This window comes from Hibiscus syriacus, unplaced genomic scaffold (assembly GCF_006381635.1).
Source record: "Hibiscus syriacus cultivar Baekdansim isolate YM2019G1 unplaced genomic scaffold, ASM638163v2 tig00001825_pilon, whole genome shotgun sequence".
Classification (NCBI taxonomy): domain Eukaryota; kingdom Viridiplantae; phylum Streptophyta; class Magnoliopsida; order Malvales; family Malvaceae; genus Hibiscus; species Hibiscus syriacus.
In genome coordinates this window covers 87,117-210,712 of record NW_024061893.1, presented here as the reverse complement: position 1 = coordinate 210,712, position 123,596 = coordinate 87,117, and the positions used below count along the sequence as shown (strand labels likewise).

Genomic DNA, 123,596 nt, shown 5'->3' with positions numbered 1-123,596 from the left:
CAAAGTACATAATGTAAAAGGATTTGGAAGTTTACAATTAAAACCAATTAACTTGGAAGAATCAAAGGAGCAAGAAGTTGGCCCTTATTGTCATCCCATTAGCTGAGATTCGTAAGTGAAACGCTAGCAATTACCAGGTCCAATTTCCACCCTCTGGTATGGGATGTTGTAGAGTTTGTTTCGCTTCTGTTGTTGATGATTACCAATGATTGCAAAGAAATCCTTGGTTTCAGCAAATGCCAAGCAAACTTGAGACATGCCATTGGTGTTACGGAAGACGGCTATCGGATAGAGCAAAATCGCAACTAATAATTTGAAAAAATAAAATGAAAATAAAAGAGACGCAAATTTACGTGGAAAACCCCTAAATAATATAGGGTAAAAACCACGGGCAACGGTAGAAGAATTTCACTATGAGAAAATAGGAATTACAATTTCTCTCGATCTACCAAGGAGAAAACAATGATAATTCTCTCTTGATAAAAAAGAGAAAACAACTCTCAAGAAACTCTCTAAATTCTCTCTAGTATTGGAAGAAAGCTAGAATGCTTTGGGATAATTTTGAAGCTAAATGAGCTAGGGTATCTATAGTTGAAGCTTAAGGACTAATTTATAAATATTCTAAATTACAATGACTAGAATTGACATTTACCCATTACATATTTTCAATAAAATCTGCACCGAATTTGACTTAACAAATGTGGTGCCCCTTTTTCCGACTTTTCAACAATCTCCCACTTGAATATTTGATTGGAACAATCATATCTTCACACCACTCTTTCTATCTTGTACCATCATGTTGCTTTCGTCTCTGACAGGCCACAAGAGGATCGACACCAGGTAAATTTATCAGCATTGATTGCCTTCGTCATGAAATCTGCTATGTTGTCTTTGGTATGGATCTTCTGCATATCTATCGTCCATTCTTCCACCTTTTCACGAATGAAATGGTACTGAACTCTTATGTGCTTTTTCCTTGAATGAAATGTTGGATTCCTTGCTAGATGCAAGGCGTTTTGACTGTCACAAAATAGAGAGACATACTCTTGATTGTGCCCAAGCTCCTCCAATAACATCTTTAACCAAATTGTTTCTTTACTGGCTTGTGTAGCTGCTACATATTCTGCCTCTGTTGTGGATGTAGCCACAACTGACTGCAATTTTAAAACCCATCTTACAGCTTCACCAGCAACTTTGAACACATATCCTGTAGTAGATTTGCTTTTATCCAAATCCCCTGCATAGTCAGAATCTACATACCCATTTATTAGTAAGTTTGATCCTCTGTAACATAATGCAACATTTGAGGTCCCTTTGATGTATCTCAGATCCACTTTACTGTATCCCAATGCTCTTTGCCTGGATTCTCCATGTATCGACTAACCACTCCCACTGCTTGTGCAATGTCTGGTCTTGTGCATATCATAGCAAACATTAAACTTCCCACTGCCGATGCATACGGCACTCGAGACATCTCCATCCTCTCTTCTTCACTGCTAGGACTCATACTGGAGGATAATTTGAAGTTAATAGGAAGAGGGGTAGAAATTGGCTTACAATCTTGCATTCTGAATCTTGACAAGATCTTCTTCAAGTAATTCTTTTGTGAAATCCAAATCTTCCTATTACTTTTGTCTCGATGAATTTGCATCCCTAGAATCTTGTTTGTTGATCCCAAGTCCTTCATTTCAAATTCCCTAGCCAGTTGTGCCTTTAATTCGTCAATATGATCTTTGTTGGGTCCTGCAACGAACATGTCATCTACATACAACAACAATATAACAAAATCGTTATCACCAGACCTCTTGAAATAAGCACAAGGGTATGCATTAAGTCTGTTATATCCAAGGCACATAATGAAGGAATCAAATCTCTTATACCAACACCTCGGCGCCTGCTTTAGACCGTACAGAGATTTGTTCAACCTGCAAACCAAGTTATTCTTTTCTTTTTCTTCAAAACCTTCAGGCTGGAGCATATAAATTTCTTCTTCAAGATTTCCATTAAGAAAAGCTGTTTTAAATCTAGCTGCTCTAGATGTAAGTCCAATGTAGCACACATTTCCAAAACTACTCGAACTATTGTTAGTCGAACCACAGGAGAAAATATTTCATTGCAATCAATACCTTCTTTTGAGCATATCCTTTGACCACCAGTCTTGCACGATACCTCTCAACTTGATCGTCATCATTTCGCTTGATTTTGAAGACCCATTTGTTACCAATTAACTTTCTTCCTTGTGGTAGTGGCACAAGATCCCATGTATTATTTTTATGAAGGGTTTCAATTTCCTCTTGCATCGCCATAATCCATAGTGAAGCATCTGAGCTGTTTATTGCCTCCTGGTATGTTGATGGCTCACCGTCCTCTGTTAAAAGGCAGTATGCAATATTACCTTCTATAACATAATCTGAGTGCCAATTGGGACGTCTTCTCACACGATCTGATTGACGAGGTGTTGGAGCTTCAGAACTCTCTGGTTCTTGTTCATCATGTGCTGGTTCTACTTCAGAAGAATCTCCTTGTTCAAACTCTTTTTCCACATGTACTTGTGTAGTCTCTGACTTTTCAACGCTACCATATTCTTCTTTTCTTTGTAGTTTATCTTCTACAAAGATAACATCCCTGCTAATGATCACTTTACGGGCAGTGGGATCCCACAAGTGATACCCCTTTACACCATCAGCATACCCCAAGAATTTGCATTTCCTGGATTTTGGATCCAGCTTTGAGATTTCTTCGGAGTTGTACATTACGTACACAATACTTCCAAATACATGGAGGTTTGAATAATCAGCTGGTTTACCAGTCCACATCTCCATTGGTGTCTTCAGCTCTATTGCAGTTTATGGAGCTCGATTCACCAAATAACAGGCGGTATTGACTGTTTCTGCCCAGAATGATTTTTCTAGGCCTGCATCCCTCAACATTGCTCTTTTTCTTTCTAACAATGTTCTTTTCATCCGCTCTGCCACTCTATTTTCTAGAGGAGTGTTTGCCACTATGAACTGTCTTTTGATGTCTTCTTTCATGCAAAAGTCATCAAATTCTTCGCTTGTGTATTCTCCTCCATTATCTGTTCTGAAACACTTGATCTTATTTCCAGAATCAAGTTCTACCCGAGCTTTGAAGATTTTGAAAGTTAAAAATACATCTGACTTCTTCTTAATAGGATACACCCAACATCTCCTAGAGTAGTCATCAATAAATGAGACAAAGTATTTTGCTCCACCTAGGGATGTAACTGGTGCTTGCCATACGTCAGAATGAACTAATTCTAGAACATTTTTGCCTCTAGAATTTGATGTGTTGAATTTCAACCGGTGCTGTTTACTTGTTATGCAATGTTCACACAAAGTAAGTGATACCTTTGTTAAGCCTGGAAGTAGCTTTTGCTCCACAAGAACTTTCATTCCTTGTTCTGACATGTGTCCAAGTTTCTGATGCCATAGCATTGTAGAATCTGAACTACATGAGGAAACAGAGGCGTCTGCTTCTAGCAAAGTCTCTCCCTTCAGCATGTACAAGTTTGCTGTTATCTTTTCGCCTTTCAGCACCACAAGCGCTCCATGGAACACCTTCATGATTCCTTTCCGTGTTTCAATCTTGCTTGCATTATTATCCAACAATCCGTAGGACAATAAATTTTTCTTCAGGCCTTTCACGTGCCGCACATCTCGAACAACTTTGATTGTTCCATCATACATCTTCAATTTGATGGTTCCCACTCCAACGATCTCTAAGGCATGATCATTGCAACTATACACAGATCCTCTTGAGACAGGTTCATAATGATGGAACCATTCTCTTCTTGAGATCATGTGATATGTTGCTCCCGAATCAATGAGCCATATATCTGCATATCTTTTTCTACCTTCCACGGTGGTTGACGCTTCACAGCATAGAGCATCTCCATCATCTGAAGTGTTTGTAGTATTGCCTTGTGGATTGGAGTTTTTATTTAGACTCCAACAATCTTTCTTCAAGTGACCATTCTTTCCACAGTTGTAGCACTTTAAATTCTTCTTGCTTTTCGACTTCGATCTACCATGTTTGTGACTGCTGCTTTGGCCACGTTCTGTTGATCTCCCTCTCATTGTTGTCAACGCTTCTACTTGTTGCAGATTTACTTGTCCGTCTTCCTTGCTCTTGCACCGATTTTCTTCTTGTAGAATAGCAGCTGCAACGTCATCGAAGACTAGACTGGTGACATTATTGTTTGTCAAGTTGATGATGAGTTGATCATACGAATTCGGTAGACTTTGAAGTAGAAGTTCAGCACGTTCTTGTTCTCCTATTTTACAGCTTAAGGATGTAAGCTGAGAAAATAAAGTGTTAACTGTATTTAAGTGCTCCGTCACTGAAGTAGATTTTGGCATCCGGAGAGTGTACAATTTCCTCTTAAGGAAAATTTTATTGTGCAACGATGTGACCTCGTACAATTTGGTGAGATGATCTCATATCTCCTTAGTTGTCTTCTTCTCCTCGATACTTGACAATATTTCATCTGCTAATGCCAGATGAAAGTTTGCCATAGCATTCTCGTCCATTTCGATCCATTTGTTGTCACCTGTGAAATCTACCGGCCTTTCACTGATAGTTGCTAGACAACTGTCTTTCCTCAGGATTACATTTATCTTCAATTTCCACAATGAGAAATTTCTGCCATTGAATTTTTCAATATCAAATTTCGTTGTCATAGCTTCTATTACGGATAGCTCCCACTATTTCACTATCGTGAATAGTTCTCTGGAACTTTCAAAGAATGGGTAATAACTTCTTACTTTCTTATGTTGAGGATCCACCTTTTGGTGGCAACCACAAAGACAATAAGCATATTACACACTCAAATCTGGCTCTGATACCAATTGTTGAAGAAGATAGCTATCGGATAGAGCAAAATCGCAACAAATAATTTGAGAAAATAAAAATGAAGATAAAATAGACACAAAATTTACGTGGAAAACTCCTAAATAATATAGGGTAAAAACCACGGGCAACGGTAGAAGAATTTCACTATGAGAAAACATAAATTACAACTTCTCTCGATCTATCAAGGAGAAAACAATGATAATTCTCTCTTGATAAAAAAAAGAAAACAACTCTCAAGAAACTCTCTAAATTCTCTCTAGTATTGGAAGAAAGCTAGAATGCTTTGGGATGATTTTAAAGTTAAATGAGCCAGAGTATTTATAGTTGAAGCTTAAGGACTAATTTGTAAATACCATAAATTACAATGACTAGAATTGACAGTTACCCATTACATATTTTCAGTAAATCTGCATCGAATTTGACTTAACAAATGCGGTGCCCCTTTTTTTGACTTTTCAACAATTGGCTTTCCAGGTAACTGATGTTTCGTCCAAATTTAAATCCAAATTTTCAAAATGCAGTACCATTGTAGGTATTACCGACTTATCATACCCCTCCAAGTTATAGCATGTATCCAGTACATTATCAGGATAAGGAGGAGGGACAGGAGGGTATTTAGACATCAATCCTTTGAACTCCAAGTGCAGTGCTGGATAGACCGAAGAAGGAAAGCGAGTAATAACAGTTCCTGAATCTAAAATGGTTCTGAGAGATGATACACAATAACCAGTGCCAATATCGACTCTTTTCTGGCCTATTGTTATGGCAGTAAGATTTACATAATAAAAGTAGGGATCTAATTTGCCCCTTAGAAGCGGTGTGTAAGAATAAAAATATGGGCCGTTTCCACGGGCTTTGTCCCCAAAATAAACATATCCCTTTTTTCTTTTTCTTTTTTGTAGCAAATGGGGCTACTAAAGTCAGTGGGAGGATCTTCTTCTCGACTCTAGCATGTCAGAATTGAGAAAGCTTAAAACTTCTGTGGGAGGGTGTGTAAACACCGTTCGTCCAAGAGACCTTTTCCGATCGATTCTGGCAAGACTGTTGGCCAGCTTATTCGCTTCGCGTGGAATATGCCTCGCCGTGACCCTCCACACGGGCGATGAAAATAGCTCCGAATTCTCCTCAAGAGTGAGGGAGACAATAACAAAATACCTTGTGAAACATTATCGCAGTTTGAGATGTAAGAGCATAGCTACCACCATATCCTGTGCTGCCCAAACCTAAGCCTAGTATCCCATTTGCGTCGTCAAAGTCCCTTTTTACATGATCGGCACAAAGGGAAAAAAAATTAGGAATCTCATACTCGTCCTCTATATGAAGCGTATCCACCATATTAAGTTCCATCGACTTTGGTTTTGTCATTGTATTTCTCTCCATCATTTCCTTTACAAGGTGGCGCCGAACATGTGGAATTGGAGTAAGTTAAGGAACAAGAAGGATAATACAACGACTGGTTTTGTTGTTGCGGGTAGGGTAACGTCGTAGAAGGTTGGCACTGTACCCAGGTTTTGCAACTGCCCGTGTCCATAGTCAAATTAAAAGTTTGTACGGGTGTGCCAAAACCAGCTTGCACCAGATAATTGCTAGAACCTAGTTAGTCTTTTAGAACATCATGCTCTCCCACCCTTCCACTATTCCAGACACCTGCACGCCTATTGTATACCCTGGAATACATGACTCGAACCCCGACGATCCTCTTGGGCAGGAATCTGGCTTGAAACCGTGGTCGATCTCTTTAGGCCAAATGGTGAGCAGGTCCATATTTATGGACCACCCGCAAACCTTTTTCAGGACCTGAAAAATGTGATGTTATTCATATACGTTATGTAATAATGATAATGCTAGAGGATGAGGTAAATTACTAAGCAGTGAAATGGAATGGAGTGTGAGTTGTTTTTCTCCAACACGGTAGCACCATGACCAAATGGGTTATTAAAAGAGATGAAAAGGATATAGCACAAGAAAGTATAAGCAATGGCCATAAAAGGTGAGGAACCACTCGTATTTCTTATGATTGCAGTTCCACTTGATGTTGTTATCCTAGTTTGGACAAGCATATATAGAGTGAGAAATGAAGTGAAATCGTTGTTTCCAGGAAACTATGAAATTGAATTGTTTGCAATTGCAATGGCCAAAATATTCGAAACTTGAAAATTCTATTTGGGGTCAAGGAACACGCTGAAGACTTGGAGGCCCAATAAACCAAGTCTTGGTGTTGATATAAAGCATGCGTCTTTATAAGTCTCATCTTGTCTTAGTTCCGTAAACATTACGGGCATTTCTTTTTGTCCCGAATCCGATACTGACCCCTCCTTCAAACAAAACCTTCTCAAATCTTTTTTTTTGTGGAAAAACAACTCTATAAAATTAAATAAAATCAAAATTCGATAGTTTATGATTTTCTACTCATCCCCACACCCACTTGAATACTTTGTTAGTATTACTGCAACCTTTGACTCATTTTGGTGAATGAGAATACAGAGCAAATTTACACGAAGGGGATTCACATAATAATTTAGATTATATGATCTAAACATTGCGTATGTTGGACTTCTAAGAACCAGTCTCATCCTTTTGTTTTATGACGATTTATTATGCGCGGGGAAGACCCAACTGTTCATATGTTGAAGGCAAATAAAATTAAACAACGAAAAAAAAACGCATATTTTGTTAATTTCAAAATTGAAGTTATGCTTGATTGGTAACATGCACATTTTGAAACAATCTCAATTTCATGTCATTTCGAATCGTTCTAGTAAATTTGTAATACTTTAATTTTCTGAATTGGATAAATCCAAATTTAGATTCTTTTTAAAAAAATTCTTATGAGGCCATCCTCATTCTGAGCAGATGCCCATCAAACTTGAGACATGCATGCCATTAGCTTTCCAGGTAACTGCTGTTTGGTCCAAAATTTCAACATGTAGTACCATCTTAGGTATTTCCGGATTAGCATGCCGCTTTAAGTTATAGCAGGAATCTAATAGTTCATGGGGAGGAGCACAAAACTGTGGGGTATTCCGTCATCCATCCTCGAAACTCTGAGCGCAGCACCGAATAGACCGAGGAAGGTAGACGAGTAATGATAGTTCCTGAATCTAAAATGCTTCATGGGAGGGAATACCGACTCTTTTCTGCTTTGTTGTTATGGCAATAAGAGTTGAAACGATAAAAGCTGGTGGGTTCATCACTTGGTTTACTTAGAAGCGGATCAAAATCTAGCTTGAAGTGGCAGCTGTTTAATTAATTAATTATTAGTGTACTTATTTTTTTAGGTACAAACTATTTTTACATCACTGTCTAGTCAAACTTTTTAATTTCAAACTACACATCAACAAAGTTAACAGATTCCAGTACAGTTAAATTTTTAATACTCCATTAAAAAACACAATCTTTTGAAATATGCTCGAAACTAATACATACAGTGCAGAAATCCAGTATCCTCTTGTACATGAACAAGATTCTGATATGATATTTGGATTGCCGCTGAAAACGCCATAAAAGCACCACAAAAGAAAGATACACCAACTCAGAAAATAACCAGTGAACCAAACCCAAAAGAAATAGTAATAAAAACAAGACACCCAGTCAGAAAATAACCATCGACTTATAGGCAACTACCGGGTCCAATTTCCACCCTCTGATCTGGGATGTTATAGAGTATGTTCAGATTCTGTTGTTGATGATTACCAATGATCGTGAGATCATCCTCATTCTCTTTTTCAGCAAACGCCAAGCAAACTTGAGACCTTCCATTGCCTTTCGAGGTAACTGCTGCTTGATCCAAACTTACATCCAAATTTTCAAAATGCAGTACCATAGGTATTTCTGGATCATTATATCCCTCCAGGTTGTAGCACGTATCCAATGAATGATCCGGAAGTGCACTCGGGTATCCCGACATCAATCTTTGGAATTCGGTGCGCAATGCCGAATAGACCGAAGAAGGTAGACGGGTAATGACGGTTCCCGAATCTATAATGGCTCTCGGGGATGATCCATCCGAAGAAATCTCCACTCTTGTCTGGCCTATTGTTATGGCAATAAGATTTACAAAATAAAGGCTGGGGTCAGAGCCTGTTAGAAGCGGTGTGTAAGAACCGGAAAACGGGCACTTCTCATGAGCTTTGTCACCAAAATAAACATATCCCATTGATTTATCAGAAGTGGGAAGACAATGACAAAATACATTGTCAAACATGGATGTAAGAGAATAGCTACCAAAGTCAACGCTAGCGCTGCCCAGGCCTAAGCCTAGTATCCCATCTGCTTTTCCGAAATCCCCGGCTTGCTCATCGGAACAAAGGAAAACAAATCCAGGAATCTCATCCTCGTGCTCTATGGAAACCGTATCGGCCACAAAAAATCCAATTGCGTAGGAATGGTCCAAATAGGGTTGAGTATAAGTACACAACGGATAACACGGAGCATTTGAGGAAGTTGAGGAAGAAGAAGGATAATACAGCGACTCGTTGTGTTGTTGTGGACAAGAAGACCCTGTACAACGTTGGCACCGTACCCAGGTTATGTAACTGCCAGTGTCCAAAGCCAAATTAAAGTATTTTGCGGGTGTGCCAAAACCAACTTCCACCAAATAATTGGCAGCACCTATTGAATCATTTAGAAGATCAAGTTCCGTCACCGCTTCCTCTTTGCCTTTCTTTTTTCCACCGCCTGTACGCCTTCTCCCTCTCCCTTTCTTTTTCCCGCCACCTGTACGCCTTTTGTGTGACCTAGAATTCAAAACATGAACCCTGTGTTCATCTTGGACCAGGATCTGACTTGAAGTGGCTGCTGTTCTGTTCAGGCCGAATGGTGAGCAGGGTCCATATTTATGGACTACCCGCAAACCAGTCTCAGGACCTAAAGAAAAGGGGACGTTATTCTATATATGCTAATATAATAATCTTAATGCTCAAAGATGAATAGTAAAGATGAACATCGATAATATTTATATTTTATATTTGAGATGAAGTTATAAAATTTTGAGATCGAAAATAAATTATGAGAATAAAATACAAAAAATGTATAAAATGTATGAGCATTTTAAGTTTTTATGGGGCGATTGTCCCATCCACCGAGAGTAGGGTAAATTACCTGAGCAGATGGATGGAATAGTGTGTGACTTGCTTTTTTCCGCCACAATAGCACCATAACCAAATGGCTTATTAAAAGAGGAAAAAAGGATATAGCAGAAGAAAATATGAGCGATGGCCATCAACGCAGAGGAACCATTCATATTTCTTATGACTGCACCTCTATTTGCGTGAGTACAATAATATCTTATTTTACTAACAGGTATTTATAGAATGAGAGATCAAATGAAATCTCCACCAGACCAAAAGATTCAAAAAAAATGGGACAACTACTTAAAAGCACGCGGAAGACTTTGAGGCCCAAAAGATCCAAGTTTTGGTGTAGAAGAAAAAACAATCAATCTCTTTACAAGTCTCCTCTCGTCTTTGTTAATATTACACGGCCAAATCATGTCACAATTCAATTCAAAAAAATTTGTTGTACGTTATATTTCAGCCACTCGAACATTGTTAATATACTGTGACCGTCTTGTCCTTTGATTCTGCCCCTTGAACCACGTCTAGCTGAAATGGACCTGACGTTCCATTATCAATTTGTTGCTTGATTTTTCCGAACCCAAACACTAAGGTAGACCACCACTGAGAATTGACTAAAGGAATTTTACAACATGAGTAAGCTGCACGTCAAGAACTGCTCTCGTACTTAATATTATAATTAATTATTCCAGGTTAGTTTTATACTTTCCTTCCCTCTGTTAATGGGGAATTCAACGTATATTTTTTTGATTGCAAAATTATCATGGAGGATTAAAATGGAAATTTTTAAAGGTTAATGGTTTAAATATTTTTTTAAATTCAATAATATTGGTATAGTTTACCAAGGAAAATGAACTCTATATTTGATTGGCAATAGGGTGTGTTTTTTTACACAATGAATACAGAGAAGGAAGCAAAGGAGCTAAGTGAAGAGATATTTATTTGTAAGATATCAAAATATTTATCTTTTTTTATCTCGAAGATGACAAATTAAAAATTATATAAATAAATTTTATTTTCTTATTTTAAAATCATATCAGTTATGATATTTAATATCATAAATTTATTGACATTTTATGTTCGATGTTATGAGAACAATGGTGGTTGACAAAAATCTTATCCGGAGAGGTCTTTGAATACTTGGATTACCCAAAAAATATAAATATTGCGCTATTTTCAAAATCGTATATGTTTAGAGTTTGCACGATTACTTAAGTCACAAAGTCATACCGTTAAAGCATCATGATCGAACTCTCATTCATATAAAATTACCGAAAGATAAGTTTATTCGTATTCTTTGTCCAACGACCTTATTATGAATATTACTCTCGCAAGATATTTATGATCTTTTAAGTTTTATCTACCTGATTTAACCACTTTTATCTCAATATTATATTATAAATCATATGAAGAAAATGATTATTACACAAAATAGTAATTAAATCATTCATCCTATATGAATGATTACTAAACCTGCTTCATTTTCATAAGTTATTCTTTTAATCAATCTCTAGTTTCATATCTATAAATATAGTTATTATTTATGAGTTACATTCTTAACAAATTAACCATCCGCATATATTTTTAAGATGTATCAGTTCTTAATATATTAAAGCACATAAATAATATCTGCATAGTTTTTAATATATATGTTTTGAACATTATAAAAAAATTAATTTATTTTTTATTCAGTCCAACATGTAGATAACCAAAATATATATCTTTATTTATCAAGAGATTGTTATATCATTGGGAATTCCATTTAAGATGCAAAATTAGCAATGCGGGCAAGATTTGCACACTGTTAATGTGAGGAGAGCCGTCAGTATCTTCTCAATGCATGAGAGAAACAATGCCCCGGAATTCAATAACAATATGTAATCAGTGTTCAGTGAAGATTCAAATATTAATAACAGGAAAGAATTGTGTTAAAACATTTAAATCCAATCCATCCATGCTCCGTTTAAGAAACTGTAATTTTTTTTTTCCATCTACGAAAATCAGAGCCCATCTTATCATCTACAACCCATCAATCCCCTCCAAAGAGGGACCCGAATTCTCGTAACGTGAAAGGAAAGAAAGAACGAAGAAAATTTTATAATTAACCTCTGTCGCATCATTTGTCATTATCATCACCACCCCCGGATTTACGTACTCCGATTTCATTGCCTGTCGTTGTTTGAATCGACGGCGTTACTGCATTAACCTTCGTTGCATTTGCATAATTTGTCATCATCGTCGCCGTCATAGGATGCATGGTGATTAACCTTAGCGGATCCTATTGCACGGCCGGCCGCCGCTGTCTCAATCGGGGACGTACCTGAGTCAATCGCAGTCGCAGATGACATCTCCATCCTACAAACCCTAACCGCACCAATTAATTTTTCCGGCAACTCATCCTCGGCCTGTCCTTCCACCACAAATCCCATATCGATTATTACACTCGTCGCGTATCCCAATGCAAGGTGTAAAATCGTGCTGGCAATCGCCGAGCTGGCAATGTCAACATCGATTTCCAAGTAATTAGCTCCTCTATGATAATTACACGTCAAAGCTTTACCTATCAAGCACGCCGCATAGTTGCCCACCGTTCTTTTGACGACCCACGGTCCCTCAACAATCCGGTTAACCATCTTGAACCGTTGATTCTTGAAGGCATCGTCGGCATGAAGGAACCGATAAAATAACGTATTGGGAGGGATAGGATCCTCCGTGGCAAAATAAAAAACAGCGCTATAATTATCTTTACTTGGGACCTGGATATTGACTGCAAAAACGAAGGATTTCATAGATTCGCCTTCGGATTGAGCATTTTTAAGGGCTTGAGAAACACGGTTATCGGGACGGGAGAGTATGTTTTCGAGCTTGGAAGTGGACTTGAGCCAGTCCATACCGATGGGAGACAGTAAGTAATCGCCGGCGGGACATTTTTGACGTTTGGTCAAGTAGGTTTTAGAACGGAGAAAGAAGAGATCACCTGGAGGAGAGGCCCAACCGTTGGTTCCGTTTTCAAGGTCAACTTGTGGCAAGCCACCACCGCCGATAGACTCGGTCATCCAATCAGGAATCGACGTAGTATCATCCGTTGATCGGGATCTAGGGTATTCGATGTCGGATTCCTCGGCGGAGCCCTGGTGATTTTCGGTGGTCGGGCACATTATAATTTTCTTTTTTAATTTAAAGAAAGACGAAGAAAAAGAACTCTTCTTCTCGCCGTTCTTTCACCCGCCTTTTTAATAGGAAGACAAAGTTGAGGCAGAGATCAAAAAGGTTGTTTTTTTTATTTGTTATATTTTGGAGTAGAGTCGGTTGTAATATAAGGAGGGATGATGGGAGAGGCGTGATCAAAAGTTGAAGAGAAAGGGCCCCTGGATTTCTCCAAAAACTACGATAGTGCCACTTTATTTATTACGGGGGCAGGGCACCTCAGAGGCGGAAAATATTTTTTATTAATTAAAATAATCGGCGGTTCTCATTTTTATTATATGTTAAATTTAATTAGGTTAATATTTATGATGGTTATTAACGATATATAATTTTTTATAAAATAAATATGTTTATATTTTTAAAAGGTAAACATTCTTGGGATTTAATTTTAATTTTAATTACAAATTTATTTATTTTGGTATAATTGAGTATTTAAATTTTATTTGATACAATTAAATATTTTATATTTTTAAATATTCAATTGATATTAATTTATACTTATAATTTTAATATTATTTATTTAAATAAATAATATAAATTAAACACGAAAATTTTAAATTTAAACATATGTAATTTTAAAAAATATTGAACAGTTAATTACACAAAAATAAAATTTAAATATTTAATAATATCAGCTTGTCGCTAACCTTAATAACAAGTTAAAATATGTGTGAATAAAATATAATAATTTGCATGATTATAATATAGTTTTTAATAATTACTAATAAAATGAAATTTTAATTTAATAATTATTTATATAATTTTCCATAAAATAAAGTGTACTATTACTTTTCCTAAAAAATTAACTGTAACTCTATCATGTGGGCCTCGGGTGATAATCCAGCCGAATCTAAATCCATTATAATGAGAGTGGGCCGACCTCTCTTCGAGTCTAATCCATTTTTTATGTTGAAACCGGAGAATCTAGTGTCGGAAGCCAAAATTTCCCGCAGTCGGCAGCCATATTTGTTTCGCAAGCCAGCCCCGGATCACACGGTTCCTTCAATGATTCATTTTCACGAACGAATAGTGTTCACTGGTTAAAGCTTACTATGGGTGCCTGACCTATTTTCCACTTATTTATTTTGATTGACTCAATGAGGCATGCCTTCGCCACTCTCAACCTTCATCGCCGTCTCTTCACCGGTTAGCGGTGTTATTCTTTCTGTTATTCTTATTTTATCCACTATTCATTCCGTCTGCATCAGTATATACAATAATTTGATTTGAAGTCTCTTCCGAGCTTAATTTCAATTGATGTTAGTACTTAGTATTACAATGTACTTTGTTTCTAGGAAAAACATAATTATGAAGCTCCTATTATAGCATCAAGTTGGGCATTTTCGGAACTTCCCACTGTTCTGATATTTGGTTGGATCGTTATTGTTTCTAACTGGAGTAAAGAGGACATTTTACTCTGTTTATTTAGTTATATATTATTGCAATTTGTCTTTGCGACCTTACTGGGGTGTAATTTTTACGTTTACGTTAGTTCAACATTACCTGTTGCAGCAGTACACCATGATAGACCTGTTGGATCTATCTTGCGTCGTTCCATTTCTCTGCAAGTTCACATGGAAATTGGAACTTCAAGGACACCGGACACTAGGCACCCGTCATACTTGTTGCAACGAAATGTGTAAGTGCATGGATATTTACCACTTACTTTGATGCCTGGAATTGCATTCAGCAAGTGCTAATGATTAAATAAATTGGTGTTGTGAATGTGGAGCTTCTTTAGCGCTTTGGTGTAAGTCTTTTGTGCAGGTTTTTTGAGGGTTTTGTCAGTGTGCATGGGGAGAGGCCTTCTTCCGAGTATGCAAAGTTGAGGAAAGAATCACTGGAAAGTGAATTTGGGCATATAGTTGGAACACGGCTCAAAAAGTGTCTCTGCTGTCTATCGATTTGGTCCATTTTTGGCGTTGTATAGAGCAGTGATTGTTTCTTTTCATGTATTAAAGTTGACCCTTTGGCAATTCCTTTTTAGGGACATTAATAAGCGTGCTTCCAAGGTATAGTAAGAATTAGATTCTTAAACTTGTTTTGTTGAATAAATTGAATTGTTTCTGTTATTCATTGATGCATACATATGCACTATATATGGAGCATCTAAAATACTAGACCTAGGCATAGCCGCATAGTCTGGCAAACTTTATGCTACATGTTTTAAAAGTTGCAATTTCATGTTATTTTAAGAATAAGCCTGTTATCTTTTGGACAGTACAACCTTATTGCAACTCGTACAATTTCAGTTTCGGGAGACACTAATTCGCTTGGGTCCTTTTTATGTTAAGGCAAGCTACTTTATCTTTGCTTTATCATTTTCTGAATAACTTTTATTAGGTTGTTTATTGGGCTTTGTTTGTTCTAGACTTCTAGCTTCACTTTACCAGAGTTTGCAAAATGTAGCAAACCTGACTGTTCAATACTGCCCTTTTGTGAAGTTGAAACCAATTGCATGAAATTTTCAATATGAATCTGACCTCTGAATATTGATGTCAACTTCTTTTTGCATTTTACTACTGGAAGAAGAAATAAGTAGCAAAGAAACAAAGTCTTACCCATTTTATATCTTAATCCTCCCGGGTAGAACTTAAAATATTGGCCTACTTTTATTTGGGTATACAGCTTGGGCAGGCTCTGAGCACTAGACCAGATATATTGCACCTGTTTATTGCCAAGAACTTGCTAAGTTACAGGTACACAACCATCTCTGCTCCTATAATTAGGACTCATATCGAGATCTGTTACTTATTGACATTGGCATTGATCTTCGTTCTTTTGTTAATGCCAGGATCAGATTCCCCCATTTCCCACCCATGTCGCAATAAAATCTATTGAAAATGAACTGGGTACCCCAATTTCAGAAATATTTGCTGATATAAGCCCTGAACCTATTGCAGCTGCATCTATAGGACAGGTGTATAAAGGTCAGACAACCATTTCCGAAAACGGAAAACAATATATTTTGCTTAGCTTTCCATCATATCATTTTCTCATGTCAAAAGCATTACAGCTTTCTAATAGCGCTTTTTTCAGTACAACACTTTTGAGAATTGTAAAGTTGAATGTTTGCTTCATTGCTTTAAGTCTTGCAGCTCACCTTCTTTCTGGAGAACTTGTAGCTGTTAAAGTACAGAGGCCTGGTATGTCACTCTTGTTGACCCTTGATGCATTGTTATTCCATATGATCGGTGGTCAATTAAAGCGATTTGCAAAAGCCCGGAAAGATTTGTTAGTTGCTGTAAATGAAGTGGTGAGTTCTCCATGTTGAGTGCGTAGATGTTCCAATAATGTGTACGTTTATTTTATAATCAGTTATTATATGCCTTTGTAAATAATATGCACAGGTTTTGATCTTCGCAATAGAGGTGCCTAGCATCTGGATTTTATGACTTGCTATTTTGTGTACAATGCAGCTCATTATTCATTTTCATATTGTTTCTGTATAGTACCTGCATTTGCACTATCATCTTTTCATTAATGAAATTGTACATGCTTATGGACATCTTCAGGTCTCTCTTAAATGAACAGGTAAGACACATGTTTGATGAAATCGATTACATCTTGGAGGCAAGAAATGCTGAACGCTTTGCCTCTCTTTATGGTGACTGTCCTAGTAAGTATTATATAGTTGTGTGTGGACCCTAGGGTTCATGTTAAGTAATTTTAAAGTGATCAAATGATATGGAATATATTGAATTGTTTAGGCTTCTTCAAGAGTAGAACTATTAAAGGGGTTAACTTGTGACTCTTGTCCTGGCATCATCTTTTGTGTGTCATTGGTTGTTTTAATCTGATTTAGTATTCCGAGGAGTCAACTTCACAGCTTCACTTTAAAGGAAGGAAAAGTTTTTAAGGGTAGATGTTGGGATTATAGTGAAAAAATGTTATATGATATTGCGTGAAACTGTTCCCACAGCATGCTTTTGTATTTGATCCCGTTAGTATAACCTTTTGTTGCACTTTGTCCTAATGATTTATAAGTGGTTATTTATATCTATACAAATTCCTTATGAGTACAGGCCATGGTCAAATTTTTGATCAAAAATGATAAAGATGGGACTGCCAACAAAACCAAAATTGCGAAGGGAATAAAAATGTCTAAAATATATTGGGACCTGACACGAAAAGCTGTGCTTACAATGGAATGGGTAGATGGAATTAAGCTTACGGATGAAACTTCCCTGAAGGAGGCTTGGCTGAACAAAAGGGAACTGATTGACGAGGTTTAATTCGTTGTTTTGTTTGAGCTTTTGGCCATTCAGTAATTAGTTTTGCTCCTAATGTATGGTCTAACTGTGTATAACCTGACTTTACCCACCTGTTTATGGGATGTTGGGGAAGTATACTGCCCTTTGAGACAATTGCTTGAGGTTGGGTTTTTCCATGCTGATCCACATCCAGGAAACCTTTTTGCTACAAGTAGTGGCTCCCTTGCATATTTAGACTTTGAGATGATGGGGGATATCCCTCACCATTACCGTGTAGGACTTATTCAAGTGGTAAGAGACTAAGAGCCATTCTATTGATAATTATACCAGGTTGCTGCTTTAAATATCATCATGGTAGTCATGACAGGTCCTCTATGCATGCAGTTAGTTTTTCATGATATGATGGTCTGGATAAATTAAGATTACATTCAACATTGAAAAGCAACTAGGGCATAAGCTTGCATGAAGCTAAATAATATCTCTGAACTGGAGTTTCATCTTTTTCCTCAACTAGTGCTTGCATCGCATGTGCAAGTTTATAGTGGTATTTTATTCATGTTGATGTGATAAAAATAATGGAGCAAATAAAGCAATAGTTATTAACCTAGGTTCTAGCCTCTAAGTAGTCTTTACCTGGTTAGTGGTTACTATTTCATGCACATACCATAAGCCTCCTTTTGCATAATTAATTCTGGGAGCTTGTTTTATTATTTTGTAATCTTCGTTTTGCATCTTTTCTAGTTTTAGCATGTGTGTTATTTTAGAGATAAAGAATGTTGATGTTGAGTTTTGCTGGTTATTTCCATGAGGTTGTGTTCCTCTTGATAAGTTCTTGCTTCTCTCAGCTTGTGCACTTTGTTAACCGTGACTCTCTGGGATTGGCAAATGACTTTCTTTCTTTGGGATTTATTCCTGAAGGAGTTGATATACAATCTGTGGCAGATACTTTACAGATGTCGTTCGACAAGGGTACTCGACAATCTCAAGACTTCCAGGTTTTTGTTTGTAGTCCCCTTACCTCATTATTGAGATTCATCTATTGGCAACTATATATAATAAGCACTACAAAACTGAACAGATTTGACAAAAATGATTCTGATATTTCTCTAACAGCAGATTACATCTTTTAAAGTAAGAATTAGTGCAAAAAATAGGAAAGAATCCCTAAAAATTAGGAACTACAATTAGAGACATATTTACACTAAGTTAACTCCTAAAAATAAAGAAGAAGATTCAGTCCCTTAATTCTAGGATTTCCAACACTCCCCCTCAAGCTGGTGTGTATATATTTATCAATCCCAGCTTGCCAATAAAATCTTCAGACACATTCTTACTCAGACTTTTAGTTAGCAAGTCTGCAACTTGTTGCTTAGTAGGAAGATAGGTGATACAAACTTCTCCTGAATTTACCTTCTCTCTGATGAAATGACGATCAGCCGTTCTTTATTGAGATGTGACATGAACTTGGTGTGCTCCAAGCCTTCACCCCAGTCCACTTCATAGTACATATCGAGTTCCTGCCATAAGACTTTTAAGTAGTTGTTGTACTTTTAATTTTAACTTGATTTCAAAAACTTGAGAAGCATTTCCTAGATCAGAATAGTTCTCCTTGACTGCATCCCACATTTCTTTTGCAGTCTTGAACAAGGGGTAGGTTCGGTTTATGTGACTCTCCATGGAGTTGATCAGCCAGACCATGACAATAGAATTATTGAGTTCCCACGTAGCATATGTAGGATCAGTAAGGTGAGGACGTGGAATTTCTCCACTGATATATCCTAGTTTCCCACGACCTTGAATCACCATGAGTACCGATTGGGACCACTGTAAAAAATTCTTCCCATCTAATCGATGATTAGTGATTGTGAGGGACGAATTAACATTACTATGAGATAGTGCTTGGTTGACATTCTGAGTTACTTGTGAAGTCTCGGAATCAGAAATATTTCCAGTGTTTGCCGTGATAGAAAAACAAGACACGAGAGAAAAATAAAGAAGTAGAATGGATCAGAAATATCCCTACAACTCTGATACCATGAACAAATTTGAGAAAAATGATTCTGATATTTCTCTAACAGCATATTACATCTTTTAAAGTAAGAATTAGTGTAAAAAATAGGAAAGAATTCCTAAAAATTAAGAAAGAATCCCTAAAAATTAGGAACTACAATTAGAGACATATTTACACTAAGTTAATTCCTAAAACTAAGGAAGAAGATTCAGTCCCTTAATTCTAGGATTTCCAACAAAAACACCACTCTCTTGTAGATTGAGTAGCTCTAAAGTTTGTGCATTATGATTGTTATTATTTGGATAATTAAGATGGTTCTTGATTTCTTTTCACAAGTAAAATGATGATATTTGAAAGTTATAGGGAAATATTTACATGAAAGATGATAAGATGCCTTCTTAAACATAATTACCTTGTCGTGTTGCATGATAATAGGAAGTGCCCATCTGCAGTGTTTTAAGATGAAGCCAAAATAGCATTTTCTACATTTAAGCTATTGGGTTGCAAAGTGAGATTTATTTACGGCCTCTTTAATATCCATGTGTATTATCGTTTGTTTGAATCTCAAAAGTTTGCATGAAGCTCCCACAAGACCCTTTTTTTCCACTCTGCCAGTCACTTGTCTGGTCCATGTTGTAGTTTCTGTCTTTACTATTTTAAAAGTAAAAGCATGACACCTGTAATTTCTTCTTGTTTCTTTGGATTACAGATTATAATGAACCAGTTGTATGATGTCATGTATGATTTTAACTTCTCTCTCCCCCCGGGCTATGCTTTAGTGGTAAGAGCTCTTGGTTCACTAGAAGGAACAGCAAAAGTTCTTGATCCTGATCTCAAAGTAGTTGAAAGTGCATACCCTTTTGTGATTGGGAGGCTTTTGGCCGATCCAAATCCTGATATGAGAAAATTTTTAAGGGAACTTCTCATCTGTAATAATGGATCCATTAGATGGAACCGCCTGGAGCGCTTGGTAGGCCTTCTCTCTTTGTTTTACAAATGCAGACTAGTCCATATTTACTATGAAATTGTATCTTCTAGTAATATATAAAGACGATTGTCCATTTTAGTTCACAATCTGTCTTCATACCATTAATGACCGGGGCTCATCTCATGTCAGGTAGCAGCCATATCAGAACAGGCATCTGAATCGTCTGAGGAGCCTCCAAAGTCAGAGGACAAAGGTTTGCATCCCTTGGGATGGAAGTCATTTGATATGCGTGCCGTTGTTGCAGCCACAGAAGATCTCATGCATTTCATTCTATCTGAAAAGGGTCAACTAGTTCGTGTCTTCCTCCTGCGGGATATAATTAGAGCAGCAGATATATTCCTACAGGATGAAGTTGAGTTGTAGAGTAGATGCTGAAAATAAAGAAAGGAAAACAACAAAACAAGAGGTTTGTGATGTCTTCGTGATTAAAATCCCGTACACTGAATTAACTTGAAACGATTTGCCTTGAGGTTTGTTTTAATACGTGTTTGGTTTGCCGTAATATTGCAGGACCATGCAATTCTGACAAGAGTCGTAAATGGGTTTGGGTCACTGCGTGCAGCGGTGAAGCTAGCCCCAGAGGTTTGGACCCCAATGTTCATCCGCATAGCATTGAACCCTCAAACCCATAGCTTTTTGCAGACATGATATCAGCCTTGATGATGCGGTTCAACAACAAAGTTTCGGAGATTTTCTGGGTCTGTATATCTTCACAAATACACAAATGGGCAAAAGCCCAAAGATCTCATAATCCATAGTGATAACACACATGGTTTTTAGAATCGGACCGGTTAGTAATCCGGCCATGCTACCGGTTCACTGATTTAACCGGTCGAACCGGTCCGACTGGTCGGAAGAATCAGATGACGTCATAATTATTTAAAAAATTAAATAAAAATACCAAAAATATTTAATAAAAAATAATTTTTTATATCACAAGTCATATTCAAATCAAGTCATAACATATATAAGTTAAAAATCATAAAATCAAGTGAAATAAAATGATTTAAATTAGTTACAACATAATATTTAAGGTAAAACATATTAAATAATAAATATAATTATATAATTATAATTAAAAAATAAATTTGGGGTTAAAAAAAGAGAAAATAACCTCAGTGACCAAAAATCCCAGATAATATACGATTTTGACCAACAAAATCGCAATGCGATCTCTAATTCGCATTGCGATCTCCACTATCGCAAATTCGCGTTGCATTTTGTGTTGCGATAGTTGAAAATCGCGTTGCGATTTTCCATTTCGTGTTGCGATAGTTGAAAATTTCGTTGCGATTTTTCATTTCGCGTTGCGATAGTTGAAAATCGCGTTGCGATTTTCCATTTCGCGTTGCGATAGTCTACAGTCGCGTTGCGATTTTCCATTTCGCGTTGCGATAGTTGAAATTCGCGTTGTGATTTTCCATTTCGCGTTGCGATAGTCTACAGTTGTCGTTGCGATAGTATACAGTTGTCGTTGCGATTTTCCAAATTCGTTGTGATAGTTAAAAAAAGATTTTGTTTCTTAAGAATTTTCTCTAAAAAGATAGTAGCCGCGCGAACGTGTCGAAGACACGTATTACCATTACCATTACCACGACCACGACCACGACCACGACCCGACCCGACCCGACCCGAGACGGACGGCGGCGGCGGCGCGCGAGAGTCCCCCTTGTTCTCTATCACTCAACAAGGAAGTGGGAAAGCCAAGCCTTAAATACCATTCCCAATAGTGTTTCCAATACTATATGGGATTTGAGCATTACCAACACTTGTTCCCAATACTATGTGGGATTGAGCCTTAAATAGTGATATTATTTTTGAATGTTTTGCTTAAAATTGCAATAATCGCGATTGATTGTAGATTGACTTTTAATTATGACATATTTAATCGTATAATACTAATGTAATTGGTTGTTGATTCAGTTGTTTTAAGGTGCATGATTGTTAATTGTTTCCTGAATAATCACAATGTATTGGAAACAAGTGTTGGTAATGCTCAATCCCACATTGTATTGGAAACACTATTGAGAATGATATTTAAGGCTTGGCTTTCCCACTTCCTTGTTGAGTGATAGAGAACAAGGGGGACTCTCGCGCACCGCCGCCGTCCGTCTCGTCTCGGGTCGGGTCGGGTCGGGTCGTGGTCGTGGTCGTGGTCGTGGTCGTGGTAATACGTGTCTTCGACACGTCCGCGCGTATACTATCTTTTTAGAGAAAATTCTTAAGAAACAAAATCTTTTTTTTTCAACGAATTTGGAAAATCGCAACGACAACTGTAGACTATCGCAACGCGAAATGGAAAATCGCAACGCGATTTTCAACTATCGCAACGCGAAATGCAACGCGAATTTCACCTATCGCAACGCGAAATGCAACGCGAATTTGCGATGATGGAGATCGCGTTGCAATTTCAACTATCGCAACGCGAAATGGAAAATCGCAATGCGATCTCCAACTATTGCAACGCGAAATGGAAAAACGCAACGCGATTTTCAACTATCGCAATGCGAAATGCAACGTGAATTTGCGATAGTGGAGATCGCAATACGAATTAGAGATCGCATTGCGATTTTGTTGGTCATTTTCGCAAATCCAAAAAAAGTTGGTCAAAATCGTATATTATCTAAGATTTTTGGTCACTGAGGTTATTTTCTCTTAAAAAAATTATAACAAAATGATATTGTTTGGTTTAATTTTTTTTTTAAAAAAAAGCAATCTCACATGGATATGAAATATAAAAGAGCATCCCAAAAGTCTAAGGAGTAAAAATATGAGAACAAAATAATCTCACATGACTAAGAAACATAAAAGAGCATCCCAACTAACTTCTATAAATAATAGAGGTAATTTGTTATTCAAAATCATGGAGCATTTTGGTGAGCATTGAGTGAATTATTTTTTCACTTCAATCAAACTCGAATTTTATGCTTCAATAGAGCTTCTAAATTTTTTTTGAGTTCAAGCCTTTTCGAGTTCAAGTTTTAATATTATATTTCGAGATCGAGTTGAACTTGATAATTTTTAGCTCGCGAGTTTAAGTCAAGTTAAGCTTTTAAAGTTTTCAAGTTCGAGTCGAGCTCAGCAATACTCGAGTTCGACTTGGCTCGTTTAACAAATGACATCGTATGGTTTAATTTTTTTTTAAAAAAAAAACAAAATTGACAGTTTTTTTTCGGTTGTTCTCATTTTTTTTCTGATTTTTAGCCGGTCCGGTTCGAACGGTTCAGTGGTTCCGACCGGTTCACTAGTAGCGGTTCAACCGGTGTAGATTGAATCGGACTAGGTAACGATTTTTTGTTAAACCGGTTGAATCGACCGATCCGATCTGATTTTCAAAACACTGATAATACATCCATTAGCAACAGGACAGAGAGTGATGAATTCTGAGAGTAGGTTGGTATTCCAATTTATTTTAATTAAATTAGGCGTCCGCTGTATTGCTTCCATTTGGCAACTGATGCCATCTTCCTTCCGGGTCGGGATAATGTAATTAATTTTGTAGAGAAAAGAAGTGGGTATAAGATAATGTATTCTCAGTCTCATTTAATCCAGCATATATTTTGTTTTAATACGTATTTATTGATCGAAGACGTTCAATCATGTGCGCACCACCTGTATGCTTCAACGTTCAATCACCTTATATAAAACCACGTGGGTTGACTTAGTCTTTGCCTTCAATTATTACTAACGGTTTTGCAACGAAGAACAAACCAACCAAAATCCAACTGAGAATCAAACAGAAACGGAAACAAAATCATTTCATCACTCTAAAACCGTCTGCTAATCTCCCATTTGTAAGTCTCGTCTTTTTCTTCCCTATAAAAACGCTTTGTATGAACTTTCCTTTGCATTTCCCTCTCTCTCTCTCTGTCTCTCTTCGTTTACAGTTGTTAGTATGTATGGCATTTCATTTCTCCTTCTTCGAGCATTATTTTTAAATTAGACTTTTATTTATTGCATTGGATAATGGATATGTTCGCCTTCAGTTAATATTCCAATTTTGGTTTTAAGTTGGCTCTGGAAATTTTGATTTCTTTGTAGGTTAAAATTTTTGTTGGCTTAATTTTAGTATGGTCCTCCAAGCCTGAAGAGTGGTTTTATCCTTGTCTTTCATCTGCTAAAATATCTATCCTCGGATAGAAATGTTTTTGCTATTCCCTGATTTGGATACAAGGCGGCAAAATCTTAATAAACTCCAGCCATAATATGGGATATCTGTATTCGGTTTTGCAATCTTCAAGCCAGGTTCACGAATATCGACTTTTCTGTGGCGGAGGCCTTAGGTTGCTGTTTTTTCTTCTGTCATTACTATCTAAAATTTTGTTGGATTGATGCTCTTCTTTGCTTTGCAAATTCCATATGGTTCAACATCATGTTTACCTTTTTGTTCTGGTTTGCACTTTGCATGTCTTTCTAGTGTTCACTCATTTATTCTGAACTCCTTTTTTGTTATTTGTTTTTTTAATGAATTTTTGAATATCCGTTCATAATTGAATATTGAAACATATCCTTTAAGTTTTACAGTTATTGATAGTGTTACTCTTCAATAAAACGCCATGTAGACAAAGTTCCCTGTTTATTTGGATAGTTCGCTATAGGTAAATCTCCGAATGCATCTCAATTGGAGTTTTTATTTAGACTCCAACAATCTTTCTTCAAGTGACCATTCTTTCCACAGTTGTAGCACTTTAAATTCTTCTTGCTTTTCGACTTCGATCTACCATGTTTGTGACTGCTGCTTTGGCCACGTTCTGTTGATCTCCCTCTCATCGTTGTCAACGCTTCTACTTGTTGCAGATTTACTTGTCCGTCTTCCTTGCTCTTGCACCGATTTTCTTCTTGTAGAATAGCAGCTGCAACGTCATCGAAGACTAGACTGGTGACATTATTGTTTGTCAAGTTGATGATGAGTTGATCATACGAATTCGGTAGACTTTTGAAGTAGAAGTTCAGCACGTTCTTGTTCTCCTATTTTACAGCTTAAGGATGTAAGCTGAGAAAATAAAGTGTTAACTGTATTTAAGTGCTCCGTCACTGAAGTAGATTTTGGCATCCGGAGAGTGTACAATTTCCTCTTAAGGAAAATTTTATTGTGCAACGATGTGACCTCGTACAATTTGGTGAGATGATCTCATATCTCCTTAGTTGTCTTCTTCTCCTCGATACTTGACAATATTTCATCTGCTAATGCCAGATGAAAGTTTGCCATAGCATTCTCGTCCATTTCGATCCATTTGTTGTCACCTGTGAAATCTACCGGCCTTTCACTGATAGTTGCTAGACAACTGTCTTTCCTCAGGATTACATTTATCTTCAATTTCCACAATGAGAAATTTCTGCCATTGAATTTTTCAATATCAAATTTCGTTGTCATAGCTTCTATTACGGATAGCTCCCACTATTTCACTATCGTGAATAGTTCTCTGGAACTTTCAAAGAATGGGTAATAACTTCTTACTTTCTTATGTTGGAGGATCCACCTTTTGGTGGCAACCACAAAGACAATAAGCAGATATTACACACTCAAATCTGGCTCTGATACCAATTGTTGAAGAAGATAGCTATCGGATAGAGCAAAATCGCAACAAATAATTTGAGAAAATAAAAATGAAGATAAAATAGACACAAAATTTACGTGGAAAACTCCTAAATAATATAAGGTAAAAACCACGGGCAACGGTAGAAGAATTTCACTATGAGAAAACATAAATTACAACTTCTCTCGATCTATCAAGGAGAAAACAATGATAATTCTCTCTTGATAAAAAAAAGAAAACAACTCTCAAGAAACTCTCTAAATTCTCTCTAGTATTGGAAGAAAGCTAGAATGCTTTGGGATGATTTTAAAGTTAAATGAGCCAGAGTATTTATAGTTGAAGCTTAAGGACTAATTTGTAAATACCATAAATTACAATGACTAGAATTGACAGTTACCCATTACATATTTTCAGTAAAATCTGCATCGAATTTGACTTAACAAATGCGGTGTCCCTTTTTTTGACTTTTCAACAATTGGCTTTCCAGGTAACTGATGTTTCGTCCAAATTTAAATCCAAATTTTCAAAATGCAGTACCATTGTAGGTATTACCGACTTATCATACCCCTCCAAGTTATAGCATGTATCCAGTACATTATCAGGATAAGGAGGAGGGACAGGAGGGTATTTAGACATCAATCCTTTGAACTCCAAGTGCAGTGCTGGATAGACCGAAGAAGGAAAGCGAGTAATAACAGTTCCTGAATCTAAAATGGTTCTGAGAGATGATACACAATAACCAGTGCCAATATCGACTCTTTTCTGGCCTATTGTTATGGCAGTAAGATTTACATAATAAAAGTAGGGATCTAATTTGCCCCTTAGAAGCGGTGTGTAAGAATAAAAATATGGGCCGTTTCCACGGGCTTTGTCCCCAAAATAAACATATCCCTTTTTTCTTTTTCTTTTTCTTTTTTGTAGCAAATGGGGCTACTAAAGTCAGTGGGAGGATCTTCTTCTCGACTCTAGCATGTCAGAATTGAGAAAGCTTAAAACTTCTGTGGGAGGGTGTGTAAACACCCGTTCGTCCAAGAGACCTTTTCCGATCGATTCTGGCAAGACTGTTGGCCAGCTTATTCGCTTCGCGTGGAATATGCCTCGCCGTGACCCTCCACACGGGCGATGAAAAATAGCTCCGAATTCTCCTCAAGAGTGAGGGAGACAATAACAAAATACCTTGTGAAACATTATCGCAGTTTGAGATGTAAGAGCATAGCTACCACCATATCCTGTGCTGCCCAAACCTAAGCCTAGTATCCCATTTGCGTCGTCAAAGTCCCTTTTTACATGATCGGCACAAAGGGAAAAAAAATTAGGAATCTCATACTCGTCCTCTATATGAAGCGTATCCACCATATTAAGTTCCATCGACTTTGGTTTTGTCATTGTATTTCTCTCCATCATTTCCTTTACAAGGTGGCGCCGAACATGTGGAATTGGAGTAAGTTAAGGAACAAGAAGGATAATACAACGACTGGTTTTGTTGTTGCGGGTAGGGTAACGTCGTAGAAGGTTGGCACTGTACCCAGGTTTTGCAACTGCCCGTGTCCATAGTCAAATTAAAAGTTTGTACGGGTGTGCCAAAACCAGCTTGCACCAGATAATTGCTAGAACCTAGTTAGTCTTTTAGAACATCATGCTCTCCCACCCTTCCACTATTCCAGACACCTGCACGCCTATTGTATACCCTGGAATACATGACTCGAACCCCGACGATCCTCTTGGGCAGGAATCTGGCTTGAAACCGTGGTCGATCTCTTTAGGCCAAATGGTGAGCAGGTCCATATTTATGGACCACCCGCAAACCTTTTTCAGGACCTGAAAAATGTGATGTTATTCATATATACGTTTATGTAATAATGATAATGCTAGAGGATGAGGTAAATTACTAAGCAGTGAAATGGAATGGAGTGTGAGTTGTTTTTCTCCAACACGGTAGCACCATGACCAAATGGGTTATTAAAAGAGATGAAAAGGATATAGCACAAGAAAGTATAAGCAATGGCCATAAAAGGTGAGGAACCACTCGTATTTCTTATGATTGCAGTTCCACTTGATGTTGTTATCCTAGTTTGGACAAGCATATATAGAGTGAGAAATGAAGTGAAATCGTTGTTTCCAGGAAACTATGAAATTGAATTGTTTGCAATTGCAATGGCCAAAATATTCGAAACTTGAAAAATTCTATTTGGGGTCAAGGAACACGCTGAAGACTTGGAGGCCCAATAAACCAAGTCTTGGTGTTGATATAAAGCATGCGTCTTTATAAGTCTCATCTTGTCTTAGTTCCGTAAACATTACGGGCATTTCTTTTTGTCCCGAATCCGATACTGACCCCTCCTTCAAACAAAACCTTCTCAAATCTTTTTTTTTGTGTGGAAAAACAACTCTATAAAATTAAATAAAATCAAAATTCGATAGTTTATGATTTTCTACTCATCCCCACACCCACTTGAATACTTTGTTAGTATTACTGCAACCTTTGACTCATTTTGGTGAATGAGAATACAGAGCAAATTTACACGAAGGGGATTCACATAATAATTTAGATTATATGATCTAAACATTGCGTATGTTGGACTTCTAAGAACCAGTCTCATCCTTTTGTTTTATGACGATTTATTATGCGCGGGGAAGACCCAACTGTTCATATGTTGAAGGCAAATAAAATTAAACAACGAAAAATAACGCATATTTTGTTAATTTCAAAATTGAAGTTATGCTTGATTGGTAACATGCACATTTTGAAACAATCTCAATTTCATGTCATTTCGAATCGTTCTAGTAAATTTGTAATACTTTAATTTTCTGAATTGGATAAATCCAAATTTAGATTCTTTTTAAAAAAAATTCTTATGAGGCCATCCTCATTCTGAGCAGATGCCCATCAAACTTGAGACATGCATGCCATTAGCTTTCCAGGTAACTGCTGTTTGGTCCAAAATTTCAACATGTAGTACCATCTTAGGTATTTCCGGATTAGCATGCCGCTTTAAGTTATAGCAGGAATCTAATAGTTCATGGGGAGGAGCACAAAACTGTGGGGTATTCCGTCATCCATCCTCGAAACTCTGAGCGCAGCACCGAATAGACCGAGGAAGGTAGACGAGTAATGATAGTTCCTGAATCTAAAATGCTTCATGGGAGGGAATACCGACTCTTTTCTGCTTTGTTGTTATGGCAATAAGAGTTGCACGATAAAAGCTGGTGGGTTCATCACTTGGTTTACTTAGAAGCGGATCAAAATCTAGCTTGAAGTGGCAGCTGTTTAATTAATTAATTATTAGTGTACTTATTTTTTTAGGTACAAACTATTTTTACATCACTGTCTAGTCAAACTTTTTAATTTCAAACTACACATCAACAAAGTTAACAGATTCCAGTACAGTTAAATTTTTAATACTCCATTAAAAAACACAATCTTTTGAAATATGCTCGAAACTAATACATACAGTGCAGAAATCCAGTATCCTCTTGTACATGAACAAGATTCTGATATGATATTTGGATTGCCGCTGAAAACGCCATAAAAGCACCACAAAAGAAAGATACACCAACTCAGAAAATAACCAGTGAACCAAACCCAAAAGAAATAGTAATAAAAACAAGACACCCAGTCAGAAAATAACCATCGACTTATAGGCAACTACCGGGTCCAATTTCCACCCTCTGATCTGGGATGTTATAGAGTATGTTCAGATTCTGTTGTTGATGATTACCAATGATCGTGAGATCATCCTCATTCTCTTTTTCAGCAAACGCCAAGCAAACTTGAGACCTTCCATTGCCTTTCGAGGTAACTGCTGCTTGATCCAAACTTACATCCAAATTTTCAAAATGCAGTACCATAGGTATTTCTGGATCATTATATCCCTCCAGGTTGTAGCACGTATCCAATGAATGATCCGGAAGTGCACTCGGGTATCCCGACATCAATCTTTGGAATTCGGTGCGCAATGCCGAATAGACCGAAGAAGGTAGACGGGTAATGACGGTTCCCGAATCTATAATGGCTCTCGGGGATGATCCATCCGAAGAAATCTCCACTCTTGTCTGGCCTATTGTTATGGCAATAAGATTTACAAAATAAAGGCTGGGGTCAGAGCCTGTTAGAAGCGGTGTGTAAGAACCGGAAAACGGGCACTTCTCATGAGCTTTGTCACCAAAATAAACATATCCCATTGATTTATCAGAAGTGGGAAGACAATGACAAAATACATTGTCAAACATGGATGTAAGAGAATAGCTACCAAAGTCAACGCTAGCGCTGCCCAGGCCTAAGCCTAGTATCCCATCTGCTTTTCCGAAATCCCCGGCTTGCTCATCGGAACAAAGGAAAACAAATCCAGGAATCTCATCCTCGTGCTCTATGGAAACCGTATCGGCCACAAAAAATCCAATTGCGTAGGAATGGTCCAAATAGGGTTGAGTATAAGTACACAACGGATAACACGGAGCATTTGAGGAAGTTGAGGAAGAAGAAGGATAATACAGCGACTCGTTGTGTTGTTGTGGACAAGAAGACCCTGTACAACGTTGGCACCGTACCCAGGTTATGTAACTGCCAGTGTCCAAAGCCAAATTAAAGTATTTTGCGGGTGTGCCAAAACCAACTTCCACCAAATAATTGGCAGCACCTATTGAATCATTTAGAAGATCAAGTTCCGTCACCGCTTCCTCTTTGCCTTTCTTTTTTCCACCGCCTGTACGCCTTCTCCCTCCCCCTTTCTTTTTCCCGCCACCTGTACGCCTTTTGTGTGACCTAGAATTCAAAACATGAACCCTGTGTTCATCTTGGACCAGGATCTGACTTGAAGTGGCTGCTGTTCTGTTCAGGCCGAATGGTGAGCAGGGTCCATATTTATGGACTACCCGCAAACCAGTCTCAGGACCTAAAGAAAAGGGGACGTTATTCTATATATGCTAATATAATAATCTTAATGCTCAAAGATGAATAGTAAAGATGAACATCGATAATATTTTATATTTTATATTTGAGATGAAGTTATAAAATTTTGAGATCGAAAATAAATTATGAGAATAAAATACAAAAAATGTATAAAATGTATGAGCATTTTAAGTTTTTATGGGGCGATTGTCCCATCCACCGAGAGTAGGGTAAATTACCTGAGCAGATGGATGGAATAGTGTGTGACTTGCTTTTTTCCGCCACAATAGCACCATAACCAAATGGCTTATTAAAAGAGGAAAAAAGGATATAGCAGAAGAAAATATGAGCGATGGCCATCAACGCAGAGGAACCATTCATATTTCTTATGACTGCACCTCTATTTGCTTGTGTACAATAATATCTTATTTTACTAACAGGTATTTATAGAATGAGAGATCAAATGAAATCTCCACCAGACCAAAAGATTCAAAAAAAATGGGACAACTACTTAAAAGCACGCGGAAGACTTTGAGGCCCAAAAGATCCAAGTTTTGGTGTAGAAGAAAAAACAATCAATCTCTTTACAAGTCTCCTCTCGTCTTTGTTAATATTACACGGCCAAATCATGTCACAATTCAATTCAAAAAAATTTGTTGTACGTTATATTTCAGCCACTCGAACATTGTTAATATACTGTGACCGTCTTGTCCTTTGATTCTGCCCCTTGAACCACGTCTAGCTGAAATGGACCTGACGTTCCATTATCAATTTGTTGCTTGATTTTTCCGAACCCAAACACTAAGGTAGACCACCACTGAGAATTGACTAAAGGAATTTTACAACATGAGTAAGCTGCACGTCAAGAACTGCTCTCGTACTTAATATTATAATTAATTATTCCAGGTTAGTTTTATACTTTCCTTCCCTCTGTTAATGGGGAATTCAACGTATATTTTTTTGATTGCAAAATTATCATGGAGGATTAAAATGGAAATTTTTAAAGGTTAATGGTTTAAATATTTTTTTTAAATTCAATAATATTGGTATAGTTTACCAAGGAAAATGAACTCTATATTTGATTGGCAATAGGGTGTGTTTTTTTACACAATGAATACAGAGAAGGAAGCAAAGGAGCTAAGTGAAGAGATATTTATTTGTAAGATATCAAAATATTTATCTTTTTTTATCTCGAAGATGACAAATTAAAAATTATATATAAATAAATTTTATTTTCTTATTTTAAAATCATATCAGTTATGATATTTAATATCATAAATTTATTGACATTTTATGTTCGATGTTATGAGAACAATGGTGGTTGACAAAAATCTTATCCGGAGAGGTCTTTGAATACTTGGATTACCCAAAAAATATAAATATTGCGCTATTTTCAAAATCGTATATGTTTAGAGTTTGCACGATTACTTAAGTCACAAAGTCATACCGTTAAAGCATCATGATCGAACTCTCATTCATATAAAATTACCGAAAGATAAGTTTATTCGTATTCTTTGTCCAACGACCTTATTATGAATATTACTCTCGCAAGATATTTATGATCTTTTAAGTTTTATCTACCTGATTTAACCACTTTTATCTCAATATTATATTATAAATCATATGAAGAAAATGATTATTACACAAAATAGTAATTAAATCATTCATCCTATATGAATGATTACTAAACCTGCTTCATTTTCATAAGTTATTCTTTTAATCAATCTCTAGTTTCATATCTATAAATATAGTTATTATTTATGAGTTACATTCTTAACAAATTAACCATCCGCATATATTTTTAAGATGTATCAGTTCTTAATATATTAAAGCACATAAATAATATCTGCATAGTTTTTATATATATGTTTTGAACATTATAAAAAAATTAATTTATTTTTTATTCAGTCCAACATGTAGATAACCAAATATATATCTTTATTTATCAAGAGATTGTTATATCATTGGGAATTCCATTTAAGATGCAAAATTAGCAATGCGGGCAAGATTTGCACACTGTTAATGTGAGGAGAGCCGTCAGTATCTTCTCAATGCATGAGAGAAACAATGCCCCGGAATTCAATAACAATATGTAATCAGTGTTCAGTGAAGATTCAAATATTAATAACAGGAAAGAATTGTGTTAAAACATTTAAATCCAATCCATCCATGTTCCGTTTAAGAAACTGTAATTTTTTTTCCATCTACGAAAATCAGAGCCCATCTTATCATCTACAACACATCAATCCCCTCCAAAGAGGGACCCGAATTCTCGTAACGTGAAAGGAAAGAAAGAACGAAGAAAATTTTATAATTAACCTCTGTCGCATCATTTGTCATTATCATCACCACCCCCGGATTTACGTACTCCGATTTCATTGCCTGTCGTTGTTTGAATCGACGGCGTTACTGCATTAACCTTCGTTGCATTTGCATAATTTGTCATCATCGTCGCCGTCATAGGATGCATGGTGATTAACCTTAGCGGATCCTATTGCACGGCCGGCCGCCGCTGTCTCAATCGGGGACGTACCTGAGTCAATCGCAGTCGCAGATGACATCTCCATCCTACAAACCCTAACCGCACCAATTAATTTTTCCGGCAACTCATCCTCGGCCTGTCCTTCCACCACAAATCCCATATCGATTATTACACTCGTCGCGTATCCCAATGCAAGGTGTAAAATCGTGCTGGCAATCGCCGAGCTGGCAATGTCAACATCGATTTCCAAGTAATTAGCTCCTCTATGATAATTACACGTCAAAGCTTTACCTATCAAGCACGCCGCATAGTTGCCCACCGTTCTTTTGACGACCCACGGTCCCTCAACAATCCGGTTAACCATCTTGAACCGTTGATTCTTGAAGGCATCGTCGGCATGAAGGAACCGATAAAATAACGTATTGGGAGGGATAGGATCCTCCGTGGCAAAATAAAAAACAGCGCTATAATTATCTTTACTTGGGACCTGGATATTGACTGCAAAAACGAAGGATTTCATAGATTCGCCTTCGGATTGAGCATTTTTAAGGGCTTGAGAAACACGGTTATCGGGACGGGAGAGTATGTTTTCGAGCTTGGAAGTGGACTTGAGCCAGTCCATACCGATGGGAGACAGTAAGTAATCGCCGGCGGGACATTTTTGACGTTTGGTCAAGTAGGTTTTAGAACGGAGAAAGAAGAGATCACCTGGAGGAGAGGCCCAACCGTTGGTTCCGTTTTTCAAGGTCAACTTGTGGCAAGCCACCACCGCCGATAGACTCGGTCATCCAATCAGGAATCGACGTAGTATCATCCGTTGATCGGGATCTAGGGTATTCGATGTCGGATTCCTCGGCGGAGCCCTGGTGATTTTCGGTGGTCGGGCACATTATAATTTTCTTTTTTAATTTAAAGAAAGACGAAGAAAAAGAACTCTTCTTCTCGCCGTTCTTTCACCCGCCTTTTTAATAGGAAGACAAAGTTGAGGCAGAGATCAAAAAGGTTGTTTTTTTATTTGTTATATTTTGGAGTAGAGTCGGTTGTAATATAAGGAGGGATGATGGGAGAGGCGTGATCAAAAGTTGAAGAGAAAGGGCCCCTGGATTTCTCCAAAAACTACGATAGTGCCACTTTATTTATTACGGGGGCAGGGCACCTCAGAGGCGGAAAATATTTTTTATTAATTAAAATAATCGGCGGTTCTCATTTTTTATTATATGTTAAATTTAATTAGGTTAATATTTATGATGGTTATTAACGATATATAATTTTTTTATAAAATAAATATGTTTATTTTTAAAAGGTAAACATTCTTGGGATTTAATTTTAATTTTAATTACAAATTTATTTATTTTGGTATAATTGAGTATTTAAATTTTATTTGATACAATTAAATATTTTATATTTTTAAATATTCAATTGATATTAATTTATACTTATAATTTTAATATTATTTATTTAAATAAATAATATAAATTAAACACGAAAATTTTAAATTTAAACATATGTAATTTTAAAAAATATTGAACAGTTAATTACACAAAAAATAAAATTTAAATATTTAATAATATCAGCTTGTCGCTAACCTTAATAACAAGTTAAAATATGTGTGAATAAAATATAATAATTTGCATGATTATAATATAGTTTTTAATAATTACTAATAAAATGAAATTTTAATTTAATAATTATTTATATAATTTTCCATAAAATAAAGTGTACTATTACTTTTCCTAAAAAATTAACTGTAACTCTATCATGTGGGCCTCGGGTGATAATCCAGCCGAATCTAAATCCATTATAATGAGAGTGGGCCGACCTCTCTTCGAGTCTAATCCATTTTTTATGTTGAAACCGGAGAATCTAGTGTCGGAAGCCAAAATTTCCCGCAGTCGGCAGCCATATTTGTTTCGCAAGCCAGCCCCGGATCACACGGTTCCTTCAATGATTCATTTTCACGAACGAATAGTGTTCACTGGTTAAAGCTTACTATGGGTGCCTGACCTATTTTCCACTTATTTATTTTGATTGACTCAATGAGGCATGCCTTCGCCACTCTCAACCTTCATCGCCGTCTCTTCACCGGTTAGCGGTGTTATTCTTTCTGTTATTCTTATTTTATCCACTATTCATTCCGTCTGCATCAGTATATACAATAATTTGATTTGAAGTCTCTTCCGAGCTTAATTTCAATTGATGTTAGTACTTAGTATTACAATGTACTTTGTTTCTAGGAAAAACATAATTATGAAGCTCCTATTATAGCATCAAGTTGGGCATTTTCGGAACTTCCCACTGTTCTGATATTTGGTTGGATCGTTATTGTTTCTAACTGGAGTAAAGAGGACATTTTACTCTGTTTATTTAGTTATATATTATTGCAATTTGTCTTTGCGACCTTACTGGGGTGTAATTTTTACGTTTACGTTAGTTCAACATTACCTGTTGCAGCAGTACACCATGATAGACCTGTTGGATCTATCTTGCGTCGTTCCATTTCTCTGCAAGTTCACATGGAAATTGGAACTTCAAGGACACCGGACACTAGGCACCCGTCATACTTGTTGCAACGAAATGTGTAAGTGCATGGATATTTACCACTTACTTTGATGCCTGGAATTGCATTCAGCAAGTGCTAATGATTAAATAAATTGGTGTTGTGAATGTGGAGCTTCTTTAGCGCTTTGGTGTAAGTCTTTTGTGCAGGTTTTTTGAGGGTTTTGTCAGTGTGCATGGGGAGAGGCCTTCTTCCGAGTATGCAAAGTTGAGGAAAGAATCACTGGAAAGTGAATTTGGGCATATAGTTGGAACACGGCTCAAAAAGTGTCTCTGCTGTCTATCGATTTGGTCCATTTTTGGCGTTGTATAGAGCAGTGATTGTTTCTTTTCATGTATTAAAGTTGACCCTTTGGCAATTCCTTTTTAGGGACATTAATAAGCGTGCTTCCAAGGTATAGTAAGAATTAGATTCTTAAACTTGTTTTGTTGAATAAATTGAATTGTTTCTGTTATTCATTGATGCATACATATGCACTATATATGGAGCATCTAAAATACTAGACCTAGGCATAGCCGCATAGTCTGGCAAACTTTATGCTACATGTTTTAAAAGTTGCAATTTCATGTTATTTTAAGAATAAGCCTGTTATCTTTTGGACAGTACAACCTTATTGCAACTCGTACAATTTCAGTTTCGGGAGACACTAATTCGCTTGGGTCCTTTTTATGTTAAGGCAAGCTACTTTATCTTTGCTTTATCATTTTCTGAATAACTTTTATTAGGTTGTTTATTGGGCTTTGTTTGTTCTAGACTTCTAGCTTCACTTTACCAGAGTTTGCAAAATGTAGCAAACCTGACTGTTCAATACTGCCCTTTTGTGAAGTTGAAACCAATTGCATGAAATTTTCAATATGAATCTGACCTCTGAATATTGATGTCAACTTCTTTTTGCATTTTACTACTGGAAGAAGAAATAAGTAGCAAAGAAACAAAGTCTTACCCATTTTATATCTTAATCCTCCCGGGTAGAACTTAAATATTGGCCTACTTTATTTGGGTATACAGCTTGGGCAGGCTCTGAGCACTAGACCAGATATATTGCACCTGTTTATTGCCAAGAACTTGCTAAGTTACAGGTACACAACCATCTCTGCTCCTATAATTAGGACTCATATCGAGATCTGTTACTTATTGACATTGGCATTGATCTTCGTTCTTTTGTTAATGCCAGGATCAGATTCCCCCATTTCCCACCCATGTCGCAATAAAATCTATTGAAAATGAACTGGGTACCCCAATTTCAGAAATATTTGCTGATATAAGCCCTGAACCTATTGCAGCTGCATCTATAGGACAGGTGTATAAAGGTCAGACAACCATTTCCGAAAACGGAAAACAATATATTTTGCTTAGCTTTCCATCATATCATTTTCTCATGTCAAAAGCATTACAGCTTTCTAATAGCGCTTTTTTCAGTACAACACTTTTGAGAATTGTAAAGTTGAATGTTTGCTTCATTGCTTTAAGTCTTGCAGCTCACCTTCTTTCTGGAGAACTTGTAGCTGTTAAAGTACAGAGGCCTGGTATGTCACTCTTGTTGACCCTTGATGCATTGTTATTCCATATGATCGGTGGTCAATTAAAGCGATTTGCAAAAGCCCGGAAAGATTTGTTAGTTGCTGTAAATGAAGTGGTGAGTTCTCCATGTTGAGTGCGTAGATGTTCCAATAATGTGTACGTTTATTTTATAATCAGTTATTATATGCCTTTGTAAATAATATGCACAGGTTTTGATCTTCGCAATAGAGGTGCCTAGCATCTGGATTTTATGACTTGCTATTTTGTGTACAATGCAGCTCATATTATTCATTTTCATATTGTTTCTGTATAGTACCTGCATTTGCACTATCATCTTTTCATTAATGAAATTGTACATGCTTATGGACATCTTCAGGTCTCTCTTAAATGAACAGGTAAGACACATGTTTGATGAAATCGATTACATCTTGGAGGCAAGAAATGCTGAACGCTTTGCCTCTCTTTATGGTGACTGTCCTAGTAAGTATTATATAGTTGTGTGTGGACCCTAGGGTTCATGTTAAGTAATTTTAAAGTGATCAAATGATATGGAATATATTGAATTGTTTAGGCTTCTTCAAGAGTAGAACTATTAAAGGGGTTAACTTGTGACTCTTGTCCTGGCATCATCTTTTGTGTGTCATTGGTTGTTTTAATCTGATTTAGTATTCCGAGGAGTCAACTTCACAGCTTCACTTTAAAGGAAGGAAAAGTTTTTAAGGGTAGATGTTGGGATTATAGTGAAAAAATGTTATATGATATTGCGTGAAACTGTTCCCACAGCATGCTTTTGTATTTGATCCCGTTAGTATAACCTTTTGTTGCACTTTGTCCTAATGATTTATAAGTGGTTATTTATATCTATACAAATTCCTTATGAGTACAGGCCATGGTCAAATTTTTGATCAAAAATGATAAAGATGGGACTGCCAACAAAACCAAAATTGCGAAGGGAATAAAAATGTCTAAAATATATTGGGACCTGACACGAAAAGCTGTGCTTACAATGGGAATAAAAATGTCTAAAATATGATATTGCTCACAATCTACAACGTTGTTATCAACCTCAAAATTTAATGGTTCCACCACAATTTCATCACTAAGAAAATTTTATTTCACCACATTTCCAATACCAAACAAAATATCAAACACAATCTCAAAACCCACAACCTTTCCTTAATCCAAATCCCAATTAACTTTCAACACCAAATTCTGGTTTTCGTATTGACCAGTTAGACGATGATGAGCCAACAGAAAAAATTGTGAGTACTAGTCAGTATTCGAAATTTGATCTTGGTCAATACCCGAACTTTGATCTTGGTCAATACTCGGATTTTGATGATGTTTTAGAAGAAGAAACAAACCATGCGTGTAATGATTTTGATATTGGTCAATACCCGAATTTTGATTATGAAACAGCCGCTGCCGAGGAAGATATTGTTGATAATAATGAGGAGGAAGTTACGATTGTGAATGAACATGTTGAACATCCATTCTGTAATTCATATAACCCTAAAGAAGAAGAAGAATAAGCCCCCGAAGAAAAGAAAAAGAAGAAAATGCCACGGGAGTATAATTGGAATATGCCAGAATTATATCAGATACCGTAAGAAGAGTTGGTAAAGATAACATTTGATTGTTACACAAAAGTTATTCGTATCAAGAAAGATGATTGTTTTGATACAAAGGAAGACTTTAAGATAGCTTTGTATATGAAATGTGTGGAAGAAGGCTATCAACTAAAAGTAACAAATCAAGCAAAGATCGTTTCGAAACAAAGTGTATGATTGACAAAAACTGTACGTGGCGTATGATTGTAAAGAGGATAAAAGATTGTGAAATGTTTCAAGTTAGGACTTTTATTGATAAACATACATGTTCAAGAACCCAAGTTTTTCCTCACCATAGGCATACAAACAAAAAGGTGTTGGGTGGTTTTCTGGCTGAGTTAATGTTTTTGAATGGCAGGGTTTATCGGGGACATGAAATTATGACTGACATGAATGCTTAGTTCAAGATTAATATATCATATTCTCAAGCTTGGAGAGCCAAATGTTATGCATTGGAATTATTGAGGGGGTTGCCAGAAGCATCGTTTTCCCAACTGCCGGCTTATTGTCACAATTTAAAGCTGAAAAATCCTGGGTCAGTAACTCATATCAAAATAGATAGAGATGGACGCTTTGAGTTGATGTTTATCGCCATTGGTGATGCGGTTAGTGAATCAATATAATTTTGTTGACTCATTTTTGTTAGTTACATGCATTTCACATTTAAAAGATTATATTTCTTGTGTATATTATTTTGTAGATTCGTTCGTTTATTACTTGCATGCACCAGTTATTATAGTTGACGGAGCATATTTGAAAGGTCGATACCTTGGAGTAAACTTATTAGCAGTAGCCATGGATGCTAACAATGTGATACTGCCAATAGCTTATGGGGTTGGCAAATCTGAAACCTCTGATTCATGGACATGGTTTATGGGGTATCTTAGGGATTGCATAGGTCCTATTAGCAATCTGACAATCATATCCGATAGGGCAAACTCAATTGACAGCGCTGTTAGAAGGTGTTTCCCATATGCTTTTCATGGACTTTGTGGTGTTCATTTGTACAGAAATCTAAAATCAATGTATGCTGATATAAAAAATCACAAATGGACATACTGGAAGGCTGTAAAAGCTTATCAGGAAGTGGATTTTAATAAGCATATAAATTGTTTAAGACGTGTTTTGCCTCAATGTGCTCAAACACTAGAAGATGGCGGGTTTGAAAGATGGTCAAGAGTACATCAACTTGGAGCAAGATATGGTTTCATGACGTCTAATAGTGCAGAATTAATCAACGCTCTAAGTCGTCATTCCCGAAAATTACCCATTACTATGTTAATGGAGTTTTTTCGAGCCTCTATTCAACAGTGGTACTACAAGAAAAGAAACCATGCAAGTATTATTTCTTTAAATTCGTAACTTATCATATTTAATAGATTTTACTAAGTATTATTTATTTAAATTTACAGGAACATTGGAACGTCGTGTTACACCATGGACTGAAAAAAAGATAACGAAACGTGTTGTGAAGTCAACGTCATGGAGAGTTGAACCTTGTTCAAACACTTTGTTTGAAGTATTGGATAATAACTTAAATGGGCTTGTCGATCTAAATGCAAAGACGTGTAGTTGTATGAAATGGCAAACATCTGGTTATCCGTGTGGCCATGTTATAAAAGTTGCTCTTCATCTAAACCAAGATGATTCAAGCGCATACGCTATGGATTGCTACACTACATAAGTATATCGACAGACTTATGCCGAGATTGTCTACCCTATTCCATATCCTTCTGAGTGGGACATACCAGATAACTTACAAATAATTTTGCCATCAGTCATGGACAGAAGGCTACCTGGCCGACCAAAAAATCACGATCGTATACCGTCTAAGGGTGAAGAGAAGAGGATATCGACATGTAGTTGGTGCAAGGAAATTAGTCATACAAGGTTGACATGTGGATCACCAGTGCCATCACAATCATCTTTTCCTCTACCAAAATATGGATCCTCATCACAATCACTATTAACTTAGGTGATTTTTAAATGCAAATGTTGTATTATGTGTATTTTATGTGTGAATGCATACATTTTCAGTTAGACATGCATTAGTAACTTGAGTTTGAACATTGCTATGATCTGTTCAGTTTATCACTTATCAGATTGTTGTATGTTATCTTTTTTAAGGTGTTTTCCTTGAATTCGCAACGCGAAAGTCAAATTCGCGTTGCGATTGTTGCGAAAGTCAAATTCGCATTGCGATTGTTGCGAAAGTCAAATTCGCAACGCAAAAATAAAAATCGCAACGCGAATTTGACTTTCGCTTTGCGAATTTCATTTTCTTAAAGGTGGTGTACCTTCAACAGGTCTTTTTTGCCTTCAACATAATGCAATTTGAAATTAAACAACAAATCAATTAAACAAAAAAAAAATTCTTATTTACTCTTGACAGCACATTGATACATCAATTAGCCCCAAACAGTACATCCAAATGCTCCTAACAATAGGGAGCTTATATCCAAATACATCAATTTCACGCAGCTCACTTGAAGGATTAACCTGCAGAAACGTTATGGCCATGAGATTTTTTACACATCTAAAACCAACAAATATAAGCTGAAATTATTGAATTCTAGATACTTATCCAAACATTTTCAAACCAACAAAGAGTATATATGTTAACAACACTTGCTCAAACTTGCCAATAACAAATGATTGTTTATGCACACTTTCAACACGCGGATGCAGGTAGGCAACGTCTCGCATATATCTCTCTAGCCATAAAATACCGAAACCACAACCCTAATGCACCTCTATCTCTATCTATGGGAGGTAGAAACTGTTTACCTCCTCTCGTCATACGTTCCAAGCACATACATACAAGAGGACCACAATCCCCTCTAGCTTCCGACGTTTGTTGTGGCGCTGTCTTGTCTCTAATCATTGTAACTTTTAACTTATTTGGCTTCTTGTTTCCTGAATAAGTCCAATAATCAATCGCATCCAAGTATTTAGCCAAATGATCGCTCCATCCCCTACAAATAATATCTTTCAAACCAGACAATGATATGTAATTCAACATGTTGTCATATACTATCGTCTTCAGGGAAGGGAGCTGAAGCTCGACGAGAATCCAATGATGAGATTCCATAACAGTGATAAACACCTGCAATCATAAATAATAATTCAATTGCGTACATCAAATAAAATTTATGAACACCTTTAAATATACAAAAATAAATACTAACCTTATCGACCTCCCACCACGCAGGATAAGGATAGCTTTTCCATTACCCAACGCATATGAAGCGTCTCTCTGATCCTTCAAGTGAGCTGCGTGGAAAGACGAAGGCATAATAGTTCATCGCGTCTTTTTTATTTTCTTCAATTTTCTTATAATCAGAAGACGTGACACCCATGTATCAATATGTTGTTTTATAAAAAAAATACATATATTAGTGAATTTAATAAATTTAAAAAAATAATCAAAATCAATATAAGAAGAATATAACACTTACCCCCCATTCGAAATAGTCATTCTCTTCAACCCCTAATAAAACGCCCCACCAAGACCGCTCAAGAAACAAATGTATATTGTCGATTTTGCATATGTCAGTGTAGCACCTCTGGCTCCGCTCATGTAGATAAAAATTAAATGCGGTCTTATCCCAAAGGGTATTATCCATAATTGTGTCTGGTAGTGTTCTCATCTCGTGCTGAGGAATGGTACTGGCCGGTAACTGATACGAAAGCCAACTTTGATCTATCATATCGGGCATGAGAAGGGGTTTATCAATATGTCGACATAGTATGCCATGTGAATCGTTCTCTTGAACGGTGGGAGGGGCCTCTTGAACGATGGGAGGGGCCTCTTGAACGATGACAGGTGAATCGGGCTTCTTCTTACGCAGTCTTGGAACTATTGGGGTGAAAGGAGACGTAATGGCACGTCCACGACGTCTGATGCATGAACCCCGTCGTGTAAGAAAAACCCGACGTAAAACATCTACCTTATCGGCCGCTAAAAATAAATTAATACATAAATCAGTAAATAAATAAATAAAAAAATACCAAAAAAGGTTATTTGCATTTTTAGTATAGTATTAAACAAACTTACCTTATAGCGTAGAGTATGAACCTCATTCTGTAACGATGAAACAATCTCACGTAGAGCGACTACCTCATCACGTAAAGTAGATACCTCACCACGTAAAGCACCATTGTCATCGTGTAAAACATCTACCTTACCACATAAAGACCGTACCTCATCACGCCTTGCACCATTGTCATCACGTAAAGTAACGACCTCATCACGTAAAGCAATGACCTCATCACGTAACTCCCTTAACTCATCCCGTGGAGGTGGAGAACGGGGAGATAAATGTCGTGGCATTTTTTTCGGTCTCCTATCATGAGGTGATGGTGGAGAAGAGGCTCGATAATATGATGGAATAGGTGATGGCTCTCGGTGTGGAGGTGTATAATCGGCTCGATCAGGTGATGGCTCTCGGTGTCGAGCTGTAGAATCAGCTCGATCAGGTGATGGCTCTCGAAGTGGGGGGTGCTCATCATCCGTCCCATCAAAAAAATGCCTACTAGCTTGCCACTAATCAGTGACAAGATTAGCCTCTGTGGGTGTCAGCCTCTATAATGGATAGTTTGCCTCCTAACAATATAAAAGCTCAAACAAAGTCAAACGTCTACTAGTAATAACTTGTTTATATATTGTAGTATTTGTGTTAACTTACATCATTCATCATCGTATATGGTAGTAAATCTTCCCAATCCAACAGCCGGATCCTCCTCCAGGTAATAGCACTAGGAATATCATTTGAATTTTTTTGGCATATGTCCACATGCTGGGAAAAGCCTCAAATATCCAAATCTACAAACAATATAATACACAAATATTAATTTTAGTAATTGTTAAATAATTAATTATAATTTTGGAAACATTATATAGAAATTCTTACCTTAAAGGCCCAAATAAAGCCTACCAAAGTGTATTTGGAACCATGGCCACGCAAACTACGATGATCCTCAAAGAAAGATGACAACTTTTTCCAGGTAGCTTTCCATAGATATGAACCCCACGGAAACACGTTCCATGTATTTAGGTCCTCTACCAATAATATTAAATCCTCAGAAATATATTGTCTGTCCTCTTTGCCTAAAAAACCGGTATTCAAAAGTAATAGAAGGCATACTCGGACAACATCAAGGTCATCTATCCGAGTAAAACCATCTTTAAGAAGTAATCTTTTCAAATCGTCGACGTGTAAACTGGGCTTCGCCTTTGTCAGCTCAGGAAAAACCCGAAATAACCATGATGGGTGGGCGATATGACTTGTAACACCCCAAACTATGGGTTAGTGACTAAATGGTAAACTTTCAGAATTTGGTGATTAAAGTAGAATAATGGATTAGTTCAATGATTTATTTGGAAATAAATCCTAAAAGATGTTAGTAATTATAAAAGGTATTAAAGGGCAAAAGGGTCATTTGACTAAGAGATGAATTAAATAATGATATATATATATATGGATAAGGATGAGAGATTTTCCAGAAATCTCTTCTCTCTTTTCTTCTTCATCTTCTTCTTCCTCCCGTGAAAGCTCCAAGGCAAAGGTAAGATTCCTTGTTAGCTGATGATTTGTTGATTTTAAGAGTGGGTTTTGATCCTTAGGTAATACTTAAGATTATGGAAAGCTTAAGTTGTCCTAAAATCAAAAGATAAAGGAGATAGAGAAGATTAAAGATTAGTGGTTCTTGAATGAAATCTTGAAATAGAATTTATAATAAGAATTAAAAGTTGGATTTGACTTGTCATCAATCTAAGTAAGAGATATGAAGTAATATAATTGGATTTGAAACATGTTGCAAAATTGATGTAATTATTGAATTACATATGGAAGATAGGATTTTTAGGTTTAATATGAAATAAATGAGTATAGATTGGTTTAAGTATGTGTACTAGAGTTAAGAATGAAAAAGGGGATGAAACATGAAGGATTTAAGCCAAAATGAATGAATTTTCGGGTTCAAAAAGAGGATTCTGGGCAGAGTGCATCGATGCATATTCATTGTGCATCGATGCATCAAGGTTAAAACCCAAAAATTTGTTTGAAGGTGTATCGATGCACAAGTAGTGCATCGATGCACTCTTTTAAAATAGAAACATCGAATGGAATTAGTGCATCGATGCATAAGGCATGCATCGATGCATCCCAATAATAATACAACATCGAATGTATTTTATGCACCGATGCATCAGTAGTGCATCGATGCATACCCTTATTGAAAGAAGAAATTGGCATTTATCTTAATCTAAAGAGTGAACCATTAGAGTATATTAATTATAATACTAATATAGATCTATGTATGATTATGTAGATATAGAACGTGATCCCGTTCTGAATCAATTGAAGGATTAAAATTGAATCAAAGCAAAGCTAAGGTGAGTGCACATTATTTAGTATATGATGTTAAATGGAAAATAAGACTTATGATAAGTCTATTTCCAATAGTAAAATGAATGAATTCATAGAGGTATGTGTTTGTTATGATTTATATGTGTGCACGAGTATATGTGTTATTGATATGATTCTATGATCATAGGATGTAAACTATGTGATAAGTGATAAGTGACTATATGAAATTATATGAGAACAAGAGATGACAATGATTTACATGTCATATGAAAACCATAGAAGTGTTATAAGCAAAGTGACATATATGTGATAAATGAATGATATGAAAAGTGAGATAAACAAAGTATGGTTGATATAGGGTAATATAAGAATAACTCATAGGTTATATGATAAAGATGGAACCATATAGGAACATTAATTGAGTACTTGATAATAAGTCATAAGGTTATATGCATAAGTAATATAAGTTATAAGATGAGAATATATATGAATATCAAATAAGTTATGAGATAAGTTATATGACATTGATATATAGGCTAAATGAAAGTATACACATGAATACATATATAAGTTTATATGTTATTTTATATGCTATGGGATATACCCATGAACATATGTGATGTGATATATGTTATGAGAAATGACCCATGTGACTAAGTGTGAATTGATATAAGTATGTGATATGAAGTTATGGGTATATGTGTCATATGTTATTATAGGTGATATGATATATATGAGTTTATGCGATATAAAAGTGTATATGTGAAATAACATGATAGGTGATAAAACCGTGAGCCTATATGATTATGTGTTATATGTTACATGATATGACATGCGAGTTACATGAACAAATGAGAAATGATATAAGTCATATGAAACGATCTACGTGAATACATATACTTGTGATACATGTGATATGATATGAGATATATGGTTACACATACATGTGGTATGTGACAGAAGAGAAATAACAAGTGATATGAAATGTTATAAATGATAATGCCCATGTTATGTGATATGAGAGCTAGGGGTATAGTTGGCATGCCAAGAGTCGAGGGTATACTTATATTCTACGGAACATATGGACAGAATTACCTATGTCTTTCGAGATATATAGACAGTATACCTATATTCTACGGAACATATGGACAGAATTACCTATGTATTTCGAGACATATGGACAGTATACCTATGTTCTAAGGAACATATGGACAGTTTACCTAGGTTCTTTGGAACCTATGGACAGCTGCCGAGGATCTTTATGACCTCTGGATAGTTACCGAGGATCTTTATGACCTCTGGATAGGTCATTCGGGACATTGATCGAGCTGTGGTGACAACATATGTGTGCACAACCTCAATATACTCACATACCTTAAGTTTTCACTAGTGTACATGGGCTAATAAAGAGATTAAACAAACATATTGAATGTGATATGTATACGATGGGTTTATAAATGGTTATCAAAAGTAAGTGGTTTGAAATGTGTTACATGAACCATATGATGTTATATGTGTTTCTTAATGATAATGATGATATATGTTTATGTATGCTTTATGTTATATGAAATATTATATGTTTTATATGCCTCACTAAGTCATCGACTTAGCGTGTGATTGTTTCACACGTAGGTTTGGAAAGCGAAAATAGAAGTAAAGAGGAACAAGACAGGTCAGTTCTCCTTACCGAATGTCAGATCAGAAGAGAGGTGAATAATATGTATTTTTGTATATAAAGTTCTAGTTGGCATGTAATCAAAAGAATATATTGTATAAGCTCTGAATAGTTTTGTAAATATTTTGAATAAGTTAAATGTTATAAAAGTTTTTAAAATTACTCACTATTTTATACGAATAAATGTTTGAAAAGTCAATGTGACACTTCGGACTCGTATACGGGTTGGATAAGGGTTGGGGGTGTTACATTTAATGGTATCAGAGCTACGGTTTAGCCGATTCTAGGCTAAAAACGAAGTCAAAATTGTTTTAAAAAGTATACATGCCGACATAAAGTAGAAAATTTTCTGATCTGGTAGGGTAAGGAGTGTACTATCTTGTTAATAGAGTTAAATTATTATGTTAAATAAGATATGTGAATACCAGAGAATGATTTATGAAATTTATATATATGTTTATATGATATGATGGATGATATGTGAACATATGCAATTGACATATGTTATACAATATGAATTGGATGAGCATATGCGCACGTGATATGTGATAGAAGAAATGATATGAGCACATGAAAATATGAGAGTTTCCAAAGTGAAACACAAGGATATAGACCTGAAGGTAATAGCATTCACCTGCCCTGGCCAGGCAGGGAGAAGAGTGAAAACCTCAGGGAATGCCTGTATAAGATTAGAGAATGATTCATGATGTTGAATGATATTTCGATGTGTTTACAATGTTATATTTTGTTAACTCATAGAATGAATGTATTGAGATAGTTAAAAGATTTAGGAGCACCTAAGTTCAAAGGTAAATTTGAGGAATGTTCTGTTGTTACAGACATTTGGTTAAAGGATATGAAGAAAATGTTAAACGGTTTTCATTTCTCCAAAACGAAGAAGTTAAATTGAAAAGTTTCGTTACTACATGTGCAAGTTAGAGTATGGTGAACCAATGTCACCATAAGAATGTTAAAAGATCAAGTGACATGGTTATTATTTGTAAAAAGGGTTCAAGAATAAATGCATCAGTGATACGTTTATAAGATGAATGAAATCAGAATTATGAATTCGAAACCAAGGGATAGTACTGTGTATAAGCAAGAGTGTGGATATGATAAGAGTTTGTATTCTAGATGAAAAGAGTTAGCATTGGCTAACAAGAGTTTGTGATGAAAATGTAATGGAATTATAATATATTGACAGGTTATGATAACCAAATATGAAGAGGATTTGGATACAGTTGTATAGTTTGATCATAGTAAGGTGTTATGGTGAAGAAGATAAAGATTTGTATGTTTAAAGGAAATACAAGTACAATAGATGATAAGAATGAGGTTCTGTATAAGTAAAGTTGATTATCAAAGTTATGAAAAGATATAATTTAGTTATGTTATAAGAAGATTTTGATAATAAAAGGATTAAATATGATAAATAATTATAAGGATGTACAGATTATAAGTTTGATTAGAAGTAAGAAAAGTATGTAAGGTTATATGAAGAGATTATGTGTATCGTAATATAGACAATGATGAAAGAATGAGTAAAAGTTTGGATTGTGGCGCATTAATTAGAAAATGAGGAAATGAATCAATTGATTGATTTTTTGATTTGAGTGATAAGAATTGATGTTAATGTCTACAGGATGAGTAACATTATGTGGATTTTAGAAATGTCAAAGGAAAAATGCATAATCGGATGAGAAAAAAAACAGAAATGGATTGATGTTATTGGTTATTGTTTATATGATAAGCAACAAAAGATGAACGTATAAACGAAAATGATAGTTGGAAACTAAAGGATTGAAAAGTAAGTTTCTGATGATGACAAGAAATAATAAGTCAAGGAAGCAACATAAGAACATTAGAAGGTATGTTCTTATTATGATGTGCAGTGAAAATTCGAGGACGAATTTTCTTATAAGGAGGGGAGAGTTGTAACACCCCAAACTATGGGTTAGTGACTAAATGGTAAACTTTTAGAATTTGGTGATTAAAGTAGAAGAATGGATTAGTTCAATGATTTATCTGGAAATAAATCCTAAAAGATGTTAGTAATTATAAAAGGTATTAAAGGGCAAAATGGTCATTTGACCAAGAGATGAATTAAATAATGATATATATATATATATGGATAAAGATGAGAGATTTTCCAGAAATCTCTTATCTCTTTTCTTCTTCATCTTCTTCTTCCTCCCGTGAAAGCTCCAAGGCAAAGGTAAGATTCCTTGTTAGCTGATGATTTGTTGATTTTAAGAGTGGGTTTTGATCCTTAGGTAATACTTAAGATTATGGAAAGCTTAGGTTGTCCTAAAATCAAAAGATAAAGGAGATAGAGAAGATTAAAGATTAGTGGTTCTTGAATGAAATCTTGAAATAGAATTTATAATAAGAATTGAAAGTTGGATTTGACTTGTCATCAATCTAAGTAAGAGATATGAAGTAATATAATTGGATTTGAAACATGTTGCAAAATTGATGTAATTATTGAATTACATATGGAAGATAGGATTTTTAGGTTTAAGATGAAATAAATGAGTATTGATTGGTTTAAGTATGTGTACTAGAGTTAAGAATGAAAAAGGGGATGAAACATGAAGGATTTAAGACAAAATGAATGAATTTTCGGGTTCAAAAAGAGGATTCTGGGCAGAGTGCATCGATGCATCAAAGTTAAAACCCAGAAATTTGTTTGAAGGTGTATCGATGCACAGGTAGTGCATCGATGCACTCTTTTAAAATAGAAACATCGAATGGAATTAGTGCATCGATGCATAAGGCATGCATCGATGCATAAGGCATGCATCGATGCATAAGGCATGCATCGATGCATCCCAATAATAATACAACATCGAATGTATTTTATGCACCGATGCATTAGTAGTGCATCGATGCATACCCTTATTGAAAGAAGAAATTGGCATTTATCTTAATCTAAAGAGTGAACCATTAGAGTATATTAGTTATAATACTAATATAGATCTATGTATGATTATGTAGATATAGAACGTGATCCCGTTCTGAATCAATTGAAGGATTAGAATCGAATCAAAGCAAAGCTAAGGTGAGTGCACATTATTTAGTATATGATGTTAAATGGAAAATAAGACTTATGATAAGTCTATTTCCAATAGTAAAATGAATGAATTCATAGAGGTATTTGTTTGTTATAATTTATATGTGTGCACGAGTATATGTGTTATTGATATGATTCTATGATCATAGGATGTAAACTATGTGATAAGTGATAAGTGACTATATGAAATTATATGAGAACAAGAGATGACAATGATTTACATGTCATATGAAAACCAGAGAAGTGTTATAAGCAAAATGACATATATGTGATAAATGAATGATATGAAAAGTGAGATAAACAAAGTATGGTTGATATAGGGTAATATAAGAATAGCTCATAGGTTATATGATAAAGATGGAACCATATAGGAACATTAATTGAGTACTTGATAATAAGTCATAAGGTTATATGCATAGGTAATATAAGTTATAAGATGAGAATATATATGAATATCAAATAAGTTATGAGATAAGTTATATGACATTGATATATAGGCTAAACGAAAGTATACACTTGAATACATATATAAGTTTATATGTTATTTTATATGCTATGGGATATACCCATGAACATATGTGATGTGATATATGTTATGAGAAATGACCCATGTGACTAAGTGTGAACTGATATAAGTATGTGATATGAAGTTATGGGTATATGTGTCATATGTTATTATAGGTGATATGATATATATGAGTTTATGCGATATAAAAGTGTATATGTGAAATAACATGATAGGTGATAAAACTGTGAGCCTATATGATTATGTGTTATATGTTACATGATATGACATGCGAGTTACATGAACAAATGAGAAATGATATAAGTCATATGAAACGATCTACGTGAATACATGAACTTGTGATACATGTGATATGATATGAGATATATGGTTACACATACATGTGGTATGTGACAGAAGAGAAATAACAAGTGATATGAAATGTTATAAATGATAATGCCCATGTTATGTGATATGAGAGCTAAGGGTATAGTTGGCATGCCAAGAGTCGAGGGTATACCTATGTTCTACGGAACATATGGACAGAATTACCTATGTCTTTTGAGACATACGGACAGTATACCTATGTTCTACGGAACATATGGACAGAATTACCTATGTCTTTTGAGACATATGGACAGTATACCTATGTTCTAAGGAACATATGGACAGTTTACCTAGGTTCTTCGGAACCTATGGACAGTTGCCGAGGATCTTTATGACCTCTGGATAGGTCCTTCGGGACATTGATCGAGCTGTGGTGACAACATATGTGTGCACAACCTCAATGTACTCACATACCTTAAGTTCTCACTAGTGTATATGGGCTAATAAAGATATTAAACAAACATATTGAATGTGATATGTATATGATGGGTTTATAAATGGTTATCAAAAGTAAGTGGTTTGAAATGTGTTACATGAACCATATGATGTTATATGTGTTTCTTAATGATAATGATAGAGATTATGATAATGATGATATATGTTTATGTATGCTTTATGTTATATGAAATATTATATGTTTTATATGCCTCACTAAGTCATCGACTTAGCGTGTGATTGTTTCACACGTAGGTTTGGAAAGCGAAAAGAGAAGTAAAGAGGAACAAGACATGTCAGTTCTCCTTACCGAATGTCAGATCAGAAGAGAGGTGAATAATATGTATTTTTGTATATAAAGTTCTAGTTGGCATGTAATCAAAAGAATATATTGTATAAGCTCTGAATAGTTTTGTAAATGTTTTGAATAAGTTAAATGTTATAAAAGTTTTTAAAATTTCTCACTATTTTATACGAATAAATGTTTGAAAAGTCAATGTGATACTTCGGACTCGTATCCGGGTCGGATACGGGTTGGGGGTGTTACATGACTAGTGTACCAACCTACTTCATCGTGTCATCCGAAACGTAGACCAGTGATTAAGCAAAAATCCTCCCGCCCATAACAAATATACGCCGGTAGAAAATGAAACCATATCTCTTCATCACCACGTTGTATCCTCTCGGGTAGATCGTTAGTCATGGTCTGAAGAAACAAATGGGTCAACATAGCATCTCCACTTGGATGTTGTACTTTCAACCATGGCCCGAAACAAGTATTCTCAAACAAACTTCTTTGTACAAGTGTAAGTGTCGACGCAATTGTAGTGGCTAGGCTTAATTTATTCCTTAAAGTCAATGAAGCTGAAAAAAATTCCTAACAAAAACAATAAACATACCAAGTTAGATATACCAAAAACTACAAATTATACACTATAAACATACATGATATTAAACAGGGAAAATATAGCCAAATATGTTTCAAACTAGCACGGTATTCACCCAAGTCATTATTCTATCATAGTTCACAAAATGCATCAGATAACATTCCAGAAGTAAGCACTTATATAAACATTTAAAATGACAACATATAGGTTTAGTGCAGTTTCAAGGACAACATAAAGAGTAGTAGTTTATTCTTGAAACTTAAATTCGCAACACTGTGAAGTTAGTATTTGTCTTTGTTTTTTGGTTGAAGTAATGCAATTCATTCAAGTTTCAATTTGCAGAAGAAGAGTAGTTTTTGAAACTTAAATTCGCAACACGAAAATGAAATTCGCAACGCGAAAATCGTAACGCGAAAATGAAAATCGCAACGCGAAACTAAAACCGCATTGCGATTTTCGTGTTGCGAATTTCATTTTCGTATTGCGAATTTAAGTTTCAAAAACTATTCTTCTGCAAATTGAAACTTGAATGAATTGCATTACTTCAACCAAAAGACAAATACTAACTTCACAGGGTTAAAGACTAAACAGTTTAGCAGTATTGACATCAACCAAATGAATTTACTAAGCAATCTAAGTGAAATGGTTAATCTATATATTGAAATTACCAGTAAATTTATCATCAATTTAAATATGAAAAACTAATAATAATACAAAAATTTTAAAATAAAATAATTAAAAAAAATAACCATCGATGGTTGATTTTTCATTTGTGGCCGTGAATGGTTGTGAGAGGGTGGCTCTGAGAGATAGAGATGAGGGGGTCACCGGATATGGGGATGGATGTCGTCGGAGATGGAGACGGATGTCGCTGTAGAGAGTGAGAGATGGAAATAAGATTGAGTTGTGATTTAGGGTTTTAGGTTATGAGTTGTGATTATATTGTTTACATTTGTGTTGCGAAATTAATATTGTGTTTCGAATTCAAAAATAAAATTCACGTTGCGAAAATAAACGCGCTTTGCAAATTTGATTTCTGTGTTGCGAATTACAAATTCGCGTTGCGATTTACCGATTCGCGTTGCGAATTTGGAAAATCGCGTTGCGGAAAAGAAATTCGAGTTGCGAATTTCAAAACTGAGTTGTGAATTTGGAAACTGTGTTGCGAATTTGTTGGTCATTTTCGCAAATCCAAAAAACGTTGATTAAAATCGTATATTATAAGGTATTTTCGGTAATTGAAATTAATTTCTCTATTTATTTTGCTGTCTATTTCGGGTAGAATCTGTCTTAATCCTGAAAAGGCACTTTGTTGACCTTTCTGGTTTTATCGTAAATTCATTGCACCTCCTGCATTGAAAATTTCCTTTTTTCTTTCATGCGATTAAATAATCTTTGCAACCTTTAAATATAATAATTTGGTTTTGTTAAATCTTTGCTTGGAATGAATTAAGAATATAAATACTTGAAGATTGAAGAAATATCTTTCGAAATGATAATCAAGCACATAAACTATCAGATTATAAGCCACTTCAACATGTTTTTCTTAAATTTGATGATTATAAGAAATATATTGTTATTGAGCTTAAATATTTTCTTAAATGATGCATTGATTTGGACAATATCAAAGTTCGAGTTTCCAAAATTTTCTGGCGACAGTCAGAATGGAAAGTTCAGCTATGGCTATGCAAGCTCTCCAGGGAAGAGGTCTTCAATGGAATATTTTTACGAAACAAGGATTGTTGGAAATTCGTCACGATACGAATTTTTACTTGGCGGGAAAAAAATGTGGATAAAAAATTGATTTTGATTTAAAAAAATATTTTGGGAGTCGCCATTGATCTTTTTATATTAGGTAGATAAAATACCTAAAAATCATCTTTTAAAATAGTTTTTAAGAAAATATAATTTAAAAGATAAACTAATCTGCGTATAACAATTTTTTTTTTATAAAAAATGGATGTGTGGTCGATTACGTTTAGGGAATGATTAGCACCCCTATAACGCCCAAAATTGGTACTTATTAATTATAATTTGTCTCTATTATTCGGAATTTAAAATTTTGAAAATATATTTAATTCATAATTCTGTTATTTCAAATTTATTAATATAATTTTAAGAAAATATATTAATATATATATATTTTTTTTATTTTTATAAATAAGATATTTATTTACTTAGAAATATCAGAAAATAACTTCTAGGTGCTTTAAGACAGTCCATTTCTTAATATTAAAAATAAATAAATATTAAAATATGATTATTTTTCTTAAAAGTAATTTATATAAAATTAAATTTTTAAATAGGATTTTTATTTAATATATATATAAAATATAAAAATAAGTAAATAAATATTATTTTTTATATACGTTTATATGACTACATAATACTAACAATAATAATTAAATATACAAACATATAAAATATAAATAAAAAATGACTAAAATAAATAAAATTAAAAAGTAATAAAACTTGTAAAATAAATGAAAGTATTAAAATTAGTGATGAAAATGTAAAATATTTAAACTTAGTGCTCTAATTCAAAATATTATGAAATATAATAATTAACAATGTAATTTAACCATATATATTTATTCGGGATTAAAATAAAAATTAATTAAATTAAAGGGACTAAATCAAGTATTTATCCTAAATATTTACTAAATATTAACAGGGACAAAAATAAAATAAAAGGAAAATTACGAGACCAAATTAAAAGGTTCAGAATTCAATTTCAGTGACTAAATCATAAAGATCACAAATTTGGAACACTACAGACGAGGTTTTCCCAGGAGAGAAATTACACAGATACCTTCCCCAAAACGGCGTCGTTTGGGGAGGGGTTTAAATGCCCTTTTAACCGGCCCTTTAGGGCCAGATTTCTCATTTTATTTTTTTCTTCTCTCTAACAGAGAGAAACTCTCTGTTTTCTCTCTAAAAACTCCACCGGAGGGAGTTTGACGTCCGACCGACAGTCGTGTTCTGGCGTCGGCCACCGTTAATGGTGGTCAGAAATTACAAAATACTCCCAAATCAAAGCTCTGTTTACCCTAAAGCCCGATTTAAGGTTGTTTTAACCTAAAAGCTTACCAAACGCCGTAGATCTGGTATAGTTTCCTTCGACGTTTTGGTTCTCCGGTGGCTCGTGGAAGCTCCTCGATGGTAAGTTTCTTCTCTGTTTCTCCTCTCTCTCTCTTTTCTGTTTGCTGTTTTGGTTTCTCTTATTGCTGTGTTTTTTTTGGGTTGTTGTCCGTCCTTGTTCTCTGTTGTCTGTCTTTTTTTTTCTTTCGCAGGATCGGTGGCCTTTATAGGCCACCATGATACTGCTCTCGGACCGGTCACGAAAAGGGGCTCTTCGGTGAGTCACCAGACTATGGTGGTGACTCGCCATAGAGCTGCAACATGGAGGGGCAGCTGGCTTCGGGAATCTTCTGAAAAACATTGGCGTGGCACTGGAGCGTTGGCAAGGTGGCTGGAGGCAGAGGTGGCACCGCGTGGATGTTCTGGAAGCTTGGAGGCGGCGGCTGGGATATAAACATAGGGTTATGAAACCCTAGGGCTTCATTTGCTGGAACCATCTAGACCGTTGGATCTAAGTTAGATCCAACGGCTGAGAAGCAAGGCGGCGGCTGGCTGAGATATAAACCTTAATCGGGTTTAGGGTTTCTTATTGGGTTTGGGCCGGTCTGAGTTGGTCTCTTGTAACTGGGTCGGTCCAGTTTTGGGTATGTAATGTAAATAAATAATAATAATAATAATAATAATAATAATATAATTATAAAATAATAATAGTAATAAATAAAATAATAAAAAAATGAATGAAAAAATTAGTATCTTCAGCTACCCCCTCTTTACTTATTCTTGTGTTAACAAGAATAGGGCAAAGACGGAAAGATAATAAGTTTTTTATCCATTTGACTTCACTTGATTATGATGGCAATGTTGAACAAATTCTTCTTTGGGATTAGTTCTTCTCATTATGAACTTTTCCACTGGGGATGACAATTTATCTTCTTCTATGATGTAATCTAGCAAAAAGTTGAACAAATTCTTCTCATTATGAACTTCTTCTTATTTTTTAGATGAGTTTTTCTCATTATGAACTCCTTCTGGAAATGTTGATCCTTGAAAGAGATGTTGTTGATTCAACTTCATATATGATGAATTAAATTAAGGTTGAACAAGTTCATCTCATTATGAACTTCTTCTTCCTCTTCAGATGAGTTCTTCTCATTATGAACACTTCTGGAAATGTTGATTCTGATATACCTCATTCTGTGATAGAGTCATGCAAAAGGTTGAACAAGTTCTTCTCATTATGAACTTCTTCACCTCTTCAGATGAGTTCTTCTCATTATGAACTTTCTCTGGAAAAGTTGATCAATCGAGTGATGAATTCAAACAAAAGGTTGAAAAAATTCTTCTCATTATAAATTTCTTCTTCCTTCTTCAGATGAGTTCTTCTCATTATGAACTCTATCTGGCAATGCTGATCCATCAAGTGATGAATTCAAGCAAAAGGTTGAACAAGTTCTTCTCATTATGAACTTTTTCTTCCTTCTTCAGATAAGCTCTTCTCATTATGAACTCTACCTGGCAAATCTTTGAAATTCCTGTCAAATATTCAACATGGATAAAATGAATGAAAATTCCCCTATTTTTGCAAATGCCTAAATATGATGCATGAATGTTGAGTGTATTTTTTTACTTCAAAGTGGAAAACTTGGTCTTCATTCACTTGGTCAAAATGTCATTTCAAGCTGACATTTCTGATTTGGAAGAGAAATATTTGTGTCTTTTTTGTTTCATGAAAGTCTCATAAAAAATGTTTCATTCACAAAATTCTTGTTGATGTCATAATTATGGTCTTGTTACCCCATTTATCATGGATAACACCGGCTTTCTTTGCTTGGACTTGTGTAGAAATCCAATAAATCTTTCTTCCTTGAAAAGAGAATGTAACATCTTTGAAGAGAGAATCTATCATCTTTGAAAAGAGAATCTATCATCTTTGAAGAGTGTAGATATAGATATGCCTGACTCAGTAGGGATTAATTAGGAGATCAACGTCTGTTCTGATTTGACTCTTGAAACACATCATAAGGAGGATTTATCCTAATTCTTTTCATGTCTCCATATCTAATCAGATCTCGAACGAAGCCATTCAGACTATATTATGTCGAGATGCTAAACAACAACCTATCGTTCAACCTTGGTTGGCTCCACTAGTTTCTTGCTGTTAAAATTTCAGCTTCCTTCATAATCACTGGTTCGTAAAATATGTGACAATACATTCATCTTTTCTCGTGGCTTCTGCCCAAATTTATGGTCAAAGAAGCTCTTTGCACAGTGTTCAAAGCTTTTGTATGATATCACAAGACCCCTTGAGAACAAAACTCAGTGGGAATACAAGTGATATGTTGGTATGTTTCATGACCAAAATGTTGGTCAAATTCACAAAATATGCTAGTGCCAAATTGAATAAGAGATACTAACTGATCTTGATGTCATATCGGGCAAGGGTAATTGTGATATCGATCACGTTTTCTTCCGTAATGAGCATTGTAGGAAGTAGAAACATATCAGCTATAGGAGCCATGTGCAGAAGGAAATCCATGGAATTTTTACTGTTGTAGATGAAACGCACATGATAAACCAAATAGATGAAAACTCAGTTCACCCTGGCTGGCAATGATAACCCCAGTAACAACAGGAATAAGAATAACATAAGCTGAGCCTCTTTATTCAATGTTATCAAGTAAACAAAAACTGATGTGAAAAATAACTTCGTAACCTCAACAGTATGGTTGAAACTAACTGTCAGAAACCTCAAAGAAATATGTTCAATCACCACTGACACACAGAATACAAAATTCAAAGCCGAGATCTTGAGGAACTGAACCCTGGATCGAATGGTCTATATGGGGACCATCTTTATTCATGCAACCGTGATGTAGGTTAATAAAGAACATGTTGTTATGTGACACATGGTTAAGAAGATTGTGTATTTGAAACCATACTTGATAAGTGAATATTTGTTCAACAATAGGACCCTAATACAACTACCTGATGAACGAAGCAATTATGTATAGTCAGCTCGACTGCCATTGCTTCTCCATTTTCATTATTCATATCTTTCTATCTCATTGGAAATATTTGCTCAAGTCAATGATCTTTTTGCATAAGATGATATGGGACTTCAGCGTGCCCCAACATTGGCTAATACGAAATGTTCAAAATACATCATCGTTCCTGATTCTGATTGAAAGAGGCTTTCAGCATGCCCAAAATTGGCTTCTTGTTAATATGAGCCTTCAAAATGCCCCACATGGATCTGTCTGAAGTAACCTTTAAAATGCCCCACCATTTGCTGATACAGATGTTAAAAGTGTGCTCAATATTATTTCTTGCTGAGATGAGCCTCCAAGAATGCCCAAATATTCATATTGCTATGAGCCTTCAAAATGCCCTACCGTTCTATTTCTGGTTGAAATGAGCTTTCAAGATGTCCCACATGGATTTGTCTGAATTGTACCTTCAAAATGCCCCCAACCTTCTAAACTGTAAGGCTTACTTTCAATGTTTGTTTGATTTCAATATCATGATCCCCACGAGGTCTAATTTTGACAATGTACTGTTGTGGGTACTTGCAGCTTTATCCGTTCCTCAAACTTGTTTATCTTGAATACTCTCATTATAATGTCACTAAACAGCAGTTGTCAAGTAACTTAAGGACTTTTCTTCATGTTGTCACAAACTTAAGATGTAATCAATCATTCAGACGGAAATGTCTGAGATATGTGCCTCTTCTGAATGAGGTGCCCCATTTTTTGGATCTGGAGGGATTTAGTCAGACAGAGTGATATAAATCGCTTGGTAATTTATTCCAAACTTACACAGTGAACCTTGTTTTTAGTAAAGGCTATTTCTAGAATATATTTTTCCATGCAACATGTTGATTCTGATAACTACTCATATGATTATGAAGCGATCCTTCAGGATGATTTCACAGATATTGATAGTTCTTCTGATACCAAGGAAATCATGAATTCTTATTCTGATGAGGAGAATAAACTGTTCATGCTTGACGAAAATGGGGTACTCAGAGGCTGAGGCTTCAATAGCCATGGAGAGATGTGATTCGGATTCATCAATTGTAGAGTTGACAGATTTTATATGTGATGCTCAAATGGCTAAGGCTGCTGACACATTTCTTTCGGTAGAAGATAGGAAGCCATTATGCAATGACCCCAATTACAAGAAAAGACGAAACTCGGGATATGATTTTTGGAAAAGGAAGAAGCAGAGGAAGCTTGAAAAGAAACTTCTTAATGAAGACGATCATGCAATTCATCTTTTAAATCTAATGATTGGTTTTGGGGTTCTTACCGAACTAGATTTCATAACTCAAAGAATACTTCCAGAAGATGTTATTGGGCCTCCTTATTTTTACTACGAGAATGTGACACTTGTTCCCGTTGGTGTTTTGACCAAAATGTCATGGTACTTATAAATTATAGAGCAAGAATTTGTAGATTCGAAGTATTTTTGTGTAGTTGCACGAAAAAATGGGCTATATTCATAATCTGCCAATTGAGAACAGATTTCCTCTTATTCCGCTTCCTCCACGCACCATACATGATGATTTTTCATTGACAAAGAAATGGTGGTCTTCCTGGGATCCAAGAACAAAGTTGAACAGTTTACAAACATGTACAGGAAGTGCCAAATTGACAGAAATAATCTGTAAGACTCTTGAAGCTTATGATGATGAGCCACATTCGAGTGTTCAGAAGTATGTTCTTGATGAGTGCCGAAAATGAAATCTAGTATGGGTTGGAAGGAATAAAGTTGTTCCACTTGAACCTGATGAGGTGTAAATGATTCTAGGTTTCCCTAAAATCCATATACGAGGATGAGGATCTGCTAGAGACATGTTCCCCGGTGGTATCAATGTCCTGTCTCTTTTCTCTAGGATTAGTGATGCAGAGGTTGCCTTCTACTGTCTTAACATTTATTTGAAAGAAAATATGCAAGAACTGAATGATGATCGGTTGGAGCAATTGATTAGTAGATTTGGCGGATTCAACCTTGTTGTTGGTGGCATCCAGTGTAACAACCTTACTGGAAGAAATAAACATCATCAGGATGAACTAGAAAATTTTTGTTGGTGCATTTTCTTGTAATGACTGCTACAATGACTGTCTCTTCTGCTGCTTCAAGATACACACCTACATATCCCACTCTTCCCGAACCATGGAAAGGTTTGGTTGATAGTAAAATTGGTTATCTTTACTTTCGGAATCCTGTAACCAATGTTACCTAATATGAAAGGCATACAAGTGTAGAATTTGTTCCAATGTCTTATTTAAGTTGAGCAATCTTCTGAAAGACATAATGGATATAATCCTGACAAAGAAAATGATCAACATGGAAGAAGTAGCAATGATGTATCAAGACTTGAGCCAGCATCACGGTATAACCAGAGTGCAGATGGTGGACTTGTTTATTCCCATAATACACCTTAATGGGACTTATAACTATGTGATGTAATCTTCTAGAGAACATGAATTGATGGCTGGGGAAAATAATTTTTCTGGTGATGCTTATCACCCTCAGCATGAGATAAGTGATAATCTTTCTTGATGAATTGCTAATAATGTCACAGGAGAGCATCACAAGTTCAATTCTCTAGACTTTCTGGTTTTTTGGTTAATTTGCTTTCAAGAAAGTGAAATGTTTCATCATTCTGGGATCACTCATTCTTTTTCTACAATAGAGGTAGAATAGACAACAATTTGCTTCAAGGACTTTCCTCATTTGAGACTGTCCTGTTTGAAAATGTTTTTTCTCATTTATTTATCAAAGAATGAAAGAATTTTGTAAAATATTGCCTCTTATATGTTCATAATAGAATCAAATCTTAAGCATGAATTCAAAGAATATCAAAAGAATCAACTACACTTTAAAATCAAAAAACATAGTCCTATAGCAAGTGTCAAAATTATTGACTGATTTAAGACTTAGGTTGATTCTGGTAAAGTAAGGTCTATCATGTTGATCCAGCATATATGTCTCTTTGAGCTTTTACTATCTTGAAGGAATGGTTATTATGCTCATCTCATAGAGATACTTCTTAGTTCCAGAATCTCAGGAACGTCTTTGGGATGTGTGGTGCTTCATCAAGAGCTTAAGATCGTCTCTTATGTCGTTGTTTCACCATTCAATATTCAAATCGCCTTTTTAGGTTTTCGAATTGAATCCTCCTTTGGTTCCAAGATGTTATTTAAAAATTTACATCTTGAACCCCTCTTTTATCATTTTTCATATCATGCATTAAAGATTTAAAAAAAACAATTTTTGCAAATAAAAATCAATCCTGAAAGGCGAAATGGAATATGAATATAGTCTCTTTCACATAGAAATCCATGTATGACTAGAATGGACTTTTTAGGTACGTAACGTAGGCCAGTGCTTATGGTTTATGGTTACGAAAGAAAGGGATAAAAAGGCTCAAACAAGTGTTTTAAGGATAATTGAACCAAGGATCAATTCATTCTGATTCCTTCAATCTTGCCTTGCTAGACTTGGATCTGCTTTGCTGGGGATTTTCTATAAGATTCATTCATCTCTAGCATTTCTTACGCTTCTTGTTGAATATGAATCTTTGAACTAATTGCACTTGATCAACCTTGTAACTTGAGGCTCAATGAGTCACCCACCTTGATTCAATTTCTCATTTTTTTTCCTTTTTTCCTTTTTTTCCTGATGAATGAGTATATGACTCCCATTGCTTTGAGAACCTCATTTTCCTTTTGCATTTCGAAAATTCTTTTGTTATTCTTTAATGGATTGATCTTCAAGCACTTTAAATTTGATCTACCTTGTAGTTCAAAACTCTTTTCATTTCATGAAGATTTACCTTTGTAATTGACAATCTTTATCCTTGTGAGCATATTTCCTTCTTTTTGCCCCCCCCCAATGTGGAAGGTGATCCTTGGTTAGGGTTGAATCAGAAAAAATATTATAGGCTCAAAAGGGGACAGCAAGGGATATATATATACATATATTTGAAAGGATAAATGAAACAATGTCGTTCGTCATCTCATACACAGAAGATTTTGTAAAAAGAGGTATCCCCAGGGGAATGAATATTCAAGATTAATCTTTATGAAAACAATGTAATTAATGCATGATATATTTATCAATCTTTTTTTCTTCTTCTTTGGGTATGCCCCAATCATTCTCCGATAAGTTGATCCATGATGCCTCATCTTGTCTCTTATTGCAGGAAGATTCACGGATAATTTGAAAGTTTGATTCTTTTGAGGTCTTTTGATTTCACTGTACAAAAATGATGGTTTTGTATATGGAAGGACAAAGGTGTGACTTTGGAAGTTGTGTAAATAGTGGAAGGTAATGACCCAATCAACTCTACCTGAGAAGGTAAATATCTGGATTTGGTGTCTCAAAAACAGGTAGAGACATGACTTCAGAGTCTCAGATGAATATATGGTCAAGATTTGATTTTGGTGAGGATCAAGTTGGTTATTTTTGTATTTTTGGCTTTGGACGGGATATGAAATATATAATTTTACCACTTGCCAAAGATCTATAATTCTTGAAAAAGAATATTTAATTTACTTGATACTCAAAAATTTCAAGATTAAAATTCAATTCATTGCTCATAACTATAAAAGCAACACAAATTTATTTATTAACAAGGCAGATAAAGGAACAAAAAACAAGTTCAAACAGGATGATGAAAATAGAAAGGTAATATAGTGGTAGATAAAAACTTCCACTTATTTATTTATCATGCCTCATCATTCCTTGAATGTTGGGTGTGTACTTGGCCCAGGATTTTCATCTTTATTCGCTCCCAATTTCTTGATCATTGCTTGTGTCAAGACTCCCTTGTCAACAAGCGTCTCTATTTCTTTTAACAGTGACCAATAATTCCCTGTTGAATGCCCAGATACTCCCAAGTGAAAATTACAGAAGCTATTTTGATCATAGCAATGGGCATAAGGCTTTGGTGACACTTTCACCAATCTTGGTGTAATGTATTGGCCTTTAACCAAATGAGGGTACAAATATGAGATAGATTTTTTAAACACCTTCAGAGTTTTTCTCGCTCGAGAGATTATCACTTTCCTTGATCGTTCTGAATGGCAAATGTTCTCCTGTGATCGAGGGGATTCTGGATGCTCATTTCAGCTACAACTGGAGTAGTATTAACCAAACTCCTTAAGTTGCCCCTTGCCTTACTGGTTTTCGAAAAAATCTGATATAGGTATCTAAGGTGTCTTTTGGGTTATATCGGCCTCATTCTTTCTTAGACATATGGGCCAATCTCGAGTTACCTCCATGAGAGCCTTTTGATTTCTTTTCCCATTTTCTTGCACCCGATATTCTTTGCAGGATTTGGTCACATTATTCTCTGTTGAGGCAATGATTTCTGAGTATTGAATCTTAACCTCTTCTTTTACCTTGCTTTTTTGAATTGCTTGCTCTAAAGGATCTTGGAAATTTCCTTCAAGGTTATCAGGAACCTTAGCTGAACAATTTGGAATTCCAGTCTGATTTATCCAAGGAACCTCCTCATAGGTCCAATTCTCATTTGGAGGCCATTGCGATTGAACAAGTCGTGGAGTAGTTAATCTGGCTGAGAGCATTTTTGGATGCAATTTTTCAATCGAACAGTGGAAAGGAGGAAACTGAAAACCCTGCACATTCTTTTTCTTCTTGATCACTCTATAAGGTTTGACACCATGTTTAACTGAATAAGACCTCACTGTATTAACTTTAGCTTCTTTCTTGACGCCGGTATTGTCAAATCCTTTTATCTTGCCATTCTTGATAGCTATTTCAATCATTTCTCCACTTATGATGATGTCAGAGAAATTATTAGGGATAACCCCTATCATGTGATTAATATAGGGAAATTTTAATGTACTGATGAACAAAATAACGAACTCTCTTTCAGTTAATGATGGATGCACTTGAAAAGCAATGTCCCTCCATCGTTGTGAATATTGTCGAAAGCTTTCATTGCACTTCATATTCATGTTTTGCAACATTGTTCGATTAGGGGCCATATCAACCATGTGCTTATATTGACCTAAAAAGCTTGAGATAAATCCCTCCAAGAACGTATTTGAGTAGGTTTTAGCTGATTACACCATTTGGATGTAGACCCAGATAAACTGTCTTGGAAACAGTGGATTAACAACTTTTCATTCTCCAAATAGCCAGTCATACGACGACAGTACATAGTGATATGATATGAATGGCAGGTGGTCCCATTATACTTCTCAAAATATGGAACTTTGAAATTTGGCGGGAGAATTAATTCGGGGACCAGACTCAGCTCTTTGGCGTCAAACCCATAAAATGACTCAATCATCTCTCTAGAAGCAGTACAAAATTCATTTGGCTTCAACCCAGAAGCAGTAGGACAATCATTGGGGAACGATGCTCCAGCTTGATATTGTGATTTCTTAACAGCAAAATGAATTGGTGATTGAATTTCCTTGTATACAGAGGTGTGCTCAGGAATGTGAACATGTGTAATACCCAAAGGATTTATGGGGTTTTCAACAAGATTTTTCCAGCGGTCTGGTGCTTTCCAATCATTTCTTTCATATTGTTTAGCAGATCGATATGAGAATTTGTGATATTAGCTTCAATTTGTGCCAACTTGCTCCTTAATTTTTCCTGTTTCTCTTTTTGCTCTATCTCAAATTTGGCTAGCCTATCCTCAGTTTCTTTAGACATTTTTCTTGTGTTGTGCTAAACGTTCTACAAGGAAGAATCAAGATCACTTCGGTTGAAATCCTTATTTTAATGGATGAATGTTTTAATGCATGATGTAAGTTTGAAACTATAGATGTAACTATGCAAATATGCAAATGCAAAAAAATGTAAATGTAAATACAAACATAAAAATGCAAATATGCAAATGCAAATGCATATATGAAAAGGTGTTACTCAAGAGTGATCATCTTAGAATAGATTTCATTGAACACAAAAGTTTTCGTGCATCAAACAAAACTTTTACATATAGGGGACAACTTTCAGTCCTAACAAAACTTTATATATAGGGGATAACTTTCTCATTTTCTTCTCTAAAGCCAAGTTAGTCTATCAGCTTATGGGCCATATTGCTTGTCTGGAATGCGGCTTCTTCCATGACATTCTCTTTTTCCTTCATCTTCTGTATCAGTTCTCAGAGTTTCTCATTTCCCTTGTAAGAGAACCTTTTTGTCCAAGAAGTTCTTGGACAAGATATTCATATATGTTGTAGCTCTTTTTCAGTTTGGTGACCCCTGTTATCCACTCTTCTGGAGTGTTTTCTATGCCAGCATTTTGAAAGGCTTAACTGATCTTTTGGAAATCTACATGCATGATTTCCACTTATGTGCTCAATTTCTTGTTTTGGTCCTTCAAATAACATGCTTGAGCTTCATAAAAACTACCTTTATTCTGAATGCCCTGACTGATGCCCTTACTATAGACTGCTTTTGGTATCAATCTGGCAGGATCTTTGTGGAGTACTTTTGGTACTAATATAACAGGATCTCTGTGTGCATTGCTCGCTTCTATCCTCGGAGTTTCCTCGGGATGTCTTTCCTTGGCCGCCTTATATTTTGTTTGATCATAAAACTTTTTGTCCATTTACGATTTCTTTCCAATTTGATGAACAGTCTTTCAAGTCAACACCTTTTGATTATGCTATGATCATGAAATGCAAACAAAGAAATTAATATAAACAAGTTAGAGTAAAATAATAAAAATGAAATAAGGAAGGAAAAAATGATTAGTAATTAATGGAAAGAAATTCTATCTAGCAAGGTATAAATCCTAACCTCATGCTTTCTAGTTCCATGCTTTGTTTGGAAAAATTAACCTAACTGCATGATTTCTAGTTCGTAGGTAATTAATCAAATAAATTAAAAAGATAGAAAGTTTAGAACTTATTTCTCCTTTGTGTACACCTACGAACAGAGGTTTAGTACAGTCTTTAGATCGGGTGAATTTCTAGGGTTTTATATGCAGGGTTTCAGTTCTAGGAGTAAAGGTACTCGAATAGTCTTTGTTGGTGCCCCCTTAGGCTGTCAAACCCTCAATCCTAGTCCATCACAGACTTAAGTAGATCGAGTTCAATTCGAGGGGACATATTTCTCTATGCCTGACACGGAGAATAAATTCTCACGAAGACATAGAGCATATGAACCCCGAAAGTTACTTGCTATGTCTGACATGAGATAAATTCTCACGAAGACGTCGCTTTCACTCCCACTTAAAAGGGACAAACTTGATTATAAAGCTATGTTATGCAATGTACGTATTGTGTGTGAGGAGAAATGTTCAAACCTTTAGCAAACAAATAAATAATGAAATTTAATACTTGAAAATAAAAAAATAATATACATATAAATATTATGAAAATAATAAGTATATATAAAAATTTTGAAAAGAAAGAATTACAAATTAAATATATGAATTTTTAATTTCTAATTAATAGAGACAATTTATAATTGATTTTAAAGCTTGACCAGTCCCCAGTGGAGTCGCCAAGCTGTCGTAACCAGTTTTCACCCGGGTACCAATTTTTACTTGGCGGGAAAAATAATGTGGATAAAAAATTGATTTTGATTTTAAAATAAAATTTTGGGAGTCGCCATTGACCTTCTTGGATTAGGTAGATCAAATACCTAAAATCATCTTTTAAAATAGTTTTTAAGAAAATATAATTTAAAAGATAAACTGATTTGCGTATAATAAAAAAAATATAAAAAAAGGATTTGTGGTCGATTACGTTTAGGAAATGATTAGCACCCCTATAACGCCCAAAATTGGTACTTATTAATTATAATTTGTCTTTATTATTGGGAATTTAAAAATTCAAAAATATATTTAATTCATAATCATGTTATTTCAAATTTATTAATATAATTTAAGAAAATATATTAATATATATATTTTTTTTTTATAAATAAGAAATTTATTTACTTAGAATATCAGAAAATGACTTCTAGATGCTTAAGACACCCATTTCTTAATATTAAAAATAAATAAATATAAAATATGATTATTTTTCTTAAAAGTAATTTATATAAAATTAAATTTTTAAATAGGATTTTGATTTAATATATATATAAATATAAAAATAAGTAAATAAATATTATTTTTTTATATACGTTTATATGACTACATAATAATAACAATAATAATTAAATATACAAACATATAAAATATAAATATAAAATAAACAATGACTAAAATAAATAAAATTAAAAAGTAATAAAACTTGTAAAATAAATGAAAGTATTAAAATTAGTGATTAAAATGTAAAATATTTAAACTTAGTGCTCTAATTCAAAATATTATGAAATATAATAATTAACAATGTAATTTAACCATATATATTTATTCGGGATTAAAATAAAAATTAATTAAATTAAAGGGACTAAATCTAGTATTTATCTTAAATATTTACTAAATATTAACAGGGACTAAAATAAAATAAAAGGAAAATTACGAGACCAAATTAAAAGGTTCAGAATTCAATTTCAGTGACTAAATCATAAAGATCACAAATTTGGAACACTGCGGATGAGGTTTTCCCATGAGAGAAATTACATAGATACCTCCCCAAAATGGCGTCGTTTGGGGAGGGGTTTAAATGCCCTTTTAACCGGCCCTTTAGGGCCAGATTTCTCATTTTATTTTTTCCTTCTCTCTCTAACAGAGAGAAACTCTCTGTCTTCTCTCTAAAAACTCCACCGGAGGGAGTTTGACGTCCGATCGACAGCCGTGTTCCGGCGCTAGTCACCATCGCGGGCCACCGTGAATGGTGGCCGAAAATTATAAAATACTCCCAAATCAAAGCTCTGTTTACCCTAAAGTCTGATTTAAGGTTGTTTTAACCTAAAAGCTTACCAAACGTCGTAGATCTGGTATAGTTTCCTTCGACGTTTTGGTTCTCTGGTGGCTCGTGGAAGCTCCTCGATGGTAAGTTTCTTCTCCGTTTCTTCTCTCTCTTTTCTGTTTGTTGTTTTGGTTGCTCTTGTTGCTGTGTTTTTTTTTGGGTTGCTGTCTATCCTTGTTACTCTCTATTTCTTGTTCTCTGTTGTCTGTCTTTTTTTTCTTTCCCAGGATCGGTGGCCTTTATAGGCCACCATGATACTGCTTTCAGACCTGGTCACGAAAAGGGGCTCTTCGATGAGTCACCGGACTATGGTGGTGACTCACCATAGAGCTGCAACGTGGAGGGGCAGCTGGCTTCGGGAATCTTCAGAAAAGGATTGGTGTGGCACTGGAGCGTCGGCAAGGCGGCTGGAGGCAGAGGTGGCGCCGCGTGGATGTTCTGGAAGCTTGGAGGCGGCTGGGATATAAACCTAGGGTTATGAAACCCTAGGGCTTCATTTACTGGAACCATCTGGACCGTTGGATCTAAGTTAGATCCAACGGCTGAGAAGCAAGGCAGCAGCTGGTTGAGATATAAACCCTATCTGGGTTTAGGGTTTCTTATTGGGTTTGGGCCGGTCTGGGTTGGTCTCTTGTAACTGGGCAGTCCAATTTTGGGTCTGTAATGTAAATAATAATAATAATAATAATAATATAATTATAAAATAATAGTAATAAATAAAATAATAATATAATAATAATAACAAATGGACGAAAAAATTAGTATCTTCAGTGTTGATGGAGAGATAGTTGGTCTTTTTGGAGTATTTGATGGTATATTCTATCTTACTCTTGTGTACCTTTCTCTGTCACACACACTCTTGCTAACATGCATGAAATGCATAACTTACTAACGGTTATGCATGGTTCACATGAACCATATAGGTAAATACTTTCTAACATCTGTGGTGATTATGTTTCTGTTTTAAAGAGTGTGTATGATTGATCACTGTTCTCCTAAGCTGTAGCCTTCCTTCAGTTCGTGATATTTTTTCTTTGTTCATGATCTCTTTTCTGTTTTAAAATTAAGCCTTACCCGGCAAGGCCTCCCCCCCCCCCCCTCTTAATCTTGTTCTAATCTGTATGCTCAAGTGATTAAGATTGCTGGACAATTAGTGTAGAAACCTATACGATCTTATAATGATACACTGTAGTCTCAACGCAGAGAATGTATCTGAAAAGATATTATGCAGATTCTGCTATTTGTTATCTGCTCCAATGTGATAGCAGTACTTTAAGCCATTTCTCAAGGGCTGTTATTGGCTCAGGATGGAATATTATCGTGGTAAACTATAAATTTATACTGAGGCGTTCATACTATTCTACTCTGCCATATGGTAGATGCTTTTACCATGTGACATTGAAAATCATATCTTTGCCGAGTAATGTAAAAATACAATTGCAGGTTATGTTTTAGTTGCAAATTGGTTAAACCAATCTTTACAAGCATGGTTGTTTCAGGTCATGGAGGTGTACGGGCTGCTGAATATGTGAAGCACCACCTTTTCAGTAATTTGATCAAGCATCCAAAGTTCATATCTGACACCAATCTGCTATAGGTTATTCACTTATAACTGTATCATATGGTTGTGACCTTTCTAGTGGTTGGCCATTTGTTAACTTGTCTTTAAAATTGTTTCCAACCTCCTGCTGATGCATACAACCACACAGACTCTGAATTTTTAAAATCAGAAAATAACCAGATTAGGGATGCTGGATCGACTACTTCAACGGCTATACTTGTTGGTGACCGTTTAATAGTTGCAAATGTTGGGGATTCCCGAGCTGTTATCTGCAGAGGAGGCAATGGTAACAGTCATAGTTTTTGTTTCTTTTATTTTCATCTCATCTCTACAACACATGAAGATGGCTTTGGTTTTACCTGGAACATGAAAAGGCTGATATTTTCTGTATAACTTTAAATGCAATAATAGAAAATCGCTCTCACCCATTTCTTGTACTTATGAAATTGTTTTTTTTAATCTTGTTAATGGATTATTTGATTACTGAATTGATTTTTTACATGCGGCTTGTCTATTGAATGTCCTCTTTCAGCTATTGCTGTGTCTCGTGATCACAAACCCGATCAAAGCGACAACGGATTGAGAATGCTGGAGGATTTGTCATATGGGCTGGTGCGGGTTTACATCTATCAATTTCTCTTTCGTGTCTTGCCACTCTCTTTTTTTTTTTTTAAGATCTGCTATGATGTGTTAAAATTCTTATTTTTATTGTGGCTGAAAATTATCTCTGTAGGAACTTGGAGAGTGGGAGGTGTTCTTGCAGTTTCTCGTGCATTTGGTGACAGCACCGATGCAGGGAGATACGAGACAGATGATGTTGAGCTGTCAGATTGCACATTGATGGCGCTGAGATACCATGAATTGACAGATTAGCGTAAAGGCGGGAGTTGATATATGTTACTCATTGGGACCGTTTTGAGTGCGTTTCAGTCTTTTGGCCATAACTTTGGCTACAGGTGTCGGAATCGCGCATAAGACCCCAATTCGAAAAGCCCATTTCAACGCGCACTCTATCCACATTGAGCATGGCTCCATGTGACCTTTTTTACCTCAAATTCTGCCGTTTTCCCCTCTGAATCACTAGTTTTATTTATTTTTTACTATTTATGGTAATATTTCGCTTGTCAGTTAGGAAGTCTTTTTAAATTCGATTTGTGCCAGATTTTTTGCAGATTGCTTAATTTTTTTTGAATTTCAATTTAGAGTGATTTCCGAGATTTTGCTATCTTTGGTAAAATTTGGATAAAGACGATTTTTAACTATAACAGTCCGGCTTGTGGACTGATTTTCGCATTGTTTGATTTTATATTATTCTATTAAACCCTAGAGACTTTTTCTTGGTTTTTGACGAATTTTCTCCTGTGAATCATTTGTTGGAACTAGTCTACAGTATAATCGCTATTCTGTCCGACGTTAGGCACTTAAAGCAGTATGTTGTTGCTGATCCAGAAATTCAGGTCTGGTTGGAAGATTTCATTGAAATAAGCTTGAGTTCCTGAGATGTAAATCATACATCATAATTATATAGAAATCTCTAAAGCACAAACCCAGCATGAAAACTCTATAGGATTCCTGATGATATTAATTTATATGGTATTAAATTTTCATTTTGTACTAGGATTTCTATTGATTTTTTATGGTTTTGTAAGCTGATCTCACTTTTTGAGGTTGCAGGAGGAAAAAATTGACAGCTCTCTTGAGTTCCTTATACTTGCAAGTGATGGGCTGTGGGATGCTGTATCGAATGAGGTAGGAAACAGTTTGTTTACTTAAAGCCTTGTCGTTGAAGAAAATTAGTTAATAACTGCATCTTTGTCTTTTATCAGGAGGCGGTGGCAATTGTAAATCCTATACAGGATCCTGAGCAAGCAGCAAAGCAGCTGATGCAAGAGGCATCCCAGAGGGGTAGCTCAGATAACATCACTTGTGTTGTGGTCCGTTTCTTGGTCAATCAAGGAGGTCCTTCTTGCAATCCTTCTGCCAACCAAAGAGGTTCTCCCCATTCTCGCAATGTTTCTGCCATTCAAGGCGGTTCTTCTTGCAATTTTTCTGCCATTCAAGTAGGTTCTCCTCGCAATGTTACTGCCAATCAAGGAGGTCCTCCTCTCAATGCTTCTGTCAATCAAGGCGGTTCTTCTCGCAATGTTTCTGCGTAAGCAAAACATAACCCTTGCAACCCATGGTTCTAGGTTTTGGTTCTCCAGCAGATTGAAAACTGATATTAAATGAAGTTCAATAGTAATAGCTAGTCAAAGAAAACTATAGAGTACGGATGTTTATAAGGAGAGAAACACGAAAAAAAAATTGTGTAGGCTACTGATGTACATTACATCTGTTGCAGAAACGATGTGCGGTTGTAAAAGGGCTTCGAAGTCTTAAAAGTCCACTCATGTATGTGAATGTAGTAAAGTTATATGTATGTATGGTAAATGATTCAATCAAACTCTCATTCCATCTCTAAAATTTTATATTTTTATAACTGAAGTTCTCTTTTCTTTTTTCTCTTTAACTAAAAAAGAAAACAAAAACAGAAAAAATGACATGAAAATTGATAACCAAGCAAGTGCATAAGACGACAACAGTTAAAAAGAAACCACCAAAATGGCTTTTGAATGACACCTATGCGTGGTGTACACGTGGAAGTCAGCTTCAGGCCTTGTCTCCCTAAAGACCCATTTTTGTTCAACTATTCACTCCCAATATTCAACCCATTGACTGCAGTTTTTGACTTCGACATGACTCAGGGTATCAAAGGGAGTGAAGAGATGAACAATGCAAGTCATTTGTTACAAGGTTAACATTAATTGTTACCCGCTAGTTAAATTTGAATAAATCATAATAAAACTTAGGGTAAAGTACACTAATGATCCCTCAATTATAGGATATTATTTTGTTAACTCATTTAACTATTAAAAGTTATAAAATGATTATTCAACTATTCATATGTTCCAAACTCGTTCTTTTTCATTAAAAAATTAACGATCGTTTGAACTGGTGTTAACATGCTGACTACTGGAATATAATATACGTTTGAGATTTTGAGATTAAGGGTCTGTTTGTTTCCCGTAATTCGAATTACGGAATTGGTTTTCCCCGAATTTCAGTGTTTGTTTCACGTAATTCGTTTTACGGAAAATGTTTTCCCGTGTTTGTTTCACGTAATTCGTTTTCCGGAAAACGTTTTCCCGTGTTTGTTTCACGTAATTCGTTTTCCGGAATGTAATTCATTTTCCTAGTAACAGGATTTCCTTTGTGTTTTCTGTAAAATGACTTACGGATTCATTTTCCGTAAGTCATTTTCCGAACTTTTCACTTCAAAGCAAAAATACTCAAAATAATTTTATTTTATGAATTTAATATTAATAAATATTTTAATATATTTTCATCAAATATTAATTATTAAATATTTAAAATATTTATTAATATTTATAATAATATAATATAATATTTTAATATTATATAAAATAATCAATTATTATAATAATATAAGATATATTTATATAATATAATAAATTTTTTTTATATATTTAATAATGAATAATATTATTTATATATTTCAATAATATTTTAGTAAAGATATTAAAATATACTAATTAATATTTTAAATATAATATAGTACTATTACTTTAATAAATAATTTATATAAATTTATAAAATTTTATTTCACTAAATATACCGAAAAAATGTTTAAATAACATCTTCCAAACACATAAAACGTTTTCCAGATGTTTCCAGAAATGTAATTCATTTTCCAGAAATGTAATTCATTTTACAGAAATGTAATTCATTTTTCAGAATTCAAATTTCAGTAATTCATTTTCCAGTAATTCAAATTCCAATAATTCATTTTCTGGAAAACCAATTACAGCTAAACAAACAGACCCTAAATTTCATCATATCTCAGTATGCAGGTTAACGTTCAGCTCAGACTACAATCAACGAAAAAAGACGAGTTTAGAGCATATGAATAGTCGGGTGACCATTTTGTAACTTTCAATAGTCGAGGAACTCAACAAAGCAACACCCTATAGTTAGAGGACTATTTTATAACTTTTAATAGTCATGAGACTCAATAAAATAACCCCTATAATCTAGAGGTCATTCGTGTATTTTATCCTAAAATTTAATCACCAATTCTTATCAATTATCAATTGATTTAATTATACAAGATGTTAGATATTTTAAACAAAAATTAGAATATAAAATCTTGATTTTCTTACTGTTAAAAAGAAGGTTAGATTAAAAAATTAATTTTGTAATAGATCTTTGCAAGATTAAACTAGAATTAATAAATTAGATAAAAAAATTCAAGTACAGTTAATAACGAAGCGATTGTTTTGAAGAGAGTGAAAATCAAAGTGCTAGTATTTTTGTTTTCCTTCTTCAACCATGTTACCTTCATATCTCAATTTCCTCTTGCTAATTAGAGTTTAAGACAAATGAAACAGTCCCAATAATTAAAGGAAAAAAGAAATAAAACAAGAGAAATGGATGTGAAAGAGCAAGGGGAAAAGAAAGGTTTTTCTTGGCCTGGTCCAACGGTCAGGGTTATTTTTATAAGCACCCAATGCTCCAATGGAGTGACAGATTTTGATACCCACCTTTTAAAAGTTCCTTAAATTACGACCTTCATCATCATCATCCATGGTTTTCGTTTAAACCCTAAACAGAAAGTGGGTGGAATAAAAGAAAACGCCGCTGATTACAACACAAGGAAAAACTGTACAAAACAATGGTAAAGATAAGTGGCTGGATTACACCACCACCTCCTTCTTCACCTACTTATATACACAACATAAACATTCATCTGCAAAATAACACCTTGAAGACCCATAATCCCTCGGGACAAAAAGCATTTACCAGTCAAGTAAAGCAAAAGCACTTGAGAATTGAAGTTTCAAAATTTAACATGAAAAATATTATTACCGAGGGGGTTAACTTTAAAACGACGGGACGACTCCAAATCCATACGTGTTACTGCCATCGACTTCGACTTCTATGTCCGTACGCTTCGCGAACCTTCCTTTGATCCTAGGCCGCATCTCTGCGTACGCCTTTCTGGAGGCGTAACGGATCGTCTTCTCGAATTTTCTGTTCTTTCTCTTCTCTCTGTACCTTAGTATCCTCGATTCTCTGTCCGCCGGTGATAGCTGCAACACCGTCTGATCTATTGACTCAGTCCCTTTGCTGCACGGATTTGATATGTCCGTCATCGTGCTTCCATCTGGGACCACCACAACATCCAACGATGATGATGATACCTGCAAATCCATACCAGAAAACAAAATTCTAATTCCAATTCAAAAATAATCACGAGATTTTCAAAGCTCTTTTGCTTACACTGTCACTAATGAAGTTTGGGTTGTTGCCAAAAGTGAAGGGTTTGGATCCGGAGAAATCCAAGTCGAAGCAGCGATAGTTTACCGACGGAGCTTGAACTCTCTTGATTTGAACAGGGACCACTCCGTCAGTTCCAGTGCTGTTCTGCTCTTGGGGCTTCAGTTTCGAATCACCATGCCCGTAATCCAGATACGGGCCCATCTCCGGGAACACGTACTGCCCCGTGTTCACGTCCGGGCTGTCCACGACCTTATGATTAGGGTTGGGAAGCAGCCACGAGGCCGCCTCAGCTTCCTCCCTGCTGAAGTCAGCGTCTCCGTCACCGTCTGAGAAGTAACGCTCGTCCAGAAAGTTAACGACCCCGTTGGGCTTAACGGCCGGGACTGAGTTGACGGAGTCACAGACGGGGGTTACGGGGACGCGCTCGTGTCGGCGAGCGAGAGGGTTGGCGGAGTGGATGTCACGGTCACAAGTGACGCAGAGAGCGGCGGCATCTGCCTTGCAGGTGACGTGAGCAGGTGCTTTCTCGCATACTTCACACACCCAAACTCGTTCGTGACGCGAGGCGAGCTTGTTGGCGGCATGGATCTTGGAGTCACAGTTGGAGCATAGAAACGCCGAGTCAGCACGGCAGAAAAGAGTGGCCGTCGCTGAATTGCAGGAATCACACAACTTGGACGCCATTTCGACAATTCGCTTGGTTCAAAGTTCCCTTCCTTTTTCCTCTTCTCTCTTTCTTAACATGGGTGCGTTGAATCCTTCTGAGTGCAGCTCTCTTGAAAGTAAATTCGATGGGTTAAAAGTAACGGGGTTTGTTCTATAATAATGATAACTGCGTCTCGGGGATAACGGAAATTCAAGCATACGTAATATTCTTTGTCTTAAAAGTAAATATTATTTTAATACATAAAATAACAACAACAATTATAATAATAATATTATTATTAAAAAATTATCAATTCTTTTAAGAGAATATTACGCAGAGCTATCCATCGAATAGTTGATCTTTGTTATGTTCAATATTATGTTCTCTTATTGTTAAGAGTTATTGCATATTGGAAGCATACAAAATATTGTTATATCCTTGGAAGATATGAGAGATAAAATATTGAGTTAAAATAATACACATATATTGAGAATAGTTTATATCTATTAAGGATCAACGATTAATTATAATGTGGACAAATATTTTAATAGATGTATTATCTTCTATAATAGAACAGATGTATTATCTATAATATAATAGTTATTTTATAAAAACATTAGATAAATAATACAAATATAAAATAATTTTAAAAATAGTTACCGTGCCTTTGGAAAATTTTGGTAATGAGAAAAAATGGGAGAGTTGGTGTCAATTTGGCTGCGTTAAGTTGTGACGACGCGTGTTCGAGGAGTCTCTCTAGTGGGCCAGGAGTCACCAATCAGAAAGAAACATGTGGAAGAGGCTTAGCCGAAAGAGGGACGATCTTAATTCGGTTTGGAAATTTGTGGGAGGCGAGGAGAGAGTTGTCATTTTCAATTGGTAAGGCGGGGCCCATGCCTTGCTTCGTACAGAGTTGTAGTTTTGTAGCAGTAGAGAAGAAGGCTTCTCCGCTTTTAGGGTTCGTAAATAATGGGTTCAAATCCTTTAAAGCTCGGTCCTGTATTATTTTCAGATTTTAATATAGTTATAGTACTTTATTTTTGTCACATTGAGTCCGTATTTAATTTTTAATTTACAATTTTGATATTTTCTCTAAGTTTTGTTTATTTTGTAATTAATTATTGACCTAATAACTATAAAAAGAAGATATATACTTTTTAATCCTTTTATGTTAATTTTTTTTATAAAATTAACCTTTAAAACTGTAAAAGTGGAGACTGAAAATTTATATTATTCAATAATTTTTTTTAATATTTCTTTATATATTAAGGATCAATTTGAAAAAAATATAAAAATAAGTGACTTTTTTTTGCTTAAAATAACAAATTTTACACCATTAATTAATTGTAAAATTAAAAGTTAAAAAAATGTAAATTTAAATTAACAAGTGCGCTGTAATCACATCTATGTATTAAAAGTATTGTGTAAATGAATAAAGTGAATTGCCCGTCCAGCTCAGTTGGTAAGAGCGCAAGATTGTCGGAGGTCTCCCACGGAAGTGCTCTCAACCTGGCGTTGGGGGCAACCTACTATCCTACCTCCCCCTTACCCCATTACATATGGGAATAGGGTCAGCTATTTTTTTTTTTGTAAATGAATAAAGTGTTTGATATATTGTTTGTGAATTGTTTGTATAACGTTTGTTTATTAAGCTAAATAAACGAGTATGAATAAAAATTTTATGTTCATTTAATAAACGAACGAACAAGAACAAATGTGTGTTCGGTTTATTTTTGTTCACGAACAAGCTTGTTTATCGACTTGTTTATAAGTTTGGTTATTGGTTTGTTTGTTTATGTTCATGAACAAGCTCGTTTAGAAACTTGTTTTTTTTATATTTTAAATATTGGTGAATGTATGGATTAAATTGAACATATGGTAAAATTTAGAGGTAAAACTATGAAGCTTAAGGAGTTTAAGTACTAATAGTGTAATTTTATCACGTTTAGCTTGCAAATGAACATGTTCGCAAACATATAAACGAATACTAAATAAATATGTTCGTGAACGCTAAACAAACAAACACGAACACAATCTTATTCGTTCAAACTCAATTCATTCACACCCCTAACTAAAAGCAAATTTTTTTCAATGTTTTAAAAGCATTGTTTGGAACGATGTTAGAGAGAATATAACATGGAGCGTAAACAATGGGAAGAGCACGAATTTTTGGCGAGACCCTTGGATCAAAGGTTTGGATTCCCTCATATCGTACGGCCAACCACAGAGCATCCACACTTTAGGGACGGAAACAGTATCGACATGGCAAACAATACTGGCAGTTGGCTATGGGATAAGTTCCTACACCTGCTGCCCCTTGACATAAGGTTACACATAGCAGCCATAAAGGGACCTTTAAGATCATTCATGGACGACGGTGCAAGATGGAAATTAACCTCGGATCTCCAATTCTCAATCAAATCAGTATACAAACTCCGGTATGACTTGTATGTGCAGAATGATGAAGCCCTATGAAAGTCGATACACAAGTTTAGAGGTTTGCAAAAGATCAAAACTTTTTTATGGCTCGCTTGCAACAACAAGATAATGACTAATGTGGAAAGGGTAAAAAGGCATCTCTCATCGGATGATAGATGCCCCGTTTTTGGGAAAGCACCAGAGGACATTAACCACACGTTAAGGTGGTGCCCTCAAGCAATGGGAGTCTGGGTCACCTTAATAAAGGCTGAAAAATTCGAGGAATTCCAATTCATGAAATTCAAATCCTGGATTCGAGTGAATCTCAACATCCCTAACTATTTCATAAGGGATATTGAAGAATGGGAGGTCCTCTTCGGTTCGATCTGCTGGAACCTATGGTTGAACAGAAACACTACAGCCTTTGATTCACCGATGGAAAGATGGGGAACAATATTAGAAAGAAGCCGCATGCTACAGGAAATTAGCTCAAGGAAAAATCTAGCCTCCATAGGAGACTCAAAAACCAGTAGCATCGAAAGACAAGAGCAGCAGACTTTAACCCGGACACATCCAGTATCCACCATCGGAATGTGCAAAAGTAAACACGGATGGGAGCCACAACGAACGATGGGTTATGGGATTCTACAAATTCATCGGTTTATGCTCAGTGATAGAGGCTGAACTGTGGGGAGCCAATACGGGATTGTCAAGTGCATGGGAATTAGGACTCAAGCAGATTGAAGTACAGATGAATAGCCTAGAAGCGATTCGCCTCTTGGAAACCAGCGAGAAACACCAAGGACAGTACTCGATAATCTCACACATACGAGAGCTTGTAGATAAGGACTGGATGGTACAATTCCATTACGTTCAAAGAGACCGGAATAGAGTGGCCGATGCCTTAGCCAAAATGGCAAAACCAGAGGACATAGAGGTGCACTACCTCCCCAGACCGCCGTCAACAATATGCGGTTTACTCCAGAATGAGAGTGACTGAAGTTTGTTTAGCTTTTTAGGCTAGTCTCTTTATTTACCAAGAAAAAAAAAACATGTTAATTTACTTTTAACTTTGAAATGTCAATTTATATATATAGTAAGACTTTTTATAACAAAAAATTTAACATTTTTTGTAAAACTAAAATATTTTGTTTCTAGGGTAATTGAATCTCTTAATTAATTATACCAACATATAATAATATTAGACTTTTCACGCATGGAATTGAGATACTTTCAAGAACATTACGGATAAGTAGGGTCTTTTACTAGCTATCGTCGCAAGTTGTCAGTCTCCATCATCCTTTGATCGGGCAAAAATTCAAGTCCTCACAAAAGCTGATGCGAGAATTGATACGATGGTTGAATTGAAGGTTGGTGACAACTTCTTCAAGGTCATGGTGCATGAGATAGAGCCTTCATTCAAACCGAATTCTTGGGCTACTAAAGAAGACGAGTCTCTTTAGATCTTGTCTCTTCATTCGTGGTTTTGTTTTAGTCTATATGATTGTAGGTGTTGCTTTTATTTGTATTATGTTTTGTGGCGTTGTTTTAGTCCTACTGCTAGTGGTGTAATTAGTAGTATGGTGATTTGATTGTGGCTTTAGATGAGGGTATTTGAGGTTTAGGTGTTTATTGTAATGGGGTATATCACCATGAGAGGATATTCCGTGGTGTCTTTTGTATCGGGTATTATTATTAATAAAATATGAGGTACTTTTTTCTTCCTTCCAATGTTCGTTAACATACTTTTAGTATGGGAACGAATATGAAGGGAGTTTTTAATGAGACCTCTAACTTCTATCAAAAAAATAATAATATTAGACTCAAGAAATTTGAACGAAATTAAGTAATTTAATATTTGTAGATCTCATTATTATGATGAGGATGAGGAAAATGATAGGCTATGAAATTTCTTGTTAGTTTCCCGTTCCGACGAGTTATGGCAATGCATTTGTATTTTAGCTATAAAATCCTCAGTCAATTAGAACATACCTAAGACCCAATTGAGATTTATATAAAAATTTACAAATTACCTAATGACTCAATTAAAAGAATGTTGGGAACACGAAATCCATATAGCTATTAAAGGCTCGACTTGGGTTGGTATTTTTTAAGAGAAATTTGAATATAAGAGTTAGTCACCGACCTATTAAAAGATTGTTGTTTTTTCTTAAGGTTCTGAGTTTGAACATCGTTGATTAAGTTGTTATTTCTTGATTTCCCAAATTTGAACATTGTGCATGCATAAGTATGAGCATTAATTGTCAAATAGTTAAATTTTTTTAAATAGATATACCTTATATTCACCTCATAATTATAATAATTATAAAAATAAGAGTTAGTCATTATAGTCTAATCATATACTTGAATTTAATTATTTGCTCACATTGATACTTGAAATTGATTTTATAGTACATACTTAATAGTTTTTTTTACCTAATTAGTTATCTGAAACTGATTTTTTTAGATCGATGCCTAAATTTGACTTTTAGGTTTAATATATTACTTGTAATTTTTTTGTTCAATTAGTTATTACATTTGAAATAAGAAGATTTAATTTTACAAAATTTAAAAAATTACATGAATTCGTCTAAATCTGTTAATTTGAACAATAAATAAATAAATAAATCAAGTTCAGATACCCAATTGGATAAAGAAAATTAGAAGTACCAAATTAAACTAAGAAGACAAATTTAGGTACCGATTTTAAGCCAAAAACTCAAGTTGATACACCTAATTGTACAACCTTTCAAAAAGCACCCTTCAATTTTCCGAATTCCGAACCAAGTTTAAAACACCATCTATTATCAATTCAAATTGTACAATCACAACCTAAGAAAATGAAATCACATGCCAACTATTACTTAACCACCTCCAGATTTGAGCGTGTTACTTAACCTGCATAACAATTTTATCATATCATATGGAACCTCAATAAAACATCAGCAACAAGTAATATCAGTAACATAAAAGATTACAAGTGCTGTGCCTGTACATGGCATCATGAGGAAATTTATTCTTTATGATCTCATTAATATTATGATGTTGTGAAATGATATGCGTTCACATCGATACCTAATTTGATGAAACATCTATGACAGATTATTGTTCATGTTGCTTTCAAATTTCCCTAGTTTTTTTCCCTCCGTGCAAGATGGAATCACAAATGCATAACCTTAAATCGGCAACACCCACAAAAGTTCCTATAAAAACCAATTTCTCAATATAAACTAAACTCTTATTAGTACTAAGCATCTCTCATGACCAGAGGCCAGACCAGACATAAAGTTCTTATATAGTTGTATGGCAACGAAAACTATTGAGTAACCAGAGATAAACAAATGCCACAAATGTTTGACTTGACAGAACCTTACTTACCAGTCCATGCCCTCGAAAGTCCTTCACCCTTTACTGCACATGTTTTAAATATTGCCCACTGACGACTTTTTAATTTGTGCATCTCCAAAGCATCGGTCACAGCAGCAGCATCAAGTGCACCAGGTAGATCCTGCTCATTCAAACACAGTGTTTACGATTTGAAAAGATTTTGAAAACCTTGCATTATCCACAGTGATAAACAATTTGTTACGACAACTTTTCCAGCTTTGAATGGTATAGCATAGGGCAGTTATAGTGTTCACCTGCTTGTTTGCGAAAATTAGAACTATTGCACATCCTCCTGCTCAACAGTTTAATGATAAGTGTCAGCATCTACCATATGACATTAAAGGAGTTCATCAGGAGTTGAGGGAAATCTGACTAGCCATAGGAATACCTCTAAAATGGCATGAAATTCTTCTTTGGCTATTCCAATTCTATCAGTGTCACTTGAATCGACAACGTAAATTATTGCTTGTGTATTTGGGAAATAACATCTCCAGTATGGCCTGTAGCAGATATAAAAAGAAAAGTGGAAGATGAGTGTTGAAGTCAATCGGTGAGTTCATTGCAAAATGAACAGTACATTTCCCGATAAAAGCACTAAAATGATCCACAAAGAAAGCAAATTGGAAATGAAAGATTCCAAAAAGCAGAAAACAGAACATCCAATTGAGGAAATAAGGGAAAAGATTCTAAATCTTCTCTTATATACCTCATTGTTTCAATTAAAGAGCAGCACAAAAAACCCACAAAATACCCGCATTTCAAATGAAGTAAACAAAGGAAGTAAAGTAACTCAGAGGTTATATATCCTTAGTTAAGGCTACTTTAACTAATCACTTGAAAAATCTTATCCAAACTAAATGTAATCGGATGTCTTCTCGAGAAAACAAAGCTTGAAAGCAGTTACCTGATGCTTGTCTGGCCACCTGTTAAAATAGAAAGTACATTTAATTAACCAACAAATTGGTTAAACTGAAATGTTGAAAAACGTTGGAAAGGCTTAGAGAAATTACATAAAAGATTGAAACATACGAAAGGTGATAAATGAATGTTAGAACTTAGAACTTTGAAAAGCTAAAAAAGTGATGTGCAAAACAGAGCTACATATCGAAACTCAACAATTGAAATACTTGTAAATTTATCAAGTAAGAAACATGAAGCCGAAAAACTTATTCTGCAATAGTATTATATTATTCGAAGTGTAACTAAACTTCCTAAAGGCTTTGTAGCAAATGCCAATGCAAGCAGGTAGGCCTGTAAATGAACTGAACGTTCAGCGAACCGTTCATGAACCGTGCGGCGGGAAATTCGTTTATGTTCGTTTATTTATTAAATGAACGAACATGAACAAGATTTTGCGTTCGTTTAATTAAATGAACGAACACGAACAAAGGGCTCGTTCGTTCATTTACGTTCATGAAGTTTCGATTATATGTTCGTTTATGTTCGTTCATTTATGTTAATTTATGTTCGAACAGAGGGCAAGTTGAATATGTTACGAAGATTATTGAAGTTGTTTGGATTTCAAGAAAACTGTTTTGTTGAACAAATTAACTTTAAGACTTTATTATGTTCATATAGCTTATTTATGATTTATGTATGTTTTTGTCGTATTCGAACAAATTAACTCTAAAGTTGCAGGTTATATGAATGAATTTTAAGTTGTTATTCTTGTTGTTTACTTTTTTTTACATTCATTTGTTGTGTTCGAATAAGTTTGTTTTTTGTGTTTGTGTCGTTTATATTCGTTTATTGTGTTTGTTTATGTTTATTTATTATGTTCGTTCGTTTGTGTTCGTTTACGTTTGTTTATCATTTAAATGAACAAACATAAACGAACATGAACAAAAAAAATTTGTTCGTTTATGTTCGGTTCGTTTACAGGCCTACAAGCAGGCCAACCAGATAACTATGGGTCAAAATGAAATTCAATGGTTCAATTGTAACTTGTAAGTAAACAATTAAAACCAAATTCCAATGATCAATCAAATTGAACTTCCATTCGTATAGAATAGGGAATATTCTAAAAGGATTTAAGGCTGAGCATACCGTTTCGTACAGCTACTAATATACTACCAAAATTTATCAGTTCCCCACATCATGCTTCTAATTTATTAACGGTAACTTACCTAAATCCCATACTTGAAATTTGATGTTGTTGTATTGTACAGTTTCTACATTAAACCCAATCGCTGGAAAAGAAGCCCCTTAAAACCCAGAATAATAATACTAATAAGAAAGGTATTGAATGAGTAGGTGGCAAAATCAAACCCACTTGGAATTGTAGAGACTACCTCACCCATCTGAAGCCGATCTGTCGGAAGATAACCGAAACAATACAAATTACCCAGAATCACAAAATAAAGGGAAAACAAATTCAAAAGCGATATGTATGTTTAGAAAAGATCGAAATGTTACAGAGAATAGTAGTTTTGCCGGCATTGTCAAGGCCGAGTACGAGGATTCGAGCTTCTCTGTTCCCGAATAGAGAGGAGAACATCCGAGTAAAAACAATAGCCATTTTTCCCCAATTGATTCCTTCAGCAATTACTGCCACTAATCACCACTCTATTTTAGTAGTGCGTAGTGAGTAGCATTTCCCTTGGGATAAATATGTGTTTTGATCCATCAACTTACCTCAGGTGTAATTTTATACCTGCTTTTTTAGTATAATTAAATATTTTAATTTGATTTTAAGATTCTATATAATATTCAAATTCTTTTTATTTCAATTAAGTGTTCCATTTAAATTAATTTAAATAAGTTATTGATTGCAGTATTAATTTAAATTAAGAAAATAAAATTTAAATATTATTTTGAGCTCATAAATTAAGTTTAGATACATAATTGAGGAAAAATAAATTTGAATACTAAATAAATCTTAAAAGATTCACATACCAACTATGTATTTAAGATCAAGTTTGAAAAATTATTTTTAAAATCACGTAATATTAATTAATTAAAAATAATGCATCAATTAAAAATTTACTGAAGTTGAATTTTTAAAATAATATATATTATGGTTTTCAAATTCAAATATTAATTAGATACTTAAAATTAAGTTCTGGGGTTAAATATATATAAAAAAATAAATACTTGATAATAAATTTAAAAGATAGAATATGCATTAACTCATAAAATAATTCAGTAGCAGACCTTCAAATGGAAAAGCGTCGACGGACAAAATGAACCTAACTAAAAGAAAACCCCATTTGATATACGCCTCATGAATGCCTTAACTCTTGTGCCCATCTAAGGGCCGAATCGAAGAAAGAATACCCGAGCCCGGAGGTTTGTTATTGACAACCGAGCTATGGTTGATCCATTCAATTTTATTAATCACTCATTTTTTAAACTAATTCAAAATTAACTAATATTTAATAATTTGTTGGTGTAATTCATAACGAATTAGGTTATATCATTTTATTAAATATTTGATTTTTTTTGTCAATCTTTAATAAATTAGTAAGTTAAGTTTTATCACTCGTATATGTTTTTTTATATATTGATAATGTACTAATATAAATTCAATTCAAGAATATTTTGTTATTTATTAGTATTTTAATAATTTGAAAAGGAACTTAAGAAAAAAATAGAATGGATTGTCTAAAAATCATATTTATGAAAGAATACTCTTTCATTTCAGATTACCCTAAAATAGTGTCTATATGACAAATTATTAAAGTGGGAGACGTTTCTCGTCATTTATGAAGCTTGCGTCTCTCTGTTCCACGTAGCAGCTAGAATCCACAATACTTGAAAATCGCATACTGCACTAATCAGGTGCATACTAAAATATCTCAACTTTGGAAATTGCGAAATAGTAAAATATTGAGTTATTTTTAACCACACAGATGGAGGCGTCGAGTCGCCGCGCAGCTGGAAAACTCCCCCCCCCTCCCAGCCCCTTGATTACTTGTCCCGTCACTTGTCTCCTGCAGTCCTGCTTGCTAGAGAAAACTGCTGACTTGTAATGCAATTGCATACTTTGTGAATCAACGTCCCTTTGCCCTTCCTCTTCAGTTTTCCTTTAACAGCGCTAAAACTATAACTCTTTTGAGGAATACGTGCTTTTGATTTCGAGTCACTTTTCTTTCCTTCCTTGATTCCACTATTTATAATTCATAAAAAAAAGGATCATTATTCCCATCATATTTTTATATCACATATCACTTCTTTTTTTCCTCTTGTTTCTCAGCCGATTTGTGCTTAGCAAATACACCACCAGGGACTTGAGTTTGCTTTGTTTATGGAATTTAGATGTGATTTGGGAAGAGAACTTGAGCCTTTCTCATCAAAATTTACATTTTCCGACTATCATAATCGATTAAAAAAAATGTGGAAGAAGAAAGGAAAAATAAAAAACAGTAAAAAATCTCACTCTCTCCAAAGAGAGACCAAACTAAAAAATTAAGAAAAGAAACTAAGAACTAAGCTCACCGGTTTAATTTTAGTCAGGGGTTGTTTGGCTGTCATGGTTCTCGTGGTTTTCAGAGTTATCTGTTATAGTTGGCAATCGTTCATCATCGTCCCTGCCCATCTCTTCTTTCACTTTCTCACCGTTTACAGGTTTCTCCGGTCCTTCATTTTCGTCAGGCTTACCATATTTAACACCGAACGAGGAAGTTTTAGTGCATACAGGGGTAGCCAAGAACGTGGGCTTCTCCTCGCCAGCCATTATAACCAGAATTTTCTCCTCATAAACCTTCACTGGCTTGGTTGATTCACCTTCATTTTCACATCTTTCTACATCCCTTTCGGCGTCACCGCCTTCACCGTGGTTGTTCAAACGACCGGAAAGTCGCCAGTAGGAGCAAGCTAAGTTCAAGAGAGCAAAAGCAATGAGACCCAGCATCGCTGCTAGGCCTCCAAATAGGTATGGCACGGGTGAGTTCCATGGAGAGCGAGGTTGCGCCATTGCCGGCGGTGACAATGAGGGCATAGTTGATGCTTCTACTGTGTTACCGCTGCTAATAGGCCTCATATTTAATGTTTCTTTATAGACTTCGATTTGTTGTTAATGGATAAAGGTGGTTGTTTGGTTGAGGTAGAGGAGGAGAAGAAGAAGGGTGTGAACCTACAAAGCCGAGAAGGCAATGACTGTTATTTATAAGTAGGGAAAGTGAGGGAACTCAAAAATTAAGTTATATATATATATATATATATATAAAATTAAACATGCTATTGATTAGGTTGGAGTAGGGGTGTAAACGAGTCGAGTCGAGATCGAGTAGTTCTGAGCTCGACTTGACTCGAAAACTCTAAAATGAAATTCGATTCGACTCGAAAACTCGCGAGTTTAAAATTTTTAAGCTCGACTCGACTCGAACTCGAAATCCTGAACTGAAGCTCGTGAGCAGTTAGAAAATGCTCGAAATGAAGAAAAAAAATTCTTAAACTTAACTCGATTGAAGCCTTAAACTCAAACTCGAACCTTAAATACATGAAAATCTTACAGTATTTTTTTTTAAAAATCAATACATAAATATTAATATTATTAATAATTATTTAAAAAAAATAAAATCGTAATATATTATGTTTTCGAGCTGCTCAAGAGCTTTTTGAGTCGAATATCAAGTAGCTCGTTTCGGCTCATTAAGAACTCGAGTCGATCTCCAGCTCGAGTCGAGTCCATTCGATCTGAATATTTATCAAATTGATCTCAAGTAACTCACGATTTGTCTCGTATCATGCCCTGTTTATACGTTGTTTTTCATCCACTCTAAAACGATGGTAGGAACAAGGGTGCGCTGTGATGTCGGCTCAGGTCAGATCTGCTGCATCCGGGTAGTGACCCTAATGGACCATGGTGCGTTGTGGTCGGCCCTGAAGGCTAAGAAGAATTGGATCCACAGTGCTGATGCGGGTCCCGATGAGCCACCAATGGCAGCTATGTGTCATAGGAGGCATTAGCATTTTCCATAGATAAATTTGTATTGGTTTTTGGCCATGAAGATTTTTAAAATAGTACGTTGTTTGTTTATTTCTGAATGATTAAATATTGAATGATTCAGAGGCTTTGTATGAATAAGCTCTAAATATGATATGTTATTTGATAATGGCTCTGAATCATTCAGAATATATTTTTGTGTTGAATCATTCAGCACTGTTTTGCTGAATCAGTCAGTACTGAATCATTCAGAGGTGAGAAACAAACACGTTGAATACTGAACGATTCAGCATTCAACGTTAAATGATTTCATTCAGAGCCAAACAAACAGCCCCTAAGACCTAAGCTAAAAAAAAGTTCCTTACATCTTACTTGATTTGAAAGTTGGTGGATGCTGATTCTATTATTTCATTTCAAATCTTTAAAGAGTCTCCATTCCCGTCTTTTAAATGAAAAAATAATAATAATCGTGATAATTTAATATAATAATTTAACAATTCGTTATTGATTGAATTTGCACTAATTATTATAAATCGTCAATATATAAAATATGCTCGTGTTTTTAAGATGGAATCAAGAATGAATCGATTTGGATATAATCCGATGATGTTGTTGCTATTTGACAAAGAATGGGAAATTGGCTTCTTATGCTTGATTGTGAAACAATATTCTTTAACCCCAAATATATAATTTTATTATGGACCCCTTTTGGCATATTGACTTAGTTGCTGATGACGCTACTGATATGCTCGGGAAGATTACAACAATAAAATCATATTCTCATATGCAATAGAGTAAGGGGAGATAGGGTAGTAGGCTGCCCCCAACGTCAGGTTGAGAGTAGCTTCCGTAGAAGACCTCCGACAGTCAAAAAATTAAAAATATAGATAAAATGCAATGCATGTATAAATAAAATAAATACATAGTTAAACAGAATAAAATAAATACATAGTTAAACAGTCTTCATATGCAGTCATCATATGCACGTCTGTAATGGAAAGTAATAATCATTTGATCTGTAAATTTACACTGTTTCTACTGAATACATATATTGTCATTTGAAGATATGTACTTGTAATAATCATAGTAGAATTTAAACTATTAATTAAACGTCACATCCGAAGACATATTATCATAACGTTTATGCGGGTATTTGACAATTTATTATTTTTGCCTTAACAGAGATAATTGTTTGTACTGTTATTTACTTTGAAAACTTAACATGATTGTGTTCAATTAATCCACCACTGTGCCAGTGATTATAAGAGGGAGGCACTTGGATCTTTCGTGTATACTTCCGGCCGGGAGGGGGGTCCATACAAAATTTTAGGGGCACTCAGTCCAAATTGCTGAGATCAACCACAATCATTTAAGCAATAATAAAGAAGATAAATAATGAGAGCAATATCTTTGTGGGGAAAGTGGGTGACAGTATTGGGATGCCAAGAATATATTGTGGCTCTCCATTCATTTCGTGATCAATAGTTTTGTCATTTGATCTCATCGTGTCTTCATATCCATGATTAAACTCAATGAGCAAAATTATAGACCAGGCCAGGGGTCGATTCATAAGCTGTACCAATGACCAGATGGTCAGCAATTAATTAGATTAGTTGAAAAGAACCAAATGGTCAGGTGTTTTGTTCAAATTGAAAAATATATATTCACCACACAATATGTCCATGCCAAAGTATCTGTTCGCATGCATGGTTTTAAAAGAGTCAATGACATGTGAACAGTTGAGTGCGAAGACCATATTCACCTTCAAAAGTCAAACAACATTTGCTATGATCAAATGAGTTTCCGGCCACGGGCAAGTTTTGAAAGCGATTTAATGAGCCCAACCTACGCATCACCAGGAAGAATAATGACTCAGTGTGGACATTAAATGAACAAAATTTAGTTGAGTGACTCACAGGAAAGAGGTTCACCCGTGAAATCTAGTTGGACCAACCCTTGCAGCAGCCACCAACTCATCATTCTGACGAGGATTTCGCATTTACTAGCATTTATTGACGTCATAGTCGCCATTGAGTTATTCACAGGTTACAGGTAAGATATTTGATGAGTCGGGTATATTGCAGTATTAGCCATTATATTAACCTCACTTTCTTCATTGCTTTTCGGTTTTAGCTTCAACTACGATGATAGTGGGTGGCACATAATTGAGGAAGCCATGGGGTCGTTGTCCTGATGAAAGTACCCCAACAACATAAATTATCGTAATGGGCGTCCCCTTCCATTTCCTATCTGTCATGTCCGTACCAATTATTTGGCAGTATTCAGTCTCTCTCTCTGCATCATTTGGCATGATTAAACTTTGAACCAAATATCAAGCATGGATAATAAAATTCAAATATATACCTTATTGATTCAATTAGATCTTTCTTAAATGGATGCGCATAATAAATTCGATGATTAAGATTAAATCACATAAAAAATATAAATATAATCAGTATCCATTAAAATGAATGTTTTTAATATATATATAACATAAAATAAAGGTAGTTCTCAACTCCATCCACTACATTATTTACTTCAACTCGATATTATAGCTTTTAGTGATTCATTGGTTATAGATGAGCTATTTATAGTTCAATATGAATAACATAAGTGAAAAATAAGATAGAAAAAAAAGGTAAAGTGTCCGAATAAGATAGTAAAAAAAGGTAAAGTATCCAAATGGTCCCCGACTATAGGGTGTTGCTTTGTTGAGTACCTCAACTATTAAAAGTTACAAAATAATCTCCAACTATAGAGTGTTGCTTTGTTGAATGCCCTGATTATAAAAAACTACAAAATGGCCAATTGGCTATTTATATGTTTCAAACTTGTATTTTTCCATTAAAAATTTGACGACTTTTTGAGTTAGATGTTAACTTGTTGATTGAGATATGATAAAATCTGATCTCATTATCGTTTAAAGTGTATTTTATAGATCAAGTATCCGTTTATATTATGTTGTCGAGTTGGTGCTTATTATGTCATCAAACCAGTGCTTAAAAATAATAATGGTGTAAGTAGACATCATTAAAATATAATTTTACCATATCTCAGTTAGAATGTTAACGTACAGCTCAAACGATTATCAAATTTTTAATAGAAAATGACGAATTCGAAACATATGAATAGTCGAGTGATTATTTTATAACTTTTAATAGTTGGGGCTCAACAAAATAATACACTATAATTAAGAGATCATTTCATAATTTTTAATAATCGGATGACTCAATAAAATAACACTCTATAATTGATGCAAACTTTAAAAAAAATTATACATCTAGTAAGTATCTGGTCAGCAATAAACTAATGCACATAAAAACCACTTCAATAAACTAATGCAGAAAATTATATATATTGGAGTTTGTGGGGTCTGATCAGCATTAAGTTCCCACAAATTAAGCAAATGTAAATCTAGTAGTATACAATACCATATTAAACTTGGTAAGATAACACTGGATAGAATTGAAGGTACTAAAAAGCAACAAACCGGGGACTGATCAGGTGGAAGATGAGTCAGGATGGGACCCAAGAAATAATCGAGGATAAAGAGGAATTTGGAGTTTTTGGAGTTACCGATGACAAAATAAAATATTTTCCAATGAATTTTGTCTTAATTTGATTTAATAGAATGTTTTTTCTTAAATTGATTTTTAAATGGATATTTTGATTTTATTTTTTAATATTTTGAAGTGATTATAAGATAATATATATTTATAATTTTTTTAATTATGAATAATGTATAAATATCTTACAAATGTAACCTTTCGAATCAATAACTTCAAAAGATAACATTACTTCTTTTAATCACCGAATCTTATCAACAAATTCACTAATTGTAACTTAGTTCTCTGTACATTGTTATAAATAAACAAACCTGCGATATATTTATTCATTCTTTTGATTATAAAAAAGAAGTGCATTATTCAATTTCTCTCTTTCAATTGCGATGACCCAAATTCATAAGGTGCACTTTGAAATAGTTGAAGATCCCACGAAGGTAGAGTAGTTCCATTCAATAACACCACCATGGAGCACTTTATGCTATTGCCTGCCACCTAGGTCCCATTGCTCTCGGACTTTGGCGCATTGTTGGACCAAAATGAAAACATAGCTAAGCATCCAACAAATATACCGTACAGTGACAAAGCCACCGCACTTGGGTACCTTCATTAATCGTGACCGACTGTTCCTCCTTAATTATTTTCCTTACCCTTCACCCCAAGTTACATTTGGAAGGGTTTTTGGCTCTATCTCCTTGATAAGACTCAAACAATCAATCTCCACTGATATACATGCAGTGGTGGACGTACGTGAACTTCATGTTGGGAACGTGTTTATCTTAAAATCTAAATTAATTTAAGTTAATTATTAATTTTATTGATGATATTTATTCTAAAAAATATTTTTGAATATGTCGGGTGTATGTATGTCTTTGTTCCTAAGAAAACATTTGTAATAATTAATCTTCTATTTAATCATATCATTTACATAAAAAAAATTGTCTCCCTTTCTACACTTGTATGAAACTATTTTGATGCTTTGTGTTTTTTTATGTGTAAGTGTTTAATCAATTATTATTCGTTTCTCTTCTCCGTAAGCCGTTTGAGCATGAAAAATGCCCATTAACTTTTTCTTATTCTTGATTGAATTTGATGGGGTCACTTTGCTTTTGTACATCTTTGTAATATAATCATATTCCAATTTTCACTATAGCAAAATGGGTTTATAACGGTATTTTTAGCAGTGTTTTTAGAACAAACGTCGATAAACACTCGTATGTTAGTGACATTTTTAAATAAACGCCGCTAAAGACTGTACTTTAGTGGCATTTTTTTATTAAAAAAACCGCTAAAGACTCGTGCTTTAGAGGCATTTTTATACAAACACTGCTAAATACTCGTGTTTTAGTGGCGTTTTTATACAAATGTCGATAAAGACGCGTGCTTTAGTGGCATTTTTATACAAACACTGCTATAGACTCATACTTCAGTGGCTTTTTTATACAAACCCCCCTATAGACTCGTACTTTAGTGGCGTTTGTGTTTACAAATGCCGCAAGTTTACAGTTTTTAAATCCCTCCTCCTTTAACCCTTTTTCATTTTTCCCACTTCACATATTTTTTCATTCCCGCCAAAAGTTAAACATAAACCCCTAAATGAAGCATCTCTATCTAGAAATTGAAACCCAATGGATCCGGCGAAATTGAGCGAGCTCAAGAAGTTCATCCAACTTTGCAGATTTAATCCTTCCATTCCCAACGATCATTCCCTCTCATTCCGCTACTTTCTCGAAAGGTATTTTCAATTTTCATTCTCTTTCTCTTTGTTTCAGTCATTAATAACAAGAAATTTCTGTACTACCCCCAACCCGTACCCGACCCGGATACGAGTCCGATGTGTCACATTGACTTTTCCAAAACATTTACTTTAATAAAAGAATGATAAATTTCAAATTTATTTAAAACAATTGGTTTACAAAACTGATCAGAGCGTATATAATTCAAAATATTAATTACATGCCAACTACTTTCAATAAAACAAAATACATATAATTCAAGTCTTTTCTGATATGAACTTTGTAAATGAGAGGCTGACTTGTCGTGCTCCTCTAAGCTTCTCTTCTTGCTTTCCAGAATCTACGTGTGAAACACTCACACGCTAAGTGATGACTTAGTGAGGCATAAATAAACTTACTATAACATATCATTACTAATTCCTACTATGCACACTTCATGTAGTCATAATAAACTATATAACACATTATGCATCAAAACATAAATACATACATATACATATCATTTCATTATCCTTATTATTATTCTTATCATTATTAGCCTTATTACCATTCATATCTCTTAGTTATAAGCTCTTGTACCTAACATTATTAACCAAACAATGTACACATTGTCATATAATTTCTGTAATGCATTTCATATAATAAAAACATATACATCACATGTAATATGTTTATTGTTATCTCTTTATTAGCCCATGGTACACTTGTGAGAACTAAAGATATGTGAGTACATAGAGGTTGTGCACATATGCTGTCACCACAGCTCGTATAATTCCCACTAGGGGCGCGTAGGATTTGGACCACTATGTCCCGAAGGACCACTCCTTAAGAACCATATACATATTCCAATGGACCAAATAAGTGTACCGAAGTACTGCATATATGTTCCAAAGGATTACATATATATCCCGAAGAACCACGTAGAACCCTCGACTCTTGGCATGCCAATTATACCTCTAGCTCTCATGACACATAACATGGGCATTATCTTTTGTATCATTTCACATGTTCATATATTCATATCACATATACTCATAGCTTATTATCACATAGCTTTTTATCATATCATTCACATCATATAGCTTATCTCTTGTGATCAAGTAATCACATCACTTATTTTCATATAGCTCATTGTCACATGGCTTATCTCATAGACATATATTCATTTACCTTAAAATCACATAAATTATACCATTATATATATATAGTCACATAGTTGATTATCACATGGTTTATATCATATTCACATAATATGTATTCACAATAATTATATAACATATACAATAACATATATCACAAATACTCATATCAAACACATGTTTATAATCATAAATTCATGCATTCTAATATAGGAAATAGACTTATCGCAAGTCTTATTTTCATTCATCATTATATACTAACTAATATGCACTCACCTGGCCTCACTAGTCAATACCGATCTCTTATCTTTTTCTTGATGACAATTACGTGTCAACTTGTCCGGACTTTGCTCTCGATCGATATATACACGAATACACAATCCAATAAATATCGAAATTTGAATTACTTGCAAAATATCTTATCGAAGCAAACTAAATAAAGCATTAATTTCCACTTTCCAACTTAAGTAGTATCGGTACTACCAACACAGTACCGATATTTCTATGCTATGGTACCGATACCCCCCTCCGGTATCGATACCAATATTAGATTCGATGTTGTCTGGTATTGATACCCTTAACATAGTATCGATACTACTATAATATGATACCTGTAACACCCCCAACTCGTTTCTGACCCGGATACGAGTCCGAAGTGTCACATTGACTTTTCAAACATTTATTCGTATAAAATAGTGAGTAATTTAAAAAAAACTTTGATAACATTTAACTTATTCAAAACGTTTACAAAATATATCAGAGTTCATACAATTTATATCTTTAGACTACATGCCAACTACACTCTATATACAGTACCTATATTTTCTGATCTGACATTTGGTAAGGAAACTGACCTGTCTTGCTCCGCATTACTCTTTACTCTTCTCGAAACCTACGTGTGAAACAATCACACGCTAAGTCGAAGACTTAGTGAGGCATAACAACTTATAATGCACTTTATAACATATATCAATACATGCATGTTCTGTTCTATCATGTTATACCTATTCCATGCATTCTTCGTATCATATAAAATCATATCAGATTAATTACAGTAAATACATACATACACATAATTCATCATTAACAGTTTATCATGTAATCACATACTTTTATAGTTAACCTTTTCAATCAAACACTATACACACACAACATCATATCATTTCTATAACATTTATCATACCACTAACATATATTTGTTCATATCTCTGGATTAGCCCATGTACATATGTGAGAACTATCGATATGTAAGTCTATAGAGGTTGTGCACTAATGCTGTCACCACAGCTCGTATAATTGCACCGAAGTGCCGCGTAGAATTGCATCGTAGTGCCATATAACAATGTCCATAAGGACCACATATTATTCCTTAAGAATCATATACATATACTAGGGATCAAGTATGTGTCTTTCAAGACTTCATACATGTTCCACAGAATATATATATATCCCGAAGGACCGCGTAGAATTGCACCGTAGTGCCATATAATAATGTCCATAAGGACCACATATTATTCCTTAAGAATCATATACATATACTAGGGATCAAGTATGTGTCTTTCAAGACTTCACACATGTTCCAAAGAATATACATATGTCCCGAAGGACCGCGTAGACCCTCGACTCTTGGCATGCCAACTATACCCCTAGCTCTCATGACACATAACATGGGCGTTATCATTTATTTCATTTCAAATATTCACATAAACTTGTAATTCACGTATCACATATCACGTATCACATAGCTTCTTTTCATATTATCACATAGTCACATAGTTCACTTACACGTAGATCATTTCCATATAATTCACATGTCACATATATCATGTTTTCATATAATTTCTATCATTTCTCACCCAATCACATTTATTCATGTAAACATACTTATCATATCTTGTTCACATAAGATCATATACTTCATATAACATATAGAAACACCTAGAACACTTTCACGTAGCTTATATCAATTTTCAGAGTCCTTTCATATTACCTGATGACATATCTCATATAGATATATAATAACTGATATCATATTATCTACCTTATGCTCTATTTCTTTGTATTCCCATAGATTATAAATTATGCTGTATTTCTAAACATATATCATTTAATAGTATTTTTATTTAGGTACTAATTTAATCTCTTTACTTAATTCAATTTCATATATTCATTATAATCTTTTCATATAGCTCCATTATGCATATACTGTTACCCATGTTTACCTAGTTCATATCATTTCTTATAACTCACTTTCCCCATATTTTCCTATTATTACATATTTTATCTCATAACCATGTATCCACATAGTCTTATATTTCATTATCATATTACATATACTTGTTCTCCTATGACCCTTAATAAACATATATTTCTATTTCCCTACATCTCTCGACTTATCTTCTATATTCCTATAATTTCATAACTTATTTTATATCATTTTCCCTTTTTATTCACATAAACCATCTATTTATTTAGTTCAATTTCTCATGACTTCCACAATACTCTTTAATAAAACTTTGTAGCTCTTCACTATAATACATAAACCATAGTTTCCTTTAATTTATCAATCTTCCCTATATTACTTATGTATCCTTATTTATGCCTTCGAATTCATACTATTCTCTTAAAGTCTCCTAACATTCTCGTATAATCACTTATACCATATCATATGACTTATACTTGATTATCTTATTCTCTCATGTTCATTTCATTTCTTATGACTCTATCATATAACTTATCTCATGTTCTTCCATTATTACATATTAAAGTCGTACATACATCATATAGCATATACAAAGCATATCATTATCTTAAGTCATGCATACATACAATCAATGTAATACAGATAATCACATATAGTTATAACCACACATAATCATGTCCATGACTTCATGCATATTACTCTAGGAAATAGACTCATCGCAAGTCTTATTTCCATTAAACACTACATATCACTAGTATGCACTCACCTTGGCCTCACTAGTCAATTTCAATCTCTTATCTTTCCCTTGATCGATCTTACTTGCCAAATGTTCCGGAATTGCTTTACGCGCAGAATCTACATAAATGTACATTTTGAGGCAATTATTAGATACCTACACCTTGTAATTGGATACTAGCAACTTAAACGAACTTATTAAACCAATATTCCCATGTTTCCTTTAGGGGGAATCGGTTCCCTACTAAGGGGGTATCGATTCCCTCATGACATTCTGGAAATTTTTGTTCGTTTGAAGGGGTATCGGTTCCCCTTGAATGGGTACCGATTCCCCTTGCCCAGAAATCATATTTCAGCCCGAAAATTACTTCATTTCCTCTCAAACACTTCATATATCATCCCCTTTTCATTCTTAACTCTAGTACACATACTTAAACCAATCTATATTCATTTATTTCATCTTAAACCTCAAAATCCTATATTCCATATGAGATTCAAAAATCATACCAAATTTTTAATGTGTTCTAATTCCAATTCTAACACTTCATATTTCTTAATTAGATTGATGAAAAGTCAAATTCATCCATAAAACTTCAACAACCATACCATATCAAAATTCCATCTTAAAACTCATATTGCAAATTCATTCATAATTCCTTTTATCTTATTGTTTAAATCACATATAAGCTTTCCTTAAGCTTATTTAATACCCAAATAATCAAAACCAAACTTAAAATTCAAATAATAATCAACTAATAAAACTCTCACCTTTGCCTTGCTCTCCCACGTATGAAGAATAAGAAAGGAGAAGAGAACTCTGGATGTTTCTCAAATTTCCCACGTTTATATTACCTTAAAAAGAAATATAAAAATCTTTCTGGTCAAATGACCATTTAACCCTTAATTTCCTTTAATAATTACTAATTAACCTTCATCATATATATCCAATAATCATTGAATTATTTCATTCTTATACTTTAGTCACCCAAATTCTGAAACTTTACAATTTGGTCACTAACCCGGTATTGAGGATGTTACAATACCGATACCTCCTCATTGATAACGATACTCTATGAACAATTATATGAATTTTGCCTTAGGGTATCGATACTCATTCAACCAGTATCGATACCCTACCTCAATTACTACTTTTTTTCTCTTTGAAGTATCGGTACTGAATGAACAGTACCGATACCTCTAGCCCAGAATTTACTTGTTTCACCCGAAAATCTTACCAAACTTAATTCTTATTCCATAACCTCTTTTTAGTCCTTTAAACTTAACTACACTTATTCAAATCATCTTATATCCATATAATCCATCCTCATCTTTACTAACTCAACTTAATTCTTGAAACCAATAATCTTACGAAATTTTCAACATTTTTGTAATTCATTTCTATTACTTCTATCTTCTTAATTATACATTTGACAAGTCAAATATGACTACTAAATCCATTTAATCATTCTTTTTCAATAATTCACTTAAAAACTCTTTTTACTTAATCTCTCATAACTTGTTCATCTTTGAGTTTTAAGCCACCTAAAGCTTTCCTTAATCTTTCTTATCACTCTAAGAATCAAAAGGAACCTTAAAATTAAAGAAACAATCAAATTGAATCCAACTTACCTTACCAAAGCCGCGGGAGGAAGAAGATAACCAAGCCTCCAGAGTTTTCTTTCATTTTCCTTCCTTTTCCACATGGTTAATTCTCTTATAAAGGGAAAATAAAAATCTTTATTGTCAAATGACTATTATACCCCTTCTACTTTCAAACTTTGCTCTTAATTCCAATACCAAAATTCTCCAATTAAGTCTCTAAACTTTTAATTTTTCTGAGATTGGTCACTAAGTTTCAAAAACTTTCATTTTGGTTACTAACCCAAATTTTTGGATTGTTAGAATTTCCCTCATTGTTAGTCTTGGAGAAAAGCTTCCATCCTTATCTGAAAGACATGGAGCCATGGAGCCGTGCGAACGAAAAATCATTATATGATCCATGGTTATCAAAATCGGACCGGCCGGTTCAACCGGTTAAACTGTGAACCGGTGGCCTGTCCGGTCCGATTACCTCACAAAACTGGGCTGGCAATGAACCGGCTGAAAATTGGTAAAACCGGGGGTGAACCGGCTGAAAATCGGCAAAACCGGTTTGAACTGCCGATTCACTTTTTTCTTTTAAAAAAATTAAACCAAACGACGTCGTTTGTTCAACGAGCCAAGTCAAATTCAAGTATTGTTGAGCTCGAATCGAACTCGAAAACTTTAAAAGTAAGCTCAATTCGACTAAAAAACTCACGAGCTAAAAATTATCAAGTTCAACTCGAACTCGAAATATAATATTAAAACTTGAACTCAAAAAGGCTCGAACTAAAAAAAAAATTAGAAGTTCGATTGAAGCATAAAATTTGAGCTCAATTTAAGCGAAAGAATAGTTCGCTTTGTGATCACCAAAAGGCTTCATGATTTTGAATGTCAAATTACCTCTATTATTTATAGAAGTAAGTTGAGATGTTCTTCTATGTTTCTTAGCCATGTGTGAATGTTTTGTTCTCATATTTTACTTTTTAAACTTTTGGGATGCTCTTCTATGTTTCTTAGTCATGTGAGATTGTTTTTTTTTAAATTAAACCAAATGACATCATTTGTTATGATTTTTTAAGCTCCAATTTTATTTTTTTAATTATTGTTATATAATTATATTTATTATTTAATATGTTTTATCTTAAATATTATGTTGTAGTTGATTTGAATCATTTTGTTTCACTTGATTTTATGGTTTTTAATTTATATATGTTATGACTTGTGATATTTTTATACCTTTTAATATTATAAACTTAAAAAAAGTGTTAAATATATATTAATATTGCTTTGAATATTATGTAAAATTAAAAAAAATTATTTTATATAAAATCCGGTTTAACCACGATTGAATCAGTAAACCAGTACCTTCACCGATTCAATTTCCGGTCCGATTTTAAAAACATTGATATGATCTGACAATTTTCCACCAAATGCCACGCCATTCTTTCCATATGCTTATTCTCTCCGCTACTCTCCAGGACAAGAAACTGGTAAAAATACTAGAAACCCAAGTTTCCTCTTCCTTTAATATTTCGTTTAATTCAATATTTTAGTATTGAGAAACTAGAGGCCGATAGGAATAAATCATGGGTTTTGTTTGTTATGTATTATTCAATTACGGGTTTCTATTTTTTTTCTTATTCTGGGTTTTGAATTGTGTTTTTGAGAGTTGGAAATTAAATTTGAATGTTAAGACCTACTAAGAGTATGTTTGGTTGATGGGAATTAGGGTAAACCTAAGGAGAATTAAATTAATATTTTGGTAGCTGGTGTGATATGGTGTTGTTTAAATTAAATAATAGTAGTTTGTTTGGCTACTGGATGAACTGGGTAACGTATAAAAATGGAACAAACACAAGATCTAAATTCTTCTTACAGAGTCCTTATCAGACAAGTGGTGGATTGAAGCTGTGGGAATACTTGTTGGAATTAATTAAATATGCATGATTTTATTTATATAATTTTAGATAATAAAATATTTTCTTTATTAATTAAGAAAACTGCAAGTTATTACTAGTTGAGTTAAGCGTTTCATTTTCATTCTTGTCGTATACTACGTTGATTTCAGAATCTGTGAGTATCATCCATAGTTTGTCATCTGTTTGTTTGACATTTCTTTCTGGTTTATACTACTACTAAGTTTTATCAAACATGCACCAAATATGTGGCGGTTCGTACTGGTGCTTTATGAACAGGATAGAAAAGTTCATATAAACATGTAGGGAGTTTAATTTTAATCTCTTGCCCTGTTTTGTTCTGTTTGGTCATGGATATATTGATTTGGTTATTGATTAGGTAAAAGGATCGAAAAGTAGTTTTCTTTGTATGGCATGAGGTTTAATGCCACATTGTTATGAATGGTAATTTGCTAAACACCGTTCCTCAGATCAATTGGTCTAACTTGTTTTTGGGTGTTTGTAAAGGATACCTGATAACTTTGTCAAGAGATTCAGGGATGACCATTATGTTGTTGTTGCACTCACTATTCCTGATGGCCGTGTTTGGCGTGTAGGAATAAAGAAAACTGAAAACAAGGTTTGGTGAATTCGTCGAATGTTACTATATCCATGTTGGATACTTTTTGATTTTAAGATACGAAAGAAATTCCGTTTTCAGTGTTAGTATACTTAACTTGTACACCTCGGAAATTAACTATCAGACTAATGCTCTCGTTGGTAATCAATACAATCTTGGAAGAAGATATCCGTTTGAAGAACTTGAAGACGATGAATGCCTCTCTCTGGAACTGCCTAATTTGTTTGGTGGGTCTAAACTTAACAGCTGCATAAACTTGAGTGGTGAAGTCCACCCTAATGCATCAAATGGTGCTAATAATCAGCCTATTCAGGGTATGGCCTTTCATTTAATGTATTTGAACTTAAAGAGATTTTGCTAATGAAGCAAAATTGTATTCTTCAGGTGCAAAGCTACCAAAACTGGAAAAACCGGTGAGGAAAAAGATGAATTTTGAGCCTGGTGAGACCTCCTTTGTTTTACGGTGTGTAAATATTTTAGAATTTCTCGTCAGTTGTTCGATGAAATGTAGATGAAGAGAATCCATCTCTCGTGCATGAGGATGACATGGAAATGCACAATAGATTTTAAGAAAGTGTTTCAGCCAGAAAGAGAATTGTGACTGCTGAAGAAAAAGAGAATGTACATGCTCTTTTGGTTTCAGTCTATATAGCCTTGTCTAAGTGTATATTCTGATTTTCTCTATTGCAGTATTTACCATCATGCTTTGCCGAGCAACATTTAAGTGGGGTTTCTGGATTCATTAAACTTCAGCTTCCAGATGGGAGACAGTGGCTTGTTCGGTGTCTTTATAGAGGAAGCAGGGCTAAGTTCAATCAAGGATGATATGAATTTACATTGGAGAATAATTTGGGGGAAGAAGATGTCTGTGTCTTTGATCTTCCCATATCGAGGGAATTTGTGCTCAAAAACTATATTCATAATTGGATTTAGTTGAACTATTTTGGTCATTTTATTATATTCAGATTTGGGATTTAATCTCACATAATTAGTGTTTTTTAGTAGTATTTCGGTCCTTTTCTATGTTGGAAATGATGTTTTCTAAATGTTCATATTTTAATCGGCATATATTTGAATAATTAAATAATGTCAAATTAATATTTTCAATTCGAACGTAGGACCAAAATTATAATTTGACCTAAATTTGGCTTATGTATATGTCATAACATTTAGCGACGTTTGGAAAAACGCCACTAAATATCATTACTTTTAACAGCGTTTGTAAAAAAATACTGCTAAATATCATTACATGCAGCAGCGTTTATAAAAAAACGCCGCTAAAGAACATAACCGTTAGAGGTATTTGTGGTTCACAAACGTAGCTATCTTTTGCAGTGTTAGTTTCAGCGGTACTTTAGCGCGTTTGTTTTTGCTCTACCAAAGTTTTTAGCGGCGTTTAAAAACACCGTTATATGATTGAAGAAACGCCGCTAAAAATCTATTTTGTGTAGGTTTTGGCTTATAGCCCTTATTCCTTTATTAACCATAATCTTTTGTTATCTTTAGATCATGATATTCCCAATTATATTTAGTGGCCGACTGGTTGTACCACCGGTTTAGAAAAGATCAATGCCAATGTACAAATACAATACGACTATACTATATTTACCATAATACACATCATGTAATATATCACATGATAAGTATGGAATTACTCCTAATACTATACACCTACGTTATATTAATTATTGTCTTGAACAATTTTTACCTAGAAAAAGGGAAAGGAGAATTTTGCCTTTAATGGACATTGAACCCACAATCTAAGGGAAAGAGGAAGTATGAACTAATTTTTTTTAATCATTTGCTCTATATGCTGTTGACCGTTATATTTAATTGTTTATATAAGTAATATGTCACTATTAATGCCAAAATTTTAAACTATGAAAATATGTGACCAATACATTACAATCTATTAAGATAATCATTAATACATCACACCGTATATGATTAAATATCTTGTTTATATATATATATTCTAAAAGTAGAAACTAATATCATCAGCGTCAGCTGCTTTACGAGGTTCCAATGCTTAAACTAGCAGATCCCGTTTTGGTGTCATCGAGTGATTAGCATGCTAAGGTATGGTACTAATGAAGTACTCATTGAAATTAATTAAGAAAATGAGGAATTTGTTTGACGTTAAATATAATTTATTATATTAGACAATGGGTAAAGTAGTGGATAGGGCACCTTGTATTGGCCCATATGCATTAATTCACTAATTCCAAATCAAAGGTTTGGCTGTTAGCGTCCAAACTAATCTATTAAGCTTAGACTTTTGGCTTGTTCGAATCTTTTGTCACAACACGCAATAGAAGGGAAGGGAAGGGAAGGGAAGGGAAGGGAAGGGGGGGCGGGAACGAAAGGTAGTTTAATTATAAATATATTATACTTTTTAAAAAACAAAATTTACACTATTGTCGTTAAAATAAAAATCTAGTATGACATGATATAATAACAATTTTAATATCCAAAACTTATATGATTTATTAGTTTGATTCTCATTTAGAAAATTTTAATAAAATTAATCCTTCATATTTAAAATTTTATCAATTTTATTATTTTTACAATACTTTAAAATCAAACGAGTCCGCCAAATCAAAATAATAGTTGAATAATGATATTTTACCACAAAACAACAACAAATTACCGCCAAATAATTATATTATTATATCAGATCACGCGACAAGTATGTTTAATATTTATTATTTGTTGATATATTTGTAACAGTGATTTTATTAAAAGCCTAATTATAAATATTTTTTTTAAAAAGGACTCATTTATAATCGAATAATTAGATGAGGTGTGGCTGTTGTATTTCATGGCAGGTTTCTGTAAAATTAAAGGATTGAATATATGACATAAGAGAATCAGTTGAAAGGAAATGACATAAGAATTGTGGCAAATATCTTTATTCTTTGTCACTCAAGTTTGTTATATTTATTGTGTGTGTAGGCATGAAGCAGCGGATTCTTTTACTCGTCACCCTGCCCTGCTGCTGCAGCCGCTTGTCTCTCTATCATGCCTTATCTCCATTTGGTTGTGACGATACAATGGTAGGCCACTTCAGATTTTTGTTTATAGTTTAGACACGTCTTACATACATTTACCGGATAATCCGAAACCTTTATAATTAAGATATACGTAAGATTTTAGGAGGGTGAGTTTATAAAATTTGAAGGAGTCAAACAATAAAATTTTAAGAAAAAAATTAGTTTTTTAATAAAAAAATATATCTAAAATATATAATAATTTAAATTTTTTAGAGGGACGACCCATCTCACATCCATCCCTATTTATAATTATAATCTCCGCCACTGCCTTGGATTGCAACTATCTCAAATTGCACTTCTTGAACGTGAGTGAGACATCTTCACACACACAAATGTTTCATAATGTACAGTGAAGTGTTGGGCATTTAGGCCCATTTGTTGAGTTAAAAACTAGATATATAATAATTAGAGGTCACTAAATTATGTTTAAATTAAAAAAAAATTACAAAAGAATAAATAAATTTATCGAATGTTACAAAATATCATTGAGATATTATAATAATTGTAAAAACTAACTAAATTTAATGACTATTTTATAATAATTTGTTAAAATTAAATGATCATTTTATAATAATATGATAGAAATTAATGACCCTTTATAGCAATTTGATAATTTCATGCTATTTTATAATGTTTGAATGTTTAATGACTAAAAGATCATATTATTATAGTTTACTGACTTACAGTTTATTATCCAGAAAAGAGCAGCATATGTCTTGCATGGTGATTTAAAAGCCCAGCCTTGTGATAATAACTCCATGGAGCCATTTTCGAGCCCTAATTTAGACCAATATTGAGACCCAATTGATCACAATTTTGACGTCGTTCATTTTCTTATACAAGTTATGCTTTAGGGTCGGTCCAAGAATAATACCCAAACCAATATTTGGAAAGGGTGATAGAGGCTAGGTTGAGACAAGTTACTAGGGTTTCGGAAAACCAATTTGGCTTTATGCCAGGCAGGTCTACCACGGAGGCGATTCATCTACTTCGACTGCTTATGGAGAAATATAGGGAAAAGTCTAGAGATCTTCACATGGCGTTCATTGACCTTGAGAAGGCTTATGATAGTGTCCCCCGCGATACGATCTGGAAGACTTTGGAAACGAGACGGATCCCAACTGCTTATATCCGGGCGATTCGTGATATGTACTGTAGATCTACTACTTACGTCAGGACTACAGTTGGCGACACCGAGGCATTCCCGGTGGAAATCGGACTCCACCAGGGGTCGGCTCTTAGCCCTTACATCTTCGCCTTGATCATGGACGACATCTATTGTGCGACACCAGACGGTGTACCATGGTGTATGCTTTTCGCTGACGACATTGTCTTAGTTGCTGAAACAAAATCTGAGTTGAATAGTAGACTGGCTACCTGGAAGACTGCTTTGGAAGAAAAGGTTTAAGGATCAATATTGAAAAGACAGAGTATTTATGTTCAAACTTCAATGGGAACCAAAACGATGAAGATGTAGAAGTATGCATAGAAGGACACGTTCTCCCCTCAAAGGATTGTTTCAAGTACCTAGGGTCTATGATACATAAAGATGGGGGTGTAGATGATGACGTTACACACCGTATAAAGGCGGGATGGCTAAAGTGGAGGGCCGCTACTGGAGTTTTGTGTGACAAGAAGGTCCCTCTAAAACTTAAGGGAAAATTTTATAGAATGGCAATAAGACCAGCGCTGTTGTATGGATCAGAATGTTGGGCAACCAAGAAGGATCACGTAAGGAGGATTGAGGCCGCAGAAATGAGAATGCTTCGATGGACATGTGGTAAGACTCTGAGGGATATGACGACAAACTCTGCTATTAGGATGTCCTTGGGGTGGTGTCTGTTTCCGAAAAATTGAGGGAGGGAAGACTACGGTGGTTTGGGCATGTCCTTAGGCGACTACCGTCGGATGCGGTAAGGAGGGTAGAGTCGATTACAGTCGACGGTGCCAGAAGGAAAGGACGACCAAGGCGAAAGTGGGAAGACTGCTTGAGATCTGATTTGAGGGATTTAGCCCTTACCGAAGACATGACCTCTGATAGGAAAATATGGAGGCTAAAGACTAGGGTAGTCGAGTAGTGTGGGTCACATCTATAGGGTGTATCACCTCTGTCTTCTTTTAATGTCTTTGTAGTATTTTCCATGACTTATACTTTTTATATGTTTCTGTTATTGGTATTTATGAAGGATTAGAACTGGGCTTGCTAACGTTTACTTCTGTGTATCATTCTCTTCATGTTTCCTCTTTTAAATTTAGCCGGATCTTATCTTATGCTTATGTCTATATGCAGAGATTCTTTCGCAGGGATAATTATGCAGGGATTAATTCCCGTTACAGACGCACATATGATTTTAATGACTGCATATGAATACTGTTTAGCTATGTATTTATGTATTTATTTATACATGCATTGCATTTTATCTAAATTTTTAATTTTCTGACTGCCGGAGGTCTTCCACGGAAGTTACTCTCAACCTGGCGTTGGGGGTAGCCTACTACCCTACCTCCCCCTTACCCCATACATATGGGAATTGGGTTTTGTTGTTGTTGTTGTTGTATATATTACTCTACCTGTCGTTACCATTGCGCGCCATGTGTACTCCCTTCTCGTGCCTGCCCAAGTTATTAGAGAGACTTTCACCTCCGATTTCTGAATCGAATTTTCAGAAAATCTCAATTGACAAAGGAGAGCGATCGAATAATAGCAGTGTTGTGAAATAAGCTCCAATGGCTTCAGGGTTGATTCATTCCAGACTCTCACTCTCTAGAATCTAGTAAGTTCATATTCTCTCTTATGCTCCATTGATTAGTGTTTTCATTTTTGTATTTTCACGGTCAGATTCTTGTACTAGATATTCTAATTCGATCATTCATAAAATGTTACAAACTATAGATAATTCTGTATTTTCTGGGTTTTGCCATTTTTCGAATTCGAATTCCTGTTATCAGGCTATAATGTTAGGAACTTAGGATTGATTTTGTTCTGTGGAGATGAAAATGTTAAATTTATTCTCTATTGTTGTTGCTATATGAATTGAGGACTTCATTTTTTGGGACCTTCTCCTTTGTAATATTTCAGCGTAATGGCTGGGAACAAGAATGGGAGATTTCTTTCAACTGAGTCTAACAAGGTTGATGAACCTTTTAAAGTTGAAGAAGCAGAGACTGTAAACGTACCTCCTCCTCCTTCTGAAAAGGTGCTGGTTAGAACTTAAGACTATTGTCAATTTTGTAATGTTGGCATCTTTTTATTTATTATCATGTATTGTTTCATTTCAGCTGCTTGTGTTGGGTGGAAATGGATTTGTTGGCTCCCATATCTGCAGGGAAGCTTTGAATCGTGGTCTGAGTGTTGCCAGCCTCAGCAGGTATTTCGATTTTCTTAAAAGTTCCTGCTACAAATGATTTTTCCCCAGGAATTTTTCAAAGTACGTTAAAATTTATTTGAAATAATGTTTATTTCTCATGTGAGTCTGGTTCAGTGATGAAGCACTTGAACTAATGGCGTTTGCAACTATGTAATCTTGCAAGATGTAGAGTAAATAAGAAATTGCTGATTGTTGCTCAATGTTTTTTAAACTTAATTTTTCAATTATCGTGGAAAGAGACCAGTCCTTTAACTTTGTACACTTTAGCTGGAAATATTCATCTAGATGCTTCCTGTCGTTATATGATCTATACTACAAAGGCTGCTTGTTTATGTTGCTCTTGATATGCTTCCTTTGCTTGTTACAAATAAGATCGACACTTTCTGCTGTGCTCTCTCCCTTTTTTCTTTTTTTCTTTTTCATCAATTACTTATATTGCTTCAATTCCTTCATTTGGTTTTTTCTTTCGATTAGGTCTGGCGGATCATCTTTACATGACTCTTGGGCTAAGGATGTGACCTGGCATAAAGGTTTCTTTTCTTTATTTACTTGCTAGATGTTATTAGTTGCATGCTGTTATGAATCTAATAACATGTTACTTCTGTTCAGGGAACCTTCTGTCATCCGATTCGTGGAAGGAAGCTCTTGATGGAGTTATATCTGTTGTATGTAGTCTCTTGATTCTGCAGATGACTTAACATCCAAAAAGAGATTTGAGCTAACTTTACTTTCAAAGCCATACACAATGATTCCATAATTTAATTCTGGCATTCATATTAAAATATCCTTGTTTACCTACAATTCAATTTGGATCTTACTCTCTTCTTTGATATTATTTTTTCCTGCTAATTAAGTTTACCTTTTTAGATCTCTTGCATCGGTGGTTTTGGATCTAATTCATATATGTATAAGATTAATGGGACTGCAAACGTCAATGCTATCAGAGCTGCTGCAGAGAAAGGTATATGAATCCTTGATCTGTGATGTGTCTATCTAGGGAAAAGCTGATTTGTCTATCTAGCCGTTTTTCTGTTGGGTTGACCCTTATATGTTGTTTACAGGCGTGAAAAGGTTTGTTTATATCTCAGCTGCTGATTTTGGCTTAGCAAACTATTTACTGAAAGGATATTATGAGGGGAAGGTACACTTTTCTCTTTTGCTCTTGGTTCCTAATTGCAATTTGTTTAGGTGTCTATTTTGGGTGCTAGTCGGCGGGTTTTGTTCTTAGCTTTCTGCTCAAGATGTGGTAGGTTAGCACATATGTTGAAAAAATTGTTTTGACAAGTAATGGTATGATGGCTCAAGAATTTTTGTGGTTATTATCTTCCTTCTGATATGGAAACTTCTCTTGTTCTTGGCTTGTTTGGCAACAGAGAGCTGCAGAGACAGAGTTACTCACTAAATTTCCATATGGAGGTTGGTTTTCTGATTTACATTGCTTCTTATTCACATATTTCTATGATAAGCTCTTGTAAATTTTAATTTGGATGGTAGCCTGCTAATTCTAGTAATAATATTATGAAATTATCACCATCTGGTAGTGTTAGGTTTCTTTGCATCACTTAAGAATTTCCATTTCCTATTGCAGGAGTGATTTTGAGGCCTGGCTTTATTCATGGGACTCGCAGTGTTGGAAGAATAAAATTACCTTTAGGTGTTATTGGTTCTCCTTTGGAAATGGTAAATGCATGATCTCTAAGTTTACTTTTCATCTTTTGTATGTTGTCTTCATTTGATCTATAACCTGACCTAAACTGCAAAATGATTGGGTCCAATGATGCATCCTAGTTTTTAGGGAGTTGGTGGAAGTAATCAGCATTCAATGTGTAATGAAATGTGACCAGATTAGCTTTAATGATGCGTGTCGAAAGCTTAAGCTTGAATGGGTGGTTATAAAACTAAGATTTCTTTCATCTCTGCAGGTTTTCCAACATGCAAAACCATTGAACCAGGTACCACTGATTGGCCCATTATTCACTCCTCCAGTTAATGTTACTGCTGTTGCCAAGGTTGCAGTGAGAGCGGCAACCGATCCTGTTTTTCCACCCGGCATCGTTGATGTCTATGGAATACAACGATTTAGCCTGCAAATGTCAAGATAAACTATAGTTGAACTTGGGAGTTCTGCGTTTGTTTTCTATGATTCAAAAGTAAAGAGCTTGGTATCAAGAGGTTAAAGGTGTACGTGGCTGATTGTAAATTCGTGGGATGGTTGCAGCGTTAAGAGAGTGAAGAAAACAGGTCAATACTTCACTCTGGTACAATAAAAATTGTCAGGGATTGGCTTGTAGTGGCTGAAATTTTCTGATTCTCCTAGTCTTGAAAGAGAAATGCCGGTTTCTGCTGTCAATACTTCTAGTGGTTTTAGACAAAAGGAAACACACATTTCCCCCTTTTAACTCGATCCAGAATTAATATGAAGTAATGTGGACAAGACGTGTTTTAAAAACATAAGCTACAATCAATTTCAAGTTTCATTTTTGAATAATCAATACCTTCATTCTTTCATAAATTAGAAATAACAGGTGTGCACAACTGGAATTAGTTTTATTAATCGATTAGTGGTAGGGGATTGATTAAAGATTTTTTTAAAAGATAAATTATCTGAAAATAATTAATTAATAAAATTCATGTTACACATGACATAATGTAAACCCAAGGTAGAGTAATGGGCCGGACAAAGGATGACAACACCCATACAAATATACTTATGGGTCAAATATTTGGAGTTTGGACTTTTTTTGACCGACTTATGGTGTATTTTACCGATGTATATAAGGGGGAGGGGGAATGCATTTTACCTTAATTTTTTGGTGTAAAGAGTAGCTTTGATAACTCATTCACGAGGCTTAATCCACACATTGTAGAAAAATGTTACTGAAGACATTTAACTATACAATCCTATATTAATGAGATGGTAATGGCTGAGAAGAAGATGATACTTGGACAAAACTTTCCTAACATACTGTCATTTTTATATACACGTGGCGTTAATTTACAAGGAGGAATCCATCATGGCAAATATTGTTCGAGACACTCTTTCAGTTTTTGGAAAGTTACAGGCTTCGATACAAACGAGTCCATGCCGTTTGCAAAACACTCGTCAGCACTCTCTGACAATGCATTTGCAGTCATCTGCATATATGCAAAACATTTTTTTGTGTTAGTGTATGCAAAGTCAAGACTTATCTTCTGTGATAATAAGAGCTGAACTTGATTATTCAATGGCAGTAAAAGTGATGAACTTACTGCAATTATGGGGATACGCTTTGGAGGTGTACAATCTTGTTGAGATGAATCGGAAGGCAAAGGTTGTTCTACCCCTGCATTCATTGCTGCATCCCAATTACCGGTTTCTTCGAAGGAACGAATCAATCTCGTTGCTTGAAGGCCATCCATGACTGGCATGCACACATCCTGCAATAAAAAATTTAGCAGCTTTCAGAACTCAAATGTGTATGATGTTTCATCCTTTAGACGGTAAATCTTTAGCAGATTTAAAAGCAGAAGAAAGCTTCTCGTGTTTACAGGAGGGAAGGATTTACCATCAGGACGAGATCATAACTATGGCACTGAACTGCATGGACGGCTTCGACACCATTGTTCACAACATCTATTGTGTGGCCTGTTAGGAAAATAAACCGAGTACAAGTAATTTCCCTATAACCAGATTAGTGAGAATGCGAAATAAAAGCGGAAAAATAATACCCGAAAATTGATAACGGAGTTCAGCCAATTGTGCTTACGTCTCCGGGCTACTGCAGATCTTTTACTAAGAGAGAAAATTTACAGGTGTTTACAAAACACTCACTACTCACAAGAAAGCTCTCTAGTATAGGAAGAAAGAAATGTTTTGGGATGATTTTGAAGCTAAATGGGTAAGGGTATTTATAGTAGAAACTTAGGGACTAATCTTTGAAAATACCCTAAAGTGCAATGACTAAAGTGAATTTACCCATTCCTATTTTCAACAAACATCTACCAAAATTTTACCAAACTTTGAAAACATTTTTCAAAGAAACATTTACCAAACTTTGAAAAAAACATTTTCCAAAGTTGGTTGCCAAACTTTGAAACTTTTAACAATCTCCCACTTGAAGACTGATTTTAATATGTCTTCACACCTCGATCAATGCAGCAGCATGTCTGGTCTATTTATTCTAGCATGCCAACTGAAGTTGAACACAACTTCAGTTTGTCCGTAGTCACCGTCTTTGTCAACATGTCTGCCGGATTTTGAGCTCCACTAATCTTTTCAAGTTTCAAAATCCCATCTTCCAGAAGAGACCGGATAAAATGATATCTCAATTGTATGTGCTTTGTCCTGGAATGAAAAGACGGATTCTTTGCTAGATGGATAGCACTTTGACTGTCGCAATACAAGATATTGTTTTCTTGTTTCTTGCCTAACTCTTCCAAGAAACTTTGGAGCCAAACCATCTCCTTGCTGGCTTCCGTAACAGCGACATATTCTGCTTCAGTTGTGGAGAGAGCAACTATCTTCTGTAGTTGAGAAACCCAACTCACTGCAGTTCCTCCTAGAGTATAGACATACCCTGTAGTGCTCCTTCTGATGTCGACATTTCCGGCTAAGTCAGCTACATAGCCTGTCAGTATCATATCTCCACCTTTGAAACAAAGTGCTTTGTTTGTGGTACCACGAAGATATCTGAGGATCCATTTGACTGCTTCCCAGTGTACCTTGCCCGGATTATTCATGTACTGCTAACAGCTCCCACTGCATGAGCAATATCTGGTCTGGTACAAACCATGGCATACATCAGACTTCCAATTGCTGAGGCATACGGCACCTTCACCATGTGTGCACGTTCTTCCTCCGTCTTTGGTGATTGGTCTTTGGAGAGTCTGAAATGAACACCTAAAGGTGTACTTACTGGTTTAGCATCTTGCATGTTGAACCTGGAGAGTACTTTGTTGATGTACTCAGCCTGTGATAACATCAAAGTCCCCGACTTTGTGTCTCTCTTGATCCTCATCCCAAGAATCTGCTTTGCAGCGCCCAGATCCTTCATAGCAAACTGCTTCGACAATTTTGCTTCAAGTGTATAATCTCTTGCATGTCTGAGCCTGCAACGAGCATGTCATCAACGTACAATAATAAAATAATGAAGCTGTTGTCGAACCTCTTGATGTAGCAACAATGATCTGCTTGGCATCTGATAAAACCACTGCTACTCATGAAGCTATCGAACTTCTTGTACCACTGTCTAGGAGCTTGTTTAAACCATACAAGCTCTTCTTCAACCTGCATACCAGGTTTTTCTTGTCTGCCTCTATGAAGCCTTCTGGCTGCCTCATATAGATTTCTTCCTCCAAATCACCATGAAGGAAAGCTGTCTTTACATCTAACTGCTCAAGATGTAAATTCTCTGCAGCTACAATTTTCAACACCAGTCTGATTGTAGACAATTTTACGACTGGAGAGAAAATTTCATTGTAGTCAATACCTTCTTTTTGCTGAAAGCCTTTGACAACCAATCTTGCTTTGTAGCGTTTGCTCCCATCGTGCTCTTCTTTGATCCTGTAAATCCACTTGTTGTGGAGCGCTTTCTTGCCTGGTGGTAATTCAGCTAATTCCCATGTCTGATTTGACATAAGCGAGTCCATCTCATCTTTCATGGAAGACTCCCACTTGACTGAATCCTCCACTTGCATTGCTTCATCATAGCACTCTGGTTCACCATTGTCAGTCAGCAACAAGTAGTGTAAAGAAGGAGAATACCGTTGGGTTGGTTTAGGAATTCTGGAGGAGCGTCTCAGTTCTGGTGTGCCTGGTTCTTCTTGAACTGCTTCAGGATTGATCTGAACATCATTTCCAGAAATCTCCTCGAACTCAGCAAATTCCTTTGTTTCAGCTTCGGTATTACTTGATTCTGCGGTTGATCTATCTTTGTACATCACATTTTCATTGAAAATGACGTCTCTGCTTCTGATGATCTTCCGATTTTCATAGTCCCAAAACCGGTAACCGAACTCATCACCGCCATAACCAACAAAGGCACATTTGTTGGACTTAGCATCAAGCTTACTTCTTTCAGCAGAGTCTATGTGTACATAAGAAATACAACCAAACACTCTTAAGTGTGAAAGGTTTATTTCTTTCTTGCTCCAAACTTCCTCTGGTATTCTGCCATCCAAAGGAACTGAGGGCCCACGGTTGATCAAGTAAGCTGCAGTGTTGATTGCTTCAGCCCATAGAAATTTGGGCAAGCCGGCATGTATCCTCATACTTCTGGCACGTTCATTCAGAGTTCTGTTCATGCGCTCTGCTACACCATTATGTTGCGGTGTCTTGGGAACTGTTGTCTCCATCTTGATCCCATTGTTTGCACAGAAATCTCTGAATCTACTGTCTCTGTACTCTCCTCCATTGTCAGACCTCAACCGCTTGACTTTCAAACCAGTCTCATTTTCCACCATGGCCTTCCATTTTCTGAAGGTATCAAAGACTTCTGATTTCTTCTTCAGAAAATAAACCCACACCTTCCTTGTTGAATCATCGATGAAGGTGACATAATATAGTGAGCCTGCAAGAGATGGAACTGGGGATGGTCCCCATACATCAGTATGAATCAATTCTAACCTTTCTGTCTTGGGTGTCTTGCCAATCTTTGCAAAAACTGACTTTCTTTTGTTTGCCAAAGATGCAATCCTCGCATAGTCCGACATCTACATTCTTTAGATCCGGCAGCTTCCCTTTTGACAAAAGTGTCTTCATCCCTTTCTCGCTCATATGGCCGAGCCTTTGGTGCCATAGGTTTGATTTCCATCAGCATCTGCTACTGCAATGATATTCTCTAAATTGGAGGTTACATAGAGAGTACCAGTCTTCTTACCACGAGCAATGACGAGTGCTCCTTTGGTAATCTTCCATTCACAACCTGAAAATGTTGTGCTATATCCTTCTCCATCAAGCTGTCCAACAGAAATCAGATTTCTTTTGAGGCCAGGAATATGTCTCACTCCTGTCAGCTTCCAGGTGGTCTGGTTTGGCAACTTTAGTCGGATGTCTCCTTTTCCGACGATCTTTAAGGTTTCATCATCAGCAAGATGAACCTTCCCAAAATCACCACTGACATAGTTCTCCATGATTTCTTGGCATGGGGTGGAGTGGAAAGATGCCCCTGAATCCAAGATCCATGATTCAATCGGACTGTTGACGCTTAGAATCATGGCATCACCTGTCTCCTCTGTCACGTTGGCAGATTCCTGTGCACCGGTATCTTTCTTCAGTGCTCGGCAATCTCTTTTAAAGTGACCTTTCTTGCCACAATTATAACAGGTAAAATCTTTCTTTCCCGTTCTAGATTTTCCCGTCTGGATTTTGATCTGCCACGATTTGAATATCTTTCTGAAGTTCTTCCTCTAGACTCCGTGTGCAAGGCTGAGGAGGTTGATGCTTCACCCAATTCTCTCCGTCGAATTTCTTCACTCAGTACCAGATCCCGAACATCGTCAAATTTAATTTGCTGTTTCCGACGAACTGCTGACTGCTGTAACAGTAGCATTCCAACTGTCTGGTAGAGATGATAAGAGAATTAAAGCTCGAACTTCATCATCGAACTCAATTTCCACTGAACTCAACTGGGTTGTGATTGTGTTGAGTTCATTTAGGTGTTGTGCCACCGATGCCCCTTCCGTCATCCGCAAATTGAATAATCGCCTCATCAAATGAACTTTGTTTGAGGCCGATGGCTTCTCGTACATACTGGAGAGAGCCGCCATAAGACCCGCCGTGGTCTTTTCCTTTGCTATGTTAAAAGCAACATTGCGGGATAACGTCAGTCGGATAACTCCGAGGGCTTGTCTGTCGAGAAGAGCCCAATCTTCATCCTTCATGCCCTCTGGTTGCTTTCCTGAGAGAGGTTGATATAGATTTTTCTGGTACAAAAAATCTTCAATCTGCATCTTCCAAAAGCCAAAGTCCGCACCATCGAACTTTTCAATTTTCACCTTCCCTTCGTCTGCAGCCATCGCTCCCACTCGAATCTGGCTTCGTTTGGATCGTTTCTGACAATTCTTGCGAATCACTGTGTATTAGAACACCACCGTCGACAAACTCGTATCGCCGACCGAATTTCACTATTCACGAAATTCACTATTCACGTGAATAGTAATGAATAGTAACCTCGCAGAAAATTTGACAAAATTCACAACCAAAAGCTCTGATTACCAGTTGTTAGGAAAATAAACCGAGTACAAGTAATTTCCCTATAACCAGATTAGTGAGAATGCGAAATAAAAGCGGAAAAATAATACCCGAAAATTGATAACGGAGTTCAGCCAATTGTGCTTACGTCTCCGGGCTACTGCAGATCTTTTACTAAGAGAGAAAATTTACAGGTGTTTACAAAACACTCACTACTCACAAGAAAGCTCTCTAGTATAGGAAGAAAGAAATGTTTTGGGATGATTTTGAAGCTAAATGGGTAAGGGTATTTATAGTAGAAACTTAGGGACTAATCTTTGAAAATACCCTAAAGTGCAATGACTAAAGTGAATTTACCCATTCCTATTTTCAACAAACATCTACCAAAATTTTACCAAACTTTGAAAACATTTTTCAAAGAAACATTTACCAAACTTTGAAAAAAACATTTTCCAAAGTTGGTTGCCAAACTTTGAAACTTTTAACATGGCCCAACTGCTTCATCATGTTCTTCGTCACCATTACGTTAATCTTGTTATCTTCCACCAGTAGGATCTTAGGCTTTGATACAGAATCTGATACTTCTTGACGTCTGTTAATTGTGGGCTGAGAACTGCTGTCAGATCTTTCCTGCCTCTTAGGTGGTAGCTGAGGCTCACTTATCTTCATTTTCACATCCATATCTCTGCTTGTGTCAGAGCAGCCCGAGACATCTCTGGTAGAAGCTTTGTTCTCGGCATCTACATCATTTTGATGATGTTTGTCTCTGCAAATCGCACTTCGATTTTCGCGGTCTGGGCTATGGCTAAATGAACTTTCAGGATCAGATGATATCTCAACAGCTTCAGCCACAGAACAAGCATCTTCAACTAAATCCATCTCCTTTGTTCGACCATTACTCGTGGGGAATGAATAACAAGTCTCTGACAACACATTAAGTTTATATGAACTTGCATAGCCAATATTATGTGGTAATAATTTTTGGGTTCTGCTAGTTCCAGTAGAACAAAAAAGAGAACCCAAAGTACGTGGCTGGAATTGGAAAACACCAGCCGTTGCATCATCATTTATAGCACCATGATCATCCATATCTGGTAGGACATCAGGGTCATCAGAATGATCACATGATAGAGAAACCTTGTAAGGTAGGATAAACGTAAATGTTGAACCACAATGCACTCGGCTAGACACCGTAAGACGGCCGCCCATTAGCTCAACCTATAGAAAACGCATAGAATGTTAGGATAGCCAGTTTAAACTAGACCTACTGGGATTTATATCATAATTATCTGATCTGCTAACTTGTGGGAGTATATCAATTGTAGAAGAGGGAAGGCTACTATATCAATTGTAGAGGGAAAGTTCAAAACCAAATAAAACATCATTGTTGATGGATGAAAGAATTCACCAGCTGTTTACATATTGCAAGCCCCAGTCCTGTTCCACCATACTTTCGGGCATGATCGGCACTGACTTGCATGTACTTCTTAAAGAGTGTAGGTAAAGCATTTTCTGTCACAGGAAGATAGGAAAATTCATCAAGTTTTCCCCATCCTGAATCAACTTATATATCTAACAAAATCTCAGATTTCTTGTGATAATGTAGATGATTTCAGACAAACATACATGCGTACCTGGTATTCCAATCCCCGTGTCATATACGTCACAGCGTATCCACACTGTTGTTTCAGGTAGTTCTTCTTGTTCCTCAGTTGCATCTATTGTTCCATTCCTTACTGGAGTTCCAGGTTCACTTTGTGAATGGTTTTGGCAAGAACCTTCGTGTTTCTTACCATGATATCCTCTCTGATCACTGCTAGTTTGAGACATCGATGTACACGTCTCTTCTTTGGCTACGTTTGTTGTGGATTGATTAGCAGTTGATCCATCAGATACACGCTGAGATGTTTCTTTTGCAAAAGGCGGTTCTGGTACTACATAAAGTTTTACTCCTACCCTCCCTTCGTGTGTAAATTTGATCGCATTGCTGAAGAAGAAAGGTTGTCTTACTCAACATCGAGAAATGAAAGTTATGAATAGTAAATAATTCATAAACATATTCTGGCGCATAATTGTTAGAACCATTCATTTCCAAAATCCAAAACATACACACAATTTTTACAGTTGCAGGAACGTGTAATTTAATTCTCAGAATAATCAGTTACTCGGTCCATATTAGAGCTATCAAATGCAACCTGTCTGTTACAAACTGTTTTCATGATAATCTGTAGGAAAATTGAAACATTAATTGTGACTTCTCATAGTTCAATACCTGATCAAGTTGGTGAGAATTTGTCGAATTCTTAGCACATCACCTATGACCTGAAATTATTGAATAAAGCTCCAGAATATGAGGATGGTGAAAAAAGGACTTCATTTTTCAAATAATAGTCGATGGAAATGTGTCATAAGACTCCCACCTCAATAGGAACATCATCTGCAACATTTCCTTCCAAGGTAAGAATCTTTTGCAATGATGCTGCAGCTGTCTGGAGAACATGCTTTACCACCTCTCTTGGTCGGAATTTTGTATATTCCAACTTCATGACACCTGATGTAACAGAGAAGATAAATTTAGAAATTCCAACATCCGAGAGTAATAACCTGTCCTGAGCTAGAGCATAAAATTTTCAGACAAAAAAAGTACGATGCGATTGTGAATCTGAAACAGAAATACAACTTTCTAAACATGCATTACAATATCATTTTAGGACCAGATCTCTCAAACTTGGTGCTATATATGGTACTACACTGTCCAACTTATAATCAGCTCTAAGAAATTAACATACAAAGCTTAAAATTGAAAATATCACAGTACGAGCTTTTCATGCAATTTAGGGGCTAAAATCCATACCTGATTCAACCTTGGAAAGATCAAGGATGTCATTTATGAGTTGAAGGACCAAATCTCCTGAAGATAACATGACATTTAACAACTGTTTTTGCTCTCGATCAAGTTTCGTTGTGGCCAGGATCTCAGCCATGCTAACAACCCCAGATAGAGGAGATCTTATCTCATGAGACATGGTTGCCAGCATCTGTTTTGCACGCATTGTCTCCTCTAGAGAACGTGTAAAAAGAAGGCAAAGTAGAGTTGCTTCAGTGCTTTAAAAGGGATAGCTAAAGAGAAATTCAAAAATATTTATGTCACCCTAGTAAAAAAAAAACCTGTTATATGTATGGTTCTATTGAGTTCTGTTTCCTTCGCCTTTTGTACTGCAATCTCCTCTCGAAGCTTTATCATCTTTTCTCTTTTCCTTACCTATTGTGCAATCAGAAACATAAATACCCATTTTTCTCCATCTCAATTAATAGCTTATACAACCAATATGAACAAACTGAATATACCTGATCTGTTATATCCATACCCATATAATTTATACCAATAGTCTCCCCTGCCTTGCTAAAAACAGGTTCCACATATATCAAAAATGTCTTTGACCCAAATAGTTCTGTCTCGAACGTGATTTCTCTTTTTGCAGGTAACCCTTTATCCAGCACTTCCTTTTTAAAATCCTGAGACTCCTTAACACCAGATCCGGTAAAAATTTCCACATCCGTTTTTCCTAGAATGTCCTGAAAGGAGAACCAATTAAATTTCAGGTAAATCTTATGCCACTTCATAAATAAAAGGACGGAAAAAGACGAGGGAGGTAAGTTACAAAGGAAGCAAAAAACTTTAATGTGAGGGCAATCATTCTAGCGACCCACACTTCAACAAAAGATTACCAAACCTTGAATAAGAACTACTTTGCAATAAATTACCTCCTCTTGCAAACTTGGAAAATGGTTATAAATAAAGCGATAACGCAGCTCTTTATCCTGAAATTTGATCGAAAAATAAGTTTCATTAGTTGAAAGATCATACTTCAAGATATGTGGACTATTGGCTTAAATGATTTATTTGATGATATCTCTTCTGCTCAAGAAAACAATCTATGTAACAACTTTTAAATTGACATTAGGTAGCATATTTTATCAGTAAAACTTTGTTGATTACCTGATGTCCAAACACAACTGGTGCAGTTTGAAGTACAAAATGTAAAAAATTATCTGCTCTTTTGAGAATCTGGGACAACTCTTCTACTGGCGAGGACTGCTTTTCCAGATTTTTTATGCTTTCCTGCAATTTTTCCTTCAGTAGTTGCTCTCTCTGCATGCTGGCTTCCAACATTTTCTCCAAATGCATGGCTCTCTGTTTCCAGTATATGACAGTATCATACTCGGCATCAATTTCAACTCTTTTACTTGGAACCACAATTTTATTTTTTCTCCGAGGAACGTCTTGCCATATATCATAAATGCCATCCAGTATGGAAATCGAGCGTTTATCTCCTCCGTACCTTTCCTCCTCGAAACGATGTTCCTCCAATATCTCCAATTTCTTAAGCTCAGATTCCTGCCTTTGTCTGCTTAGATTGTCAATTTCTTCTCTAAGAAGACGAACAGCGTTCGTTTGCTTATATTCCCAGTGTTTTACAAGGTATGCTAACTGAGACGAGCCCTTGTCAGTATAATTAGTTAGCTCTATAAGATGTTGGAAATCAACTATAGTTGGCTCGCCCACAATTGTTACCTCCTCCAACATATCTTGGTCACCTCTTGGCTTTTCTACTTTAAACTGCTTTCCAGCTTCGTGCTCTATGTCTTCAGGCCACATCGAAGAAAGGACTTCGACATCCATGTCTTCGATTTGATCGTCTTCCATCTCACAAACCATTGAAATCACTCAACTACAACCTGTTTGAATTGAAATGCTCAAAACATAAATTAACATCAATAGATAATCAAGCTGCCCTTCACTACTCCCTTGTAGGCTTCTGCTATGTCTCTATATAGCATCTTTTAATCAGAGCAAATCCTGCACGAGAATTTTAAATTAGGAATGTCCTCTTTCCATACTAAGTTTAGCCTTTAACATAAAATAATTGATTCTATGATTTGTCCAGCCCAAGTATTTCATTTCAAATCAAATTTTATTTGAAAGCAACTTACATGACAAAGATGTGCAGTTCATGGAAAACACAAATTTGGCAATTCTAGAAAAACCATCGGAAAACAGATAGAATAGAGTAGATATGTTGCCTGATGGGGAAAAACATCAATTGGAGACGGAAAAAACAGTGAAAATCTCCTGATTCGATGGAAGTCATATAAATTCCAGAAGTTGAAAGAAGTTTATATATTAAAAAGCGGAAAACAAAAGGCTTTCAAATTTTCAGGCGAAAGGAATCAAATTCATCTGAGGAAGCGCTGAAGCTTAAATTTGGCTTCAATGTATAAACTTCCATTGATCGTTAACAACAGCTGAAATATATCACATTCCAAACAAGTAGTAACATGGAAGAACAATTCGAATCTGATTTCAAAACAATGGAGCTGGAGATTCATTAAACAGAACAACCGAAAACAGCGCCAACGACAAATAGGAGAAAGTTTAGTGAACAAACACAATAACCGCTGCTCTCTTTATTATTATAATGAAAGCGAATCAGTTAATCAATTAAGATTAAGCAAACACAGACAAACACATTAGTAAGCTAACCTTTGAGATTGAATCACATCCACCAGCAACTCAAGGAGAAATAACAAGCAAAAGGTAAACAATAGCAACCAAAAACTAAAAATATTTTCCACTGTGGATCTGAGCAACTCCTTTTCTCTTCAGCTATTCCGTCAACAGCCTTCAAATGCCAAGGAGAAACTCCTTTTTTAATTCAAAAACCTCAAGAAGAAAGGTTGAAGCGGCTAGGATTAAGAGAGGAGAGAGAAAAGGAAAGCAGAGAGTTAATTTAAGAGAGAGGGAGGGGAGCATTTGACTGAAAAGAAAAACAAAAATGTAGGAGAGAAGGGGGAAGCCATGTGCGATCGGAGGTCAATAACAATAGATAATTCTCCCCCGAGTATTTTATATGTATGCCGTAGCTGCACCTCCTTTGTTTTTAGAGGTTATATATTAAAAATGTCTTCTGCTGCAAAGGAAGAAAAGTGAATGATTGAGAGCTGATTATAAGTAGTCATTGTTGTAGTGGATCATAAGTCTATTCTTTTTCCTGCTGAAGAAGGGGAGAAAAAATATATTAATAAAATCACAAAATAAATAACTTTGGAAAATTGAGAGACATGCAAAGGATGAGAGAAAGGTTTTTTTATCTATAACGCTCATATATCCATGCAGGTAAACTCAAAATTAAGGAAGCTTTTATTGTTCCTTTTTCCCCGCACACCCTTTACCGTGCCAAGGTGACGTGATGGGACGGCGTGTGGATTGACGCGCAAAGATGCTGCTAACTGCTGAGTGCTGTCGCCCATGATAATTCAATATAGTTTATACGTTATGATTAAACCTATTTGTATTAAAATAAAATCCGATATAAATACTGTGCAAGTAGAGAAAGTGATAAACTAACTCACAAAAGAGAGAGAGAATTGATGTAGTGAAACAAACCGAGAAAAGGAGAACGTACATGAGTTTGTGTGTTAGAGACAACCGCTTTGATATTGATATTATGAGTCGAATTAAGGGGAGAGAGAGCCTCCTAATCACGTTTAAGATTCCTTGATGAGTAAGACCATAATTTAGTAGGATTTAATTATTAATTTTGGTACTATCTCTGTGGAAAAGTAGAGAAAAAGAAAAGGCCAAATAATTATAACATATACAAAATTTTAATGTGAATACAACTAGCTAGTTGGATAGACATGTAGTGTTTTTAAATTAGTTTTGAGGTCGTTAATTAAAGACGACAATGCTCCTAGTTTATCCAACTAAACAACTAAGCAGTATTCTCATTTGCATTCAGTCTGCTTTTCCAATTTTCCTTTTTTTTTATAAAAAAATGAAAATAGGGGACAATTGTCTAATAGTATACGACAGCGGCTCCAATGTGACAAACCGCTGACCAATATCTATGACGCCACGTCATCCACACTTGGCTTTCCAGGTAAATTTTGCTCATCGCTGGTTCTGAATTGGAGAAATATGATATAGACGTGAAACTCCCAACTTGCAATATTATTATTTCTTTCTTTCTAATAAAGGTCTGATTGCAGAGCCGACGACTTCTATGATGTGCTTTTTAAAATTAGTAAAGATTGAATAAATCAGAAAATTAAGTATTGATTAAATTGAATAAAAAATCACTGAAATATAATAAATTTATTTTATTTAATATATATATATATATATTTGTGAACACAAATATAAATCAATTTAAATGATAATATTATATTTATATGAAGATTTTGACTCTAATTACTCTCCAAAATTACTATCAATATTTGGATATTTTATTAACTATATAACTTGAATATTATATGTTTGAATCTGTATATATTTAAAATCATATACCTATATGATTTACAAATATTCAAATGAAATTCACAATTCAACTTGTAAAACATCGGTAATTGATTTTTTTACTTTTAATAAAATTATTTGAATAAACTTTACAATTCAACTTGTATCATGCGTTACACTTGCTAATGGACGAGTTGATAAAACATGGTGATTGATTCTTACGCTTTTACAAAACTCAAACAACAAATTACTATCACAGTCTAGTAGAACTCCTCGAACAGTGTTAATACCTATAGTTAAACAATAGCACCATCAATATTGAGGTAGTTCCATTTTTGTGGCAGCTTTTCAAACATGATGTTCTCAATGTTTTTCGACGGAGGATTAACATTCAGAGGTTGACGATCGAAAAGTACTTGAATCTAATTCAAATTATAATGCAGCATCACATCAGATTATCATTAAATACAAATAGTTACATTCCTTTTAGTTTATTTTCACTGAATGAACATAATCAAAACTTCACCATATATATCTATTTCTTTTATTTTTTACGGTCGATCTGGAACGTGTGTTTCTTGGTGGTAGTTTGGTACAGTGGAACTCGAAAAAAACAGAAAACGGTGTTTCGGTCCACCATAGAGGCTGAATATAGAAGTTTATCTGATGCTACGTATGATGTTATTTGGCTTGAAGCGTTGTTAAATGATATGAAGGTTCAAGTTCAAGCTACGTTTGT

At 35.1% G+C, this 123,596-nt stretch overlaps 9 protein-coding genes, 3 long non-coding RNA genes and 4 pseudogenes across 16 annotated transcripts; 8 read left to right on the top strand and 8 right to left on the bottom strand.

Annotated features, from left to right (window-relative positions):
- Positions 1 to 8,325: 8,325 nt before the first annotated feature.
- On the bottom strand, positions 8,326 to 10,154 carry LOC120135312 (aspartyl protease family protein At5g10770-like). The gene is made up of 2 exons (XM_039151597.1): positions 9,973 to 10,154; positions 8,326 to 9,738 (listed from the first exon to the last, which is right to left on the bottom strand). The coding sequence occupies exons 1-2, from the start codon at positions 10,112 to 10,114 to the stop codon at positions 8,483 to 8,485; spliced, it is 1,398 nt and encodes a 465-aa protein (XP_039007528.1). The 5' UTR covers positions 10,115 to 10,154; the 3' UTR covers positions 8,326 to 8,482.
- A 1,680-nt stretch (positions 10,155 to 11,834) lies between these two features.
- Positions 11,835 to 13,210, bottom strand: LOC120135321 (protein ENHANCED DISEASE RESISTANCE 2-like). The gene has a single exon (XM_039151607.1). The coding sequence runs from the start codon at positions 13,103 to 13,105 to the stop codon at positions 12,149 to 12,151; it is 957 nt and encodes a 318-aa protein (XP_039007538.1). The 5' UTR covers positions 13,106 to 13,210; the 3' UTR covers positions 11,835 to 12,148.
- An 882-nt stretch (positions 13,211 to 14,092) lies between these two features.
- On the top strand, positions 14,093 to 23,744 carry LOC120135357 (annotated as a pseudogene).
- A 348-nt stretch (positions 23,745 to 24,092) lies between these two features.
- On the top strand, positions 24,093 to 54,031 carry LOC120135389. Its single transcript, XR_005517250.1, has 3 exons — positions 24,093 to 24,161; positions 24,409 to 24,650; positions 53,955 to 54,031. It is a non-coding gene; the product is annotated as an uncharacterized LOC120135389 (long non-coding RNA).
- Positions 29,384 to 31,212, bottom strand: LOC120135301 (aspartyl protease family protein At5g10770-like). Its single transcript, XM_039151587.1, has 2 exons — positions 31,032 to 31,212; positions 29,384 to 30,796 (listed from the first exon to the last, which is right to left on the bottom strand). The coding sequence occupies exons 1-2, from the start codon at positions 31,171 to 31,173 to the stop codon at positions 29,541 to 29,543; spliced, it is 1,398 nt and encodes a 465-aa protein (XP_039007518.1). The 5' UTR covers positions 31,174 to 31,212; the 3' UTR covers positions 29,384 to 29,540.
- Positions 32,967 to 34,311, bottom strand: LOC120135332 (annotated as a pseudogene).
- On the top strand, positions 35,152 to 36,500 carry LOC120135342. Of its 2 annotated transcripts, none has more exons than XM_039151627.1 (4): positions 35,152 to 35,359; positions 35,726 to 35,852; positions 35,981 to 36,225; positions 36,435 to 36,500. In XM_039151627.1, exons 1-3 carry the CDS (start codon positions 35,311 to 35,313, stop codon positions 36,141 to 36,143), a joined length of 339 nt encoding a protein of 112 aa, XP_039007558.1. In that variant the 5' UTR covers positions 35,152 to 35,310; the 3' UTR covers positions 36,144 to 36,225; positions 36,435 to 36,500. The 2 variants fall into 2 exon arrangements, with proteins under 2 accessions (XP_039007558.1, XP_039007552.1); XM_039151621.1 differs by having other exon boundaries at positions 36,466 to 36,496.
- Positions 36,835 to 38,351, top strand: LOC120135374. 4 transcript variants are annotated; one of them, XR_005517246.1, is made up of 5 exons: positions 36,835 to 36,910; positions 37,006 to 37,141; positions 37,310 to 37,467; positions 37,748 to 37,832; positions 38,239 to 38,351. It is a non-coding gene; the product is annotated as an uncharacterized LOC120135374 (long non-coding RNA). The 4 variants fall into 4 exon arrangements; XR_005517248.1 differs by having other exon boundaries at positions 37,729 to 37,832; XR_005517249.1 differs by having other exon boundaries at positions 37,302 to 37,467.
- Positions 54,032 to 69,008: 14,977 nt separating the features above from the next.
- LOC120135366 lies at positions 69,009 to 69,834 on the top strand. Its single transcript, XR_005517245.1, has 3 exons — positions 69,009 to 69,252; positions 69,436 to 69,555; positions 69,732 to 69,834. It is a non-coding gene; the product is annotated as an uncharacterized LOC120135366 (long non-coding RNA).
- Positions 69,835 to 69,853: 19 nt separating this feature from the next.
- On the top strand, positions 69,854 to 72,174 carry LOC120136306 (probable protein phosphatase 2C 59). Its single transcript, XM_039152376.1, has 9 exons — positions 69,854 to 69,874; positions 69,974 to 70,079; positions 70,326 to 70,405; positions 70,469 to 70,576; positions 71,209 to 71,250; positions 71,468 to 71,542; positions 71,620 to 71,965; positions 72,025 to 72,053; positions 72,098 to 72,174. The coding sequence occupies exons 1-7, from the start codon at positions 69,854 to 69,856 to the stop codon at positions 71,947 to 71,949; spliced, it is 762 nt and encodes a 253-aa protein (XP_039008307.1). The 3' UTR covers positions 71,950 to 71,965; positions 72,025 to 72,053; positions 72,098 to 72,174.
- Positions 72,175 to 74,514: 2,340 nt separating this feature from the next.
- On the bottom strand, positions 74,515 to 75,849 carry LOC120135290 (zinc finger protein CONSTANS-LIKE 4-like). Its single transcript, XM_039151578.1, has 2 exons — positions 75,134 to 75,849; positions 74,515 to 75,054 (listed from the first exon to the last, which is right to left on the bottom strand). Exons 1-2 carry the CDS (start codon positions 75,815 to 75,817, stop codon positions 74,734 to 74,736), a joined length of 1,005 nt encoding a protein of 334 aa, XP_039007509.1. The 5' UTR covers positions 75,818 to 75,849; the 3' UTR covers positions 74,515 to 74,733.
- A 5,197-nt stretch (positions 75,850 to 81,046) lies between these two features.
- On the bottom strand, positions 81,047 to 84,146 carry LOC120135078 (annotated as a pseudogene).
- Positions 84,147 to 85,509: 1,363 nt separating this feature from the next.
- LOC120135067 (protein GLUTAMINE DUMPER 5-like) lies at positions 85,510 to 86,654 on the bottom strand. The gene has a single exon (XM_039151431.1). The coding sequence runs from the start codon at positions 86,563 to 86,565 to the stop codon at positions 86,032 to 86,034; it is 534 nt and encodes a 177-aa protein (XP_039007362.1). The 5' UTR covers positions 86,566 to 86,654; the 3' UTR covers positions 85,510 to 86,031.
- Positions 86,655 to 99,861: 13,207 nt separating this feature from the next.
- Positions 99,862 to 101,856, top strand: LOC120135235 (annotated as a pseudogene).
- Positions 101,857 to 106,645: 4,789 nt separating this feature from the next.
- On the top strand, positions 106,646 to 109,818 carry LOC120135281 (uncharacterized protein At1g32220, chloroplastic-like). The gene is made up of 10 exons (XM_039151570.1): positions 106,646 to 106,793; positions 107,099 to 107,216; positions 107,299 to 107,387; positions 107,862 to 107,917; positions 107,997 to 108,052; positions 108,255 to 108,348; positions 108,449 to 108,528; positions 108,761 to 108,803; positions 108,976 to 109,067; positions 109,310 to 109,818. The coding sequence occupies exons 1-10, from the start codon at positions 106,747 to 106,749 to the stop codon at positions 109,487 to 109,489; spliced, it is 855 nt and encodes a 284-aa protein (XP_039007501.1). The 5' UTR covers positions 106,646 to 106,746; the 3' UTR covers positions 109,490 to 109,818.
- A 507-nt stretch (positions 109,819 to 110,325) lies between these two features.
- On the bottom strand, positions 110,326 to 120,306 carry LOC120135270 (histidine kinase 5-like). Its single transcript, XM_039151561.1, has 13 exons — positions 119,558 to 120,306; positions 119,323 to 119,379; positions 118,906 to 119,133; positions 118,726 to 118,819; positions 118,412 to 118,618; positions 117,978 to 118,108; positions 117,830 to 117,879; positions 117,192 to 117,544; positions 116,966 to 117,069; positions 116,049 to 116,775; positions 110,933 to 111,012; positions 110,637 to 110,804; positions 110,326 to 110,522 (listed from the first exon to the last, which is right to left on the bottom strand). Exons 1-13 carry the CDS (start codon positions 120,275 to 120,277, stop codon positions 110,400 to 110,402), a joined length of 3,042 nt encoding a protein of 1,013 aa, XP_039007492.1. The 5' UTR covers positions 120,278 to 120,306; the 3' UTR covers positions 110,326 to 110,399.
- Between the last annotated feature and the right edge of the window lie 3,290 nt (positions 120,307 to 123,596).

Bases quoted from the DNA above. Each gene is read 5' to 3' on its own strand.
- LOC120135342 (XM_039151627.1), top strand. From the start codon at position 35,311: ATGAGGCATGCCTTCGCCACTCTCAACCTTCATCGCCGTCTCTTCACC. The intron at 35,360-35,725 runs GTTAGCGGTGTT...TACCTGTTGCAG, and splicing joins TCATCGCCGTCTCTTCACCG to CAGTACACCATGATAGACCT. The intron at 35,853-35,980 runs GTAAGTGCATGG...TCTTTTGTGCAG, and splicing joins TACTTGTTGCAACGAAATGT to GTTTTTTGAGGGTTTTGTCA.
- LOC120135290 (XM_039151578.1), bottom strand. From the start codon at position 75,817: ATGGCGTCCAAGTTGTGTGATTCCTGCAATTCAGCGACGGCCACTCTT. The intron at 75,055-75,133 runs GTAAGCAAAAGA...ATGGATTTGCAG, and splicing joins CAAACTTCATTAGTGACAGT to GTATCATCATCATCGTTGGA.
- LOC120135321 (XM_039151607.1), bottom strand. From the start codon at position 13,105: ATGTGCCCGACCACCGAAAATCACCAGGGCTCCGCCGAGGAATCCGAC.
- LOC120136306 (XM_039152376.1), top strand. From the start codon at position 69,854: ATGGTTGTGACCTTTCTAGTG. The intron at 70,406-70,468 runs GTGCGGGTTTAC...TTTTTTTTTAAG, and splicing joins AGGATTTGTCATATGGGCTG to ATCTGCTATGATGTGTTAAA. The intron at 70,577-71,208 runs AGCACCGATGCA...CTGTCCGACGTT, and splicing joins TTTCTCGTGCATTTGGTGAC to AGGCACTTAAAGCAGTATGT.
- LOC120135301 (XM_039151587.1), bottom strand. From the start codon at position 31,173: ATGAATGGTTCCTCTGCGTTGATGGCCATCGCTCATATTTTCTTCTGC. The intron at 30,797-31,031 runs GTAATTTACCCT...CCTTTTCTTTAG, and splicing joins TATTCCATCCATCTGCTCAG to GTCCTGAGACTGGTTTGCGG.
- LOC120135067 (XM_039151431.1), bottom strand. From the start codon at position 86,565: ATGAGGCCTATTAGCAGCGGTAACACAGTAGAAGCATCAACTATGCCC.
- LOC120135281 (XM_039151570.1), top strand. From the start codon at position 106,747: ATGGCTTCAGGGTTGATTCATTCCAGACTCTCACTCTCTAGAATCTA. The intron at 106,794-107,098 runs GTAAGTTCATAT...GTAATATTTCAG, and splicing joins CTCTCACTCTCTAGAATCTA to CGTAATGGCTGGGAACAAGA. The intron at 107,918-107,996 runs GTTTCTTTTCTT...ACTTCTGTTCAG, and splicing joins GGATGTGACCTGGCATAAAG to GGAACCTTCTGTCATCCGAT.
- LOC120135270 (XM_039151561.1), bottom strand. From the start codon at position 120,277: ATGGTTTGTGAGATGGAAGACGATCAAATCGAAGACATGGATGTCGAA. The intron at 119,380-119,557 runs GTAATCAACAAA...ATCAAATTTCAG, and splicing joins CAGTTGTGTTTGGACATCAG to GATAAAGAGCTGCGTTATCG. The intron at 118,109-118,411 runs GTATGGATTTTA...CTGTTACATCAG, and splicing joins TCTTTCCAAGGTTGAATCAG to GTGTCATGAAGTTGGAATAT.
- LOC120135312 (XM_039151597.1), bottom strand. From the start codon at position 10,114: ATGAATGGTTCCTCTGCGTTGATGGCCATCGCTCATATTTTCTTCTGC. The intron at 9,739-9,972 runs GTAATTTACCCT...CCTTTTCTTTAG, and splicing joins TATTCCATCCATCTGCTCAG to GTCCTGAGACTGGTTTGCGG.